This window comes from Musca vetustissima, unplaced genomic scaffold (assembly GCF_032173495.1).
Source record: "Musca vetustissima isolate MV318-11 ecotype Yass unplaced genomic scaffold, APGP_CSIRO_Mvet_v1 utg29964, whole genome shotgun sequence".
Taxonomy (NCBI): Eukaryota; Metazoa; Arthropoda; class Insecta; order Diptera; family Muscidae; genus Musca; species Musca vetustissima.
The window spans coordinates 128365-243820 of record NW_026881719.1 but is presented as its reverse complement, the minus strand read 5'-3'; the positions used below and the strand labels follow the sequence as shown (position 1 = coordinate 243820).

The 115456-nt window shown below is 34.6% G+C and overlaps 5 protein-coding genes across 5 annotated transcripts; 3 read left to right on the top strand and 2 right to left on the bottom strand.

Moving 5' to 3' along the window:
• Window positions 1-431: 431 nt before the first annotated feature.
• Window positions 432-2307, bottom strand: LOC133327707 (cytosolic non-specific dipeptidase-like). The gene is made up of 5 exons (XM_061536257.1): window positions 2270-2307; window positions 1260-2034; window positions 1131-1198; window positions 533-1049; window positions 432-476 (listed from the first exon to the last, which is right to left on the bottom strand). The coding sequence occupies exons 1-5, from the start codon at window positions 2305-2307 to the stop codon at window positions 432-434; spliced, it is 1443 nt and encodes a 480-aa protein (XP_061392241.1).
• A 3019-nt stretch (window positions 2308-5326) lies between these two features.
• On the top strand, window positions 5327-32223 carry LOC133327701 (mucin-19). The gene is made up of 13 exons (XM_061536251.1): window positions 5327-5392; window positions 5547-5664; window positions 5732-5943; window positions 6873-7001; window positions 7061-7657; window positions 7714-8191; window positions 8283-8345; window positions 9559-10116; window positions 11123-11710; window positions 11782-11921; window positions 11995-12159; window positions 12625-12960; window positions 32214-32223. The coding sequence occupies exons 1-12, from the start codon at window positions 5327-5329 to the stop codon at window positions 12958-12960; spliced, it is 3450 nt and encodes a 1149-aa protein (XP_061392235.1). The 3' UTR covers window positions 32214-32223.
• A 1650-nt stretch (window positions 32224-33873) lies between these two features.
• Window positions 33874-53454, top strand: LOC133327700 (leucine-rich repeats and immunoglobulin-like domains protein 1). The gene is made up of 4 exons (XM_061536249.1): window positions 33874-34179; window positions 51046-52060; window positions 52134-52332; window positions 52403-53454. The coding sequence occupies exons 1-4, from the start codon at window positions 33878-33880 to the stop codon at window positions 53356-53358; spliced, it is 2472 nt and encodes an 823-aa protein (XP_061392233.1). The 5' UTR covers window positions 33874-33877; the 3' UTR covers window positions 53359-53454.
• Window positions 53455-60821: 7367 nt separating this feature from the next.
• Window positions 60822-78733, top strand: LOC133327704 (epsin-2). Its single transcript, XM_061536254.1, has 8 exons — window positions 60822-60897; window positions 70974-71062; window positions 71125-71783; window positions 71848-72520; window positions 73092-73200; window positions 73282-73535; window positions 73605-73700; window positions 78697-78733. Exons 2-8 carry the CDS (start codon window positions 70994-70996, stop codon window positions 78724-78726), a joined length of 1890 nt encoding a protein of 629 aa, XP_061392238.1. The 5' UTR covers window positions 60822-60897; window positions 70974-70993; the 3' UTR covers window positions 78727-78733.
• An 8180-nt stretch (window positions 78734-86913) lies between these two features.
• On the bottom strand, window positions 86914-87538 carry LOC133327706 (waprin-Thr1-like). Its single transcript, XM_061536256.1, has 4 exons — window positions 87535-87538; window positions 87397-87462; window positions 87128-87295; window positions 86914-87021 (listed from the first exon to the last, which is right to left on the bottom strand). The coding sequence occupies exons 1-4, from the start codon at window positions 87536-87538 to the stop codon at window positions 86918-86920; spliced, it is 342 nt and encodes a 113-aa protein (XP_061392240.1). The 3' UTR covers window positions 86914-86917.
• Window positions 87539-115456: the final 27918 nt, after the last annotated feature.

The following is a 115456-nucleotide window of genomic DNA, read 5'->3' as shown; positions in this document are numbered from 1 at the left end:
CAATCGGTGAAGATCTTCCTTATTTTTTAACTTCGTTTTTGGTAAAAAATCCGCGATTTTTCAAAAATATTTTTTCAAAGGGCCACCATTTTCTTAATTTTAGAGCGAAGTCAATAATCCTAGTTCATACGAGAGTCAGACATGTACTCTTTCTAACACCGTTGGAATTTTCGGATTCCCATGTTCCAGTGAGGAGTTATCATGCCCGCCATCAAAAATAAGGACTTTTCTTTAATTACAAAAAACAACAACAAAACAATAACAAAATTTTTTTGTAAATTATTTTTCTTCTCTTTTAAATCTTCAATTATATATGTGCAAAGTTACAAACCTTAACAAGCATTGGTATTGATTTACCAGCCCATTGAAAATCTTGAAAAAATAAAATCGAGAATGTATATATATACTCTTAATTCTATACATCCATCTGGTTACAATTTACCCACTTCGTACATATAAGCACCCAAAAGTTTAGTCTAAGGAAAACAGATTAATTAATTAAATTATAAATTTAGTATTTAAAACAACTTACCCCTTCAATATAATTGTACACATCGATCTTTTCATTTTGTGAATGGGCACCATCATCACTAGCCCCCAATGGTATTAGAATAACATTTTTACCAGTGGCCTCTTGCAAAGACAATGCAATAGAAACAGAACCACCCTCTCGTGTCATATCAGGTTCGACATTGTAAACATGTCTAATCGCAGTCTTAGCTGCCTCGTAATGTGGATGATGGGGATTTTCGGTCCATGGCTTGACGGTTGAAACCAAAGAAACTTTCAATATATTTGGCGACCCACGTTCAGTCCATTTCTCATTTAAATACTTTGTAACACATTCGTTTATATGTTCAATATCTTGATTGGGTACCAATCGAATCGAGAATTTACCAATAACCTTGCCTGGGATAACAGTTTTGAAACCAGGCTCATAGTAGGCACCTTCAATGCCATGTATAGACAGTGCTGGATAACGCCATCTGGCCATTAATATACGTGTTTTGTCTTCATTGTGTGGCAATCTGTTGGCGCCAACAACATTTCTGAAAAAGAACAACAACAAAATTTATTAATCCATGATACACTAATGCTAAAAATTTCCATTTATACCTATGTATACTTACTTGTAATCTTGAACATCGTAATCAATACTTTCATACATTTCATTTTCGTTGGTCAGCAAAGGAACAATCTGGAAATAAAATACAAGGAAATAAATATTTAAATAAAAGGAGGTAATCCTTAAAACTTACATCTCTCTCAATGCCGGGTATGGTAATGTTGGTCTCTTTATCCACCAAAGTGCTTAGTAACCAGCATAAATCCGACATTGCCTCATATACACTGCCACCAAATACACCACTGTGCAAATCTTGGCGCGCACATTCCACTTCCACGTTATAACATACAATACCGCGTAGGCCATACGCGAGGCAGGGACGATTCTTACCCAGCCAATAGTTATCGGTGATACACACAAAATCGGTGTTGGCGAGGAAATCATTTTTACGCGCTTCCACAAGATTCACTAGCAGTTCATCTCTGTCACTTTCTTCCATGCCCTCAAATATAAATTTTACATTGACAGGTAGTTCAATGCCGAGTTTTTGGTACGCTTCAATGACATTCATCCAGCAAACTACTGGTCCTTTGTTATCAGTCGCGCCGCGACCGTATAGCTTACCATCTTTTTCGGTTAATTCAAATGGTTCCGTATTCCAACCATCTTCCTTCGAGGCAGGTTGCACATCCAAATGGCCATAAACTACGATGGTTTTCTTGTTGGGATCCTTGCCCAAATCGGCGAGAATAACATTTGGGAACGGTATCCTTTTACCATCAACCATCATTTCATGTTCACCAATATCGGTCAATTCGACATCAGCACCCAAAGCTTTTAATTTGTCTGCAGTCCATTCGACCATACGTTGGACTTCGCCGTAATTATTAGGCCACAATGAAACCGATTCTATGGCAACAGCAGTTCGGAGGACATCAATATATGCCCTTTTGTTGTCATCAATATAACTTTAAAAAAATAGTTCAAAAAATTATTACATTTACATTATGCAAAAGTAAAAAATTGTAGTACTGGAACAGACAAATATGAGTACACAACAAGTTGGAAACTTTTTAAAAAATTACAATAGAAATTGCTCTCCATTAAGTCAAAAATTGCGTTTTTAACGTATTTTCGATTTTTTATTTTGAAAATTTTTGCCAGCGTTTATGTACCGCAACACAAGCCATATTTGTTGCTTACCTGAATAATTGGTTTAAAACAGTAGGTAGTTCCGACATATTGACTTTTTTGGCTCTATATAAACTTTTTCAATGTAAAAATATCGATAATGATCACTTGCGCGGATACACTTTCCACACACGTATTATATAGATATGTTCATTGGAGAATCAAACATCAGTGCTTAAATACTCGACTTTAGGACTTACTGGAACAAATAACAATGACATTTGGGAAATCCCTGCCGATAAACATGTTTGCGGTTATTGCGGTGTGAAAACGCAAGACATAAAACACAGTTGTTATCACAGATAATGCGTAGTGTCTAAAATGCCACTGTCATTGTTATTCGGAATTTTTAAAACTAAGTTTACCAAAAATATTACGAATTATCGTTGTAATATAAAGTAGTCTGCGTCAGGGACGTATGCAGGGGGGGGGGTGGCGGCGTATTGTGAGGAAGAGGCAACCACCAAGTCTCAAAATTACTTCTGTCGCACCCTCTTAAAAATTGAAAATATACTTTTGCATGCTTTACAGCCAACGAAAAAAAGGAATGCCACAAATATGCGATGATGTGGACTCATGACTTTATATCGAGAATGAGAGATATTTCAAAAGGTATAGAACATATTACAGACAAGCAAGCTTCAGATATATTGAAACAACAATTAAAGTGGTCATTGAGACAATTTTATTGTGTGAAAGAGAAGACATCGCCTTGATGAAATCGGTTGCTCTCTTTGAAAGTTATCGTGCGCACCAGCCGGCCAGTCAATCAGATGGATATTTGTAAATCGACTCCATATTGTTTGAAACTGATTGGTTCCAAAGAAAAATAGGGTCTAAATTGTCTATTTAACTGTTAAATGGTTCTGGTTTTATCTCTCGAATTTAATACCTCTTTTCGAATTAATACCTTGCGATTTCTTTTGGGAGCCACCACCAACAAAAGTCTCGGCGTCGATTCGAGATCTCAAATATGATATCCACCTTTTGTATACATGTTAATGTGGAATAAAAATATTTATTTATTTTTATTCAACATTGTCGTATATACAAAGCCTTCAGCCCTAGAGTATGCATGTCTATTTATCCCAAATGTATGTTCAAATCCCAATATTTAAGATAGACGTCTGAAATTTTGTACATATTTTGCTACAACCACTAGGATGTTTGATATTGTAAATGGGATATGTCGGTTCACGTTTTGGCCCTAATTAATGTTACGCTCCCAATATTCGGTACGTCTTGAAACCAAATCAAATTTAATTCGATATTTTGGGTTCTCAATAGATTCCGAATTCCTACCAAAACTGATTTATATCGGCCCACGTTTTGTTTAAGTCTCCATATAAAGGTGTCACCCGAAAGGACTGTAAATTTACATTCTGGGTTCTTGAATATACTTTTATTTATCCCCCATATAAAGGTCCCGTAGTTTTCATTTATTAAATATTGGAAGCCCAATACAAAATAACAACCCTTATGGGAAAATCCATTATGAAACCCAAGGTGTATTTAATAAGGTGTATGCATCAGATACAACAACAAATATTTTACAAAAACAACATTGTTGTTATAGAAATTAAATTGTCATGCTGACAATAAGTTTTTGACAAAAATAAACAAAAACAATTATTAATTTATTTTTGTCAAAAACTATTCTTTGTGGGATAATTATTGAATTTGTGTATTTTTGGGTTATTGGCGGTTTTAGGTCAGTGAAAAATAAAGTTTAAGACCTGGTCGTGAATATTTTTAAGTTCCCCACATGTTCCTTGTGATGTTGTTTCTATGAAGTGGCTTCAAATCTTGCCATCTTAAAGAAAATTGAAGGACATAAATCCCCGGCCAAAGACTAAATCATGGAAATTGTGTTGACCGTATAAAATCTTTCCATTGGCGTATTTAACCTTCGCCGAGAATTGTGACAAGCGCCAAGGAACCGATTACAATATAGGCTAACACAATCTCCTCAATTTTATGAGTAGCTGGGATTTCTAGACAGATTTCCACACATAACATAAAATATGTGGACCAATCGGTGAACGGGGTTATAATTGAGTCTAGGTTTCCTTTCCGCCCGCCTCTATGAATGTAGTTTTCTTGAATTTTTATAATTAGGAAAGCTTCAATGTTGAAATTCATAAATTTTTGAAATCGAAATGAAATATTGAAAATGTTTTTGACAATTTTCTTTACAAACAATAAAGAAAAAAGTTTGAAACCATATGATTGTCACTTACACCTTATTAAATACACCTTGATGAAACCCTTTTATTATTCAACCATCAGTTAAATTTAATTTTAAAACAAAATCCTTTTTTTTAAATAAAAACACATTTTAGGGTTAATGTAGTACGTGTTCGTACTAAATTGTACCACAATACATCATTGGTCTAATGTCGATCTATATATCCCTAACATTGTCTTCGTCTTTAGAACGTACGAGAATTAGCAGTATCTCAAAATATACAAACAAATATTAGTTTCCATGGTGAAATTGTTTTAAAAATTGCATTAGCTAAACAATAGGAAAGTAAAAAACAGGAAAAATAAAAAGTGAAATTATTTAATTAAGGATAATTGTATTAAGGAAAACGTAGTCACATTTATCCATAGACGTGATCTGTCAGTGCGAGCGAATGAAAGCGTAAATGTACGTATAAACGGGACGGTGATATAGTTGCGAATTTTTTTTTTCTAAACCATCAGCTGTCAAATGCTAAACGTCATTCTTTTCGGTTTTCGGTGTGTGTTTGGCTGTAGAATTAAGTGAAAATTTTGTGAAAATCTTAGGTTTTAATTTTGAGTGTCTGAAATTGCGTCTTGATGGCATTCTAAAATCATTTGGAATTCATGGAATAGATGACAACAACTCTAAAAATAATTTACCATAATAAAATAAATATATTTTCATTATTCCTCTTGTAGATTTTCGTTTGTGTTGACTTGACTGTAAAAAAAAAAAAAAAAAAAAAAAAAAACAATTTGGAAAATTGATTTTATTTAAAACACATACATAAATATAAAACTGAATCGAAATAGCCGGGGACGTAGAAAGAATCTGTAAAAATGCTTATAAATCTTAAAGTGAAAACTTTGGATGCCCAGACCCATGAGTTCAGCATTGACAATGAGGTAAGTAGAGAGTGGGGCTAAGCACACTCAACGTCACATCCAGTTTGCACATATGTTGAGTTTGGGCGAGTCCTTTTTGTGCAGTGAATGCGATTTTCTTTTTTGCTGCGATATATTTGGTGTTCTATAACACGTCTTTTTCTTATTCCCATAGATCACAGTGCGTGAATTTAAGGATAAGGTGGCGGAGAAAACCAACATTGCTGCCGATCAGCAGCGTATTATCTACTGTGGTCGTGTTATGGTCGATGACAAACAGTTGAAGGAATATGGTTAGTCATTGATGATTGTTTATGCGTGGGAGTTGAATATTGGTAATATTTTAAATTTTAATTTCAGATGTTGACGGCAAAGTGGTTCATGTGGCTGAAAGGCCTCCTCCCTCTCAACGTTTGGCTAACTCGGAGTCCTCGAGTTCCAATACAACTGGTTCGGCAAATGAACGTCGAACTCGCGGTAGAACTGGGGCTGGTGGTATGCGCAATTCACCCCTGTTTCGAGCTTTGGATGGTATGGTTGTCGGTACTATGGCTTTTCCGGTAAATGCGAATGTAAGTCAAATGCAGAATTATTCACTTTTGTTTAGTCTAGGGGATGCAATTCGTTCTTATGAAAGTATTTTCCACCTGTGGTTTACTTTAAGGTCCCATATTTTCCTTCGAAAATGTATATTACCTGAGGTACTCGACTCTAAAGATCCTCTAAGACCCATTGTATTTTCAGCATGCCTTTTATATCCTCCGACATAAGGTGGAGTATATATTAACTTTGTCAATCCGTTTAAGCTAGAGCTCTGGTAGAACTCGTAGGATGTTTGGTATCGGTCCATGTTTTGTTGTAGCTCCCATCTAACGGTACCACACAATATTCGAAAAAAAAACGATTTTTGAAACGTTTTTCAACTAAATTGGCTGTAATTAGGTACTTTGTATTCTTATTGTCTAATCTCACTACCGAACATTTTCAATATCGATCCCCTTTTAGTACAGCCACATATAACGTTTTCGGCATTTTAAGAATTTTGAACATAGACATTTTAAATGTCAACATCATGGTTAAAGGGTATAACAAATTCGGACCGGCAGTACTATCCTTTTTACTTGCTTAAATTCACTTACACATGGATGCTTATGGATATGGATATCAATTCCAAGAAAATTTTAAATGTCTTGGGGAAAATACAGGGGTCTCAGCGGGATTATGGAGAGCAACATATCTCAGTAAGTATGGACTTCCGCAAGAAAATGTTCATATTTGTTATCAGTGCCCTTAGGATTTGATTTTACATCAAAAATATTCTGTCCTCCATGTTTTGCTAAGAGTTTAACTTGTTTAATGTGTCAGTAAATGTCATATTTTATTTTATTAGTAATAAAAAATTAATGCATGTTTATAAATATTTCGCATTAACCTATTCGGTTGGAAATATATTTTAAGAACAAAGATTTACTTTTTTTAATTATTTTTATTTTTATTTCAGGGCAATACTCAAACTCCAGTAAATCCTTTGGCTGTATCATCATCTTTTTGCATGAATCGTATTACCGTAGCTAGGCATATGCTTGACTGTGCTAATAATATTGCTGCCTATTTGGAAGATCCATCTAGAGTAAGTTTTCTACAGAAAATAATATCTACAGTGTGATCATCATTATCATACTCTTTTAGGGTTTAAATAATCAATCTCTTGATATTTTGGCACGTGGTCGTTGGACTATGGAATCTACGGTCGTTGAGGTAGGTATAACATCGGATATACCACAAAGTCAACAGATTGTTGAAATGGTACAGGGAGCTGTACAGGCAGCATTACGTCGTAGCGGCAATACTAATGTAACACTAGTACAATTGCCCCCAGTATTTAGTTCAGAGGAATCTGGAACTAATACCAATAATGGCACAGCCACCGCCACAACTAATGCAACCACCGCAGATGCAGCCGAGCAAAATACACCAGCTGCATCGGTGATTATTGAAGATATCGACGAAGATGACGATGATAATACACCAACAAATGAGCAGAATAATTCATCTGCTACTACACAATCCACAGCAGACGATAATGCTGCCAATGAAGAAAATGCCGGCTCATCAAGCCCAGCTGAAGGTTCTGATGCTAATAATGGCGATGCATCCAGGCGCCGTACTGGAACACGAGTACTTGCAGGTGTAATTGAACAAATGCGCCAAGTCCAGGCTAGATTAAATCCATTTGTTGATCAATATTATGCATTGTTGCAAAATGACCAAACCTTTGAGGAGAGTGTAAGTATCACGTCTTAATTCTAATATAATAGCAATTTAATTTGGAAATATTTTAGGACACAAATGGTCGTGAAAATGCTCAACGTCTATTTGATCGAGTTTCCGAAGCATTCCACTATTTGTCACATGCACAGCATGCAATTTCTGATTTGATGTTGGATGTTTCACAATCTGCTCCGAGATATTTAACTTGTCGTCCGATATTAATAGAACAAAGTGGTTATGTTAGTTCTAATAACTTCATTACACCCGCCATGTTCCCAGCTGCATTGCGCCAAAACCAACAAGCCCAACGTAATAATACAACTACAAATAATACAACACCATCGACATCTAATACAACGGGTTCATCAACAAATACAACAGCTCCCGCTGCATCAACTTCCAACACTTCATCTGCCAATGGTGCTGATACAAACAACGCTACCGTCGATGATCCAGTTGACGATCCAGTCACCTGGCCGCCCATTATAAATTTTGGTGCCCCCACAAATGATAGTAATGCAAACAATGCCAATGATGCTGCTGGTCGTGGTAAGCTTTCCGTTTTTCCCCTTTGAATAATAGTAGTGTGTATGAATGATATGTATTTTTTATTTTTGAAATATCCTCACCTGAAATTTAGCCCCAGCTCAAGGTGGTACCTTAGAAATTGTTTTACAACCTACACGAGCATATTACTTAGAACGTATGTTGTAATATTATTTGGTTGTTTGTTTTTTTCTAAGTTTTTTAAGCCACTAATGTTACTAATACGTTTAAAAATGATTCTAAAAAAAATTTTAGTTTGGAATGTTGCAAAGAGCTTGATACTAACGCTTGTTTGCAAAAAATAATAATAACAATATACGTACCTTGATGGGATTTAAATGAGATTTTCAAACGTGAATCTAGGTTATTCTGTCCAAAGAATAAAAATGTAAAGATGGTAAATTACAAATCTCGTATTTGATAAACATTCCTCATTTGAGATTTGGTGTGGAAACAATTGTAGTTGTAGATAATAATTCGATATAACACAATACTATAAATTCATCTCTCGGAATTATTTATAACGACAGTCGAGGGACTGTTGAATCCCAATAAGCGATAGTCCGTTATAAACGATAAGAATATCTTTTAAAGCTACTATCTAAAGCGTGGATTTTTTAAACAATATTTTTTCAGCGACTGTCTAAGGCGTGGATTTTTTAAACAATATTTTTTCAGCGACTGTCTAAGACGTGGATTTTTTAAAGAATATTTTTTCAGCGACTGTCTAAGGCGTGATTTTTTTTTTAATTTTTTTTGCTCTTTAAGTATTTTGTTCCGCCTCCCGGAAAACGAGTAAAAAAGCGCCACCATCAATTATGTAGACTTTGTCTACCTGCTTTCAATGTGTATTTAATGTTGACGTTAATTTCCTTGATGAACTCGACTAAATCATAAAGATGATTCCAATTGTGTTTTTTAATGAAATCCTCTACTGATTGGATTCCATTGAACGACGCAAACTTGACTCTGGTGGCGGTGAATCTCGTGCAACCAAACAAAATATGAATGACCGTGTCTTCCGTCTTACAAACATGGCACTCACCAGAAACGATTACATTAATTTTACCCAATGTGCTGTTGCTGAAGATGTTACTCAGTATACGATTAATCATGGATTTTTTAAAGAATATTTTTTAGGGACTATTAAATAATTGTTATTTGCTCAATCTAGATCTACCTGTGCAAACAGTCCAAAAGTGTTTTTGTATGACCACTGTTTAAATTACATTTTTATTTCTGAGCAGGTTCCCCGTGACCCAATAATCCCTATATTTATTGACATTAACATTTTTTATTCATATACTAATTTTAACCCATGTATATTAGATGATAATAATAATTGCCACATTTTGTTGTTTTTTTTACAGGCAATTTCCAACGTCAAGTTGCCCGTTTGCTACAAAATGTAGTCAGTGCAGCACCATTTGATACTGAATTTCATGTTCATATTAACAGTCCAAATGTGGTATCAATTGATGTACCCATTGGTGCGGCAGCCACTGGCGCTGCTGCTTCAGGAACCGGAGGTACTAACTCCGATAATGCTGCACCCACAACAACATCCACAGGCAGTAACGATAATGCCACAGCGACAACCGCTAATTCAACATCGTCCACAACTGGAAATAATGCTAATCCGGCTCGTGTTACCACAGCTACACTACCAACAACTTCAACACAAACTCGTTCAACATCACGTCCACAAGTACACATTGGTAATATACCCGTTTTGGGTATGCCTCCCGGTTGGAATGGTCGTGTCTTACCAGCAAATAATGTATCATCATTTGATCGTTTCTTGTCATGTAATAGCCATCATGTTCGCGATCATCAGGGCAATGCTAATAATGATAATACTGGCCGAAATACAAATCAAAATAATACAAGTACATCGGGATTGGGTAGCCTTGCTGCTCGTAATCGAGGTAAGAGTGAATTATTTCTTAACGTTGTCACAAAATCCATTTTGTTTTTATGGTGATGGTATGTTATGTTAAAAAAAATTCCATTTTTTGGTGGCAGTGTATTTGGGAATGTTGGTTGTTATGCTATTTATTTATTTTTTCTAAATCATTCATTTATAAACAGCATGTCACATATGTTGAGGATAAATGATTTTCTTAGGGAACTTGTGTATATAATAAAATAAACTTTTTGCATATTTGAAAATTATTGCATGTCATTATATAACACGACGTTCACATATATCCCTACATTGAAATAATCGTCATGCTGTGAAGGTAAAATATTTTATGTGAAATCGATTAAAATTTCACCAGCTAAAATTCTATTCTTAGAAAATATATTGTTCTCCAGCAGGAGTATAATTTCTTAATTCTTTTATATGATTGTAACATATTTCGATCAACTGCTATCATGCAAAACTAGCACGATGCGACAAAAAATTGTGAAAATCGAACCATTATATCCATTTATCCATTATATTGTACAATAGATTAGTATTTATTTGCCAATCTTTGCCACATCAACTACAAAATCTGTTTGGATCAATTTAATTCATAAATGGAGCTGCAATAAATTTTGGTACAACACAAAAATGTATTTTTTGTTCGATAATATTACACCCAGTAGTCAAATCAAAGATTTAATTTTTATTTCTACCTCTTCTGAGATATAATAACACACCCTACAGAAACAACTCATTTGTTTTTGTTAAATTTTATAAATTGTCTCTTGATTTCGGAAATCAGATTTTTTGCTTTGCCCCCATAATTTTTTTTAATTGGTCATAATTCCACCAACATACATTCCTCCGACATATTTCAATTATAAATACTTATGGCATATGCATTTGAAATTCCATAATCTATCACACCATATGTACGTACATCCATCATCCTTCCCATCATAAACATGATTGTATTTTTTATTTTGTTTGAAAACGAAAAAAAAACTGTTATAATACATTAGCAAATATTATTACACGACGACGTAATATGTCTGGTATTTTACAACGTGTACGCCGTGCCTCAGCAGCTCGTACAGTGGGTTCAACAATGACTGATCCATCACCGAATGCCAACAATAGTGCATCATCTTCATCGTCAGGAAGTAATCTTCTCTATCAGCTGGGTAATCGCAACAGCGCAGCTTCTTCAACAGAAACACGAAGGCTTAATATACACAGTCAGCTAATGACATTTATCGAGAATCAAATGTTTAAAGGACAACCTATCAATGAGGAGAATATGAGTCCAGCCATCAATCGTGCTGTCCAATGGTTTGGGGAAGCTCTGCTATATTTGCCACAATACGAGAAACCCGAATATAATTCTAGGGATTCCCTATTCAACATTTTACGGGCCACTCTGCCAATTGTCATAAATCTAATGAACAAGAATCCTGTAAATTTGGCAGATTTCGAGCAGAAACTGCGTAAGATATGTGAGGAATTTAGAAAACGTTTGTACAGTGTCTTAATCGTGTGTATTGGTCGTGCTAATGCTGACATCTATTGGGGTCAATTGATGCGTTTACTGTGTGTATCTATACAATCAAGTAAGTAAAGACGACTATCATAGAGTTACATTGTCGAACATACAGTTAAATTTCCTTTTTTGTGCATTTAGATTTCGATGGAGAAGTTGTAGAATTTTTGACTCTTTACTTAAGTCCCAATTTACCAACCAGTTCCGATGAAAATGATGCCCAACAATTTATAGTACATCGTAATTCAACCACTAACAATAGTAGTAACAGTGTACCCTTGGTAAGTGTTGACATGAGCCATTATAACAGGACTAGTTGTTTAAATCTGGTCATTTTTTTCTTTTCATTTGTAGCCCATGGACACAGATGAAGAAATGAACGAAGTGGCTGGCACTTCTCAGACTGAAGTTGATGACGAACCATTACCAAATGTTGTTGCAGGTTCTTCGCCATGGCATCGTAACTTCCCCAATGATTGGTTGCCGATTATAACACGTGATATACAAAGACAAACTGAAGTGAGTTAACATTTTTAAAATAACTAGATTTTGATAACACATCAGGCAAATGTGGTTCTTGTGGTAGCAGGACGGCGTCAAAAAGTTCTGAGCCGTAAAAATTTAACAGAACATGTTAGTATGTTCGACTATCTGCAACATATTGAACAATTTAAATTTATTAGGTTATTTTACACCCTAAGTGAAATACAAGTTCCGTCCAATAACTAGCAGTTTGTAGAATTTATTTTCGTAGACTTCTTCATAATCAAACAATAGCGGATTCATAATAATCGTTTAGTATTGACCCGCCCAAAAACAAAATTAAATAACATTTTCATTTTCCCTAAAAACAGATATGGCTATAGTATATGAAAAAAACGAGTTGTTAACTTTGACCGGGGGTTACATTTCATATCATTATTTAAGATTTCCATTAATCATTAGGTGACAATAAGATTTCTAATAATTTACATTTCTCTTCAGAATCCCCCCAATCAGCCACCCTATTCAGATGCTTACATATCAGGGATGTCATCTAAGCGAAGAAAATTAGTCCAGCACACTAAACCTCCTACAGAAATTAGAGCCCTAATAGCTGACAGTGTTGGCAAAGCCATACAAAATGCTGGCGTTGGATCATCAACTGCTGCAAACCAATCACAGACGCCCGAAGAAATTGCACGAGCAATTGCTAATGATACAGCTGTACAGTCATCCTGCACCGATGCCATACGTACCCAGGTCCGTGAACGACTTGAAAAAGATCCCGATTATCAACCAGAAAAATATCCAAAATCTGCAAAATTTATACAAAAATAAATTACCAACACACATCAAGCTCCTCCACCCCTATATTTTAACCATGCATCACATAATATCGTATCTAAAACCACACATATATTGAGCATAAATGAATATACATATATTGGTAGATTCATAAGCTATTTTCTTGTAAAGAACATTGAACCATTGCATTGGCTTTAATCTTTCAAAGTCAAGGTACAGAAGAAATAAAGGCAGATTTTAACTAAAGCAAAGCCCAGTAGGTGTAATGGTTTCACTTATATACTATACATGCATATATATATATTACTTTTTTTTTGTTCTAGGGGCTATTTTTGTATGTAATTGGTTGATTTAAAATAAACTTTAAAGGGAATTGTTGTGTTTCTTTAATGACAAAAAGATATATGATGGATTTAATTCAAACACACACAACACTACTTTGTTTTAATTAACTTGTTTATTATTAATTAGTTTCATATAAAAGATGATTTAGTTCTGAATTGTAATTTCATTTTATATAAAAAAGTATGAAAGAAAAAACAGGAAAAAAACACCCCACATTGATATTTAACTATACTGAATAAAATATTTGTTTTTAAACTCTATGCTAAAATAAAAATAAATAATAAGTCGACAAATAAAAAACAAACAACACTATAAATTAAATGTATATTCATGTTAATTATACATCTAATGGATATGTTTTAAAAACTTCTTAACAATATATAACAATCATTTTGCAACGTCAACACTTTAATATATATTTATTTCAATCCCTTTTGTCTTTAACAGATATGAACGAATGAATGTCATTACTAAAATAAATTTTACAGGCATTATTTTTTTTTAACATTTCTTGACCGCTTAGTTAATTATTATTTTGTTGCAAACATATATGATGTGCATAAAATGCACGTTCACACGGCAATCGAACCATTTTTATTAACAAAAAAAGATATGAAGCAACATGCATCAGACACGGCAATTCTGTATATTTTGTAAAAACAAAATCCATTTTTTGCAATGCAGAACGCGTGCGAAACCATCATCAGCTACTACATTTACATGTAAATTGATGTGAATGTTTATCAAAACTATCACTCGAAGAGATCAACTAAAATAACACACATAACATAACGACAACAAACTAGTATTGAATATACTATTATTACATTTATGTATAGTGGACTTTAAACTAAGACAAATAAATACAATTATATAAATAACCATATAAATTGTTATTTTTCTTTTTGGTTGATTATTGTTTGTTCTGCATTTTTTATAATGGACAGTAGTTGTCCTGGTAAAATGTGGGTCGTAGACGCCGCGTCGCCTAAAAACCGTTAATACATTCTATCTCCGACAATGAAGTAGAAATTGAAAATTTTTTGAATTTTATAAATTTCCATTTAGGAAATTATTGTATGGGCGGTGTATAAATGTTTTCATTTCGCCTGTAACTGCTCGAAATAATCAATAGTAATATTCTTATCCAAAATTTGACCTCAAATCTTCCTAACATTTTTTTCAATGCAGAATATCCCTAATGGACTTTGAGGTTCCTCCAGCAGCATTTTCAGGTAATAAGTGCCTAGCACCAAACAATAAGTATATTTTGGAAATTTGTTGAATTAAAATGAATTTTAATAAATTTTTCCAGTCGAGAAAATTCAAAAGGTTTATTTATTTTAGGGAACCCCACCCATTCTTGATTTTAATTTTTCAAGATTTTCAATGGGTTGGTAAATCAATACCAATGCTTGTTAAGGTTTGTAACTTTGCATATATATATTTGAAGATTTAAAAGAGAAGAAAAATAATTTACAAAAAATGTTTGTTATTGCTTTGTTGTTGTTTTTTGTAATTAAAGAAAAGTCCTTATTTTTGCTGGCGGGCATGATAACTCCTCACTGGAACATCGAAATCCGAAAATTCCAACGGTGTTAGAAAGAGTACATGTCTGGCTCTCGTATGAACTAGGATTATTGACTTCGCTCTAAAATTAACAAAATAGCGGACCTTTGAAAAAATATTTTTGAAAAATCGCCTATTTTTGACCAAAAACCAAGTTAAACCAGTAAGGAAAGTAGTAAAGTCGGACGGGGCCGACTATATGATACCCTTCACCACTTTGGATATATTCAACAGATGAATCCTAATATACATCGCATTTTTAAAGGACCAGCAATATGAATGGTCAGATATAGAAGCTATATCTAAATCTGAACCGATTTCAACGATTGCAGGAAATTTAAAACACATCATTCTAGACCTAATTCATTACGCTGTACCAAATTTCGTGCAAACCGAAAGATATTAAGGGACTTTGGTACACCGTTTACCTTAAATTGGACGAAAATATATATGGGAGCTATATCTAAATCAGAACCGATTTTCACGAAATTTAAAACACATCATTCTAGACCTAATTTCGTGCAAATCGAAAGATATATAGGGACTTTGGTGCACCATATACATAAATCGGACGAAACTATATATGGGAGCTATATCTAAATCTGAACCGATTTTCACCAAACTCAGCACACATCATTCTGCACTTAATACAGAACGCTCTGCCAAATTTCGTGCAAATCGAATGATATATAGGGGCTTTGGTGGACCATTTACCTTAAATCGGACGAAAATATATATGGGAGCTATATCTAAATCTGAACCGATTTTCAGGAAACTTAACACACATCATTCTATACTTCATTCATTACGCTGTGCCAAATTTCGTGCAAATCGAAAGATATATAGGGACTTTGGTGCACCATTCACATAAAATCGGACGAAACTATATATGGGAGCTATATCTAAATCTGGACCGATTTTTATGAAACTCAGCACACATCATTCTAGGCCTAATTCATTACGCTGTGCCAAATTTCTTGCAAATCGAAATATATATATAGGGAGTTTGGTGATCCATTTACATTAAATCGGACGAAAATATATATGGGAGCTATATCTAAATCTGGGGGGTTACTCTGTATTGCGTTGCGAAAGCAAGTGCGATGCGAAAGCTAAATGCGTTAAGAGTACAATTTGGTACTCTGTAACGCTCACGCAAACGCATTCGCAAACTAAATCAAAAATAGGGCAACACTGTCGCCACAAAGTAAACAGTAACGAAGAATGACAAAAGGAAACGTCAAAAAATTTTAAATGAAAACATTTTTTTGTGTGGTACGAGTGTTTTTTTAAACAAAAATGATGAACGAATTAAAAACAAAAACAGAAATTTATGAGATCGATCAAATATACTCTCCCTAAGTTACCACGGGTATTAAAATAGAAGTACGAATTATGTGACAAACATTTTCAAATATTTAATTTTTATAGATTTATACAAAATGTTCGTTTCAATAAAGATTCGTTTATGTATTTATTAAACGCTCGTCTTTCCAAATAGATCCACAACAATTCCAATCCCAATAAAAGAGGCCGCTGCTTTGAAATTGCTTGGACAAGGTGGTTATCAACACCAACCTGTAAATATGCACACATAGTTTCACATTTATATATAAAAAATATAATACATTACTTTTTCCAACCACCGACATCTTTTACAGGAGGTCAATTTGAATTGAGGTCATCAGACAGTTTTGTCCACAAATTGTTGGCGCGTTGTTTCGAATTTGAACTCTGCAACTGTCCCTTTGCCAAATCACTGTGTTGCCCCATAAAATCTACTTAAGTTAGGAACTGACGTTGCTGAGTCTGCAACTGTGACTTTTTTGCCTTTTACTTAAAATAATTTACAATTTATATAAAAATAAAAAAATTAATTGAGCTTACTTATATGTTTCGCTTCCTTTGCGTTTGCTATTTTGTTAACGCAAGATATTTGCGCTTAACGAACGAGTTTGACATGCGTTTTCGTATTATAGAGTGCGGTGATGCCACATTTGCGTAAACTAGATGCGAAAGGAGATACGAAAACGAATTAGAGAGTACCAATTTCGCGATGCGTTAAAATTTTTCTCACGCATCGCAATACAGAGTAACCTCCCTGAACCGATTTTTCCCAATTTCAATAGGGTTCGTCCTTGGGCCAAATAAGTGACCTATGCCAAATTTCATCCAAATCGGATCATAAATGCGACCTGTACTTTGTTCACAAAAATACATGGACGGACATGCGTAAATCGACTCAGAAAGTGATATGCATATTCTCAAAAGGAACCATGTGTCTATCTCGTTTCCTTTTGCCTGTTACAAACATATGCACAAAGACATAATACCCTGTACCACAGTGTGGTGAAGGGTATAAAAATAAGGAAGATATTCACCGATTGGCTTTATCCTAGTTCATACGATAGCTATACACTCACAGAGAAACGTGTAAAAATTTGGAATCGATTGGGTTATTAGTTTTTGAGTTATCGTGCCCGCCATTCGCAAAAGAGAAAAACGCGTTTAAAGTTTGAGAAGCCCTTTAGCCGTCACTTGATGCTGACACAATAAATCGGCTATATCTTCAATAGTTCTTGATATTTTCACTTGAAATTTTGTAGAGACATTCTTGAATTAGTGTAGAATCGAATTAAATCAAAAAAATTTTTGACCCCGAGAATGGGGGGGTCCCCTTTTATTTCTATTTCATGATGTCTTCCGACCTTAAGGCGGTAAACTACGTTAAAATGTTTAGTAACAAATTTTAATAACAATTATAGTAACTTAAGTGTAGGAAGGTGGTAAATAAATTACTTAAAATAGTAATTACTATGGATAATAAAACACGTAAAATTATAAAAGTAAAGTAAGTAAAAAAATATATATGTATATATAAAATATTTTTTTGACAAATTGAATTAAAATTACTCAAAATGGGAGTTCTCATGTTCTGACGAGCATCATTCGAGCTAACATTTTTCGAAAATTTTAATCATATTCGAGCCTTTTTTAGTACTGCTGGAAGATTAAAATGCTCGAATATGTGCGCATTTTCTGATCGTAATTGACTCAGTCGTCGGGAGAAAAGTGCGAGCCTGCGCGATTCCTCTATATTACACATGAGTCTTGCTCGGCATTATAATCGAGTAATTTTTAATTAAAATTTTCAATTAAATTTGAATATATTTCACTTTATTTTGATTTTTTTGACACAGTATTCAAAACAATACACACACATACACAAAATACATATTTTGATTTGATGGAACAAGCCACCTTGAGAAAAAATTGTAATCAGTTGGTAGCTGTGCCCTACCTTGTAATAATTATCCCATGGATATACATAAGTTTTTCAATAAAATTAACTTATCATAACTTGTCAATAAATGTCCATGTTTAGGTTATATATAATGGTATGGGTATATCCCTATTTTTGGTATTTTGAGGATGATCATTAAAATGTGCGTCAATATTATTAAATAATTAATAAAAAAACGTCAAAATAACATCTGAAGAATGTGATGACGTTTGGAGACTGATTATAAATCAATTCATTCGAATATTATATGTTTATATACATTTATACATACATATGCCTATTAAAATATCACAATTGGAACCAAAATAGAATCTGTGTCATGTGCTTTATTTTCTTCACGTTAATCAAAAAATTTAAAAATAGATTTATTCCGAATCGCACCACTATCACTAACTAACAAATGTCCTAATAATTAATTATAATAATGGATGGGTTATTAGTGGAAGTCATAAAAATGTCAAAAGGATTAGCGGCACTACATTTCATCGACTTGCCTATTTTGATTTTGTATTTCTTGTGTGTTTGTTTAAACACACCCACATTTTCTGCAGAGATGCTTTATAATATTGAATGGCATCGTTTTTTTTGACATTTTCTTGCGAATTTTTTTTATCGCTATAATCAATTTGGAAAGAATGTCAGCAATTTCTATAAATAACAATTTCGTGATATCAAAATATATTTTTGTAAATACCAAAAAAGTTAATGCCCAAGGAAATATTTAGAAATTTCAATAATAAATTCTTTGTTTTTTGCATTATTAATTATATCCTACATCTGCAAGTATGTTGCAACACAGTTTGAAAACGTTCGTAAATGGGGAATTGGGAATTTATAGAACTATCAGAAGCATAGAATTTTAAAAGAATGGACGGATGGACATTTGCAAATCGACTCCAAATAGTTTGAAACGGATTGGGTCCAAAGAAACATGGCAAAATTGAAAAGAAATATTAATATACTGGAGCGGTTACAAATATTGTAATGCGAAAAGAGCGAAAGGATGATGCAATACGCTGCAATAAGTAAATGTGTTGCCGAAGACTCTAATGTGTCGATTCCGCATCGTTCTCAGGAATTGGGCTTGTGTTACGGCACACTTTGGCACATTTTACATTAAGATCTACACCTGCAAAAACTGAAACCAGCTGACGATTCACAACTTCGCAGATATGTGGAATGGTTACTTGAACAATTAAATTTTCTTCAGCGATGAAGCGCATTTTTCTTGAGCGATGAAGCGCATTTGTCGTATTTGGGGTTCTGGGGGATCCTCAAGTAATTGAGGAGAAACAATTATATCCAAAAAAGTCACTGTTTGACACTATCTTTGGTTCGATGGTGTGATTGGACCTTACTTCTTCGAAAACATTGACAGACTGTCATTTAATTCTGAAAATCAATTTTTTTCCTGTCATTGAAGAATATGTGTTTTCAACAAGGTTATGCAACATGCCACATAACTCTAGCGAATATGGCTCTATTGCATTTCCTGGCCGACCAATTACTGTTGGTTGTGATATTAACTGGCCACCAAGATTGTGCGATTTGATACAATTGGGTTTTATGGGGCCATGCGAAAATCCATATTATCTTGCCCCTTCCAAAAAATCCTCCTCATTTATAATAAAAAAGTTATCCATTTCGTGGTTTCAAAAGCATGGGATTGGAATTCGATATATGTTAAGCTATATTCTTTTCATTTGAAAGTCAGACAAAAATGGATCGCTTAACTATCTTAAAACGCATAAACATTATCTAATAGTTTAGGTAAGGTAAACTTATTTCGATTCATATGAGATTTATAGGTTTTCGAAATGTGGACCCTTTCTGAGGAAGTTAGCAGGAAAAGTGGATCCCATGATCGCGCAAAATCTAGGTACGGTAAACATATTACCAAATTGGATATTCCGTTCGGTTCATATGCGATTTACAAGTTCTCAAATTGGTGACACTTTGTGGGGGAGGTATTAAAAAGAGTCGACCGATACGTCCCGTCTTTCAGCATTATACAGTCATGGTTAAAATATTATTATAAAAAATAACATTTTGACCATTTTGGAGAGGTAAGTACCAGAAGGGGTGGACCGATCAACATCAACTAATTTTGGAAGTAATATTACGATGTGCAAAGTTTGGATGAAATCGGTTACTCTCTTCGTAAGTTTTATCAGCCAGCCGGACATTGGGTTACTGATCTTTGATTTGATCTAATTTGTATGCTCTTCAATGACAGTTTTTATATTAACATGTATCTCTAAGCGTCCCTACACTTTTTCGACAAAATGTATTTCCAAAATGCCAAATAGTTTGCCCCTGTAAATGAGACGGAAACTCTCAATAAAACCGGACCTTATATGGTGGGAATAACCAATTCGTTTAAACCGAATTCCATTTTTTTATTCTTGTTGTCTTTAACAATGGTTTCTTTTCTTGAGCATAAGCGTTATGGCACGCGCCTTCATTTGACTCAATGGGAAGAGTACAATGAACGGATCTGTAAATATTCCGATTATGTTGTTTTGATTTTATTCGAGATACTATCATACGAACATAAACAGCCGATGTATATACGCACAAATGTATGTAGGTATATCGTACTCGCACTGCAATGCATTTAACGTGCTTGCGAGGAGATCAGGGTTTTTGTTTTAAGCTCCTGTTATTTGTTGGAGATGTTGCTGTCGATGATGATGATGCTAAAGCTGATGTTGGTGGTGTTGCTGTCAATGCATTAATTATGATGTTGTTGTTATTGCTACTGGTATTTAGCGATTATCAACGAACCGTGGGACTGTGAAGAAGAAAATTTTAATAATATTGAAAAGTTGATGAGAGAATTTTTGGTTAATATTTCATTTGTAATATAGTAGTATTACCTTTGGTATATGGGTTTTGAATGTCTCCCTTTTCGATATTTTGAATATTAAAATCAAATTTATGAATTTGCACTAAAAAATTTCGTATAAATTATAGGCTATGGAAAATTATTTGTCATAAAATTTTTAAACTGTATTTTAAGATCACAAAAAAAAAACGATTTTTGTACCATTTTTAATCGAGCTACACACATTGTCAATCAAAATTACTAGCCATTTTAGGTGGCTTGTGACAGAACATTTGTTCCATAAGCCGAGCTTAATAAAGACCCAGTTCCAAATTGTTGTCTTCCAATTGATCTTTCCATCGAATTCGTGGCCTCCCCTTTCTGCGTGAACCATCAGTTGGCTCGCTTTTATATGGATTTTGTGCTGGGGCATCCTCATCCATTCTCACAACATGGAGTAGCCAACCTAGTCTCTGCAGCTTGATACGTCACACTGTGTCGATGTCCAAAAATAGATGGTACAACTCATGGTCCATTGGACGGCGATATTCACCGTCGACACATATCGGCCCATAGATACTTCCGAGATTTTTTTCTCTTAAACACTTCAAAAGATGCCTCATCTACTTGCCAACACTATTCTTTTCGGGATTTCAAAGCTGATGTTATTAGTTTTGTTTATGACGGTACCGACATATCTATCAATACCTCAAAGCTTTAGTTTTCAAGTTCCATAGTTGGTCCAAGTCTACTGGACGTCTTGCCTTTGGTCTTCTAGCCATTTACTTTCAGTCCCAATTTGCCAGACTCCTCAAGGGTGGCGGTTACCGCTCGCAGTGTTCGACCGATGTCGTCGACGTTGGCGTGTAACATATGCTGTTTTGTGTGCATTTCGGGCCCATTGTGCAATTATATCTTGGTTGCAGACAGTTTGTGTTGTGTTTTTCTTTTTTTTTACTCCCCGACATTTTGAAGGTTTAAAACAATAACTATCAGAATCTGTATGTAACATGTGCTTAATTAAACATTACGCACAGTTCGCTGTTCTTTTTTTTCTGTTCTTCACTAGTTTACAACTGTTGCAAATAATTATCGCTTGGAATTTTTTACAACCATCGTGCCAAGTAGTCATTGCACCCTTTTCAAGCCAACAACATTCAGACTGAATTCAATGAAGGAATTCCATTGATTGTAAGCTATCATTAAGGTGATCTGAGTTTTTCCTGTGAAAGGGGAAGTTCTGGGCATTATGGACCCGTTTATATAAAACTATGAAATTAATATTAACATGTACAAAAGTGACAGTGGGTGCTGCTTGCAGATACACAGGTTTATCCATTTCGCGCTTTCAAAAGTATGGGACTGAAATTTCAGATCTGTCAAACTAAGTTGTTTAACAAATTTAGTTCTTTTTAATTAATTAAACTGACATTGACGAAATTGGATCTGCGTCGACGGTGAATATCGACGTCGAATAAACCATGAGGTGTACAATCCATTCTCGGACATCATCATAGTCAAACGTATAGAGCTGCAGCGACTACTTTGGCTAGGTCATGTTGTGAGAATGGATGAGGATGCCCCAGCTCAAAAGGCATATAAAAGCGATGGATCACGTAGAATGGGAAGCCACGAATTCGATGGAAAAATCAATTAGAAGACAACATCTCGGAGCATGGCTTATCTGATAATAATTTTTTCATCTATTGAAGAATACAACTCAAGCGAATATGGCTTTATTGCAAGAGATATTTCCTAACTCCTAATTTCTCGTCGTGGCGATATCAACTAGCTACCAAGATCATGCGATTTGACACCATTAGACTTTTTTATGGGGCTATGCTAAATACCGTGTTTATGCAGATAAACCTTCAACGCTTGAGCACTTAAAAACCAAGGTTCGTAAAGTTATGGCTGAGCTAACGTCCACTATGTGTCAAAAAGTTGTGGAAAATTACCTCAAAAGATAACCGTATATATTTTTTTATCAAATAATTCGATAGACCACACATTAGGATTTAACGTAGGTTTGCTCAAAAATATTACTTCGTGCAATTAATGTATCCAATCGATATTAAAATTTGTCAATTATTACAAAACCATTTCCGTAATTTATAGCAAAATTGTATTCCATTGCTGTCGATGGCAGATGAATTCCTGAAGTTAATATATAGGCTTTTAAAGTTAAATCTATTCAATCACATTTCAATTTGCTTTTTTCTAAACACCACTATTGCATTCTGATTGATTTCAATGACGCAAATATGTAATCAGAAAAAGTCAACACTTAGAAAAATATTTGCTACTCTCAAGTCATGTGAATTCCCAAAAAAAAAAAAACAGATAACGAAAGTTAAATGTTTTTATTCCCAAATGAAACCCCCCAGTTTTGGCAACAATCAGTGGCGACACCAATGGCAGATTATGACGCAAAAGAATAACTTTTAAATTGCACAAGAAAAATATTTTCCCCACCGACGTCATAGTAATACAAAATTCCACAAATATTTCGTAGTATCTGGAGAAAGGAAAAACAACACAAACGTCAATAAATGAAAAATATTTTTCTTAAATTGTTTTCGTGAAAAAACCTTTCTTTTCATATGATAATTTAGGCCATGCTACCGCGAACGTCATTTGAATGCGTAATAATATCTCTTCTACAAGTGTCTGGAAGTCGTTTAATGTTTTCAATCACATGATTTGTATTTGTATCGTAATTTCAAATTGTTTGGGGATTGGGATATTGAATCCAACAAAAATGAAAACTTAGTAAAAATAATTAAGGTAGTAGTATGGGGGCTTTCATTCCAACAGGGAATTTTTTACATCCCAAACCATTAGCTCGATTTTGCTGCAATATTTTGACAAATATTAATTACATCGTATAAGAATTACCGAACACTTGTAGTTATCAATATATGAGGTGCTATGCCTAATTGAGTAACCATATAGCTCAATTTCGAACCTAACATTTTTGCTGAACACTACCTTCCTTCATGCTAAATATTAAAAATTCCGGAAATCGGTAGATATCATTATATGGGGCTAGGCTGATATATTTCGTCCGCGAACCTGACGTTCTAGTTTTTTTTTATCTCGATAAACTATTTTAGTTTAAAACCAGCATAGAAAGTTCAAAAGTCGGACGGGGCCGACTATATGATACCCTTCACCACTTTGGATATATACAAGAGATGCTAATATATACAATATCCTGTATATAGAATAGACATCTAATCTTTAGATGACCATTGAAATGGAATGGGGCGAAACTAAATGTGTGATCTACATAGATATGTGAACCAAGTAAAAAACTTAATACACATACCATTCTGAAATCTATGAAAAATTTTATGTCAATCGGATTCTTTTGTGTACCATTTGTATGAAATCTAGGAAAATAATGTGTGTGAAGCTATATGTAAATCTGGAACTAATTGAGCAATCGTTGCATATACCCTTGGTATGCTGCAGCACAGAGCGCTGTTCACAATTTTATCTAGTGTATATGGAACAGACGTCGGCTCCTCGGTGCACCATTTACCAAAAATCGGAAGAAATTATATATATGGGAGCCCCATCTAAATCTGAACCGATTTTCACAAAACATCGTATACATTAATAAGAACCTATCTCAATACGTTGTGCAAAATTTTGTATCAATCGGAAATAACTTGGGAGTTTGGTGGACCATTTACCAAAAAATCGGTATAGGGGAGATATATCCAAATCTGAACCGATTTTCACAAAATTCCGTTTGCATCAATGTGGACCTATTTGAAAACGCTCTGCAAAATTTTGTCTCAATCGGAAAAATTATAGAAAGTTTGGTGCACCATTTACCAAAAATCGGACGAAACTATATATGAGAGCTATATCTAAATCTGAACCGATTTCAACAAAACTTCATAAATATCAAGCATGACCTAATTCAGTAGGCTGTGCAAAATTTTGCCCCAATCGGAAAAATATTGGGAGTTTGGTGCACAACTTACATATAATCGGATAAACTAAATATGGGAGAAATATATCTAAAACTGGACCGATTTTCACAAAACTTCGCATACATCAATCAGGACCTAATTCAGTACACTTTGCAAAATTTTGTTTCAATCGGACAAAAATTGCGAGTTTTATGCACAATTTACCTAAAATCGGACGAAACTATATATGGGAGCTATATCTAAATCTGAACCGATTTTCTTCAATTTAAATAGGGTTCGTGATAGGGAAAGTGATTCTATGCATATTCTCAAAAGGAACCATGGGCATATACCCAATGTGATAAAGGGTATCATATAGCCGGCCCGTCCGACTTTACTACTTTCTTTACTGGTTTTCTCCATAGGCGTATCTAAGCTTCCAAAAATCCGGAATGCCAAATCGCTGCACATTCGGTTGTAAAATTCAAAGTATCCAAAATAGGGCGGTACAGTTATATGCGAGCTATACCAAAACGTGCCATTTATAATATTAAACATAGTAGGAGTAATAGCAATATAAAAACGCAGTATAGTCGGACGGTGCCGACCATATGATACCCTACACAACTTCCACGAAAATCTAACTTTCTGTGTCACTACATTATGAGCTATGGTAATATTTCGAGATATTTGCACCCTCTTTACCGACGAGAGGTCCACAAATATTACTAATATTCAGTACAGCTCTTCTAATTAATTGTTCATATTTCCTTCAAATGGGGTTGTGTTGTGATGTTTGGCTTTCAATTTTGGCCTATAGATCGTCTCGAAAAATCACAAAAAATTAAGTTTTCGGTCCACTTCATCCCAATATTATTATCTTATCATCATAGAAAATTATAGGCGTTGTCCTAGACCATACCTGGATCCTCATGGAAAATTTCAAAGCAATCACCGCTATATTTCCGCCCTCTAGTGTGGTAATGGGTTACTAAGTAATATATGAATATCTAAGCACCTGTAAATATTTAAGTGTAACTTCCACATCCGAGTATATACGACAATATAATTGGTATCAATTCAAAGGTCAATACTAAAAACGTATCGGGTCTATGTTCTTAAGGAGTAAATATATACGCTTTCGAATACAAATATTGTAATTTTTTCACACAAAAGTCAGGGTCCATTTGACCCGCTAAATATTGGCCGATCTTTATCAAAACATACATGCTTATTCTTTGGCCCGATCCCCTACTCCATGTCGAATTCGTGATGTTTGGGCTATTATTGCGCGCTCTGGAGCGACCAGAAAATCAGACAAAAATAAAGTTTTTGGTCCATTTCATCTCCTAAATATTAACCGATCTTTACAAAAACAATAGGGGTCTTCATTGGCCAGAACCCATCCTGCATGCAAAATTTCATGATGATTGGTCCATAATTATGGCCTGTATCGTTTTTACAAGTTATAATGGACAGACGGACGGACACACATGTCTAGATCGAGTCAGCTAGTCGAGATATGACGATCGGTATACTTAAAGGTGGGTCTAGGACCAATATTTCGCGGCGTTACAAACTTTTGTGGCTGCACAAAGCTATAATACCCTGACAACATTGTTGTGTAGGGTATAATGACTAATATGTGTATTTTTTACAAAAAAAATTTTTGTGTTTCCTTTTGATGACGAACATCTTCAAAATGAGGTGATTTAGTCTTGTGCTAAATATTTTTATATTCCTATCGATATGTTGCAATCATAGCCGGTAATAATTGGAAATTGAAATGTTTGCATGGGCTGTCATGATTGTATTATTGTTGTCATTGTTTAAGCCGATTATTTATTTTTAGTATACACATCTATATATTTTTATTTAATCTAAAAAATGCATCTTCACAATCGGAATTTCATATTTGCAATTAATGTTATTTTAATATATGTAGTTGTAGTTGATAGCTTTGTTGTTATTATTGTTTTAGTTTCATAATGGACACGGGTAACCGAGCAGCAGCCCATTCAGATTGAATCCCATACTAAGAAGGTGTTATCGCTTAAGTCGCCGTCGTTCGTAGTCGTCATTTATTTTCAAAGAAAGAAAGAAAAAACAAAACAAACCACAAATTGGAAAAAAAAACACAACTGAGAGCAATTGCAAGAGAGCAACAATCGTCGAATTGTTTATCATCGCTAATAATGATTATTCGTCCATTATATTCTCTCGATCGGTCTCCCTCTCACTCTCAATCCACAAAAACTGCTGATAAGGATATTTGCTCTTTGGAAATTTTTGGGGCTCAGCTTCTCTAAAGAGAAAGATTATTTTGTTTATTATTGTTATAAAATATGATCTTGAAGTTCAAAACAAATCATTTAATACACACAGATATATACACACTGACATTAAGATATAAGACGGTATCGGACAACTATTTCCGATTAATCACAACATGCACAGGGTCATTCTTGGGAATTCCTTAAAAAATTAACATAAATTGGAAGGTTGCTATTTATATTTCGCATTCAAGCGGAGAAAACAAAAATTGGTATATAAAGTTAATTATTAGGGCAGGTGACACAATATAACACAAAAAGCTGGACCATCTATGAGCTGCACTGTGTGGATTGTAATTCTCCATTATAGGCCTGGCTGAAAATTTAGAAAAGTGTTTACATCTGCCAAAAACAAAAAAAAAGGAAAGAAGTGGTTAACGTGTTTTATAACGTCTATCATGGATCAGCACGACAGGTCATGACAAATTGCAGCCCGAAGAAAACGAAATGCTAAATTACGAACACTCAGTTTGGAAAATTGTTATATGACACCAAATATACCAAACATGACGTGGAACCTATGTACATGTACTTCTTTGGTAGGAAGGAGGAGGCTGTTTACCCCCGAAGATCCCGTAATGTCAAATTAAAGCTACTAAAAATGCAACAAGTGTCATTAAAATACCTAATATGGGGCGTATACCCAAAGATTGACCTATACCTATAATTATTGGTAGGGAGATTTACCAAAATATACAATATGAGCCAAATCGATTGAAAAACATAACTAAAACAATCGCAATAACGAACATTAGAGTGAACAATACCTGACCATAAAAAGTGAACCGAAATCGATACTTATTTGTTGGAAAATTTGCCAACCAAAGGCATAGATTTTTAAAAAATATTTTTGAAGGATATTTTGTGGCAAAGGCGTAGAATTATTAAAAAAAATATGTTCAAAGGAAATTCTGAGCAAAAGGCGTAGATATTTAAAAAAAAAATTTTTAAAGGAAATTCTGAGGCAAAATGCGTAGATTTTTCAAAAAATATGTTTAAAAGAAATTCTGAGCCAAAGACGTAGATATTTAAAAAAATATTTTTATTATATTTTTTGAAGGGCAAAAGGCGTAGTTTAAAAAAAAAATATTTTTGAAGGATATTTTGTGGCAAGGGCGTAGAATTTTTTAAAAAATATGTTTAAAGAAAATTCTGAGCAAAAGGCGTAGATATTTAAAAAAAATATTTTTAAAGGAAATTCTGAGATTTTTCAAATAATATGTTTAAGGGAATTTTTCAAGATTTTAATTGGCTTGTATATCAATACCAATGTTTGTTAAGGTTTGTAACTTTGCACATATATATTTGAAGATTTAAAAGAGAAAAAAAAAATAATTTACAAAAAATTTTTGTTGTTTTTTGTAATTAAAAAAAATCCTTATTTTTGATGGCGGCATGAAAACTCCTCACTGGAACATCGGAATCCGAAAATTCCAACGGTGTTAGAAAGGGTACATGACTGACTCTCGTATAACTCGGATTATTGACTTCGCTCTAAAATTAACAAAATGGCGGACCTTTGAAAAAATATTTTTCGAAAATTACCGATTTTTGACCACAAACTAAGTTAAACCAGTAAGGAAAGTAGTAAAGTCGGACGGGGCCGACTATATGATACCCTTCACCACTATTGGTATATTAACAGGACTATAACATAAAATTGGATGAAAAAAATGTGATATTTATCTAAATGTGAATCTACCTAGATCTATCCATAAAGTATGTCAATCGACTTCAAACAAATATAAATAGGTCATCCGTTGGGCTATGTCTGCACTTCTAGAAAACGCAATTAATTCTATGCTCAATTTTTTAAGTTGTGCAAAATTTGATGTCAATCTGACTAACATGAGGAGTTTGATGCCCAATGTATTTGAAATCGGGCGAAAATATATATGGAAGCTCTATCCAAATATTGAGCGATGTCAAACAAACTTGTCACAGGTTATGTTATACTAATTTCAGAACGTTTTGTTCCTATTGGTTCCTTAGTACGTCAATTACTTAAAATCAATCTATAATAAAAGGGAGCTATATCTAAATCTGGACCGATTTTCACGAAACTTGGCAGACATCATTCTAGGCCCATTTAAGTAGGTTATGCCAAATTTCGTGCAAATCGAAGTATATATAGGGACTTTGGTGGACCATTTACATCAAATCGGACGAAACTATATATGGGAGCTATATCTAAATCTGGACCGATTTTCTCCAAACTTGGCAGACATCACTCTAGGCTTAATTCAGTACGTTATGCCAAATTTCGTGCAAATCAAAAGATATATAGGGAATTTGGACACCATTTACATGAAATCGGACGAAACTATATATGAGACCTATATCTAAATCTGGACCGATTTTCACGAAACTTGGCAGACCTAAATGATTAGGCTGTACCAAATTTCGTGCAAATCGAAAGATATATAGGGACTTTGGGGCACCATTTACATGAAATCGGACGAAACTATATATGGGAGCTATATCTAAATTTGGACCGATTTTCACGAAACTTGGCAGACATAATTCTAGACCTAAATGATTAGGCTGTACCAAATTTCGTGCAAATCGAAAGATATATAGGGACTTTGGGGCACCATTTACATCAAATCGGACGAAACTATATATGGGAGCTATATCTAAATCTGGACCGATTTTCTCCAAACTTGGCATACATCACTCTAGGCTTAATTCAGTACGTTATGCCAAATTTCGTGCAAATCAAAAGATATATAGGGACTTTGGGCACCATTTACATGAAATCGGACGAAACTATATATGGCAGACATCATTCTAAACCTAAATGATTAGGCTGTACCAAATTTCGTGCAAATCGAAAGATATATAGGGACCGTTTACATTAAATCGGTTAAATATATATATGGGAGCTATATCTAAATCTGAACTGATTTTTCCCAATTTCAATAGGGTTCGTCCTTGGGCCGAATAAGTGACCTATGCCAAATTTCATCCAATTCGGATCATAAATGCGACCTGTACTTTGTTTACAATTTAACATGGACAGACAGACAGACGGACGGACATGCATAAATCGACTTAGAAAGTGATTCTATGCATATTCTCAAAAGGAACCATGTGTCTATCTCATTTCCTTTTGCCTGTTACAAACATATGCACAAAGACATAATACCCTGTACCACAGTGTGGTGAAGGGTATAAAAATAAGGAAGATCTTCACCGATCGGCTTTATCCTAGTTCATACGTAGCTATACACTCAAAGAAAAACGTGTAAAAATTTGGAATCGATTGGGTTATTAGTTTTTGAGATATCGTGCCCGCCATTCGCAAAAAAAGAAAAACGCGTTTTAAGTTTGAGAAGCCTTTTAGCCGTCACTTGATGCTGACACAATAAATCGGCTATATCTTCAAGAGTTCTTGAGATTTTCACTTGAAATTTCTTGAGTTAATTTAAATTCGAATTAAATCAAAAAAAAATGTTGACCCCGAGAATGGGGGGTCCCCTTAAAGGAAATTCTGAGCCAAAGACGTAGATATTTAAACTAATATTTTTATTTATTTTTTTAATAAAAATATTTTTATTATATTTTTAAAAAATATTTTTGAAGGGCAAAAGGCGTAGTTTTTTAAAAAAATATTTTTGAAGGGCATTGTTTGGGTATTTAGAGGTGAAAATTCAACGGTTTTTAAAAACATTTTTGCAGGATATTTAGAGGTAAAAAATTCTTGGTTATTATTTTTAGGATTTATTGGCGTTTAAAAGTTATGATCAAAGTAAATATGGAAGTTAATCATCCTCCACCAGATTCAATTCCGGATAGGAATATTCACTTTTTTTTAATTATTTCCTGATAGATTCCTTTCATGGTGAGTTAATATTGTGAGAATCTGACAAAGTTTCTGCCAATTTTTTAATTGGCATTTTGAATAGTTCTCACTGACACGCCAATATCTTTGACGTCACAAAGTACACCAATTATTAAAATTTTACATTTATATTTCATAGTGGCTAAAATGTAACAGAGGAACTTCTACAGTTTCTTAATCAGAGTGTGTAAGAGATATTCATCTGAATTGGCTATATAACATGAAGTCTGATATAGCGAACAATTCTGCATCATTAACTCAAAAATCATGATTTTTGCAGCAAATGAGTGATATATATTTATTCTGATTTCAGTATGTTATTATGGTTTGTGGGGGGTCTCTGGAATTACTAATTACTATGTATATTTTACCAACTTTGTTATAAAACTTATTTGATTTTACTTTAACCATATTCAACGCTTGAGTAAATAGTAAATCGATTCCAAAAATATCTGAAACGGATTTTGCCGAAGACAATTGGGTGTGGCACATTTTTGGCGTTGCAAAATGTATAGACCCTCATTGGTGGTAAGACCTGGTATAGCACGATATTAGACTGTTTAAACGCCTTAACATGTTTGCATATGTAAATTGGTAATTCCCTTTCCTCTTTAAATCAAAATATATATATTTTTTTTTGAAGGAGCTATCAGTGTAATTATGACGAGGTCCCAAAATTGTCCTCCAATTTCCATACGGCAACATTAGTATTATTAGGATCCAATATATAAACCCTTGTAATAAATATTGATTATATTCGAATGACATCTGATATAGTATTATTATATCAGAAAATCGAGTATTTTATGTAAAACGCCACCACTACACATGGACAGCCATCAGACAAGATAAAATAACAACATCGATCTCAAGAACCATCATCATCGTCGTCAGCATCAACATCTTCCTCATCGGTAGTAGCAAGTGGCAATTGCTACTGGCAATCGTCGCACTGAACATCAGGCCTTCAGCATCACAAACCAAAGCAATAAGAATCACAACAACATTTAAAAGAAAAATACGAATGTCGCCAACGCCGCCGCAAAAAAAAAAAGAGCAGCAACAAAAACAAAACAACAACATCATCATTTCAACTACCATCAAGATCAGTCAGTCCGTCAGTCGTCCTCTTCCCAACTAAACTAAAACATAAAACGGCCAGCCAAGTATTTTCCCAGTCTTAAACGAAACGTGTTGGAATACGGACGTATTGAGAAGAAAATAAAATAACAAAGCGATTATTTTGAGAAAAGTTTGAAATTATAAAATAAAAACAAAAATTAAATACAAATAAATTATCTCGAAAAGAGAGTACTCAGCAAGAAAAAAATATAACAAAAATAATAACAAAAGCAAAATAATATATTTGAAATTCACATATACATAATATTCAAAATAACAAAATAGAAGCGAATGAAAAATAATAAGCGTTTGAAATTCCGCAACGGCAAATAATAATAATAAAAACAAAGTTATTGAGAATTATTAAGAGGTGCTGCTGTAGGTCGAACACCAGCAACAACTACAAATCCCATAAAACATTCAATATTCATTCCCCAGGCGAGAGTTCGAATGTGAATTGCCTGCTGCTCTGGCGTTGCTTCTTTTCGCTGGAATTTCTATTAGATTAATTCAATTGATATATTGATGGGTCAGATGTCAACTACGACGAAGACTATAACGACAACGACAGCGGCAACACAACAAGTATTGGTGATTTGATTCGTTCGTTCGTTCGTATTTCAAGTCACAGCAATAATTGAAATTCAAATTTTGTTCAACGTTTCCCAGAGACGCCGGAACATTAGCGCTAGCTAGCCTACAACAAGGTGGCCGAACACAGAACTCGCCGAGTCCATTCATTCCGATTTATCAGTGAATCAGTGATATAAACTGTGTAAAAGTATCAGTAAATCAAGTGCAGTGAAATATTCAATTTGTTTTTGCCTCCGTCGAGAATAAAATTCCAATTGCCCATTTCGGCTGAGTTGTTGATAATTTTTGAGTTTTGATGAATGTTTTGAGTTGTACGTCCGTCATTGGACTTGATAAGACGAAGTAACGACAGCAAAAAAGGCAAGCGAGCGAGCAATCTCAAGTAGCCCTCTCGGTTCGTTTAACAGAAAAAAAAACGCCGTCATCAGTGTTTAGTCGTCCTAGTCGCAGCCGCAGTAATCATCACAGTTTGCCTTTCACCAACCCCGATCTTCATCAACTCGTCGTCGTCGTTGTCGTCGGCTGATTGTGGTGTAAATTTGTGAAATTGTTTTTGTAAAATTGAATTTAAATTTTCCACAAGGAAAACCCATGGCAAACAATCAAACATATTTATGTCACTGAGGAACATATGTATGTACGTATGTAAAAACGCGTGAGTGAGTGAGGGTGTTTTGAAAAATCTGTAATAATTCGGTTGACGAAATTCAATAGAATCCGGAGTCATAAAAAACCGCGCACACACACAGAAATACAGGAAGAGAGGCAGATCCAGCTACTAACTAACATATGTGCCTGTATTTGTGAACAAAAACAAAATTCCCAAGAGTTATCACCACCAGAGAGATATATGAATTCAAATAGAAAATAAAAAAATATTTTTTCAAATTAATCAAAAGAAAAAATACATATATAATTAAAAAAAATAATAATAGAAAAATTGTGAAAATGTTGCTTTTCCCTAAACAATAAAACACAAATTAACAAAAATTAAACAACCAAAGTGTTAATTAAAAAGTGCTACAGTACTGAAAAAATATATCTATTAAATCCTAAAAACACTTGCCATAGTGCTTGTCTTCCAAAATGGCATCGTTAGTCTATGCCGTTTGGAGTATTACCAATGTGGCCTCTGTCCATTGTGCTGCCCGACCGGAAATCTCACCCTGTACCTGTGAACCCACCTATGCCCATAACTATGTTGAGCTGTTGTGCGAAAAAGTCGATTCCTTCCATACCATTGTCAGTGCCTTGTCGAATAAATTTGAACCCTATGTCAATGTCAGCTTAAAAATAACCCACTCTAGTCTGGAGGACTTGGAAATGTTGTCGTTTATGGATATGAAAATGAATTTGATAAAACTTCGAATGCAATGGAACGAACTAAAGTAAGTATATATACATTTAATACATATATGCATTCATGCATATTCATTCAAATGTGTTTATTATTGAGCGGGACAATATAAAAGTATATTTTATTATATGTTACCTTATATTCTATTAAATTGATATGAACAACATGCTTGAATATCGGCCCTTAATTTGGGGCATTTTTTGAAATTTCTACTATAAGTGTACGAAATAAATGGTTCTAAAATGTGTACATTCTGAAGTGAACGAAAAGAGTTTTAAGCATTATTGTATGTGCATATGTTTGTAACAGGCAAAAGGAAACGAGATAGACACATGGTTCCCTTTGAGAATATGCATAGAATCACTTTCTGCGTCGATTTACGCATATTTGTCCGTCCGTCAGTCCGTCCGCCCATGTAATTTTGTGAACAAAGTACAGGTCGCAGTTATGATCCGATTTGGATGAAATTTGGCAAAGGTCACTTATTTGGCCAGATTTAGATATAGCTCCCATATATATTTTCGTCCTATTTAATGTAAATGGTGCACCAATGTCCCTATATATCTCTCGATTTGCACGAAATTCGGCACAACATACTTAATTAAGTCTAGAATGATGTGTGTTAAGTTTACTTAAAATCGGTTCAGATTTCGATATAGTTTCCATATATATTTTCGTCCGATTTAATGTAAATGGTGCACCAAAGGCCCTATATATCTTTCGATTTGCACGAAATTTGGCACAGCGTAATGGAATAGGTCTAGAATAATGTGTGTTAAGTTTCCTTAAAATCGGTTCAGATTTCGATATAGCTTCCATATATATTTTCGTCCGATTTAATGTAAATGGTGCACCAAAGCCCCTATATATCTTTCGATTTGCACGAAATTTGGCACAGCGTAATGAAATAGGTCTAGAATGATATGTGATAAGTTTCGTGAAAATCGTTTCAGATTTAGATATCGCTCCCATATATATGGGAGTCCGATTTAAGGTAAATGGTGCACCAAAGTCCCTTAATATCTTTCGGTTTACACGAAATTTTGCAACACATTGTGTTAAAAACTAACTAAGTAAAAAAATAAAACTTATACTACTTATATAAGTAATCAATTTATTTAGTTCTATTTTTATTAACTTTATATAAACGTAATTCCTAAAAAAAATGATGTGTGTTAAATTTTTTTTTACTTCAAAACTTTTAACATTGTCTACCTTCATCACTACACACCGGATTTAAATATAACTTCTATATCTGTACTTGTTCTTCCATCCTTTGCCAAAAACTGAAAAATTTAGTATTTCGATATTATGAAAAATATTTTTGTAGAATGACAATTTGTTCCAATTTGTTCTACAAAAAATCCTCATTTGATTTTACTAAAGAAATGTATTCTCAAAAAATACATACTTCATGTTTAATAAGCCTTCGACCTATGGCGAATTTTTTTTCTGGGATTTTCATACACTCATCAAAGTTTTTCAATACCAATAAGTTTTTTATTTGTTCGACAATATGGTTTATAACCATATTGTATGCAAATCATAAAATAAATAAAAAACATACACTTGATATTTATTATATAAAGGAACTGCAGAGCTTATGAAAATAATTTCAGGCGCAGCTCTTCAAATTTGAAAAACCATGTTTCCAAATGTTTTCTTACACTTGATCTTCCCATCTAATTCGTGGCCTCCCCCTTTTGCGTGAGCCATCAGTAAGCTCGTTTTTTATGCATTTTGTGCTGGGGCTTCCTCATCCACAAAATGACGTAGCCAATGTAGTCGCTGCAGCTCGATACGTCTAACAATGCCGATGTCCGAGAATAGATACAACTCATGGTTCATTCGACGGCGATAGTCACAGTCAACGCCAATGGGCCCATAGATCATTTTCTCTTAAATATTTTAAGAGCTGCCTCATCTGCTCAGGACCAAATAACAGCCGAGTCCTGTAGAGTGTGAGTTTGGTCTGGCGGGAGGTGACCTTGTTTCTAAAATGCTTACTTAGACCATAGTAGCATCTGTTGGCCAACACTATTCTCCTCCGGATTTCAAAGCTGAAGACCATCAGCTTCTTGGTCTTCTCGCCATTTACTGCCAGACCCACTTTGTCAAACTCCTTCTCAATTTGTTCAATTGTGTACTGTTACGCACGCAATGTTCGACCCATTGTTCACCTTTGCCAGCAGTATGTTAAAAAGATCACACGACAAACTGTAACCATGTCTGAATTCTCGTTCGGTATTAAATGGTCCTTTCCGCCTTTTACTGCTGACCTTGTGCCAGTTAAAGTTATCCTGCATAGCCGTATTAATTTTGCAGGAATGCCAATCGCAGACATCAAATACGATTTTATAGTCGACGAATAGATGGAATGTGTCGATGTGTATTTCACGTTAACAATATAAAAAATAATTATCTTTATATAACGACATGAAGGCGTGCATTTTGCCACTAAACTATATATTATACGGAAAAATTGTAATTATTAGAACTCATCTATGATTTTTAAATAATTTCATGGTACAATTATAAAAGGTAACATCAAATCCCAGCTGATTTGATTCTAACGTAATACTAGTGTCAATATGCATTTGACAAATTATGTTTTTAAAAATCACCCAACAGGAAAATTGGGAACTTATTCAATTCGAAATTGTTCTTTATTAAATGTCCTCCCGTATTCAATATACTCAATCTGCCTACTGGGATCGTTTGAGGAAGCAAATCTTTCTTCAAGGAACAACTCGCTATTCACAGCATTTGCATATGTGTTACACCTATATATGGCAATGGCTCAATTATAGTAAAGAAGTGGAAGCGATAGAAATATAAATTTGATATATTTTCATTCATGTTGTTTCAATTTTTATTTTGAGGATTCGAAAATATTTCATTTTCAAAATAAAAATAATTTGATGATAATTTGTCTATTTGTTTACATTTTTCTGTCAAATGAGTTAACACTAGTAGAACTTACAAAAACAAATTTCCATGTGGTTGTTGTATCGTTTGTTGTACAACAACACTTGCTGTTACCTTTTATTATTATACCATGAATAATATGAAACATAAATTCCATGTACCATGCATAAATTCCATAAAATATTATGAAATAAGAAATATCAATAAATTTCATCTATTTCAAAATATAATATTTTAGAATTTTCAGAATAAAATTTCAAAACATGAATGAAAATCTTGCAAATTTACAATTCTATCGCTTCCAGATTATTACTCCAATTGAATCATTGCCATATATAGAGATAACTCATACAAAAACTCAAAAATTGCGTTGAAAATTGAATTTTTTCATTGCAACAGGATTTGCTGCTTCAAATCTTCCCACTGGGAAATTGAAGTAAATTGTAAACCCATTAAGGAATATATCAATGATAAATGTCAAACTTTTAAAATATGGTGTTTTATTTTTTTATTCCCTATATTATTGTAAAGCTCAATTTTGTATTATCGTATTTTTTATTTCAAATAATTGTACAAAATTTTCCTACTGGGTCGTTCTATATAAATCAAAAATGTCATATCGAACTTGGGGAAATTTCGATAACATATTGTTGCCAAAGGCATTGTTATCCATACCCAGTATACTGCCGTCACCTCCGCCGCAGTAAATATTGCTAGAATTTTGTAAGCCCGATATGGCAGACATGACAGATTTTTTTAAACAATACATTCCTACGTTTACGATTTCCACAACCTTTTCAGGATTGCATAGCTTTGCAAACATCGAAATAATTACACAAATTACCTAAGGCGACGTCGGTTAAAACCTTCTAATATCATTAGCCTTCTCCTAGTAGAAATCAGGGCAATTATCAATCCAGATTGCAGTTTTTCATAATTTTGTTGTTAAACAAATAGAAAATACATTTAAAAAAATATGTTTTTGTTGGTAGTAAGTGAACACAGTTCGTAACATATTGAACAAAGCTAATGTTTCGAGCAGCACTTTCGATCGAAATTGGGCACACCATTTTGCACAAAATGGGAATCTAAAACAGTATGGGAATTCAAAAACTCTCGGAACATGGGCGATTATTTTAATGTATATATAATTCGTACATAAAAAAAAAACCGGACGATAGTCCAGTATTTTGATGCATTACAACGCTATTTCGTAGGTAATAATTTTAAAAATTTGTAAAAATTATATATATGGAAAATATTTATATTTTTTCTTCAATTATGTGTGAAAATAACTCAAGAATGATTCCTCAAAATTTGAGGCAAATATCTCCATTATTAAAAATGTTATAGCATTTTTTAGGGTTAATCCGTAAACATTTTCTGTGATAATTTTTCTAAACTTTCGGGTACTGCGATAAACCTTAATGTTTGTATGGCGGTAAAATAATTAAATGTTAACATCAATATTTTGGAGTTTTTGGGAATCCATATCTTCAGCATGAACTTGAGCTTCCCATTCCATGTAGTGAAAAGTGTGGCACAAATGTCATCAACGCACAATAATCTATAGTGAATAATTGTATTTGTGTTGTTGTGTTCGTAGCAACATAACTTATCAATGACAAAAAAAGAAAAACACTGAATGAAATATATAATAATAATAAATGAACCGCATCTACTTTGCATCTGTTTTGTATACCCTAAACCAAATCAATGAACAAAATATTTCTGAAAATGCTTGGTGAAAACCGAATAAAGGCGGTTTCTTCAATTTTTAAATAATTTTACCAAAAAAACAAACACAAATACGTAGTAATGTTTGCTTTTTGGAACCCAACAATTCATAGTTTTGTGCGTCCCTGTGTCTAAGCATGAACACACAAGTATAGCATTCGGCATTTATACAAAAGCACAACAACAACAGTAGCAGCACCAGCAAATTATTTATTCGGATTTGCATTTTAGTTATAAATGAAACAAAACAAAATACAAACACAAGTAGGAAAAAAATCATTTACATTTGTTTTGTAGCCAGAATGCAATTGTTGTTGTTGTCGTCGTCGTCTTCTTCTTCAGTTTCTTACGTTCACAAAATCATTGATAAGGATTCAATTATTATTATTATAAATTTATTTATTCAATTATTTGTGTTTTTTTTTATTTTATATACATTAATGACCGTACAATAGATTGGGTCGTTGAACACATAATGTCTATGGCAAAAACAAATGCCCAAAAACTGCACACGTTTTGAAGTTTGCTATCACAGCAATTCGATGGATGGCAATTGCAATAACATATTCTTGTTCAGTCATTGTTTATTTTTTTATTTTTCTCTTATATTTAATATTGCCGGATTTGGGTGAGATGACAATAAACGAAATGTATAATTTCAGTTTAGCTAAGTCTATGATAATTTCGGAAAATATTTGCTATTTGGAAACGTCTTTTCAGATATGTTCAGTGATGTTGTATGATTACAGCCACCATATATGAGGGTTCAGGTCTAATAAAGATCTAATAATGAAAATGCGAATATTTATCACCAAAAATTGGTTTTTATTTATTTTTTTTATAGTATTCTCCAGCATGGTTTCTACAATTTTTCATGCGCTCAAACCAATTTTCGATGTACTGTTTACACTTTGATTGAGATACATATAAAAATGGGGGGTTTGAACGCTTCAACAACATCTTCTGGTGACGAAAAGCGATCATCACGAATATTTGATGTGCGAGAATAAAAGGAAGACGTTGGGCGCCAAGTCAAAGCTGACGGCGGATGATAAATTAATTCCACTTTTTGGCCGTTTAAAAATATAAGTGACAACTCTTTTGCTAGAAAAAAACTAATATTTTCACTTCAGTATAAACATGGATCCTGTATAATTGTATTTTTATACTCGTGTAATCCCATCAGAAATTGTTGTGCTAAACATGAGCGGGTGTTGCTGCTTTAATGTTATCACCATTTAACGGATAGCTATACGACTGGCTAATCAACCAATCGGCAAGACAATATCGACAACGCGATGATGTTGTATAGGCGCTAGAATACTACTTATTTTTTAGTCAGCTTGTTTTGCTGCTCGTTTATTATTATTTTTTTAATATTGACTAAAAAAATATTCCATTAATAAAAAAAAATTAAATTTTTGTTTACAAGAAAGTGACAGTGATTTGGCAATTCGTGTATAAAATACCCTAAAGAATTATTTTTATCCTTGAGCCCCGAACTTTTTCTTCTTCCATAGAAATATTTTCTATGCGCAGTTTAATGCACATGTCCTAAATAAATTTTAGCTTTGTTAAACATTTGACATGAAATCGGTTCAGTTTTAGATAAATTTTCGATTTATTTAAATAGCCAAGAGCCACAATAGCCAATTGAAAAGCGTATTTTGACAACGGATTTGACAATTGACAACATTGTGTCGTCCAATATGTTTTTGTATTCCAAATGGGTTCCTGAAATTGTAATGTGAAATATTAGTCGAATACGGTCCCAATGAAATTATTCTAACTGCCTTTTTGTATTTTTTGAAATTAGTTTCATATAATCGACTTACAACCGCCTCAAGGGAAAGGTCATTTTGGAGCGGTAATAACCTTACGAATGTTGCTTTTTAAGTGATGAAGAGTTAAGGTCTTTAGCAAAGCCCCATAAACAAATCTAATGACTTCGCATGATCTTGGTGGCCAGTTGATATCGTCACGGGGTCAGAAAATGTCTCCTCCACTTAAGCTTGTATGGCATGCAACACCATCCTGTTGAATCCACATATTCTCTAAATGGTATTCTTTAACAGCAGCAAAGCAATATCAAAAGTCAAAGTCACTTATCATATGACCATAACGTTCCGAATTGACGGTGACAGTACCTGAGTACTTCTCGAACAAAACCACTTTAACAACTAAGGGTCCGATCGTCATGAAGAACCCTACTGGAGTCCCACCTCGCCTCTCCATACGATATACCCATATTTGCTAAATTTCTAATGTATTCATATTAACAGCATTCCGTCAGCCTTAAATCATCCCGCACCCATCTTTTATGGCCTCTTTTATGCAAAAACTTATTGACAGTAGCATGTCAAGTCAGTACTTAAGCCGAAGTGAAAGACTGGCCGGTCCAGTACAAACGTTGTGTCACGAATAAATTCGTACGTCACCTTCGCTTTGTCACTAGTCCTTCACCTATCGACAACACACTTCCGAAGGATAGAAGGTCTGAGCAACCATCCTCATTCAACAGCAAGTAACGCTTAAGCTTATATTTGATAGCACTACATCTCATCTCAAGAAGAAGCGGCACGGTGGCAAGCAGCACTTGCAGCGCCTCTGTGGAAACAGTGCGACACGCTGGCAATAAGAATAACATGACGCCCTAAGACAGTTTATGCAGCTTTATACCATATAGGTGGATCATAAGTCACACAGGCAACAAATAAACTCCCATATACGGCACGCACAACACGCCTACTCAAGCCCCATTCGGTGCGTAAAAAACGCTTGATGGTCCCAACGACCGTTGACGGTGAACAATCGATCAAACCTTCGGACCAAAGAGCAAAGAGCAAAACAAACAGTGATCGGCAAATCATGCCCGTCGCACAAAAGAAATGCTTTTATTTAAGGGGACCCCCCCCCATTCTCGGTTTCAAAAAAAATAATTTTTAATTTAGATTTAATTCGAACCTACACTAATTCAAGAATGTCCCTATAAATTTTCAAGTAAAAATCTCAACAATTTTTGAAGATATAGCCGATTTATTGTGTTAGCATCAAGTGACGGCAAGAGGGCTTCTCAAACTTTAAACGCGTTTTTCTCCAAACAGCGTTTTTGCGAATGGCGGGCACGATAACCCAAAAACTAGTAGTCCGATCGATTCCAAATTTTGGGACGTTTCTCTGTGAGTGTGTAGCTATCGTATGAACTAGGATAAAGCCAATCGGTGAAGATGTTCCTTATTTTTAACTTAGTTTGTGATTAAAAATAGGCGATTTTCCAAAAAAAAAAAAAAAAAATCAAAGTTCCGCCCTTTTGTTAATTATTGTGCGAAGTCAATAATCCTAGTTCATACGAGAGCCAGATATGTACTCTTTCTAACACAGTTGGAATTTTCGGATTCCGTTTTCCATTTAAAATCTTAAAAATCGAGAATGAGGGGTTCCTTTAATTGAAAAAAAAACAATATTTTTTCAATATATTTTCTTCTTCAAAATTACAAGTCCTTAACAAAATGTATGGTCATTTGCCAATCGGTTGAAAATTTTCGAAATTTGAAGTCAAAAACGGGGGATACCACCCAACTTAGTTTCCCAGATGTCGTATTCCAGCCCCATACGTCCAAAACCACTAAATTGATAACCCTTATAGATCACATATTTAATTTCGTCCGATTTCATCTCAATGTCCCGCCGAAGATGCTATTGATCGTGTTTTGTAATTAATAAAGTCGTGTTAACATTTGAAATGAATTGGATTATTAGGTTTTTAGTTATCGTGCCCGCTATTCGTAAAAACACCACTTCGGTGGAAAATGCGTTTAAAGTTTGAGAAACACCTGTTGCTGGCACAATAAATCGGCTATATCTTCAAGAGTTGTAGAGATGTTCAAGTGAAATTTTAAAGGGGCATTTTTCAATTAGTATAGGTTCAAATTAAATTAAAAAACAAAATTAAATTTTTATACTCTTCGCCACACTGTGGTAAAAGGTATTATGTCTTATGTGCATATGTTTGTAACACGCAAAAGGAAACGAGATAGACCCATGGTTTCTTTTGAGAATATGTATAGAGTCACTTTCTGAGTCAATTTATGCATGTCCGTCCGCCCGTAAATTGTAAACAAAGTACAGGTCGCATTTATTAACCCAATTGGATGAAATTTGGCACAGCTCACTTATTTCGCCCAAGGACGAACCCCATTGAAATTGGGAAAAATAGGTTCAGATTTAGATATAGTTTCGTCCGATTTTCCGTAAATGGTGCACCAAAGTCCCTAAATATTACCGATTGACACACAATTTTGCACATTGTACTGAAATTAGTACAGCCTAACGTGTGCCAAGTTTTGTTGAAATCGGTTCAAATTTAGATATAGCTCCCATATATAGTTTCGTCCGATTTTCCGTAAATGGTGCAACAAAGCCCCAAAATATGGCCGACTGACACACAATTTTGCACATGATACTGAAATTAGTACAGACTAACGTTTGCCAAGTTTTGTTGAAATCGGTTCAGATTTAAATATGCTCCCATATATAGTTCCGTCCGATATTCAGTAAATGAAGCACCAAAGGCCTAAAATAAGGCCGATTGTCACAAAACTTTGCACATGGTACTGAAATTAGTACAGTCTAACGTGTGCCAAGTTTTGTTGAAATCGGTTCAAAATTAAGTTATAACTCACATATATAGTTTCGTCCGATATTCAGTAAAAGGCCTAAAATATGACTGATTGTCACAACGTACTGAAGTTATTATGTATAACCTACTGTATGGAAAGTTTCGCTGAAATCAGGTCAGGTTTAGATATAGCTCCCATATAGAGTTTCGTCCGATTTTCAGTTAATGGTACACCAAAGACCCAAACTAAAGACGATTAACACAGAATTTTGCACAACGTGCTGAAGTTAGTATAGCCTATCGTTGCATTTGTATGATCCAATAACTTCATTGACCATTGGCTTCAATCGTTCACACAGCACAGTGGATAGCACTTTATATGCGATGGGAAGGAGACTTATACCTCTATAGTTGGCACATATCGTCTTGTCTCCTTTTTTGTGCACGGGGCACAGGATGCTGAGGTTCCCATCATTGGGAATGCATTATTCTAGGCAAATTGTACTAATTAGCTGGTACATGATCCTTGCCAGCATCTGCCCACCAGTCTTGAATAGTTCGGCTTGTAACCCTTCGGCACCTCCTGCTTTATTATTCTTCAGCCGATTGATTGCTATTCTGACCTCACCTTGGCTAGGTGGTATACACTCTATACCGTCATCTATTATTGGTTCTGGGGTATCCACTTCACTGCTACTATTTGATACCAGAAGTTTTTCAAGATGCTCCTTCCAGATCCTCACCAGGTTTCCTTCTTTATCTTTACAGGTGGATGTGCCTGCACCAAAGCCTTCGGTTTGGTGTTGTACCCGTTGGTAGAATTTTCGGACTTCATTCTGACTCCTGTACATCTCGATTTGCCCACTCTTTTCCTGCTCTTCCTTCTTTTTCTGAAAATACGTTTCTCCTCTCTCCTTTTCTCCCGATAGTTCTCCATCGCATTACGTGTTGCAACTATTCGCAGGGTTGCCCTATACGCTGCGTTTTTCATGTTGTTGCTTTTGTTGCAGTTTGTAGGGAGTGGTCAATTCTCTGTCATTGTACTTCTATATTATTATCGGGACAAGGGGTGCTTTTGTCAAGCACTTGGGTAAGTTGAGAGTAGTAGGCTTCTGCTATCTGTTGTGTTTGCAGCTTTTCGACGTCAAATGTCCGTGTTACATTAGATCGCACCTTTGCTGCTACATTAAGACGGGTGCGTACCTTGGCTGCCACAAGGTAATGGTCCGAATCGATATTCGCTCCCCGGATCGATCGGACGTCTAAAACACTGAATGAATGCCTTCCTTCTATCACAACATGATCGATTTGATTTCTCGTTGTTCCATCGGGAGAAATCCAAGTGGCCTTGTGTATATCGAGATGCTTGAATCTGCTGCTGCTAACTACTATTTTTTTTGCTGCCGCGAAGTCAATCATCCTCATGCAGTTTTCTGATGTTTTTTCATGGAGGCTGAATATTCCGACAGTGGGGTCAAAGATATTTTCCCTTCCAATTTGCATTAAAATCTCATAGGAGAATTTCAATGTCATGGCTAGGGCAAGAAACATGTGCTGTTTCAAGGCGCTCGTAAAATATGTCTTTGGTCTGTTCATCTTTATTTTCGGTCGAAGCATGGGCGCAAATGCGACTGATGTAGAAGAACTTCGCTTTTATACGGATTATAACACTTGACTCATCTACTGGAGTCAATCTGGAGACGGGGTCTTTTATTCTCATGTTAACCATAAATCCGCAGCCAAATTCATGTCTCGTTTCATGGCAGCTAGAATACAGGGCGTAATCATCTGATTTACTTACGCCAGTCCCTTTCCATCGCATTTCCTGTAAGGCAATAATATTGTTTCACACCTAGATAAATACCACATATTTTAGTTCATCCAATTTTATGTTAATATTCCTTCAAAAATGCGACGTCTATGGTGGTGAAGGGTATCATATAGTCGGCTCCGTTCGACTTTACTAATTTCCTTACTGGCTTGAAAACAGATTTATTTTTAAAATTACAAATTTGTCTAGCATTACGCAGAATCCTTGACGTGTTTCCCGTTATTTATTTAAAAATTCCCGGTTTACAATCTTAAAACAAACCCAATATTTTTACTCGTTTGGACATTAATTAATTTCCCCCTGACACATCAGTAATATCTCAACTATTTATTTCGTAAAAGAGCCTGAGTTTCTCATCACAACAACAACGTTTTCCAAGTAATCACTTTTTTAATTCAATTAAATTCCTATGTAAGGAATAAAACAAATTCAAATGATAAGTACATATTTGCCATTTTTATGAATAAGTATTGTACGCTTGCAGAATCATCGAAAATTTTCAAAACAATTGTATATTTAAAATTTATATAAAAAAAAAAAAAAAAAAAAAACAGTTCAGTGGGTCAATAAAAAAATTAAACAACAATGTTGCAATATTTTGTTCATTAAAAAAAAACCCTTTAAAAATTATGTGGAGCTATGTGATTGATGAATCGGATGTAGGCGATTATTTCCATTGAAAAATTTATATTAAAATATTTGTGTGGCATCCTTCGAACAGACAGAACAAGCTGAGTGTGTATTATCACGGCATCACGCATTTAGCGTTATCAATAGACGGTTTACGACTTGGCGCCTACTTAGCAAAACGTTTTTGTTTTTTTTTTCACGAATTATTTTCAAATCTTAGTCGTAAACAAATGGCCGCAAACATTTTTTATTGCGAAAAAATTTTGTTTTTTTTTTTAATAATAAAAATTAAATTCTAATTTCTTCGTCCAGAAATCATATGAGTAAACGAATTAAATATATATATTTATGCATCCATGAAAAAATTAAAAAAACAAATGCTTCAATTTCAACTAAATATCGAATTTGTGATAGAATCTTGAATTGTAGTGATAAATGACAAATATATTCTGCAATTAAAAACCAGTAAGGAAAATAGTAAAGTCAGACAGGGCCGACTTTGGGTATATTCACAATATGTATCCTAAAAGACGTCGCCTTTTTGAAGGAACATTAACATGCAATGTTCCTTCAACCTACGTACTGTTTAAAATTTAAACTCAATCAGACACCCATTGATTATTTGGTGTACAATTAACATGAATAAGTCAAAATTATATATGGATTACTATATCTATATCTGAACATGCCAGCGATTAATTTTTATTCATTTGAGTACGTGTGTGTCAATCGGCTTAGCTATGGATCTTAAGTGCAGCATACTTAAAATCGGACGAAAATATATATAGGAGCTATGTCTACATCTGAACCGAATTTCACGAAACTTAGCACACGCCATTCTGCACATATTTCAGTATCTCATGATTTTCAGGGACTTTGGTGCACCATTTACCTAAAATCGGGCGAAACTATATATGGGAGCTATATCTAAATCGGAACCGATTTTCACGAAAATTAGCACACATCATTCTAGAGTTAATTCAGTACGCTTGCCAATATTCGTGCAAATTGAATAATTTTGAGGGACTTGGTGCACCATTTACCTAAAATCGGTCGAAACTATATATGGGACCTACATCTACATTGGAACCGATTTTCACGTAACTTAGCACACATCATTCTAGAGTTAATTCAGTACGCTGTGCCAAAATTTGTGCAAATTGAATGATTTTCAGGGACTTTGGTGCGCCATTACCTAATATCGGGCGAAACTATATATGGGAGCTATATCTAAATCGGAATCGATTTTCACGAAAATTAGGACACGTCATTCAAGAGTTAAGTCAGTACTCTGTGCCAAAATTCGTGCAAATTGAATGAATTTGGTGCACCATTTACATAAAATCGGGCGAAACTATATATGGGAGCTATATCTAAATCTTATCCGATTTTCTCGAAACTTGGCACACATGATTCTGGACCTAGTTCAGTACACTATGTCAAAATTCTTGCAAATTGAATGATTTTCAGGGACTTTGGTGCTCAATTTACCAAAAATCAGACGAAAATATATATGGGAGCTATATCTAAATCTGAACCGATTTTCTCCAATTTCAATAGAGTTCCTCCTTGGGCCAAATAAGTGAACTGTGCCAAATTTCATCCAAATCGGATTATAAATGCGACCAGTACTTTGTTTACAATTTAACATCAACAGACGGACGGACGGATATGCATAAATCGACTCAGAATGTGATTCTATGCATATTCTCAAAAGGAACCATGGGTCTATCTCTATTCCTTTTGCCTGTTACAGACATATGCACAAAGACATAATACTCTGTACCACAGTGTGGTGAAGGGTGTAAAAAAACGCCGGAAAAATAGTGGCCATAAAAGTGTGAAAAATACTTTGAGATTTTTTACTGGAAATTTTAAATTTTGATTTTTTTTCTTTTTCCAAATTTCGAATATATTTTGTTGGCAATGCTGCAGGGTCATATTGAGTGTGTTTAAAGTATCGCAAGAGATATGACGAAGAAAAAAATAACTTAATTGAATTATTGTTTTTTTTATTACTACTTTCAATCAATGATCAGAAGGCCAATTAGGTCGTGTGACAATTAAATTTCGTAGCTGCTGATATATTTGTTCATTTGCAATCTGTTGAGAGAAAATACGATATGTTTGTGCCGTTGCTTTTAGTTTGTAAGATACATGATCACATAGTTGTTATTGGCATAACCCAGCATAAAATGTTAGTTTGTGTTCAGTGTCTGATGAGTTTTTCCCAAGATAAGATTAATTCGAGTCGAAAAAACGCACGAATCATTGGAATTTATTTTATTTATAACCATTTGTAATAATTTTGAAGCCTTTCAATCCCTGTGGGAGGATCTCTATTTTACAGCATGACTTGTATAGGGTTATACATTTTGTGGTTTCAAAAGTAAATGTAAATGTTGCATTCATAAAAAATTACTTTCAGGATATATATATATTTTATTATAATGATTGAACTTTGGCATTATGTGTGAATACTGCAAGTTGCAAACATTGATTTTGGGGTCAATTCCGGCCACTTTTTGCATTAATTTGACTAATTTTATTTTTCAAATACTCAAGAGTTGAACGTTTATCTGCAAAAACACGGTCTTTCACGTAGGCCCATAAAAAAGTCGAAACTTGTCAAATGGTATGGTCTTGGTAGCCGGATAATTTCGCCACGACGAGCAATTACGCGGCCAGGAAATGTCTCCCGCAATATTCGCTCGAGTTGTGTGGCATGTGGCACCGTCTTGTTGCAGACAAAAACAGACGGTTTTGGCTATAACGTTTATGGCTATAACGCTCCAAATTGACGGCGGCAATCGTTTCGAAGAAGTAATGTCCAATCACACTCAATAGGTTCACCCAAACCCAAATTTGGCACCATTTAGGACACAATAGTACTTTCTACATTGACCCTAACTCCAAATTTGAGGATTGTGGATGAAATGATAGAGTTCACCCACAATTCAAATTCTACCAAATTTACTACACAAAAAGTACGAATTCACATGCCTCAATTCTACACTCATATCATAATTTAAAATCTTTACTATTCCAGCTCTAAATCCGAATTGTAACGAATTCAGTACAATTTAGTTCCCATAAGTACAAGCTTCCAAAACTACATCCATACCCCCAATCTTACACTCCAACAATAATATTTCCAAATTTCACTCTTCTCTATCGGTTCATATAAATCCAAATTGTACCAAATTTAATACCATTCACCAACAGAATCTTAACTCCAAATTTCAGGATTCTAGCTCTATTGGTTCGCCCACAATGAAATTGTACCAAATTTAGTACACATAAATTTGGTACAATTTCAAATCCAAATTGTACCAAATATAGTACCATTCAGAACCTTTCGCTTTATAGCTGTCCTACACTCCGATGGTAATGTTATTTTAAAATTTCAGGATTCAAGCTTCATATGTTTCTCCAAATTCAAATTGTAACAAATTTAGTACAGTTTAGTACTTTTCGTATACATGAGTACACGCTTTCAAAACCACCTCCTTATATCGATCCTACTTCTCAACCTAAATCTACACCCACACTTCACATTTAAGAGTTCTACCTCTACTGGTTCGCCAAATACAAATTTCCGAAAACAGAGCCTTCCGAGGTCATTTAGATTTTAGAATTAAATTACCAAAAATTTTTCCGATTTTTGGATCAATTGTACGTCAAACAGCACGGATCAAATAGTGTCCTGAATATCAAACGAATTCGATTTGAATTTGATTACTTGAATGTTCCGTTCGAAATTTATTTGTACAAAAATTCAGATTATCTGGACTCAATGTTTTTTTTTTTTTGCGTTTTACAATGTTGTTATTTTTGGTGGGTTAGTGGCATAAAATAGTAAAATATCGAGTTCACGCAAAATCACATGTTCTGTACTAGAAAAAAGAGGCTGTCATTCAACCACTCATTGTGGAATAAAAATATTGATGGAATTTATTGCAGCTATTACATCATTTCGTCCAGAGTCCATTGTAAAACAGGAAACTGTTTAAACATCAATCACATGTGTCTAAAAATAACACATTAACGGCATTCAAGGAATGTGATGTAAAGGACATCAGGTTTTCTTTGTTACCAAGTTAATGGGCAAAAAATGTGTTACCAATTTTAGAGGCACTGCCTGCCATGCCATGTCGACACCATTAATCTTGATGCACTATTTGTGCATGGGATTGCTACTTCGGCCATTAACCATCCATCTCGTATATATCACATCACATCAAATGGCTCATCACTTTGGACAGTAGACAAATGATTCTGATGGCGACGACGCGATGCAATGATGTTGTTATCGCCAGATCGGTTTGTTTATGATTCTATCACATCCTAAACAATTTGCACTGTCTCGTCGTATCCCATTTCCCATATGAATTATACATCAAGTGAAAATGCTTATGGCCAACGAACCATGTGGCCAGTGGCATCCTTGCACCAGACACAATTTAATTATACACTGACCAGGCGCCACATAATGACATGATCTGATCACATATTGCTCGAGTCGAGAGTAGCAATTCTTTAAACTGGAGTTTGGTGACAGTGAACGTTTAAACGAAGACGTGTTAGAATTTATGTACACACATACACACACATATATTTATGTATGTCCGTTGCACATGCGCCAAACGAAAAACATTCCATTTATAGAAAATTTATTCGTTTCTAATTCTATTTTTATACCAAAATGTCAGACTGGCTCCTTCCGTTGCGTTAGACGACGACGACGACGGCAGTATAATATATCAATTTGTTATCGTCGACACATGATGATGATTATAATTAGTATATAGATTTAACACCGTTCCTGCATTTTATAGCTTTCTTAATGGGAAGAGGTTGAACGACTTTTTTATTTAAATATAATTTTTGAAACGCCACATATATATGCAGAAGGTCCAATAAAAAGAGACAAACATGTTTCCAATAAGTTTTTATTTGATATGGTATGAAAACGAAATTGTGGTCCAACCCCATAATAAGAACCCCAAATACCTAATTTGTTACAAAATTAAAATTAAATATAAAACTGTATGAAATATACAAACATATAGTAGTTTTATATCATACCATATCTATTTTGCATTTAACCACTTCATATAAACTAAACGACATTTATTGTTTTTCAATTGCAGATCGGTTCCGGAATTACCATTTCGAGGGTTATCGAATGTTGAATATTTGGGCATAGGCGACAACGAACTCGAGGAAGTACCCAAACATATGCTAAATCATATGCCGGTGGTGAAAACACTCGATATTGGAAGGTGTCGCATACGATCCGTGCTGCAAGACGATTTCAAGGGCGTACAAATGCTTACGAATCTCTTTATGCCCAGCAACAATATAACGCGCCTCGATCGCAATACATTCCCCCCCAACCTGGTAACATTGCATTTAGGTCGCAATCAAATTGAAAATCTCAACGGGACGTTACGACACCTGAACAAACTGGAATCACTGTTTATCAATATGAATCGCATAAAGAGTTTGGATGATGAATTACCCGAGTCGAATCGCTTGAAATTGATAATTGCTCAAAATAATCGCATTGAACGTTTACCGGAAAGTATGCGTAATCTGCATAAGCTCGAAACTCTATACATACAACAGAATCGTATTCAAAGCTTGGATCTTGTCCTCAAGAATGCCTATAATCTAAACGAGTTGTATGCCTCCAATAATCGCATCGAATTGCTGGCCAATGATGAATTCCAATATGCCACCCAATTGGAAGAGTTGTATATGTGCAGCAATCAAATCAAATCCTTGAACGGTTCTTTGTTGCCACTGAAAAAATTGTATAAGGCGAATTTTTCATTCAATGCCATCGAAGAGTTTTCCATGGATGAAATACGCGGTCTTTTAGCCCTGAAGCAATTGGATTTATCCAATAATCGCATACGGAAATTATCCGGCAGTCAGGGCAATAACATTGACAAGAGTTCGTATTTACTTGATTTATATTTGGATTACAACGAATTGACAACATTGGATGGTGCCCTGATGGGTTTAAATAGTTTACGGATTCTGCGTTTGACCCATAATAAATTGGAACGTATATTACCCGAGGATTTTATTGGCCTGGAGAAATTGGAAATATTGGAACTGTCTCATAATCGTCTAGTGACGTTGCGGGAAATGCAAACGGTAAGTTTAAAAACACAATTACCCCCCAATTCAACGTGATAAATTATCCTTACATCCCTATTATCGTTTACAGACAGTGCTACCGAGTTTGAAAATACTCAAGGTGGACTTCAACAATTTGACGATACTTGATAAGGATTTCCATGGTTTACCGGTATTGTGTCAAGCAAATTTGACACACAATCAAATTATTTCCATTTCCCGTGAATTGGTGGCCAAAACCAGTTGTGTCAATCACAATGTACCAGGACGTTTGGAATTGTATCTTGAAGGTAATTTTCAATGACTTATGGTATTCTAAATAAAATAAATTCTTAAATTTTGTATTTCCTTCGCTTGTAGATAATCCATTTAGCTGTAATATGTTATTAGATGAATATTGCCCATTGATGAAGAATACCGAGAAACAGTTGAGACTACGCACAAAATGTTTTGAAGCTTACGAAGAAGTCTGCCAGAGCCGCCAATATATTTTGATGTTGCCCAGTGTGAATTTGAGCCAACAACAAGTGATACCGGTAATTGTGCCATCTACGGAGCTTCTGAAAAAAGCCGATAATTTGCTGCCACCACTATTTGCACCATTGGCAGGGGGTGCTGCCAATATTAAGCCTTTAATAATTACACCAGCTATAAAAATAGTTGAAGCGCCGGTCATATCAATTCCATTGACCACAACAAGTACTACCACCACGACCACAACAACAACGACGCCGGCTCCAACCACAACAACAACAAGTACTATTGCCACTACCACTGCAGACACAACTAATTACCCCCTAAATGCTGCAATGCCGAGATCTACTCAAGTAGAACAAATGAACGAGACAAATGATAATGAAACGCAAAATCCAACAATTGAACTTACCAATCATCGTGACAAGCCATCACTTACGGGTAATGACCAACTAACAACCACTGCAACAACTCAAATGCCAACACTTAATCTTACCTCATCAGTAGATGAGGTTGCAGCAGAATTACCTCATGATTCTGTTGTTACACAAAACCCAGCAATATTGGTTGTGAATATTGACAATGCAGCCGTCTCAGATGTACTCCACTCTAATCCTGTGGCAGAATCGAAATATTCAACCGTTGAATATATACCAAATCTTGAAAAAATCGGTGATCCCCTTGAAGCAGAGTCACCACAACAACCACCGCCGGAAGTCCTCATCGAAGAGGATTCCAAATCGAATGCGATACATGAGGAGTATCACAACAATGTTATGACAGACTATGGAAGTGCACCACAAAATTTACTACAGCCGGATGAGCCGCCTGAAAATCCATAAAAATCTATTGATTAATAAATTAATTGATATTAACATTAATAATAATGCATCATGTTTATTACTATAATATAAAAATATTACACATACTATAATTAACAACAAGAAATAGTTTAAGTTTTATTAATATTGTGCATAAATTAATGTATTTGCCGAAAATATGTACGCGCGTATAGGTAATCTTGAAGCCCATTCTGTTTCCATTCTAACGAGCATTCCTCCGCAGATCGCGATGGTGATAGCATGTGATTATAAGGAAGATGAGGAAGTAAATACAGCCGTAAAAATTAAAAACCACTTGCTTTTTATATAACAAAACATACACACAAACACACCTACTGACACACTAACTACCTTTCAACTACAAACATAACATATGATTTATATTTTTTGTTTAAACTGCAACTAAAGAAAGCTCCTTTGTAAGTTTTATATGGTTTTTTAATTTAATTATGTCTTTTGCTTTGTTTTTAAGTTTAGTTTAGATGCCTTTTTATATAATTTTATTCTATATACGAAAACATACACACACATCATATTTAACATAATAGCGTACATACTATATTCTTCATCAATATATAGCTGGTAAGAAATTAAAAATGAGTATGAAGAAGAATCCATACTAAAACGATGATATACACACATACATACAACAACATACCCATTGTATATAGAATAGTAAAGATTAATTAAATTAAACTTAGCTCTCAAATTTTGGAAAATTGTTTTAATTTTGTGAGTGTATTAAGTATTTGGGGATGGGTAAGTTTTACGATAATATGTATTGTAGCTATTTCAATGTCAAAATATTTATCTTACGTGCCATGCTATCATAACTTTGATGTGTCAAATTTCAGACAATTTAAATTAATATAATATAAAGAAATTTAAAACATGCTAAGTCGACTTAGCATACTATGGTTCGGAGGTGTCGATATGTATTGTAGCTATTTCAATGGCAAAATATTTATTCATCAGATGTGTCAAATTTTATAACATAATATTAGCGGATGTTAAGTTCGTCAGGGCGAGCTTTTTATATCCTCCACCATGAGGTGGACATTCAAAATACCTAAAATCGATCGAAACATTTATGTGGGGGCTATGTCAAGGTAAATTTCTGCCGGTAAAACTGAAATGCCAAACTACTGTCACTTGGACTGGAAACGTACCCTGGTGTTCAACATACGGCTGGAAAATGCGCAATCAAATTACCAATAAAGGGGCTGGTATTCAAACGACATTTAAAATTTAAAATGATGATGATTTACTATATGGATTACAAAACATGTACGTGTTTCTTAAAATATTAGGGGTATCAAATTTTGGGACCTATACTTGATCATATTGGTAATTTTTAGAAAGCAAGAAGCAAGTGCTGACAAACATAATGAATTGAGAGTCATCCAATTTTGTTGAAAAACATGTAACCTTTTTTTCCAAAATACTACATATTGGTTGTTTTCAAAACTAAACGCCCAAGAAAATCTTTAAAGCTCTACTTTTTAAATATTGTCAATATGTTGGCTACTTATCGTGGGAGGTACCAGAATGGTTGCACCGATAAAGTCCATATTCAGACATAATCAAGGTTTGCAATAATTTGATTGTAGTCACACAATATTAAATATACTAATAAAGATTTTCATTGCTTACCGGTATTGTTTCGGAATAGCTCCCGTATTTGGCAAACACAAACAATTTTCCAATTCAATATTCCAAAAACGTTTCAGAAATGGCGGCGATGAAAATAGTTTTATCAAATATTGAAATAATTGATGACAATTTAGTACGTCTCATTTGCCTATCCAAATTGTTGAGAATCGGTTAAGATATAGGTATAGCTCCCGTATACAAGATGGTGCGCCTACGACCCGAATAGAGTCTACAAAAACATTCCATGGGATAAAGGCTTGCGATGAAAATAATGTGTGTTTTGTTAAAAACCTCTCAAATATTGAAATATTTGAACAAAAGACATAACTTTTGTATGATTTTAAAATTTGTAGGTAACGTCCATATATAATTACAAAAGATTCCTTGTTAATATGTAGCAAAATAGTGTGTCACTTTTTCAAAAGATATGTGCTACCTTTTGAAACATTTCTCCGGGAGACAGAAAAGATGCCGATTCACTGGATACAAAACACCAGGATATATCCCAGTGATTTTAACAATAATATTAAAATATAACAGTTTAAATAGAACACACATTTTATTCAAAATAACGAAAAACAAACCTATGAAAATTCTTTGATATTGTCAAGTTGTTTTCATAGCATTCAGCTTGCAAATATGCCATACATTGCCAAATGTATGATTGAGTTGCCAACACAATATAATAGAATATAAATTGTCACGCCAATACATCAAAACCAATGTGTATTTTGTGAATTAATTTAAAGAATATATTAAAGCAACTTTTTCTTTGTACCATGGTATAACGATACAAGGTAGTCTAATGCAGTCATATGTTCAGCTTTCAAAATTTAAATGAAAATATCTTCCTTCAAAATGTACGCATATCATGTGTTCAGTGGCAAAAATTGCTAAATAATTTATATTTATAAATATTTTGAAGTTCCTTGCTCTAATTCTTATAAATATATGTTGTAACCTACAATAATACAAGGTAGGGCAGCTTGAGGTGAATAACAAAAAAGCAACTATGCACGTGTGGCCTCTTCTGCCAAAAATAAAATAAATATACGCAACAAGTGTTTGTGTTTATTTGACATTTTTTCAACACAAAACTAAAAACGCGAAAAATGAATGAAAGGTTATGATTTCTTCCCAAAATCCAGTAGGGAATACCATAAAATGTTTGTTTCATCCATAACAAAGTAATTACTTCCAGACGAACGTGTTGAAAACTTTATTTTCATTTCAATTAAACTTGAATATATTTTAATTTATTTTCAATTTATTTGACATTGTATTCAAAACAATACACACACATACACAAAATATGTATTTTGATTTAATTGAACAAGCCACCTTGAGAAAAAATTGTAACCAGTTTTAAATCTTGAGAGCAAATTTCAGCTTAAAAAATATATTTTTATATTTTTTATTTTATTATATTTTTATTACATCTTCACACATAAAATTTTATGGAATTTTGTAAAAACAGAATTTATTTTTCGTATTATTTAAAACTGATAGATGAGTTCCAAATAAAAAAGGTTTGCCATAATCAAATTCTCAAATGAGCTTACCTTCTGTAATTATGCCATGCCATAGCATGGTACAATTATAGCTTTTGTCAGAAAGGAGAAAATGCACCTTTACCTTATGGGCAATAATGTCAGAATAAATGAAAACAAATGCAACAAGTCGTTCTGTTCATTCGACATATCTTTAACATTTTGCTAAAAACGCGAAAAATGAATGGAATGTCAGATTTTCTTTTCAAAAATCGAGTTGGAGATATGATTTAAATATTTGGTCTGTTCCCGTACTGCAAGAATCCACGAGTTTTTACTATTTTTTCCGATATCATAAAGGAAAAACGTGTTATCGTAGTAAAAAGTAGTAGATTCTTGCAGTACGGGAACAGACCAATTGATTCATTCACAAATCATACAGTTCTTTTTACAAATGTTCTAAAATTCATCTTCAAACAAATTGATTTTCGAATATATTTTGTTATATTTTTCAAAACGTCACACACACAGTCAGACATTTTGAATATGACTTTGGCATAACAAGCCATAGTAAGAAAAAATGTAATTTACAATTTGCTATGGCCTACCTTGAATAATTGTACCGTGGTAAAACTAAAAAAAAATCCCGACAGATTTTGTAAATTTGTCATTAATATGAACGTTGGTTATGAGCATTTACCGCTTATATGCACTCAAATCTTCAAAAAGCTACATTAAAAAAATTGATTTATATACATAAATTTTTACTATATAAAATTTCAAGTGAAAATCTTAAATTTTTGAAGATATTTGGTCTGCTCCCGTACTGCAAGAATCTACCAAATTTTACTATTTTCTTCGATATCATAAAGGAAAAATTGTTATCGTAGTAAAAAATGGTAGATTCTTGTAGTACGGGAACAGCCAAATTGTCGATTGCTATATAATGTTCCCATCAATTGAAGGTAATACGGCGTTTACATTATAAATTTTTACCGGGTTAACCTACTCTATAAAGATTTATTTGACATAAATACAATGGAATTGATAATTTAAACCCACTGGGTTAACGAAATCCGGTTAAATGTAAACGCCGTATAAGAGTGCTTCTCAAACTTTAAACGTGTGACTAAAAACTAATATTCAATACGTTCCAAATTTTAACACGTTATCGCCGCTGCCCTAAATGGACAAACTATTTATTGTACATTTGTATGCAAGTATATAAAGATTTGTCCACCATAAAAAATAAAAATATAAAATTTTACTTTTAAAAACATATCAATGGGCATGCATAGAAATGTATGTAATTTATTTTTACAAATTGATAGATGGGCTACAAATTTTCAATTTCTCGAATGAGACTACCTCCCATAATTATGTCATGACACAAATGTAATAAAAAAATAAATTATTTTCAATTTGTCTGCCTTGCATGATATATCAATTTTGAAAGGAATATCAGGGTCAAACATGATATTGTACGCCATTCTCCTTTATTATCTAACATTAAAAAACTGCCAAATTAATGACATGCCTGAAGTCCTTTTATGTGTTTTCCCCTTTAATCGGTGTAAACCCTATCATTTTTGAATGACAATCTTGGCCAAATTTTGCTTGTTTGATCGTGTGGCCTCTCATGTTTGTCATTCATCAGGCAACCACAAAAATACTCATGGTTGTTGGACAGTCTGTAATCGATAAAAGAGCCGACAGTCCAAAATGATAGTGTGTACTCGCCTTTAGACTTTACAATCCAAAATGTCGATTAATCGATAAGTCGAAAGTCGATTTACATATCCCTAGTCAATACTTCGAACTTTCCCAACATTGCTGTCATAGAAAAAATTTACTCTAAATTATTAAGAAAACTCTTGAACAACAAATAAAATAAACCATAAAGTGCAATTTTTTTCTAAATTTTTTTCCGGTGAAGACAATAAATTATTTTTGTATTGATTTCTTTATTTTGTAATTGTAACAAGAAAAACACGAAACCAAAAGAAATTTGTATTATTTTCTCGTCTTAAAAACGTCATTCATTCATTGTTCATTGCTTTGGTGCTGTGTCATCAGTGTAAAAGAGAAATATAAAAAAGAGAACTATTGCAGCTAAATAGCAAAGAAAGCGGTTGAAAGATATCAAAAGCGAAGGAGATTTTACAAAGAAAGTTAACAAATTAATATATTTGTGGTGCCGCCGAGATATATTTTACAATAACATTGCGTGGGTTCGCCATATTTTTGTAGTGTGAACTTCGTCGTTTTGTTCGAACAACATATTGTAGTGGTTTGCTGCGACAGATTGCTGCACCACCAGCGCATACATTAAGTACCCGTTTACGTATTTTTCATCATTCCCTAAGATTTGTTGAATATTTTTTTGTTTTTGTGATCCACTGCCGCCCGCCCTACCTCCCAATTCCAGCCAGTCACTTGATCTGATCGTTCCAGCATTGCAAAACACACACAGCTGCTCAGGAGTAGAACAGCTTGTAAGTGTGACACTGCTTTATGTTCTTCATTGCTCACTCATCGTACCTCACCTAGTGCGTGTGTGTGTTTGGACGTTTGTGTCTCGTTCGTTACGTTACGCTTACCGTCATTACCACCATTATCGTTTTGGCTGGTCGCTAGGTAGCTCGCTCGCTAGTCCATTACATTATTCTTGCTCTTCTTATTACTTATTTTTGTTTTCTTCTTTCGCTGTTGCACATTTCACCTCCCCGTTGGATTTGGTTGATTGGGTTCATCAGTCGGCCAGAAACATTACAAAGTTAACAAAAACAATACAGCAACAACAACAAACCAACAGACGAAGATTCCACAAACGACGAGTGTAACGCCCGTAAATTTTTTAATTTTATTTTCATTATAATTTGTTGCCGTTTCTGCTTTTCTGCATACAGGTGAGTCCGAAACAAACAAACAAAAAAAATTGAATATTTTTTATAAATGAAATTCCTTTTTTTCCTTTTTTTAATTTAATTTAATGCAATTGTAGTTTGTATGTACATAGTACGTGGTTTATTGTATATTGAATTGTTGTTGTCTTTAATATTATTTTTACATTATTTTGTTTTTTTTTTGTTTTTCTGTTGTCTCTCTTTTCCAAGTAAACAAGCAGACAATCAACCACCCACCCCTCTTTTAGTCGGTGCATTTGTTGACCAACGGAGCAGCAGGGTTTTTCTGTTTGTGTTTTCCATCTTGTATATGTCTTTATTTTCTTCTCATTCTCGTCTTCACTTTGTTTTGCCTACCCCTCTTGCTCTCCACCAACCTCCCCTTTCTGTCAATATTACTTTGTTTATAAATTTCAGAAAAACCGGAAATATGTTTATTTTATTTTTATACCGAACGACCGACCGGCCGACCGTACGCTCTTGAAAGCTTTCCAATTGCCTTTCTTTGATAGTTTAGTCGATGTGTTTTGGGAGAGTGTGTGTGTGTCATTAGTAAAACTGAATAGAAAGTAGTTGACCATTAGATTTAGCAATTTACTTATTTTTATTTTTGAACATAATACTGGATTCTAAAGAAAGTAGTTTATTTAAATGTATTTTATTATGGCAGCTAAATGTATTTTATTATGGCAGCTAAATAGCAAAGAAAGCGGTTGAAAGATATCAAAAGCGAACGAGATTTTACAAAGAAAGTTAACAAATTAATAAATTTGTGGAGCCGCCGAGATATATTTTACAATAGCTTTGCGTGGGTTCGCCATATTTTTGTAGTGTGAACTTCGTCGTTTTGTTCGAACAACATATTGTAGTGGTTTGCTGCGACAGATTGCTGCACCACCAGCGCATACATTAAGTACCCGTTTACGTATTTTTCATCATTCCCTAAGATTTGTTGAATATTTTTTTGTTTTTGTGATCCACTGCCGCCCGCCCTACCTCCCAATTCCAGCCAGTCACTTGATCTGATCGTTCCAGCATTGCAAAACACACACAGCTGCTCAGGAGTAGAACAGCTTGTAAGTGTGACACTGCTTTATGTTCTTCATTGCTCACTCATCGTACCTCACCTAGTGCGTGTGTGTGTTTGGACGTTTGTGTCTCGTTCGTTACGTTACGCTTACCGTCATTACCACCATTATCGTTTTGGCTGGTCGCTAGGTAGCTCGCTCGCTAGTCCATTACATTATTCTTGCTCTTCTTATTACTTATTTTTGTTTTCTTCTTTCGCTGTTGCACATTTCACCTCCCCGTTGGATTTGGTTGATTGGGTTCATCAGTCGGCCAGAAACATTACAAAGTTAACAAAAACAATACAGCAACAACAACAAACCAACAGACGAAGATTCCACAAACGACGAGTGTAACGCCCGTAAATTTTTTAATTTTATTTTCATTATAATTTGTTGCCGTTTCTGCTTTTCTGCATACAGGTGAGTCCGAAACAAACAAACAAAAAAAATTGAATATTTTTTATAAATGAAATTCCTTTTTTTCCTTTTTTTAATTTAATTTAATGCAATTGTAGTTTGTATGTACATAGTACGTGGTTTATTGTATATTGAATTGTTGTTGTCTTTAATATTATTTTTACATTATTTTGTTTTTTTTTTGTTTTTCTGTTGTCTCTCTTTTCCAAGTAAACAAGCAGACAATCAACCACCCACCCCTCTTTTAGTCGGTGCATTTGTTGACCAACGGAGCAGCAGGGTTTTTCTGTTTGTGTTTTCCATCTTGTATATGTCTTTATTTTCTTCTCATTCTCGTCTTCACTTTGTTTTGCCTACCCCTCTTGCTCTCCACCAACCTCCCCTTTCTGTCAATATTACTTTGTTTATAAATTTCAGAAAAACCGGAAATATGTTTATTTTATTTTTATACCGAACGACCGACCGGCCGACCGTACGCTCTTGAAAGCTTTCCAATTGCCTTTCTTTGATAGTTTAGTCGATGTGTTTTGGGAGAGTGTGTGTGTGTCATTAGTAAAACTGAATAGAAAGTAGTTGACCATTAGATTTAGCAATTTACTTATTTTTATTTTTGAACATAATACTGGATTCTAAAGAAAGTAGTTTATTTAAATGTATTTTATTATGGCATTTTGATGTGGTTGACGTATTATCTTAATTAGATATCACGAAGTTTTAAAAATAAATTTTTAAATATGTATGTAAATATAAAATATGTCATTTCTCTTAAAATTCCAATTCGATATAATGTGATATGAATGAATATAATTGTTTCTCCTCTCAGTTCTGGGAAGTGAAGTCCTGGTAACAAAAACGTAATTTTATTTCCTTTAGATATGGGATTTCAAATTTTCATTGGGACCATTACATAGCTTTTCTTCTTGTGTTACTCTCAGTTTTACGATGTGGAGTCCTGATAACAAAAATGTAATTCTTTTTCGACAAGTCTAAACTTTCTTGGATATGGGCTTTCAAATGTTCACTGGGATCATTATATAGACCTAAATAAAATACATATAAAATCTTTTTAATACAAAAAAAAAAAAATAATAAATAATAATAATAAAATTTAATATAACCTCAAGGTGGAGTGTTTATTAAATTTGCCACCTCGAGATATTCATCTAAGACCCCATAAAGTATATATATATATATATATTCTTGATTAGAATAAAATTCTATGCCGATTTAGCCATGCCCGTTCGTCTGCCTGTTGAAATTCAGATAGAGTTCGCAATATTGAAAATACCTAGAAATTCGGTATTTTGAAGCTTTTGGGCACGTTTTTCAACCTAATCAGCTGTAATTTGGTATATTTGCTTTTCACTGGATGGAAAATCTTCCTACTAAAAATTATCAATATTGGTCATCTTTTTAGGGTAGTCACCATATAAGGGTATCCTTCAATATCCGTTATTTTGAATGTTCTTGGCACGCGTTTCAATATAATAAGTTATAATTTGGTATTTTTGGTTCTCACTGGGTAGAGTATTTTCCTACTAAAAATTATCAATATAGGTCCATGTTTTAGGAGTATCTACCATATGACGGTACCCCCCAAAAATTGGCTATTTTGAATGTTCTAGGCTTTTTCTTCAACCTAATCAGCTGTAATTTGGTATGTTGGCTTTTCATTGGGTAGAAAATATTCATACTAAAAATTATCAATATTGATCCCATGATTAGGGTATTTCCCAGGCTCGTGTTTCAAACAAATTGCCTATAATTTTATATTTTGAATTCTCATTGAGTTTTCGGGTAGCCTTTATATAATTGTGCCACCATTTTTTAAATTTGTTTTTTTAAGGTTCCTCCTACCAAAAACGTATCCCTATATTGCCGTTGATCTGATGATTATGTTCGACAATACAAAACTCTGAATTTTGACTCCCACAACTAGTCTTTGACATGTTTTGGTGTATGTCAAGCGGTATATTTTCTTCGGCAAAGGGAATCATAACAATTTCCAACACATTTTCGTTAACAATCCGACCCATTACTTCATAAATCTTGCAAATATATCGAACTCCATAAAAAGAAAAACAGCCCAATACAATTATTGTTCATTTTTTAATATTTTTAATTTTTGGAATTTTTCACGGTATATCTTTTTTTAAATCTGAATCTTTAATATTAAATTTTAATTCATCCGAGAGCATAATATTTCTCCACTGAGTCGAATTCCAATTAATATGAGCTTTTAAAAAGGCAATCTGGCTTTCCGATTCTTTTCAGAAATAAAAGAACATTCTTGATAGTTTCCGGGCATGTTGGCCTGCTACCATAGCTCGTCCATGCTCTGTTCTTATGGTTATATCCTAAGATAACCGTCTCACAAATTCCGTTGAACTCTTAAATGGGTATTTTTACTGCTATGGCAATTTGTTGATCAGTACGAACTGATGTTCTTTTGCATCCTTTTTCCGTGCTGAATTGTCACTACTGATATAGTTGCATAAAATAAACTTATAATTATTTTCTCAATCACTGGTAATTAGCTGTTCTATCGGAGTGCTGTTGTTTCTAACCATTTTCATATTTTTTGGCAGTAAGTCTAAATTGAAAACCAGGCATATGTTATTGTAATAAAATCCATTTAAAAATGATCTATAAAAATGGAAATAGGTGAAGTTCCGAGTTTTTATACAGCCCTTAAACTACATAGTTGTTAAATCAATTTTCTAAACGGAGTGACTATAATTTATCATTTATCAAGCACCCATTCCATGTACCTCGACGATGTAGGTGTAGATCTTGATGAAAACGAATAGGAATCGACACAATCAGGTTTTGAGCAACACTTTCTCTTACAGCAGCGGAACGAGCGAAACCAAAATGCACAGGCCTTACAATTTTTGGCATCTACAGATCGATTCTCGCCAAATAAATTCGATTGTCTCCATATACTTTATATACGGATGGAAAAAATGTCACTTATTTCCACTCTTCATATATAGACATAGTTATTTAACCAGTTTGGTAGCCTTCACGTTTGCTATGATTTTTGCCTTATCTAGATTTTATTGTATATATTAATAGATCGCCTAGACAAAGAAGCTACATACCCAGGATTGTTTTCCAAGAAAATCTACTCCTTAAACGGAAAGCACGAAGACTGTAAAATCTCCAAACTTGTTATTCATTAATGTATAATTATGTTTTTTTTTTAATAGAAAATCCAAACAATGCCACCTTTATTTTACGATTTAATGAATTGTGCAAAATATTTTTGTCATCCAAAAAAATATACATATTTCTTGATAAGTGTTTAGCAATATAGCAGATTGTATATACTTATTCTAGAACCATTTCGCTCGCTTATCACAAAATCCCAAGAGTTTCTAATGTTTACCTAAACGTTTATCATATAAATATTTTTCGCATTTTTTGTTATTATTTTTTTATTTCTACAAGTGTGTTTTATTTTGATATTTTTTGTAACGTCAGACATAGATCCAAATTGCAGGCAATATAAAACCTAACAGCAATTTCTTTCTTTGTCTTCTTTGTGACAATTTTGTTCACTCAAAAATGCAAAATACTGCCTTTGTGAAATAAATTAATAAATTATACAAACTTTATATCCGCTCTTGTAAAGGAAATAAAAAACAAAACATTGGCTTTTTTCAAATTGCACTTCAGTCATTTAAAAATCTGACAAAAAAAAAAAAAAAATGGCCGGCACAAATTTTGAACTTTATTCATTAATTCATTTTTATTAGATTTTGTTTGTGTATTTTTTATAAAGTGGATCAACTCTTTGCAAAACTCAAACATATGTATATTATATGTGACTTTTGTTTTGAGACCTTGTCATAACTGGTCATTGATCTTTATGCAAATATTTGTGTCATTTAAAAAGTAAAATCCACATACACTCATCTTGAAATACTTTCTTTTATACATTTAAATTATATCCAAAAAATTGCCTTTGTTTTTTATTTAATTTTTTTTAATTTGCATTTGGTTTTTAACGAATTTTATTTGTTTTCTTTTTCTTCTTCGTGTTTTCGTATTTTGACTTTTCATACTTTGTTTTTAGTTCCTCACATGTTTACTACGTATTTTGTTTGTCTGTGAATAAACTGATTTTATTTTTTTTTAGTTTCGTTGATAAGATAAAAAACCCCATACCCCTAGAAATGAAGGTATTTCTAAGATTGAGTCATCACTGCTCTTAATTTGCAATTGTTGTAGTAGTTGTTTTTTTTAATACAAAATTAGTTCACACAACTGCTGCAATAAGTGGTGGGTTATATGAGTACAAACCTATAGAAGGGGAACTTTTTTGTTTTGTTTACGTTCAAGTGTTAATAAAAAGCAGCGAGTTATCAATACTCAATAATTGAAGGTGAATTTGAATAGCAAAACCTTGATATAAAGTGGATAAGGTTCTTAGCTTCAAACATTATGTTTTTCGAATAAAAATGTATATCTATAATGTAGAATAAAAAATCTACAACGTTAATTTTTGTTTTGTTAATGGGAAACCTACAACGCAGCTTATTTCTTTTTTGGAAATAATGTAGTTATCCCATTAGCACTTAAGCAGATATTTTTTTTCATTTGATTAGCAATTGTTTTAGCTCCCAAATGATATGCATACAAGTTTAAACCGGTGTTTAAAACTGGTGTAGAAATTCGTATTATAAACTTAAAATTCGGATCAAATATGTAGAGATGTGGATATGTCTCCCGAAATTTTGATTGATTTTAAGTACTCAAGAGTTGAACATGGTATTCGCTTAGCTCCATAGAAACGTCTAAAGTCATATTCGCTTGAGTTGAGCGGCGTGTGGAACCATTTAATTGAATTCACATATTGGTCAAGTCGTATTATTCAATAACAGGGAAAATAGTTCGTTATCATATGAACATTTTGATTTCATCCAAACTTTGCCTTTCCTTTTGTTTCTTTCATACATAGTTCAAGTTCAAGGATGGGGAATATCGGTCTACTCCATCTGGTACGCCCCACACAGGGGCTAGGCCTAGGCCTAAATAAGTTCAAGCACCCCAAAATACCGAACATTGGAGGTGCCCTTATATGGGGGCTACCCGAAAAAATTGGCCTATATTCATAATTTTTTGTGGAGAGATTTGGAACCTATTAAGAACTCAAAATATTAAATTACAGCCAATTCGGTGGATACTGAACATTAGGAGGTACCGTTATTTAAGGGCTACCACCTATATTTATAATATTTTGTGGAGACATTTAGTACGCAATAAAAACTCAATGTACTGAATTTCAGAAAATTCGGTTGAAAAACGCACTCAAGAACCCCAAAATACCGAAAATTGGGGGGTACCCTTATATGGGAGCTATGCCTAAACGTGCCCACCTTCGAACTTGACCTGCCTGCAGACAAAAGACAGAATTTCAGCACCTTATCTCAATTACTTCAGAAGATAGCGTGTTTACAATAGACATATGGACATGGCTAGATCGACTTAGAATTTTACCCTGATCAAGAATAAAAATACTTCATAGGGTCGGAAATTAATATTTCGATGAGTTACAAACGGAATGACAAAATTAATATACCCTCCATAATATTTTTTTTTTTTCAAAATTTCTTTGAATATTCTTCGTAGTTTAATTTATCGATCTATTCCATTATGTCTAGTTATTTCGAAACACTATTATGGTTTCTTTTGTCTGGTCACCAAGTCAATTGAAATAAAATTTTTCATTCCAAAAACAAATCTGCCTAATTGCTTTTGTCTACTGTGACAATAATATAGTTGCTGTGTAATAAAATAGTTTCTTCCTTACCTTATATCCGACTTTATTCCCAATTTAACAAAATATTAGTAAAAGTACTTTGATTGAATCCCCTTTGTTATGCCGGCCGTATTCATTTGTCTTTATAACAGCGCAAGTGTAATAATGTTCAAACCAATATGAATGAATGACCTCGACAGTGACTGACCCTTGACAACGAAAAAATTGAACAAAGAACAATAACAGAAAATTTAAATAATTGTATTGTTTTTAATTTTTAATACAAATTGTAAATAAGAATTGTAATAGTGCATAAAAATGACATATGGATATATGAATAGAAGACGACTCACTGTGACCTGAAGATAAATCGAATTCCTATACCTCCAAGAAGTCTCCTTAGAAGCGATAGATAATATATAGGAGAAATTCTACACACTGAAGAATTTTGTATAAGCCTTTTACATAAAAAATATTTTCCCATGTCAAATCAAAATATATAAAGATGAAGATAATTTTACAGGTCTTCCATAAAGATAGGATCTTTTGCGTATGGTTTGTTTTTTATATACCCTTTCCTCAATTGTTCTTATATATGTCATACCTTAAATTTTATTCATACTTAAGGAATAAACAAAAGAATAGATTTTTAGCCCTAAGTAGTATCTAAGGAACAAGTTTCTGTTTTGTTTACTCCATGTTAATTGTATTTATGTTATCCCCAGACCCGTTAATGTTTTTTATCTCGACCATTAACGAATGCCTTTTTTATTGTTAATTATTTTCTAATTTCAATATATTTAATGGTTTCCATTTCATTTGTTATTTCTTTACATATATAGGATCAAAGTTTGCAAATAAAATTCCTAAAATAAAAAATTAATATTTATTAAAAATTGCTTTAAATTTGTTCTTATAAATTTAATCTTTCTCTCAGCTTGCTTTTGGAGCACTAAACAAACAAACGCCAATTAAAGTTCTAACCAACTTTTCCAATAACAAAAAACAAATACTTCCAAAACAGCAAAAAGCTTTTTCTCGCAAGACAGCCTTTTTCATAAACAGAATAAACAAATAAAAAGGCTTGAAAAGTAAGTTCTTATTGAAAATGTGTTGTATTTTTATTTCGATTTTCGATATCCGCACCTCAGTCATAATAACTCGTCTCTAATTTTTATTTCAATCATGTCAATAATGTTTTAGACATTTTTACAAATATGTATGTATATATTTATGATTTTCACATTTGTTTATTTATTCTAATCCACATTATTATGCAGTAAATTGCAAAAAAAAAAAACCTTACACTATGTGTTGCCAGAATGTTTTACAAAGACAATATCATTAATGTTTCAGCAATAAGGTCCCATAATGAAGAATGCGAATCTGCTTATATTAAGAAAATTAGGTTGGAGGAATGCATTTCCAAAAGATCGGAACCTTAGGTTAAAATTAAACTTTTACTGATGTATAAATTGGTATGATATATATTTCATCCTATTGGAGAGGATCTTAAGACATCATCATACTAAAAGATGATATACATACTAACATCGATTAAAGTCAATTCATACATATTATCGATATTAGTAAGCCAATTATTTTTGCAAGGCTAGAATTTTGAGTTGGTCTACCGTGAGGCGCACCTAAGTAGTTAACAAAGGTTCTGGTAAAAATGACATTACAAATAATGGTTTTCTTCTCTTTCAACTGATATCGTGAAAGCGCCATTTTGGAGAATATCTAGTGATTTTTTCTGGTTTTATAGCTCAAGATAATAAAGACACGCCAGAATCGTGTTAGAATGTCGCATCTTTGTCGGTATAATCAATTAACTATAATAGCGGGAAACCGAAGTAGAATTGCCCTATAGGTCTCCAATGATAGAAGACTCTATGTTTGTCAACAATGATTTTTGTCTTCAGGCTGAAATTTTCAAGCGACATTTTAGAAGATTATATCTTGTGGACCTAGGTTAGAGTAAAGAACCAACTCGAGAGAAGAGCGAACAACAATTATTTTCACATTTGTTTAAAATCCACATTATTATGCAGTAAATTGCAAAAACAAAAAAAAAACCTTACACTATGTGTTGCGATAAGTTATACTAAAAAAACGCTCATTTCGCTCAAACGCTATTCGTAAACATAAATAATTCGAAAATCTCAGGAATCCAAACTGTACCAAATTTTGTGTCATGTAGTCCAAATTATACTAAATTTACTACCTCAATCATATAGTCTAACAGTCATTTTAATTCCCGATTTCAAGACCCCAGCTCAATCTGTTAGTTTTTTTCGTACATATAAGTACGAACTTCTAAAACTATTTCCATACATCAACACCACTTCCCAACCTGTATTCCATATAAAATATAAATCCAACTAGTACCAAATTTAGTACCATTTAGTTATTTTCGTACATATAAGTACGAACTTCTAAAACCATGCCTATACATCAACAAAACTTCCCAACCTGTATTCCATATAAAAAATCAAAATTCTATCTATATATCATGGTACAATTATAAAAGGTAACAGCAAGTCCCAGCTGATTTGATTCCAGCGTAATACTAGTGTCAATATGAATTTGACAAATTATGTTTTTAAAAATCACCCAAAAGGAAAATTGGGAACGCATTCAATTTGTAATTGTTCTTTATTAAATGTGCTCCCGTATTCAACTTACTCAATCTGCCTGCTGGGAAAGTTTGAGGAAGCAAATCTTTCTTCAAGGAACAACTCGCTATTCCCTGCATTTTCATATGTGTTACACATATATATGGCAATGGCTCAATTATAGGAAAGATGTGGAAGCCATAGAAATATTTAGTATTTTTCGTACACTTACAACACAAACTTTCCAGCAGCGACTCACAATCCAAATTTCAGAATTCTAGACTATTTTAGTACTTTTCGTACCCTTCTAGTTAGAATTTCCAAAAACCCAGCCTTTTCTCATGTCTATACACCAACAACAACCCATACTTAAAATTTCAAGCTTTTAGCTTCAGCCGTTTCGTTTGGGCGATGATCCGTCAGTCACTCACTTAGCTCTTTTATATATTCAGATAAAGGACAAATTTCGTATAGCACAGGCTCGCCTATCCGCCTGAAAAATGTATTGCAGGTTAATAATACATTGAAGGTCAAATCGACATTTCCAAGTGAATTGGGTGTCAATTGGCGTTTCCCGTTCCCAATGGGTAGCCCTCATAAATGATTTTTTTTATGCAAACAACACGAAAAAGGAAATTTATCTGGCAACTATAATAATTTACATAAATTACACATAAATCCAAAAAAGATAATCACCATAAACACTTTATTAACATAATTGTTTTTAACTATAAAAACTTTGGCGTTTACACTACCACACCAATTTTTAACGAAGTTCAGTCAGTCATCATATCACGTATACATGTTTGTTTTGTGGTATTTGTTTTTATTTTATTATTTGATTTAGTAATCGCATTAAAATTAAATTCCAAAAAAATACATTATAATTCAAATGCAAACTGTTTTCAAAAACACACAATTTATTTACGTTTAATTGTTTGGTTTTTATTTTACACATAAAAACAACTTATGAGTTTTTTTTATACATAAGTACTAAATTAATATTTTTGTTTTGTTATAAAATCAGTAAATGTTTTTTAATGGGCAACTTTTAGCACAAATAAATCAAATTATCCCTAATAATTAATTATTCATCATCAGCGAAATGCATGTGTCAAAATTGCCTATATATAAAAAAACATTTACATTATGTAAAAATAATCAATAAAAGTTATGTTTAAATTAGTTATCAAATCTAATAACGTAAAGCAAACCGATTCAATCATTATCTCAATCAACATGTAATATTCTAAAGAGAAGGGGAGAGGATGTTATATGCGTTAAATTTACATAGCTTGTGCAATGCACAAAAAAATAAACATTGTATTTTGCACAACATGTGACGCAAACGCGGTATGGTACTATTATAAAGTCTTTAGTGTCACTCAGACTGCTGTCAAATTGTTAAAAAAAAGAAAACAAAAAAACTTGTAAGGCTTTTCCTTATTAGTGGACATTTTCACAGAAGTCTTATTTACGTTATTCAGTTGTAACTCAATAATTCAATGGAACGGTTTCGATAGTTAATGAGCTGTTGAATATTTTAAACAAAAAATTCCTAGTAAAAGCGTGCAAACATAACTTTTATTGGAAAACTTAAAAAAATCAGTAATTTCTCTGTACTTATTTTCTTTTTCCAGTGCTATTTATTTTAACACCGAAAATAATAACTTTTTCTTTCTATCTTTTTCAAGTGAGAAAACATAAGGACGATATGCAAGTCAATGTGGCAGGTCTACGACGCAATATCAAGAATTTAGCCCACAATTATTCCGATGCCCAGGTTAGTATTTTTTTTAATATTCCAAATAAAATTAGTAATCAATTTGTTTTCACTTTGTTCAGGTCAAAGTACGAGAGGCCACATCGAACGACCCATGGGGTCCTTCGGCCACAATTATGGCCGAACTGGCCGAATTAACAAATAATGTGGTAGCATTTTCCGAAATCATGCAAATGATCTGGAAACGTCTCAATGATCATGGCAAAAATTGGCGTCACGTCTACAAAGCATTAATTCTTCTGGAATATCTCATCAAAACTGGCAACGAGAAGGTTGCCCAACAATGTAAAGAGAATATTTTCGCCATACAGACATTACGTGAATTTGTCTATCATGAGGAGGGCAAAGATCAGGGCAATCATGTCCGCGAAAAGGCCAAGCAATTGGTTAATCTCCTTAAGGACGATGAACGTCTAAAGAATGAACGTATTAAAGCGCTGAAGGCCAAGGAGCGTTTTGCCCAATATCCCAGTGGATTTGGTAGTGATGGTTATATTGATGGCCCCGTTGCACGTGATATGCCACCCGGATGGCAAGAGGAACCCACAAAACCCACCTCTGAATTGGAAATGGTACGCCCACAAACTGCTGGCGAGGAGGAGTTACAACTACAATTGGCCATGGCCATGTCTCGCGAAGAAGCCGAACAGGAGGAAGCTAAGCGTCGCAGTGATGATGTACGCCTGCAACTAGCTTTGAGCCAAAGTGAACAGGACTTCAAGTAGGTTATTCTTATGTGTTTTCCATTTCACATGGAGGAGGCATGATTACCATTTTTCATAAAGGAATGAATTACATTCTAGGCAAAACACTCAACACCAACCACAACAACCTAAAAAACAGGAGGAACCTCAATCACACCTACTGGATCTTTTGGATATACAATTGGGAGCTACAAGTATTTCAAGTCCACCATTGGGTTTAGCCGCTGGCGGTTTAACTACAACTACTACGGATCCTTGGATTACGCCGGCAAGGGCAGCCAGTCAAATGTCCGATCCCTGGACTGGTACAGCATCACCGCCTGTAGATCCCTGGCAGCCAGCATCTACATCACGTTCCACACCATTAAGTGCCGCTCATATGGGAGCTATTGGTGGCATGGGTGCAGCTCTAGCCATGAATAGTAATGGTACAAATGGTGCTGAAGCATGGGGTATGCGTACACAATCACCATCTGTAACATCAGGGTCATCGACCGAGGGATGGTTACAAACAAATGGCAATAGTCATGGCGTTGCCGCCGCTGTTACGGCTGATCCTTGGCTTTCGTCGTCGAAGCCCACAGCAACAGCAGCGGCAAATGTTGCATCTGTCGATGCTTGGTTAACGGAGAGTAATAAACCATCTGTGACTGCAACACCGCCCAAGACATTGGTAAACGATGATCCTTGGGCACCTAAAACTAACGATACTAATAGTGATCCTTGGAAGAGCATAGAAAATCCACAAGTTAAGGTTAGTACTACAAAGCCAGTTGCAAAGTGAAACAAAAATTAAAAGAGATTTTTGGGACTGAAACTCGAATAACAATTAATCCGTTGTAGAACAGAAATGGCGGGTTTTAAGGCTAATGTGCTAAAACAACGTAGATGCAAAAATATATATTATGGATTATATATTTTGTAGATCTTTAATTTCTGTTTATTGCTTTTAATATATACAATTAATTCACAGTTAATACATATAAGACAAAAGCTTAGAGATATATAATTCCTTGTCTACTTTATCATTATGTTGATAAAAAAAAGTGTATAGTTTATAAAAACACGAAAAAAAAACAAAATAACGAATTACATCAAATAGGCGTTACACAAAAATATATATTCATTTAAGAATGTCTAGTCTCCCAATGGGAATTATACCAAAAAGGACTCATATTGACAAAACAGCAAAGATTTTGTCTTTACATTCAAAATACTCAAGGCAGGTAGAACTTAGGATTTTATATCTATTGATTTTTGCATCAACACATCATTTTTTTTTTTTGCCACAAATAGTCCTAATACTCACTTTTATTTCTTTACAGCCATCTCCTGATTTGGATGAATTCGATATAATAACAAATCGTAACAAAACTTTAACCGGTGATCTTTTGACTGCAACCAATTCACAATCAAATGCCAGCAATAATAATGGTAAATGTTAACTTTGTTCTCATAAACAAATTGTGTTTTTACTTAGAACACCATATTTATATACATTTCCTTCCCTTACAGCTAATCTCCTTGATGATTTGGATCCCCTATCGACAAAGAACACATCAACAGTTAATGCATCGACAGGAGCTACATCGAAGAGACCTCTCAAAGATCCACAGGCATTTTTGGGTGAAAATTCAAGTTTGGTCAATTTAGATAATTTAATAAAGCCCGCAGTACCCCAAAACACAACAAATGCCGCAGCTTATAATCCATTTAGTGATACTGTTATACCACCAAAAACAAATTTGTTCCAACAACAACAACCAGCAGTACGTTGAACAAATAACTGTTTTCATAAGAATTTAACTAAATTCATTTGATTGCCATATTTATTTTAGGTGCCGTCCATTAATCAACTGAAACAACAATCGTTCCAAATGACTATGCAACAAGATCCATGGGCACCAGCTAGTAATACTATTACAGCGTCACAGGTAAGTGCGGAGGGACACACATTTTTTGTACAATTATTTTTGTTATTCTGAATTGGTAGGGGATTGGGAAACCGTAAGCTTTGGATCGAATAAATTGGTAAAAGGAATTTAATTGAGATTTTTGTCGTGGGAGTTAAAGGAATGTGAATTTAGTGAACAAAAAAGAAAATGTGATTGAGCAATTTCCACTGAAAATGAAACAATAATATTTCCGTGCAGATCAGTAAACTTTGAGTTGCTACAAAGTTAATATTCATTGGAAATTCGCAGAATTTTAATTTTATTTACGTCGTAAACACATTCCCAAGCACTATTGAGGGAAAATAAATGTTTTGTGCCCTCATTTATAGGATATTGTTGCATTATTTTTAACCCTACTGTTGTTAAAATATGGGTTAAATAATAGACGTTGATGGTTAGCATATGATACAATAAGCGCAGCTGTCAAAAAGGCAGTAGCTCTACCAGACAATCCTCTATAGATGAACTGTAGATTGAGAGGTATTTTTTAGAAGTTCGGAAGATTAAATTGTCTACTGGACAGGCGGTGTTGATTTCTATCGGAAAATCTTTATATAAAGTCCGGAAGAGGGTTTCTCAGGTTTTCTCATAGAAATTTGCATTGCCGAAAGGACTTATTGTCGTCTAACTTGATTTTTATAGAAGACAAAACGGTTTTTGTTATACACTGGTGGCATTAACTAAAACAACTAAAATTGCAAAGTTAATAAATGCCGCATAACTTGTTCATAAATAAAGATATACAGGTCATTTATTCAGTTTGCAATTTCAGTTGCTTTAGTTTAGTCTTTTAGTCTTTCTTTTTTCGATAGAAAATCGAATGTTATTTCTCTTTATTGATGTGGGATATACTTATTGAAGATCTGGTCTTCGTTTAATCACAGGTTTATTATATGTTATAAAGCTTTTCTTGTATGAGACTTTGAAGGTCTTCATAGTTTTTCTAACATGAAAGTAATGAATGCCAATTTCAACAAAGAATTTTTTCTTACAGAATACCTTAATGATCCTCTTTTAAGAGAACAACAAATGTTTAGATTTTTTAGGCATATTTTTCTCTCTAATTTACATATTATGTCATTGAGAAGTTTATTTGTATATCGGTAATTTTTATTAGGGAATAATTGAATTAACATCGTGTTTATCTTTTAGCAATAATATAATTTGTCTGATCATTTATTTTTGTTTCCTAATTTCTATTTATTTAATTACTTATTTTTTCATTTTCTTTTTGTTTGTGCTTTGTTTATTTGTTTCCTTTTAAATATTTATTTAATTTTTCTTCTCTTTATTTTTATTTTAACACAAAATAAACAAACAAAACTGCATTCATCTTTGTATTGCTACAATCTCTTTTCCCCTATCGAAATAAATTGAAATTTCCTTCTTGTTTGGTATGGCTGTTCCCCAATTTTCCGTTCATTCTTTTACGTGTATATTTAGCAGTTTACTGCTGACATTTTTAATGAGAATGCAACGATTAATATGAATTCTAAATCACACACGATGAACACAAATCATTACAATTATAACAGTAATTGTAATGTCTTTAATAGCGTTTATCCCAATACAATGAAAAATTCTAAAAGTGATTATGATGCCTTTAAAGTCGATACAAATTCCAATCAAAATATTGATACATTCTTCAATAGTTCTGTTAATGATTTACGTAATATTACATTGGGCAATGATACCTTTATGGATTCTATGGATTTATTCAAAAATAACAATAATACTTCGACACATCTGTCATATCCCTCTCTATATCCTCATGTTGAAATAATTAATAACAATGATATTTATTCATCATTAAAGTCGTCACCACCATCCTCGCCCTCACCCGCTTCCCCTGTGCCCCAACCCTTTGCATCATATTCCAGTACCCCCGCAGCAAACTTCTTTCCGATACAATCTGATGTATTTAATGTCAACAATCAAACTCATAATCAAAATCAGAACAAAAACAACTATCACTACGGCAACAACAATTCGTATTCATACAACAACAACACGTCTTTAGAATCAACTGCTGCTATTGGATCTATGAAAAATCCAAATTTGATGTCGGCAACAATGCCATCGACATCAACACCGACGTCGTCATCCACATTCACCTCTAATTATAGTCAAATTTTATCAGCCACCTTGGCTGCTACACCTGGAGTTACCATAACGCCATTAAATCAACAGTCCACAAATGTGACCACAAATCTCTTTGGTTATGGTTTCTATGACACTACGAATGATTTCAATAGTACCCAGTGTAAATTGGAAGTGAGTACAAGATGTGGAAATGTAGCGTGATTTGTTTTGATCTTCTTTGAGTTGTGCTATTATTATAAATTTTAATTTATTTTAATATTTAATTTTTTGTTTATTGTTTCGTTATTGCTAAAATAGTATTCTGGTTGATAATTGCAATTTATTGAAATTCCAAAACAATGTTGCGCTTTTCATTTAATATTTTTCTACCTAAATAACGTATTATATTATATTTTGTAATAATCATATTATGATTTCTATAATTTTGGACGTTATCATCCTGGATATCATCGTCTATTTTTCATAATAAATAATATTCATACATAATAAATAATATTCCAACAAGTCATCCTGAAATGATATCTACATGTTGTTCATTGTAACAACTGTATTTTTCGGAGTTATATATTCATTTGCTACGACAGTTAAATGCCCTGTGCTTTTATGGATTCATCGTCTACATAATAAATAATATTCATCAAGTGTGTGAAATAAATTATTTCAGGTTCTCAGTGTCTGCCGAAAATACAATACATTTCTATTTCTCACCCATTTTAACCAAATGTTGTATTTTCGGTGTGTAGAAAGGTCTACATTTATAGTAGCTTTTGATTTATAATATATATATATATATATATATATATACATGTTCCAGGCCTTTTAAAATTATTTGTTGACTCAATTATGTGCCCTATTTTGAAAATGTTCAGAATCTGTCTGATTTTAATTTAGATTCTATAAGGATTTTACTTTGATTTGAGGTCCAACCATGAAATGAACCGTTTTTTATACCCTCCAACATGAATGGAGGCCATATTAAGTTTGTTTTTCCGTTTGTAACTTATCGAAATAATAATTTTTGACCATATGAAGTATATTTATTCTTAATCAGTGTAACATTCGATGATGATTTAGATATGTCTGCCTGTCTGTTGTAATCACTGTTGCATCTTAACGAATTGAGGTAGATCGCCGTCTCTTTTGTCTGCAGGCAGGTCATGTTCGATATTGGACTATTGGCTCCACGTTTAGGCATAGCCCCCAATTTTCGGTATTTTGACGATTTCGAGCAAGATTTTAAGGGACTTACATGCAATTTGGTATTTTGGGTTATAATTTCGAACCAAATATCCTTACCAAAAATTATCAATATGGTTCCGCGTTTATACATAGCCCCCATATAAAGGTTTTTTTGGAGTTTTGAGGGTTTTTTTTTCAAAGGAATTACATGTGATTTGGTACATTCTTTCCTTTTTGGGTACCACATTTCCCCACAACTAATTGATTCATTTTTTCTGATTCATTGATTCATTTTTTCTGACAGGCCTCATATAAAGGTACCCCGAAGTTTTCGTTTTTTTTTTCTAACCGAAGTGGTTGTAATTTGGTATTTTGGATTGTTATTACGAACCAAATCTTCCTACCAAAACTGATAAATATCGGTCCACGTTTAGTCATAGCCCCCATATCACCTTACCCTCCCAAATTTTGGTGTTTTTTATAAGAATTCGCTGTAGTTTTGTACTTTGCATTCTTATTGGGTACCTAATCTTCCCATTAAAAATATCAATATCGGTCCATATAAAGGTATCCCTCCATATTCGGTATTTTGGGCAGTTTGATCAAGTTTCTAAACCGAAAAGGATGTAATTTGGTATTTTGGATTCCCTTTTTGAGGTAGTCCCCATATAACCCTTTTTATGTTTAAATAGTTAATAGTTATATCCTACAAATTATGGAATTCTAAGACTATATAGTAGTTTTTTTCCATCTGTACATCTGTCGTAATCATAATACTTTCGGAGATCTAAAACTATTAGGTCAGGGGGGTTACTCTGTATTGCGTTGCGAAAGCAAGTGCTATGCGAAAGCTAAATGCGTTAAGAGTACAATTTGGTACTCTGTATGGCTCACGTAAACGCATTCGCAAAATAAATCGAAAATATGGCAACACTGGCACCACAAAGTACACAAAAAACAAAGATTGACAAAAGGAAACGTCGGTCGGTTCGGCCGAACTTAACGCCTTTTTTACTTGAAATTCATCAACAACCACTCTTTGCACCCTTTAAAGTAATTTAGTCTTATGTTAAGTCGATGTCTAAAGTTTTGGGGAGAGCATAGTTAGTATAATAAAGGTTTTCTTTTTAATCAAAAACTCACGCAAAAGCAGTGATGGCTCATGTATTACGCCATTGCATTTTTTTTACTCAAAATTTAAGTATCATTTAAAAGATCACATTACGACACGATTATGTTCTAAAATGTTTGGTTCATCGGATTTGGGGGTTTCTTGCAATTATTAAACTTGATATATGATATGAGACATTATAAAGTATCGTTTGTACTTATTTCATTAGGGCATTCGAAATACTTCAGATTATGTAGATTACAATCTTTTTAAGCAAAACTGTTAAAAGCCAAAAGCTTATTTATTACCTTACATCTAATAATGCTTAAAATTGTAACCAACATAACTGCAATCCTGAAGATTCGGCGAATTTTATCTGCTATTTTGTTCTTCTCAAATATTGTATTTCAATTTTGAATAAATTATGAATGCCTGCATTACAAACTAAAATTACATTTATAATAAGCTAAAATAAAATGTTCTTATACTAATTTTAAGAATCCCTTTTTTGAACTTAAAACAAAAAAAAAAAACAATTGTTAATGCTAATTTAAATATTCCTTGCAATTTTATATCTTGTAGCCATCAATGGAAGCTTGGACGCTTAAATAAAAAATGGGTAACAACAACTAAACATAATTAACTACAATTAACTACAACAAGAACGAATATATTTGTTACACAATATCCGTTTAAGAACACGCTTAGCCAAATTTACTAATACTCTTAATATAAACAATAGAAATAAACAAACCTTAACGTTTAGTAGTAGTTGTTTCAGTAGTATCTTCTTATTGGTTGTATTTTATTGTAACACCCTTTTTAATCCTTCCCAAAAACAAAAGAAAATGTTTGCATGAGATTTTCTTTACAATTCTATCAAATTTATTTAATTTAAATTATTTTTTCCTATGTTTTCTTCTATTAATTTATTTTCTTTTGCATTTTTATTTTACAGAATAACAATAATATGCCTTGGTTAAAACCGGAAGCAGCTGCATCGAATCCATTTTTGTCATAAATTTTTAGCAAAGCAAAAAAAAAACCAACAACGTCATTTAAGGATGGAAGCCGGAAATATCTGTGTTTTTATTATGAACGACAAAAAACATTTTATATTTTTAACTTGTGGGGTTAAACAAAATTATATCGAAATTTTTTAGAAGAAGATTCACTTTCATACACCTTACATACGAAAACATACACACACCAACACAAAACACGCGTAAATGCCTATATAAATAAAAAAAAACAAAAAATAACAAAAATCTAATTCAATAATAAATAATAAAAAGAAAATACTAATATTTTTTATGTAAATGTAGCCTAGAATGGATGCAAATAAATTTAAGCGATAAATGCAAAAAACAAAAACGCAAGCATTAAAAGAGATGAGAAAAATCGTAAAAAAACAACAAAGAACAAATATAATGATAAATTATTATTTTTTTATTCGATAAGTATTATAATTGTAATAAATTAAAGAAAATCAAACAAACCAACAAATACAAAGAAAAGCTTAATTCATTAAGTCTAAAAACAATAAACAAACATACATGTGTATATATGTGTGGTATATTTAATTGATGGGCAATTTATTTTCTAGCGTATGGTATGTATATATGTACATTAAAAGCTACTGTTTTCCATATAATTAAATGTTTAATATACCCCCATTTTAAGAGATTTGAAAATATTCGGATTAGGATTTCTCGAAACCCTTGCGTCTTTGGCAATGTTACTGCTACAAAGGTGAGCAAAATTTTTGTCTAATATGTTAACCCTCAATCGACACGCCGAAATCAGCATAAACATCAAAAAATTAAAAACAAACTTAAATCATTAAGCTCGACTCGAAAGAGTAAACCCTCCAAAAGCTGCCTCATCTGCTTTCGCAAGTACCCTCCGGATTATTTGTTTTGTTTGTGGCGGTACCGAGGTATATAAAATCGTTCACTACCTCGAAGCTGTAGTTTTCAAGTTCCACAGTTGGTCCGAGTCCACTGGACGTCTTTCGCGTTAATACCATCAGTTTGGTCTTCTCGCCATTCCATTCCCATTTTGGCAGACTCCTTATCAATTTCTTCAAAGGTAGCTGTTACCGCTCCCAATTTTACCCATTATGACGACGTAGTCGAGTAACATGTGTTGTTTGGTGTACAGAGGGACATTGCTGTTCACATTTGTTCGGTATTGAAGGGCTCCGAGACTTTAACTGCAGGCAATGAGCCACTTAAACTTATCCTGCATAGCCGTATTAATTTTGCAGGAATGCCGAACGCAGACATGGCTTTAAACATCTCTGAGCGGATAGGGATGTCGAATGCGGCTTTATAGTCGACGAATAGGTGAAATGTGTCGATGTGTTTATCGTGGGTCTTTTCCAGTATTTGGCGCAGATTGAAAATCTGGTCAATGGTGGATTTGCCAGGCCTGAAGCCGCATTAGCAGCAACGTACACAGGATTTCATTTCGGGGGGGGGGGCCCGGTAGTACAAAATGAAAAAATTCGCTATTGCAAACATAAATTTACTGTGAAAAAAATACATTGACATTATATAGACCAATAATCTCATTGACAATTGGCTTCAGTCGTTCACAAAGCACGCTAAATAGCACTTTATCGCCCATGTGACATGTTCCGAGAGTTTTTGAATTCCCATACTTTTTTAAATTCCCATGATGTGCAAAATGGTGTGCTCAATTTCGAGCGAAAGTGCGGCTCGAAAGCATAGCTGTGTTCAATATGTTACGAAATGTGTTCAATAAAAAAACATATGTTTCAATGGAATTTGCAATTTGTTTAACAACAAAATTAAGAAAAAAATATGCCTGGTTTCTACCAGAAAAAGTCTAATGATACTGGAACGTGTTAAAATAAGCATTTATGGATATTTTGAGAGAAGTTGGTCCTTTCATACACAAGGGTACCATTCCCGAAAGCCTGCGGTTAGCAGCTACCTTACGATTTCTGGCTGTTGGTGGGTTGCAGAGGGAAGTGGCAAATGATTTAAATATAAGTGTTGATCGCCCAAAATGTGTAAAATATTGTGGAGGGTAATGCAAGCTGTGGACAGCTGCAGACCAGGATCCAGCCATGATGCATTTATTTGGCATATGAGTGCAGCTAGGCAGCATTGACAAAAGAGGAAATGGTATGCAAAATAGTTGGTTCTGGGGGACAGTGGTTACGCTTTAGAAACATTTTTGATTGATAGAGAAACATTATTAAAAGGACGTTTGGAAATCTTAAAAGTAGATTTTTTATAGATTCTATTTTTATTTTGATCATATGGTGGTTGAGTTGCCAGATTGATCTGAAAAATGTTACGCGCTGTTTTTGATAAAAGGAGCCCTTTTTTATTTTCTTTAATTTTACTATAAAAACTAATGTAAATACTGTATTTTTTAAATAAATATTGTAAAAACACATTAAATATTACTTCAGCGTTCTTTTTCAACGTGTACGTGCTCAGAAAAACACGTACGATCTCATTTCGTTTTCAATCCACAAGGCTATATGTGCTCGAATTATATTCCCAATATTTTTTTGGGAATTCGGAATGGAGCACACCAAATTTGGGAAAATGTTTCACATTCGAGCAAACTCGAAATGCAGCACATGGGCGTATATTTTGTCTTGTCTCATATTTTGTGCACGGGACACAGAATGCTGAGGTTCCAATCATTGGGCATGTATTCCTCAAGCCAAATTGTACTAATCGGTTGGTGCATGCTCCTGACCAGCGTCTTGAATAGTTCGGCTGGTAATCGGAACATGTTGCTTTATTGTTCTTGAGCCGATTAATTGCTACTCTAACCTCATTTTGGCTAGGTAGTATACAATCTATACCGTCATCTCTTATTGGTTCTGGGGTATCTTCTTCGTCGCTACTATTTGATACTAGAAGCTTTTCAAAATGCTTCCTTCCAGATCCTCAACACGCTATCTGTATTTAACACCAGGTTTCCATCTTCCTCTCGACAGGAGGATGTGCCTGCACAAAAGCCTTCGGTTTGGTGTTTTACTCGTTGGTAAAATTTCTGGACTTCGTTCTGACTCCCGCACATCTCGATTTGCCCACGCTCAGCTTTTTTTCTTTTCTCTGAAAATACGTTTCTCGGCTCTCCTTTTCTCCCGATAATTCTCCATCGCATTACGTGATATTACTGTCTGCAGGGTTGCCCTACACGCGTTTTTCGCATTACGTAGCATTATGACACTCCTGATCGTACCACAGGTTTCTTGATGTTGTTTTTGTAGCAGCCCTATTGCTTTACACAATGGGCTGAGGTGACAGACGTTGACCGAGTAAGACTCGGGTCGTTTCCGATCGTAGACCCCTATGTCGTGGAAACGACGTTTTTCTTGATGGAGGTTTTTGGTACCCAAGTGTTGCTTTTGCTGAAGTTTGCGGAGACTGGATAATTATTTGCCATTGTGCTTCTATATTATTATTATCGGGACAAGGAGTGCTTTCGTCAAGCAGGTGTGCAAGTTGAGCGGAGTAGGCTTCTATTATCTGTTGTGTTTGCAGCTTTTCGACGTCGAGTTTCCGTGTTACTTTACATCGCACTTTGCTGCTACATTAAGACGGGTGCGAAGCTTGGCTGTCACAAGGTAATGTTCCGAATCGATATTCGCTCCTCGTATGATCAACATGATCAATATGATTTCTCGATGCTTGATCAGGAGAAATCCAGGTGGCCTTGTGTATATCGAGATGCTTGAATCTGGTGTTGCTAAGGACCATGTTTTTTTCTGCGGCGAAGTCAATCAATCTCATGCCTTTGTCGGATGTTTCTTCATGGAGACTGAATTTTCCCACGGTGGGACCAAAAATATTTCCCCTTTAGATTTTTGCATTAAAATCTTCTAGCAGAATTTTAATGTCATGGCCAGGGCAACGTTAATATGCTGTTTTAGGCGCTCGTAAAACATGTCTGTTCATCTTTATCTTCGCCGGAGCATGAGCGCAAATGAAATGAAATTAAATTATCTACTGGAATGAATCTGGAGACGAGGTCTTTTATTCTACTATTAACCATAAATCCGCAGCCAAATTCACGTATCCTTTCATGACAACTATAATACAGAGCGTAATCATCTGATTTTCTTACGCCAGTCCCTTTCCATCGCATTTCCTGTAAGGCAATAATATGGGCTTTGCACTTCCTGAGTATATCCGCCACAGCGAGTCGTTACTCGTCAATCAGAACCGCTGCTTGGTATCTATAATCCCCTACGTCACCCATCGGGGAGAGTTAGATGCCTGTAATTTATAAGTGGATTTGTCTACAACAATTGGACTACTTTTATTGTACTTCTTGCTGGTTTATATTAGGCTTTAGTCATACCTCTTAATCGGATTTGAATATTTGGGAAGCCTCGTAGTAAAAAGTCAGCTTAGGCCCTTTGTAACCGCACCATCTGATTTTCGTTATTTTTATGACAATTTCTTAACACTGTTCACTGAAAAACAAAAACAGACGAACCGCCCACTCCTCCTAAACATCACGAATGCATGAAAGTGATGCCATTCACGTGTGATGAGGAAAAGGATATGTCCAAACAATTCATTCATTCATGGGACGGAGGGCGGCAGCGAAGACATGACTTGTTTAAACAATTTTATAATTTGCACAAAGGCATAAACAATTGAATCAGCATCATTTCTAAAAATGAAAATCTCTCTGTTACAATGGTAACAGCAGCTACAATAAAGACAACAATTCGGCCAAATTATTGTTGTCGTTGCCGGTTAGCGGCTGAATGCAGCAGGAATCCACAAACATGTACTTTCATACATGTACCATGTATGAAGTTGTTTTAACGCCAAACGATTTGCCACTCATATGAATTGCCCGCTGCCTGCCTGCCAACACTTGTTATTGTTTTTGTTGCATAATTACCGGTGATGTTATGTAGTCGTTGTTGTCGAATAGCTGCTGTCATATGTTGACTGCTTGTTTTGGTACTGGAACTATGTCGTGGAATAAACACTTATGTTTCTGTGGCTTTTCTCGTCCCGATTTGTTTTTTGTTCCTCCTCTAGAGTTTGTCTGCAGGTTATCAGGAATATTCAATTAAGATATTCGAAGTCATTCGAAAACCACCAGCAACGTCATTTATACAAATGTCATATATCAGTTTTATGTAATGCCCTAATGTATGCCATAATTATCCTTGCTGGGCATATTGTTTTCGGTTTGCTTGCTAATGGGTCTAAACAAGGAGATTACATATATGCATAGGTGTTAAAATCAAATCATGCTGTGATTATGTGACTGGTAATTGCATTGACGTTTAACGTAACACAAGATTTACCAAAATGTCTATGACTCCCGTAGACTTAATTTAAATTGAATTAAAACCTAATTTGGGTATCTTTATTACTCTCTGTGCTCTTGTAATACTTATTTTGAAAACAGTTTCCAAATTTCAAATATATGTTCACCCATATCCAAATTTAGTAATAGTATACATTAATAAAAATTTCCAGAACTAGCTACTTTAACAATCATAAGTACTAATTTCCAAAACTTCCCACATACTCCAAATTTCAGGATTCTGTCGGTTCACCTAAATTCAATTTGTATCAGATTTAGTTTTCATAAAATTTCAATTGCTACTGGCATCATGCAATCCAATGGAACTTTTATTACCCAATTTCAGGATTTCAGCTCTATCGGTTCACTCTTAAGCCTAATTGTACCAAATAGTTAGTGTCATTTAGCACACATTAGTAGACAATTCCAAAACTTCCTACATGAAGATTCCAGCTTTATTGGTTCACCCAAATCCAAATTTGGTACCATTTAGTACACATTAGTAAGAATTTCCAAAACATTCTACATAGCCCAATCGTATACCCCAACAGTGATCCTAACTTCAAGGATCCAAAATTCAAATTGTAACAAATTTAGTACTCATAAGTATAAATTTCCAAAAACCACATCCATTCCCCAATCTTTCACTCCAACAGTAACCTGTTTTCCAAATTCCAGCTCCATCGGTTCACCCAAATCCACATTTAGTACAAATTTCCAAAACTTTTACAAAACCCAATCCTAAACCCCAACAATGATCCTAACTCCAAATTTCAGGACACCAGCTCTATCGGTTCACCCAATTCAAATTTGGTACGATTTCCTACATACCTCAATCCTACACACCAACAATGATCCTAACTCAAAATTTCAGGATACCAGCTCTTTTGGTTCTTCCAAATTGTACCATTTATAGTACGATTTAGTACTTTCCGTGCACATAAGTAAAAATATTCCAAAACTACGTACATATTCCAATCCAACCAGGGACGGACGCAGAGGGGGGCCGGGCCCACATTTAGTACTTTACGTTCCGTTCTAGTACGAATTTTCAAAACACCCAGCTTATCTGACCCCTTTGGATTAGGAGTGATCCTCACCCCAAATTTCACGATTCTAGCAGTCTGGGCGTTGATGAATCGTTAAATCAGTCAGTCAGTGAATCAGTCCGTCAATCACTTTACATTTTTATTAGTATAGGTTGACCCAGAGGAGAGAGCAGACGAGTCCCATACCTTGACTTGATCTAGGCTTTGTAAAGATAATAGCTTGTACAAGGTTCGGATCGAATCGAACATTCCATTCGCCTGATATTGCATTTATAAATAAAAAAATTGATCCTTTTTGAGAGAGGTACCAGAATTAGTGGACCAATCGGTCCCATCGGCGGACTTAGTCTAGGTTTGGTAAACACAATAGGTTGTACAATGCTTGGTTCAAATCGGATATTCCATTCGCTTGATGTTAGATTTGAAAATATTGAAAATGTTGTTCCTTTGTGGGGGAGGTACCAGAAGGAGTGGACCAACGGGTCCCAACTTCTTGCTTCATCTAGGCTTGGTAAATCGGGTCCCAACTTCTTGCTTCATATAGGCTTGGTAATGGTTCAAGTCGTATAATTCCTTCGCATGATAATATAAAATTAATTTTTTGCACAATTTTGACCATTTTGTGGGGGAGTTATTAGAACGAGTGGACCGATATTCCCCATCTCCGAACTTGAACTAACTTTGGACGAAATATTAAGATGTACAAAATTTGAATGAAATCAGTTACTCCCTTCGAGAGTTATCGTGCGCACCAGCCGGCCAGACGGACGGACATTTGTAAATCGACTTTAAATTTTCTAAAACGAATTTGGTTCAAAGAACATTGGAGTCTAAACCCAATATTTCGATGAGAAACATTTTCTCCGTATCATAGTGTATATACCCAATTAGCCAGAGGGTATAAAAAGTGAATTTTTCAAGACCCATTGTATAAGAGGTATACCAAATCTAGGTCCGATGTATCCAGTTTTTCGTCACTTATTTTATAGGTGCACGTTACAAGTCTTCAATCTAATGATCGTTAATTTTCCCGTCATTTGAAAATCGAAAAAAATTCAAATCTAGAAGGGGAATTCCATTAACACAACGCTGATTTAATTTTTTTTTTATTAATTCCATTTATAAGTCGCACTGACACCTATAAAGTGTGGCTTTACTATTCATGTACAGATAACAACAACAAACAATCAATTTACATAAATATTAAATGACTTCAAGTAAAACAAACTGTTAAAGTAAACTGGTTTTTATTTCCATTGAAAAAATAAAAATAAAAAAACGGCATTATTAAAATACACGAAACAAAACATGCATAAATAAAGCCGCTGTTGGTGAACAAATAATCACGTAGCGAATGCCCTTCGGTTGAAAGATGATCGGCAATTTGTCACCAACAACGGTTCAACGCCTACCGCCACATTCAATTAGGAACGCACACATTTGGGTCTCTTAGTGGAGCGATCCGATTCACACTTTTCGAATGAACTACATTTGACATTGCCACAGTACGAGCCACCACCAGATCCAGCTGAAGGAGCAGAGAGTGGGGAGAGAAGTAATGAAAATTTAAATTTGAAATATAATCGATGACATTTTTTTGTCGCTCAGGGTCAGACATCACTTACAGTTCTTGCTGGAGAATGGAGAAGTGTCACGGCTGCCAGAGTTACTTAGGAGATTTGGTTGGACACAAGAGCGTCCATTGCACAAATTGGGACAACATTTGCCGCCAATGGCACTGCATTCCGAGTCATGCAAACATTTGGGGGTACATGTTTGGACCTTGGTGGATGAAGGACAATCTGACGGAGAAACAAAAGCAAATAGATGTGAAATGTATTTAGTGGTTTCGAGATTACGGTCAAACATGTATGACCCTAACAAAAAAAAAAAAAAAACTTACCGCCTGCAGCCAAGGACATTGCCACCAAACATAGGGCGAACAGAGTGAATAAAAGAGTTTTATTGGCTGTGTAAGAAATGTATGATTAAGTTTTGGGGTCATTTAATAATTTACTTGTAAGAACACAAACGTACGTACCCATTGCGATTTTTGTCTTCTAGACTTCGGAGCACACTTCCACACTTGTTTACACGTTCAATATTTAAATCAAACTGAAAGCTTAATTGTTTCGAACAGCAAAAGGCCAAGTGGTCGGCAGATCGATGATGTTTTTGTTTGTTTGGCGTCGTGAGTTTTGTTTTTGTTAATAAGGAGAGAAAAAGATGATCACATCGTTAATGTAGAGTTGCCAGATGATTCAATTTTTTTGGTATAAGGGTTTATAGCACTGTTCACCAAACAGGCGCCCGTGGGCGCTTTGGGAGAGTACCAATACAATCACAGTTCTGTGTTCGAACTCAACATTATTCTCGACATCGAACATGTCGTATGCTTTGCAATGCTTTAACATAGACGATCTGTACCGAGAGAGCGAAAATTAAGTGGGCCACACACGTCAAACATGTGCGTTCGATCGGTGTGAAGCCCCTAGCCCACACACGTCAAACGGATCCGCAAAACTTCATTTCGTATTTATTTTTGAAGCGTTAAGATGGACAGCGATAGTGTTGATGGAAAAAATACCAAATATTTTTATTTAATATAAATTTATTAAATACTTTTTTTATTCCGGGAAAAATATTTTTATTTGCCACACTATAGAATATGTGTAAAAAACCATCAAAAAATTTTCCAAAACATTTTTTTGCATATGTTTGACATTGTCCGCTGATCCGTACTCCACGAAATTTCGCAACAAATGGGAAAATATCCACACACCAGGCCACAGACGTCAAACATGTGCGCGTCGCACAACGAAAAATTAAAAATTTTTAATTTCTTTCGATCGGTGTGCGCACCGGCAAATCGGTGTGAACACCGTACCACACACGTCAAACATTGCTTCGATTCACACCGATCGAACGCACATGTTTGACGTGTGTGGGCCACTTTACACTCCCAACGGATCTATGCGTGTGTCCAACACAATCATAGCAGTTTGCATATGTTTTGTTGGCTAACCCTGGTTTATAGTACAAAAGCAAGAACAATAAGGACGAACCGATTTTTTATGATCTACACCCATAAATTAAATTCAAATATTTAGGCAGTTCGAAAACATTCATGTTTAATAACTAAGAGGGTCAATTTGGTTGCAAAATGTGACTATAATATTTAGGGGCCCACAATCTATACCGATACCCTATAGTGGACGTCGCAGAATGTTCACCGACGCCGATGCACGACATATTTAAAGACTGATGACAAAAAAGAAACAAAAATACTAAAACTAGCAGCAAAATCAATTAATAAAAGCGTAAGTGAATGGATGATTAGAAGGGCATTGAGAAGAATTGGGCTAGTTTCGGCAGTTATGAAGAAAAAGCCTGCTATGTCAACCAAGAACGTAAAGGCACGCCTACAAATTTGTAAAGAGTATGGTAACTGGAATGTGGATGACTGGAAACGCGTTATATGGTCGGACGAAACAAAGGTAATTGATTTTAATCGGATGGAAAAGAATATTTTTGCACCGTCCACACGAAAATCTTCAGAGTCATCATGTGGTGGTTCAATGATGTGGGGATGTTTCACATGGGAGAATGTTGGTCCTTTGGTAAAAATTGGCGGAGTAATGAAAAAGGAAGATTATTTAAGTATTCTTCAGATAAACTTGCTAGATTTTTTAGAAAAATGTCCATACCCAGAAGAGGTTCCAGAAGGATGGAGTTCCGAACCACAAAAATTGTTAAAAATTGGTTTGTAAATCAAAATTTTCAATTGATAAAGTATTAGAATGAAATAAGTTTATATTAGCATTAAATACAAGGGTTTATTAAACAATTACCTTTTTAAATATAGTTACGTTATAAAATATAATAAAGAAGCTATAAACCAAATACCATATTATGTCGTTTCCTTTTTTTATGAAAAAAAAAATAAAGTAATATTTTAAGAAAATAGCAACATTCATAGACTTTTGCTCGCCACTGTATATATGTTTGCCGTTGTATGACCTTTAGGATGTTATATTTAAAAAATTTGGCACGACCGATTGATCACATTTGAAAGACTAAGTTTTCGTCTTGTGCATTCTATAAATTGACACACATTTGCCTTCGATTGTAGAGTTCATTCGAATGTAGGGTGTAATTGAATCGACCTAAACGCTAACAATGTAGGCGTCATATATGCGTTCATATTTAGTTGGAGGTCTATAAAACCGGATTGTTTAATTGTATCTTTATACAAAACAGCAGCAACAACAACTATATAACATATCAAACTCACACTCATCCATAAGAAACTAGATTTTTTTTGCGATCAGACATTAAATTCAATATTCATAAAAACGTGATGAGCGATTTTTTCTTCTTCTCCTTCTTCATCTCACAACAGCAAATTATAATTATTAAATTTAGAGATTAAACAGGCAAGGATCGGCGATAACCGGTGCATGTCACTCCTACTGAACCTGAAGTCATTTGCCAGCTATGTTCGTATGTTACACGATACACTCTCATGCTAATCAGCCAATGAGTGGTGGTTGGTTGGCATTTGAAATTTGAATTTTTGATTTCTTTATTTCGTTGCATTGAAAAAAGTGGGCGATGTCAGGTAACACACCTTTTATTTGCACTTGACAAAAATCGAAAAATCAAAACAATCACCTAGAAATTGACATCTTGTGTGGCTGATGGGATATGCTTTCTATTAATTAACAACTTAAGATAAAAGCAAACGTGGTATTCGATCGATGCATTTGAAAGAGAGCCTCAAGTAGAAAAGGGGAATTTCGAGAAAATGTCTTAATAAAATTAACTGGTAGTGTTGAATCAATTTTGAATCTTGTCCAGCGATAAATGTACAATAAAACACATGGAAATCCAACGTAATCTATAAGAAATAATTAATTCTATATGTAGAAAATCGACTTGTTTCTAGACTAATGTTTGTCATTAGAAAATCTTTTGAATATAGAATGCTTATAGGAAATCTTCTATCTTAAAACATTTTCCATAGAATACCTATGAGACACCTTCTACAGGGTGGCCCAAAAAGGGCTGAAGGATTGAAAAATAACTGTGTTTTTGTTTATATTTTTTATTGATTTTTTTATGTTTTTAAATATTTAATTCATGGAAATTTTTTACATTTAAGTGTAAAATATAATATCTCTCAAATGGTTTCCATTTTGTTGCAAATAAAAATTGGCTCTTTTAACCGCATTTTCCATTACTGCCCGTAGAGTTTCTGGTTCCAAGATGCTTATTTCTGCTTGGATGCTGTGCTTAAGCTCTTGAATTGTTTGGGGTTTATTGATATACTCAACTCCCTTTAAATAGCCCCAAAAGTCTGGAGCGTTCAAATCTGGTGAACGTGAATTTTATACGGAAACATTTTAAGATTCCGCTTCCAAATTCTTTGCAGGGATGTTCTGGAGATTCCCAATTGAGTACGACGACGAGTAGAGACAGATGGATCTTCGTTTATACTCTGTCGTACCGCTTCCACAACTGTTTCATTGCGCACAGATCGACCTCTTCCTGCAAGATCTAGCACTCTTCCATGTTGCTCAAAACGGGAGACTAAGTTCCTAATCATGTTTTGGCGGGGTGCTGTTCGGACATTAAAATGACAACGATAATTTAGTTGAGTTGTAATAATTGACCTTCCAGAAGAATAAAAAAATCCAATGATTTCAACGCGCTTCTGCACATCATATGTAGCCATGATTTATCTCCAAAAACCAGTAAATAACATGCAAAAGGCAAAACAAAAAAGATATAAACACTTTTAATACTTTAGTTTTTTTGGCCACCCTGTATACATAACAGTCATAGAAGTTTTACTCTCTACACAATGAAAGAGAAATTATATAAAAGAAGTCCTTTGAAGCTATATCTACAGAAGATCTATTTGTGGAAAACTTATAAAAGGTATTAAATCTATATATTGACTTAGTAAGTTATGGTATGTAAAGAAGACCTATAGCTCATATTACACCGTGAGACAAAATCGAGGTCATGATCTGCGGTATGAAAAATTCCTATTGGGGATAAAAGACCTTAGTGAGTATACAAAAACCCAGAGAGAGAGAGAGAGAAATTGGCTGAACTAAAATATGTGATTTTTATCTAAATGTGAGCGGAGTTAGTTCAATCCTTAAACGTGTAATTTTGCAACCTATACTAACTTTAATTTGGACAGATATAGAGTCGTTTGTTACAATGGGACAACATTATTGGTATGTTTCAGTAATAGTAAATCTAGTAAAAGGGAGACATTTCAAAATTGCTCTCAGAGTACAAAATAATTTGAAAAGTTTGGGAACGCAAATCTAGTAAATATGCCAAAATTAGATGGCAATACTTCAAAATCAACATAACAGCGATTCAGAAGTAGGCATTCCTGTTTACCATTTTTACTCGACCAAATTTCTCGAGTAAAAAGTTTACAAAGAGAACGCCATTTTGTTTTGTGCTCTCTTAAATTTGAGTCAATGTTTTACCAGTTTTGTGTCTTGAGGAACGGCTTATGTAAATCGACCCAAAGCAAATCTCAATCGGATACCCCTTATTAACTTGAAAATATATATGGGAAATTACAAAAATCTTTTAAATTCCTTGAAGCTGAGGTTTGCAAGGTTATAACTCGCGAAATATGAACATATTGCATATAATTTAAATTCAGTTCTATAAAATGAAGTGTTCTTGTCAAAATCTTAAAATATTGGTAATAAATAAGAAGTTGCGTGGAAGCTGTGATGGTGGTAATGTAAAAAAATGGGTGAAAAAGTGTTGAAGCCAACGAGTTTTTTTGTGTTCGTTCCCGATTTGTGGCTAAACTACACAACGCACGCACATGTGATCAGTGACTAAGTTGCAGAATACCCCATGGACAATATGGTTCTAATGTATGATTTTTCGATATAATCACTGCATCCACCCAAAATGGATGCTGACATTTTGAAGCCGTATTTTCCGTGTTTTTTTAATTTTTCTTATAATTAGAATGCGCATCCAGATAATCGAATAAACTAATTATGGGATTGTAGAACTCGTGATTCTGCTTCGTTTAGTGCATATCTCATGAATGTGCTCACCGTAGCTTCTTTGCAATTGGGTTCCAAAGACGAAAATTTGGTGCGTAAATTTTTATAAAAAACATATTTTTTGAGTCTAAAATTAAGGAAGTCCATTTAAATTCCGTGGAACCCCGCGTGATTTTAGTTTTTTTACGTGCCAGATCTAATGAGCCCATCCATGTTAAATTCCGTCCAATAAAATGGCGGATACAGGTACCTTGAATGTGGGAAAAACTGCAAAAACTTATTTTGACAAATTCGCGTAAATAATCGCGGTTTTATTCGAATTAATTTTACATGCATTTATGCTTGTATTGTCAAATTCGCGAATCTGTGTGGAAATAGGTCAAAAATATATCGATACGCGAATAATATGCGTATTTTAACCAAAATTGATTGTGGAGGCACATCCGCGGTTCTTAACCGATCCTTTTAAAGTAGGTGTCCTTTTGTGTATTTTCTTAGGAGATTACTGAAATCGGATGCGCATAGAAATCGTATGCACGTTGCGTGATTTTTAGCCATTTTTAGGGTTTTTGCATAGTAAAGTGCATCGAGTGGCACACTTTGACCGCTATATTAAACATCGAAAAATTCATAATTATTGAAAGACATTGATTCGGTTTATACGAAAATCGCATGCGCATCAACTGATTTCAACTAATTCGCGAATTGCAAGCTTTTCAATATTGATCATTTTTATGTATTGTAAGTGCAATATATTTAGCCATTAATGACGTCGAAACTCTTATCAGATGACTCAACCGATATTTAACAATCATCTAAAAGAATTTGCAGAAGAAAGCGTCGTATATTTTAGAAGATTAAGGCAAAACCGTATCCTCTTAACCATACTAAAAAAATCGGAAATTCAAAAAAAAAAAAAAAATTGTTTTAATTCAAAAATTAATTTATTTTATTTTCCGATAACTTCATGTTTCTATTTGTTTTTCGCGACTATTAAACCGTATTGCAGTGTGATTTGACTAGTATGCAAAGAAAACAATAGTGTTTAACCATTTGTGAAGAAGTTCGCGAATTACAACGAATAGGAATCCATTTAATTTATATTTGAAATACAAGATTTAAAACCGCTATATCTTTTGTGCGCAGCATCCGAATTTGTGAACGCGAACAGATTTCGAATCAGCATATTTTTCTTAACATATGTACCAAAAATCATAAATGTGCTCGCAAAAAAATTTTTCAAAATTTTTTTAATGGAATTTTAAAAGAATTTTGTAATTTCCCATATGGACTATGCCAGCATTTCTACAAAACGGAATTATGTCATTCTATGTTAAATTTTTATACGCTGTGGAAAATTTCGTGTCAATCTGACAAACATGACGAGTTTGGTGCACCATAATCGGACAAATATATATATATATATATATATATATATACAAAACAATGTCGCGTTATTTCCATGAATATTTGATAAAAACTTCTTTGTTAAACTAAACGCTTTAAAAAACAACACACCATAACAAATTACTTCCAAAATATCTGACATCGGATGAGGCGTTGTATGGCCGATTTGAAGAAAAAAAGGGTTTTTTTGTTTTCGTGGTACATCCATGATTTTTGGTACACATATAGAGAAACATTTCCTGACTCCGAAACCGTTCGCAATCAAATTTTTGGTTGATGCGAGCAAAAGTTATCGAGGTTTTAAATTTGGGCATAAGAAAAAAATCTTAAAATTAAAATAAAACTATACAGTATTTTTCGGTTAATTGACCCTACGGTTAATTGGTTTCCACGCTTAATTGAACCACATGATGGGTCAAAAATATTTCATTTCATAGTAAGCGGGTTCGGATAATTGGTTCCTCGGTTAATTGAACAAAAATTTGTGCAAATTTTGATGTGCAATTAATCGAAAAATACTGTATTATGAAATATACATTTTAAATTGCGTCTAAATCGCGTAATCCTTAAAATCATTTCATGCGCATGTTGTTTTTATGAAATACTAAAGATTATCTTCCAATCCATGCATATTTTGCAAAATTTCATTTGACGGCTAAGATGTCCTACACGTTGAATTGAAACTCGTAAAACGCGAAAAATTTCCGAAAACTCCATATGCCATTAACGCGCATCCGATTTCGGTGTGCACCCTAAAAAAATACATCGATTTATATATATTTCAATGCGGTCCATTAAGAACCATGGATGACCCAGCTCACACTATTTTTTTGAAATAAATTGGGTACATCTCTCTTTCGGCTAAAGTTTCAAAAGTTCTGTTTTCGAAAAAGATCAAAATTCGTGTCAGGCCATTTTTTAAAGCAGAAATGATCCACAGAAAATGCAATTAAATCCGCGATATTTTCAAAAACATGTTTTTCCAAATTTCGGGTTTTTGGAAGGCCAGTTCCCGCCGTTCTAGTGGATGGATTTTCACGATAAAGATTTTATATCATCCGAAACGTAAAAAAAACTTACTGATCGCGGGTACCCATATCATTCAGTTGACAGATCTAAAAATTTGACCCGTTCTAGTGGATGGATTTTCACGAAGACGATTTTATATTATCCGAAACGTAAAAAAACTTATTGATCGCGGGTACCCATATCATACAGTTGACAGATCTAACCAGTGAGCGGAGCAGTATAGTCGGACGGGGCCGACCATACGATACCCTACACAACTACCACGCACTCTAACTTTCTGAGGATGTTTATTCCGAGTCTGAGTAATATTACGTGATATTTGCCCCCTCTTGCCCGATTAGAGGTTAACAACACCTCTTCCTTACTTTTTTCGAATATTCAGTACAGTCCTTCTAATTACTTGTCCAGATTACCTTCACGGTGGGTTGTGTTGTGATTTTCGGATTATACTCTACTCGAAAACACACAAAAAATTATGTTCTCCGTCCATTTCATCCCAAAATTTTAATCTGATCATCACCGAAAATTATAGGCGTTGTTCTTGACCATAACTGGAACCTCATGAACAATTTCAAAGCCTTCATCGCGATATTTCTCCCTGTAATGTGGTAATGGGTTACTAAATAATATCTGAGTACGTAAGCACCTGTAAATATTTGACTGTAACTCCCACATCTGAGTAGATACATCACTATATTTGGTATCAATTTAAAGGCCAACCACTCCTCTTGGATATGTTATCAACTCCTGGGGTCTACATCCTACAGGAGTAAATATATATGCCATAGAATACAAATTTTGTCATTTTTCACACAAAAGTCAGGGTCCATTTGACCCGCTAAATATTGACCGATCTTTATCAAAACATGCATGCTTATTCTCTGGCCCGATCCCCTTCTCCATGCAAAAATTCGCGGTGTTTGGGCCATAATTGCGGCCTCTGGAGCGACCAGAAAAACCGACAAAAATTTAGTATTTGGTCCATTTCATCCCCTAAATATTAACCGATCTCTAACAAAAACAATAGGGGTCTTCATTGGCCAGAACCCATCCTACATGCAAAATTTCGTGAAGATTGGTCCATAACTGTGGCCTGTATCGTGTTTACAAATTATAATGGACAGACGGACGGACGGACGGACGGACGGACACACATGTCTAGATCGACTCAGCTAGTCGAGATATGACGATCGGTATACTTAAAGGTGGGTCTAGGACCAATATTTCGCGGCGTTACAAACATTTTGGGCTGCACAAAGCTATAATACCCTGACAACATAGTTGTGTAGGGTATAAAAATTTGGCCCGAAAAATTGGTTTTTTAGAAATTTGATCGCACAAAATGTTCACTTTCCGATGAATATTACTTTGAAGCTGTGCAAACTACATACACAAAATATATATCAAAATACTCAGGTTCGCGACTACAATTATCTTATAATCGATTTTTAGAAATTCCTGTTTGCGTATTAAAGCGAACTTCAAAATGTCAGCATCATTTAAAGATGCAGATGCAGTTAAAATTTTGAAAAATGTTACATAAGGGACGAAGTCCCCATTTTGTTGGCTTTTAGATTTACTTTGACACGAAGACCGTGAAATGAGTAGACACAGCTTCCACCCAAATAAAGTTTGGAGGTCAGTATCAAGAAACGTTTGCAACGACAGATCAATTAACCCGAAACTAATCACTTTTTTCATATACTTAAGTAATTTCCGAGTTATAAGGGGATGAACCTCGGCTTCAGCTATGTTAATATATATATATATATATATTAACAGATATATCCAAATCTTAACCGATTTCAACAAAACTTAAGCGTTAGACTACACTAACTTCAGTACGTTGTGCAATATTTTGTGGAAATCGGCCTAACTTTGGTTCTTTGGTGCACCATTTACTTAAAAACGGACGAAACTTTATATGAGAGCTATATTTAAATCTGTAACTATTTCAAGGAAACTTGACAAACGTTATGTTATAGTAACATTAGTACATTGTGCAAAATTTTGTGGCAATCGGTCTAATTTGGGTCTTGGTGTATTACATTAAATCGGACGACTATATATATATATATATATATACGGGAGCTGAACTGATGTTCCTAATTTCAATAGGGTTTCTCCTTGGGCCAAATAAATGAGCTGTACCAAACTTCATCCAATTCGAAACATACAGACATATGCACAAAGCCATAATACCCTGTACCACAGTGTGGTGAAGGTAATAAAAAGTCACCATGGGTCAAAGTTCTTAGATATGAAGTGTGTGTTCCGTGTGTTGTACAAAAATGTTGCTCATAAGATGTTAGGTGGGATCCACAAAGACGAGAACCCCATATTTTAACCTTTTAATGGACCATTTTCAATTGTAATTTTTTTATCCGGATATTCAGATAAATGGGGTATATCGTTCCACGTCGTAAAAGTTTTAATGTCATATGTATGTCAAACCCCGACATAAAAGGCAGATATACATTTTCGGTATTTTTAAGGTTTTATCCGAATTTTCCAACCAATAATGTTCTAATTTGGGATTTTGAAGGCTGTACTACATGTACGCAATTGTAATTTTTTGATCCGGATATTCAGATAAATGGGGTATATCGTTCCACGTCGTAAAAGTTTTAATTTCATATATATATATCAAACCCCGACATGAAAGACAGATATACATTTTCGGTATTTTTAAGGTTTTATCCGAATTTTCCAACCATTAATGTTCTAATTTGGGATTTTGAAGGCTGTCCTACATGTACGCAAATAATGATTATTGATTATAGGCCCATGTTCCGACTTAGCCCCATATAAAAGTCCAGCCAAGTTTGTGGTATTTTAAGTCTTGTGCTTATTGTAAACTTACATCTACGCAGATTATCGTTATAGGTCCGTGTTTTGACCTTTGGTATTTTGAGGCTTGTTTTTCAAACGAAAAGGGTGTCATTTGACATTAAAGGTAACGAAAAATTACCCCAATCCAGAAATGTTGATACCCTCAGCCTTATGGCTAATAAGGGTGTATACACTTTGATAGGTAAAAATATGCCTAATCGAAATTTTGATTTTAGACTTTTTTTAACAATTCCGCTCATTCAATTCGGATTTGATTTAAAAATATTCATTCGTCCGAGCAGCTGGTGCGCACGATAACTCTTGAAGGGAGTAACCGATTTAAACCAATCTTCAATAATGTTTCTTCCAAATTAGCCTCCTAACTCCCCCACAAAATGGCGAAAATTGTGCAAAACACTAACTATACCAAATTGTGCGAACAGACTATCGGATTTGGACCAAACCTTGCAAAAATCATTATCTTCACCATGTCTAAATGAACTCCGAAGGTACTTAGTCTGTGGACATCCTATCATTTCTTTCAAACTCAAATTATTGGAAAATGGGGGAAATCGTTACAACCCTTCTGGTACCTCTCACAATTGAGCTGAAAATGAACGTTTAATATCATGCGAATACAGCATCCAATTCAAACCAAAATTTGCACAATATAAAATTTGTACCATACCTGTATATTGTTGGGAGATGGAACTTATCGATCCACTTCTTCTTGTACCTCCCCCACAAAGGATCAAAATTTTTAAACATTATCAACCTTATATATAACGAACTGAATATCAAAATTTAATCCAAACATTGGTCGTGGTAATATTTTTATATAGTCAAGATGGAGTGCAATGATGGGTGCACTCCCTCTGGTACATCTCCACAATTGGTAAAAATTTTGAAAATTTGTTAATCCAATAATTTCCGATTTCATGCCTGCCAAATATGTAAACATTTTGAAAATTTGTTAATCCAATAATGTCCGATTTGATGCCAAATATGCTCATCGTAATATTTGTTTCAAATTTAATCAAAGTCAGAAGATGGCACTCATAAGTATGAATTTCCAAAACAACAACCGTATCCCAATCATACACTCCAATAGTAATATTATTTCCAAATTTAGGTGTTCCAGCTCCATCGGTTCCTCCAAATACCAAATTTAGTACTTTTTGTATACATGAGTACACACTTCAAAACCCACCTCCTTATATCGACCTTATTTCGCATTCCAAATTTCAAGGGTATAATTCTATCAATTCTCATGTTACGAAATTGTACCAAATTTAGGACATTTTAGTACATTGTGTGTTTAACCACCGACGCTCAGTTACGGCAGAGAATATGGCTAACAATGTTTGATCTAAAATCTAAAATTGAAATTTGAATATTTCTTTTGAAAGCAACGGAGTTGGCTTTGGACTGAGGTATAGAAATGCGCTAAATACATAAATGGTGTATTATTTTATTTATGCCCCATTTTTACTCTGTTAACAGTGAAAGTGATTTATTAAAAAAAAAAATGATATTTTTTTCACTTCGAACCGATTCGCCTATATTTCAACACTTGGAAAAAACAAAATATGACAATATAATAACTAGGCCTACGGGCAAAAAGGAGTGTGCGTGTCTATGGGAATATTGTATGTCGTATTGGCACATGACTTATATGATGATATACTGCCAGCCTGCAATGTTGTGAGAGTTTTATCGAAAAACAACTCATTCAATTATTAAACTGTCGTTTATAACACCATCATCAACGACAACGTCATCTACAAACTGACAACACTTCGAACAGCATCACTTTTATTTTCTGCCGAGCAATGAAATATCTCTTAACTGCTGGGCTATGAGTATGTTGTGTTGTCTGCTATTCTTTCGCCGTGTTCACACACCATCCATCCCACACTGTAGTAGTAGGCGACTGGAACAAATCTCACATCTACAGCACAAATCTTGGTCAGTATGCTGAATATATAGCTAGCTGACCAATGGCCAGGAGTGAAGAGATTTTTCTGTTGCATGTCACAATTGTTGTTGACACGGTTCCCGCCTTCGTCATCGCCATCATCGTGCCCGCTGTCACACTTTTAATTTGGCCTGTAAAACACCTTGAGGCTTTGCGAAGTTGAAGAAAAAAAGCGTAGACTTCTTTTCGCTTTTATGCCATGGGATTTACGTATGTAAATTTTTCTTTTAAATGCTTTAATGCAATTATGGCGTCAGCGGCGGCGATATGTTTATGTTAATTGGGTGAAATGGAAAGTGTTTTTCCCAGCGCCTGTTTTTTTTTCTCATCTAATCACAGGACAGCAAACAATTTTGTCAGTGTTATTTTATCTGAGAGTTTGGTGTATAAAAATGCAAAACATTGTGTGGACTTTGTAGGTAATCCGTAATTCCATTAAAGTTGAACTGATATATACCATTTGCAATACCATACACACTAGAAGTATTAATAGTGGCTGTGGTAGGGAGAAAAAAGTAAGATCGAATTCGGGACACAGGAAGTGTCATGACGATATTGCTTCTCGGAGGGTGGGAGTTTTCCGGCAGGTTAGACGTCGGGGAACCACTGTTTCTATATATAGGTTAGGTTACTTCATCTATCGATTTTTCTTTTTTATCCCTATTCTCTTCACTTTATTAAATTAATTATACCCTACACAACTATGTTGTCAGGGTATTGTAGCTTTGTGCAGCCCCAAGAGTTTGTAACGCCGCGAAATATTGGTCCTAGACCCAACTTTAAGTATACCGAGCTTTGTGCAGCCCCAAGAGTTTGTAACGCCGCGAAATATTGGTCCAAGACCCACCTTTAAGTATACCGATCGTCATATCTCCACTAGCTGAGTCGATATTGACATGTGTGTCCGTGTACATTATTATTGTTCGATTTTCTAGTCGCTCCAGAGGCCGCAATTATGACCTGAACATCGCGAAATTTCACAGGGAGGAGGGGGTAGGGCCAAAGCATAAGCATGCCTGTTTTCATAAAGATATGTCAATATTTAGCTGATTAAATGGACCCTGACTTTTGTGTGAAAAATTAAACCTCTGAAGGACATAGACCCGAAAAGTTGTTAGTATATCCAAGAGGAGCGGTTGACCTTTAAATTGATACCAATTATATTGTCGTATGTACTCGGATGTTGGAGCTACACTTAAATATATACAGGTGGTTACGTATTCATATATTACTTAGTGACCCATTACAACACTAGAAGACGGAAATATAGCACTGATCGCTTTGATATTTTCCATAATGTTCCAGGTAAGGTCAAGGACAACGCCTATAATTTTCGGCGATGATCAGATAAAAATTTTGGGATGAGGTGGACCGTAAACTTATTTTTTATGTTTCTTCGAGTCGACAATTATAAGACGGACAACACAACCCACGGTGAAGGGAATCTGGACAAGTAATTAGAAGGGCTGTACTGAATATTAGTAATATTCGGAAAATATATGAGTGTAAGAAAGTTTTGTTGACCTCTAATCGGGCAAGAGGTTGCAAGTATCACGAAATATTGCCCAGGCTCAGAATAAACATTGGCAGAATGTTAAAGTTCCGTGGTAGTTGTGTAGGGTATCGTATGGTCGGCCCTGTCCGACTATACTGCTCCGCTCACTGGTTTTTTGCTGTCTTCCTTATTTTTTTGTTTATCATGGACGTGTTTCGGGTTTCCCAAACTTTTATTTCTTTTTTAAAATGCCTGTTATGATTTAGTTTTTTGATCGTCCGAAAAAGTTTACAGGTTGGCAAGAACCACTTCTCATCCGGCGAACTTTAGCCGCTCTAAATGCCGGAATACCGGTATAGCCAACATATAAACCAAACTATATGTACCTCTATTAAATACCGGCTGGTCCAAGAGTCTCTGATGAATATTTCAAGGGGTTGCAAAAAAAAGCAATGACAAATTTAATATACATCTCATAGTGAAGGGTATATAAAAATGGGACCACACCTCCACAAAGCATAACAATTCTGAAAACTGGAAAATTCCATATAAATGGAATGGAGTGTCCACGTTTAACAGACGTTTAGCCGAATTTTCCAATCGATATTGCTATAATTTGACATTTTGGTGTCCTAGAGGCTGACATACATCTGAGCAGAAAATGACCCCCATAGTTCCATGTTTTCCATTTCCTCCCATATAAATGTGGGTTCTCAATTCCAAAATACCAACTTAAAGTCAACTCATGTTTCGGATTAGATACCATACGACGGCACTCCCCATTTTTCGGTATTTTGGGGTTGGGTTCTCAATGTAAAGTGAAATCTCCTACTAGCTATAATTTGGTTTCTCAATGTAAAGCAAACCTTCCTAATAAAAATTATTTTTATTGATCCATTTCGGGGTAGCACCGATATATAACGGTACCCCTCTCAATATTCGTATTTTGGTGATGTTGAACATCACCGGAATTGGCTGTAATTTGTTATTTGTGGTTCCTAATGTATAGTTAACCTTCGTACTAAAAATTATTAATATTGATCTGCGATTCGAAGTAGCCCCCACACAATGTCGATATTTTGGGGTTGTTGAGCACTATTTTCATCGGAATCGGCTATAATTTGGAATTTTGGATTCTCAATGTAAAGCGAACTTTTTTACTACTCCACGTTTTGGAGTAGCCCCCATATAACGGTACACTCCAAACATTCGGTATTTTGGGTTGTTGGACACGATTTCTACCCAATTGGCTGTAATTTGTTATTTCGAACTACCTACTAAAAATTCTTAATATTGACTCTAGTTTCGGGGTAGTCTCCATATAACGCTACCCCCAATATTCGGTATTTTGGGGACGTGGGACAAAACTATCAATACGGCCCCGCCTCGGCATATGACAGTAACCCAATTATTCCATATTTGGAGAATTGAAAAACCACCTTATAGTGGAGGGTAAAAAACGTTCGGCCCGACCGAACTTAGCATCGTTTTTACTTGTTAATTTGTCAACTAATAGAAGAAATTCTCAAAAGGTGTTATAGATTTTGTGCAGATTTGTTACTGGTTCTGCATAGATTAAATACTTTATAGTTAGATTTTATATACAGATTACATTTTGTAAATCCTCAGCCGTCTATAGACCTACTACATTTCACTTCCGATATTCCAACATATGCAAATCAAACAAAAAAAAAAAAAAAAAAAAAAAAAAACCTTAGATAATTCCAACCGTAATACAGTAAGCGCGGAATTTATTGTATGATGCTAGTGTCAGCACATAACACCGGTTCGACCATTCAACCAACCATTAATCTATCCATCCATCCACTTAATGGTAATTGTGTAATTTTTTTAGTGAATTTTTCCCAGGACATTTGCCGGGAACACAATAGCTGCATAAATACCGTTTTATGGCCACCAAAAATTGATGTGGCTGTGATTTTGCTGGAACTCATAAAATACGAATCTTATCAGTCTATAATTTTTGCATTTTACAAATTTCTCACATTTTAAGGCAACACCACATGGCAGCAGTAGCAGTAGCGACAGTGGTAGGTAGACAGGCTGAGGGACGCAGCATTCATTACACACAGGAAAAGTGCTAAACACATTTACCATTCACCGGCATAACAAACACGACGACGCCACGTACTTTTTACCACCGTGGAAGTAAAGTAGGAAAAAAAAACGTTATTACCCAGCAAGTAATAGAAATATGGCCCAAAAAATAGGAGGTACTTACCCCCAGCAGGAGACGGCAGAGGGGGAGTGTGTAATACGGAAGCATTTCTGTGAGCTGTTTAATTCAAAACAGACGCCTGCCGCCGCTTGTTGAAAAATGAAAATTGAATTTGAGCAGCGGTAACAACACCAACAACAGCAACTACGACGGCAGCAAAAAAAAGTCCCTTTTATCGGCGCCGGAGACGCTTATCTATCTCCACTGACAGCTTTTGCTGTGTAACGTAGAAATGAATGCAAATAAATTTCCATTTCATAGGTTGTTGCTGTTGTTGCTCTTTGTGGCCACAATCGCTGCTGCCACTGAATTCTGTTGTTCCTGATGCTGATTTTTGCCTGTTATTTTTTTCTTTTTTTTAGGAGGTTTTTGTGGTGTTGTTGATGTTGTCGGTGGTGTTGTCGTTGATGGTGATTTTTTTCATCATCGTCATCATCTGCAGCCACGTACCACCAACATAGTACAAGAAAAATCATATAATAACCAACAAGAGCAAAGATGAAAACAAAAAGAAAAAAAAAATAAAAATAAAAACAACAGCAACAATACACACAAAATGTTTATATACATACATTTTTTTATTATAAGCAAACGAATTACAATAAAATGTACACTCAAATAAAATTAATATTTCAGACAAAATCATCCTGATTGTTGGTTGATCAGGATAACAAAATATGTAAAAATGTCATTAAGCTCGGCTGGGCCGAACTTTCGAAATATGCAATGTTGATCGAAAAATTTTTAGGAAGCTAGATAAAATCACTCCTTTCTGTCGATTTTTATACCCTTCACCACACTGTGGTACAGGGTATTATGTCTTTGTGCATATGTTTGTAACAGGCAAAAATAATTGAGATAGACCCATGGTTCCTTTTGAGAATATGCATAGAATCACTTTCTAAGTCGATTTATGCATGTCCGTCCGTCCGTCCGTCTGTCTGTCTGTCCATGTTAAATTGTAAACAAAGTACAGGTCGCATTTATGATCCGAATTGGATGAAATTTGGCATAGGTCACTTATTCGGCCCAAGGACGAACCCTATTGAAATTGGGAAAAATCGGTTCAGATTTAGATATAGCTCCCATATATATATTTAACCGATTTAATGTAAACGGTCCCTATATATCTTTCGATTTACACGAAATTTGGTACAGGCTAATCATTTAGGCCTATAATGATGTCTGCCAATTTTCGTGAAAATCGGTCCAGATTTAGATATAGCTCCCATATATAGTTTCGTCCGATTTCATGTAAATGGTGCCCCAAAGTCCCTATATATCTTTTTATTTGCACGAAATTTGGCATAACGTACTGAATTAAGCCTAGAGTGTTGTCTGCCAAGTTTCGTGAAAATCGGTCCAGATTTAGATATAGCTCCCATATATAGTTTCGTCCGATTTCATATAAATGGTGCCCCAAAGTCCCTATATATCTTTTGATTTGCACGAAATTTGGCATAACGTACTGAATTAAGCCTAGAGTGATATCTGCCAATTTTCGTGAAAATCGGTCCAGATTTAGATATAGCTCCCATATATAGTTTCGTCCGATTTCATGTAAATGGTGCCCTAATGTTCCTATATATCTTTCGATTTGCACGAAATTTGGTATAACGTACTAAATTGAGCCTAGTACGACGTCTGTCAAGTTTCGAGAAAATCGGTCCAGATTTAGATATAGCTCCCATATATAGTTTCGTCTGATTTCATGTAAATGGTGCCCTAATGTTATTATATATCTTTCGATTTCCACGAAATTTGGTATAACGTACTGAACTGAGGCTAGAATGATGTCTGCCAAGTTTCGACAAAATCGGTCCAGATTTAGATATAGCTCCCATATATAGCTTCGTCCGATTACATGTAAATGGTGCACCAAAGTCCCTATATATCCTTCGATTTGCACGAAATTTGGCATAACGTACTTCATTGAGCCCAGAATGATGTCTGCCAAGTTTCGAGAAAATCGGTCCAGATTTAGATATAGCTCCCATATATAGTTTCGTCCGATTACATGTAAATGGTGCACCAAAGTCCCTATATATCCTTCGAGTTGCACGAAATGTGGCATAACGTACTTAATTGAGCCCAGAATGATGTCTGCCAAGTTTCATGAAAATCGGTCCTGATTTAGATATATCTTCCATATATAGTTTCGTCCGATTTCATGTATATGGTGCCCCAAAGTCCCTATATATCTTTTGATTTGCACGAAATTTGGTACAGCCTAATCATTTAGGCCTAGAATGATGTCTGCCAAGTTTCGTGAAAATAGGTCAAGATTTACATATAGCTCCCATATATAGTTTCGTCCGATTTCATGTAAATGGTGCACCAAAGTCCCTATATATCCTTCGATTTGCACGAAATTTGGCATAACGTACTGAATTGAGTCTAGAATGATCTCTGCCAAGTTTCGAGAAAATCAGTCCAGATTTCTATATAGCTCCCACATATAGTTTCGTCCGATTTCATGTAAATGTTGCACCAAAGTCCCTATATATCTTTCGTTTTGCACAAAATTTGGCATAACGTACTGAATTGAGCCTAGAGTGATGTCTGCGTTGTTTCGTGAAAATCGGTCCAGATTTAGATATAGCTCCCTTTTATTATAGATTGATTTTAAGTAATTGACGCACCAAGAACCAATAGGAACAAAACGTTCTGAAATTAGTATAACCTATCCTGTCACTAGTTTGTTTGAAATCGCTTAATATTTGGATAGAGCTTCCATATATATTTTCGCCCGATTTCAAGTAAATTGGGCATCAAACTCCTCATGTTAGTCAGTTTGACATCAAATTTTGCACAACGTACAAAATTGAGCATAGAATTATGTAGTTGCGTTTTCTAGAAGTACAGACATAGCCCAACGGATGACCCATTTATATTTGTTTGAAGTCGATTTACATACTTTATGGATAGATCTACGTAGATTAACATTTAGATAAATATCAAATATTTTATTTCATCCAATTTCATGCTAATAGTCCTGTTTAATATACCCATAGTGGTGAAGGGTATCATATAGTCGGCCCCGTCCGACTTTACTACTTTCCTTACTGGTTTTTTTTAAAAACAAATATTTTTTAGTGGGGAATGTATTGCATTGTTTGCCGAGGGGTAAGGCAGGGAAGACTATAGTTTCGGATCACGCCACTGATCCTCATCAGTTCCTTTCATACCCAAAGTCGTTGTGTGCATTTGTAGCGGTGTGACAACACACAACAGTGGGAAAAGTATGGTATTGTTTGTAAATGCCTTGTTAACCTCGAAGTGAGGCACCAGCGAAATTCTCATGCAGTTTATGTCGTTGGTCAGCTAAGTACTTTGTTACAAGAGACATTTGGGTATGAAAGGTTTTTTGTATAGAAGCAATAGCTTCTTGAGAGAATATCCCAACAAAAAACTAAGGGAACTGATGAGGATCAATGGCGTGATCCGAAACTATAGTCTTCCCTGCCTTACCCCTCGGCAAACAATGCCATACATTCCTCACTGGAATTCAGCCTGACTATTTTGCAAAAACAATATTTAAAAAAATATATATTTTTTAAAAAAGTAAAACCTATGTTAAGTTCTTCGGGACCGCACTTATTATACCCTCCACCATGAGGATGACATTCAAAATATCCTAGGAAAAAATCATGTACTTTGAACACACCGAAAAAGTCGCTCGGAAAATAGGTTTAAAAATTGCATAATATTGAATAGTGGGGTTACCGTTATATTGGGGCTACCCGGAAACTTGGGCCACTATTAATAATTTTCGGTAGTCAAATTTGACAAAACATGTTCAAAATACCGAATATTGGGGGTACCGTTATATGGGTACTGGTCTGAATCTTGGGTCAAGAATAATAATTTTTAGTACGCAGATGTGCTACACAAGTGGATTTTTTAACTATATTTTCAAGCATCTAACACAAAACCTGGATTTTTTTGAAATATCTATTCATGCGTCTAACATTAGGCGTGGATTTTTTAAAATTACATTTTCCAAGCTTCTAACATAAGACGTTGATTTTTTTAAATATAAATATTTCAATATATTTCACAAGGAGTGGATTTTATACCCAACACAACTCTGTTGATAGGCCGTGAAATATTGGTCCTAGACTCACCTTTATGTATACCGATCGTCATATATCGACTAGCTGAGTAGACATGTGTGTCCGTCCGAATGTCCATTATAATTTGTAAACACGCTAAAGGTCACAGTTATGGACCAATCACCAAATTGTGCATGTAGGATGGGTTCTGGCCATAGACGATCCCAATTTTTATTCCACTTTGGTACAGGGTATTATGTTTTTGTGCATATGTTTGTAACAGGCAAAAAGAAACGAGATAGACACATGGTTCCTTTTGAGAATATGCATAGAATCACTTTCTGAGTCGATTAACGCATGTCCGTCCATTTATTTTTGTGAACAAACTACAGGTCGCATTTATGATCCGATTTGGATGAAATTTGGCATAGGTCACTTAATTGGCCCAAGGACGAATCATATAGAAATTGGGGAAAATCGGTTCAGATTTAGATATAGCTCCCATATATATTTTCGTCTAATTTAATGTAAATGGTGCACCAAAGTCCCTATATATCTCTCGATTTGCACGAAATTTGGCACAGTGTAATGAATTAGGTCTAGAATGATATGTGTACAGTTTCCTAAAAATCGATTCAGATTTAGATATAGCTCCCATATATATTTTCGTCCGATTTAATGTGAATGGTGCACCAAAGTCCCTATATATCTCTCGATTTGCACGAAATGTGGCATAGAGTACTGAATTATAAAGCGACAGGGCCAGACAACGTCTTCCCTGCTCTTTTACAAAAAGAGGTAGACTATATATCACCATATTTAGCGGCACTCTTCAATGCATGTATAAGGTTTGCGTACGCACCCAAAGCCTGGCAGGAAGCCAGGGTAGTCTTCATACCCAAGCCCGGCAAGGCAAACTACGCAACACCAAAAGCCTACAGGCCAATTAGCCTTACTTCATTTCTACTCAAAACCATGGAACGGACAATCGACACCATGATAAAGAGCAGCATCCCCAATGACACGCTGAAATATAAACAACATGCGTATATAAAGGGGAGATCAGTGGAAACCGCTTTACATGAGGTAGTGCACCACATCGAAGGAACTTTCGACAAGAAAATGTACACTTTAGCAGTCTGCATTGACATCGAAGGAGCCTTTAATAATGTCAGCACCGAAACACTTATCCAATCCTTAGAAGCCTTCAGTGTTGACCAGGCAATTATATACTGGGTCAACCATATGCTAAGGAACAGATGGATAAACTGTAGCTTAGGAGACATAACTATCAGGGACAAAGTAGGACAGGGGACACCGCAGGGAGGGATACTGTCACCACTCCTGTGGGTCACCACTATCAGTAGTCTCTTAAGGAACTTAACCGAAGATGGTTTTGAACCAGTCTGTTATGCAGACGACGTTATAATACTTCTAAGGGGAAAGAACCCTAACTTACTATGCAGGAAGGCTGAAACGGCGTTAAACATCGCTTTTAATTGGGCGAAGCCGAGGGGTCTAAACGTAAACCCGGACAAAACGGAAATATGTCTCTTTACTAGAAAGACAAAAATAGAACAGTATGAAGAACCAATTTTTCAAAACAAAGTGATAGCAATATTAAATTATTAGACCAATTCTAACTTAAGCCTCTGTAGTCTGGTGGACAGCAATAGACAAAAAATGTAATGTAATAACACTACAGAAAGTCCAAAGAACTTGTTGTCTAGGCATATGCGAGGCAATGCGGACAACACCAACTAGGGCACTGTTGACATCCAAAAAAAAAAAAAAAAAAAAAAAATACGAAGACTTAAAGCCATGAACGAGTGGATCGACAACGGACACTACACACCGCACGAAAATATGCTACAGGCTACGATCGGACACTCAATTATCCACTTTGAGTCAGATCGTATACCTGAAACAAGAGTAATCACATTGTGTGAAATTCTGATACCGGGAAAATGTTGTTACACTGATGGCTCCCGGCTAGCGGGAAAGACGGGACTGGGACTTTTTATTGAAGAACCGGGGACTGAAATCTCACTTCGCCTGCCAGATCACAACGCGATCCTACAGGCGGAGGTTCAAGCTATAACGGAGTGTCTAAGATGGCTAAGCTCTAACTCTGGGCATAATAACAAAAATATCATGACAGATAGTAAACATGCTATCAATGCAATAACATCCAAAACAGTTACATCAAAAACTGTACTGGAATGCATAAAAACAATAAACAACTTCTCACGACACGGTCTTGTACGTATAATATGGGTACCGGGTCACTCAGGAGTCATAGGAAACGAGATAGCCAACCAACTCGCCAGACGTGCTACTGACCTAACCAACATAGATGTGAACAGTGCAAAACCTTTTAGCGCTTCACGTCTAGAAATGAGGTCATGGGCGAAAGAGGCACACAAAACACTCTGGAATAACGAGAGGATTGGAAAAAACACAAAAATCTTATGGGGAGACCCAAATGAGGATAAGACCAAGCAAATACTTACGCTAAACAAGAAAGAACTATGCAGACTGATAGGCATTCTGACAGGGCACCTTAACCTGCAGTCACATTTACACAAGATTGGGTGTTCGGGAAGCAGCAGGTGCAGAGCGTGTGGGGAAGACAACGAAACGTTGGAACATTTCCTATGCCACTGCCCGGCTTTTGCATGCATCCGAACCCAATTCTTGAAAAACGACACTATTCCTGAACTTAATGACCTAAGGGGGTGTGAATGGAAAACACTAAAGGACTACTGTAAAAACACAGAATTCCTAGAAGAATAGGGAGACCAAACAAAAATCTAAGAATAATGCCAATCTAACTACCTTTCCTTCCTAGAGCGCACAACAGGCCTCCTATGGCTTAAGTGTATGTTCCATAATGGACATGTGGTGGTCTCAACCACCCCTCTTTTCAAACTAACTAACTAACTAGGATACATATGTAGAATATACCCAAAGTGGTGAAGGGTATTATATAGTCGGCCCAGTCCGACTTTACTACTTTCCTTACTGGTTTAAAAATATTTTTTTGAGGCATGCATTTTGTATTTTTTTTTTACAAATTTTTCTTTCGGGTGTAAAGAAAAAAAGAAAATTGAAAAAACTTCTAAACAGCTTGTTGCTAGTTGTTTGTTGAAGTCGATAGTGCAACAAAAGTATGAGTGCATGTGTGTGTAAAGCTAAAACGAACTACTATGAATTCTCCTTTCGCCTCCTGCCGCTTAGTTTATCTTCAGTGCGAGATATAGTGTAATAAAAATTTCCAAGGAACATAATAAATAGTTTAACTCATTGTCAGTGGCAGCAATTACTTTTGGGTTATTTTTCTTCATCGTCGTCATCATCATCACCATAATCATAGTCTGTGGTGCTACCAAAAGCTAAGTATGATAGTTGCGGCTGCTAAAGGACTAACTCCATAGCGATTGTTTTTTTCTCAAACTCTAGTGCGAGTAATCACATACTTACTTACATACCAACCTACTGAATAGGTACTTGACGGTAGCCAAGTAGCAACGTAATTTCCCAATGGATGAAAGGTACCTTAGCTGGTGAACAGCCAGACAGACTGACGTATTATCTAATCGTTTAAAAACAGTGAAACTGATTGATTATGTAGGTAATTTGGTCTTAGACTAAAGTGTTTTTTTATTATTGTTGGCATTATTGCATTTATTTACACCGTTACCCTACATTCAAGTTATCGTTGAACGCTAAATATGGAGAAAATTGATTTACGGGATGTAGGATAATGGTATGAGAGGGAGGAGAGATAGGGAGGAAAGTGTTAAGAATGCTATGGAATCTGTAGCCAAACACAGCTTAAACAGAAAGCAAAGTCGATGGGAAACAGATACGGATTTCAATATGATCCATTCTGAACTTGACTTAGGATCACTAATTTTTATACCCTTCACCACTCTGTGGTACAGGGTATTATGTCTTTGTGCATATGTTTGTAACAGGCAAAAGGAAACGAGATAGACACATGGTTCCTTTTGAGAATATGCATAGAATCACTTTCTGAGTCGATTTACGCATGTCCGTCCGTCCGTCTGTCCGTCTGTCCGTCCGTCTGTCCGTCTGTAGATGTTAAATTGTAAACAAAGTACAGGTCGCATTTATGATCCGATTTGAATGAAATTTGGCACAGGTCACTTATTTGGCCCAAGGACGAACCCTATTGAAATTGGGAAAAATCGGTTCAGATTTAGATATAGCTCTCATATATATATTTAACCGATTTAATGTAAACGGTCCCTATATATCTTTCGATTTGCACGAAATTTGGTACAGCCTAATCATTTAAGTCTAGAATGATGTGTGCCAAGTTTCGTGAAAATCGGTCCAGATTTAGATATAGCTCCCATATATAGTTTCGTCCGATTTCATGTAAATGGTACACCAAAGCCGCTATATATCTTTCGATTTGCACGAAATTTGGCATAACGTACTGAATTGAGCCTAGAAAGATGTCTGCCAAGTTTCAAGAAAATCGGTCCAGATTTCTATATAGCTCCCATATATAGTTTCATCCGATTTCATGTAAATGATGCACCAAAGTCGCTATATATCTTTCGATTTGCACGAAATTTGGCATAACGTACTGAATTGAGCCTAGAATGATGTCTGCCAAGTTTCGAGAAAATCGGTCCAGATTTAGATATAGCTCCCATATATAGTTTCGTCCAATTTCATGTACATGGTGCACCAAAGTCGCTATATATCTTTCGATTTGCACGAAATTTTGCATAACGTACTGAATTGAGTCTACAATGATGTCTGCCAAGTTTCGTGAAAATCGGTCAAGATTTAGATATAGCTCCCATATATAGTTTCGTCCGATTTCATGTAAATGGTGCACCAAAGTCCCTATATATCTTTCGATTTGCACGAAATTTGGCATAACGTACTGAATTGAGCCTAGAAAGATGTCTGCCAAATTTCGAGCAAATCGGTCCAGATTTAGATATAGCTCCCATATATAGTTTCGTCCGATTTCATGTAAATGATGCACCAAAGTCGCAATATATCTTTCGATTTGCACGAAATTTGGCATAACGTACTCAATTGAGCCTAGAGAGATGTCTGCCTTTTTTCGTGAAAATCGGTCCAGATTTAGATATAGCTCCCATATATAGTTTCGTCCGATTTCATGTAAATGGTGCACCAAAGTCGCTAAATATCTTTCTATTTGCAAGAAATTTGGCATAACGTACTGAATTGAGTCTAGAATGAATGTCTGCCAAGTTTCGAGAAAACCGGTCCAGATTTCTATATAGCTCCCATATATAGTTTCGTCCGATTTCATGTATATGGTTCACCCAGGTCTCTATATATCTTTCGATTTGCACGAATAGTCCTGTAATGGTCCTGTTTAATATACCCATAGTGGTGAAGGGTATCATATAGTCGGCCCCGTCCGACTTTACTACTTTCCTTACTGGTTTTTTTTTGACAATTCCGATTTTCTAGAGTTTGGGAAATCGAGAATCCCGAAACGGGATAGGGAGACAATTCGAAGACACCGAGATGCAAAGCTAACATTTTGCAAAGACATTTTTTAGTCCCTCCATGGAGTTCGGTTTTCAAAATGGGATACAACGATCCATTTTTTGATCTAAAAAAAAATTTCCAGTAGAAAGGGCTGTAATTTGGTATTTTGGGCTCTTTGAGGATGCATGCATGTTTAGACGTAGATTCCATATAAAATGTCCGCCCAATTTTAGGTATTTTGGAACTTCTTCTATATCCATGAGGGCAAACTGATTCTATTTCATCTTATTGATATCGCCGAGGTCAAAATTATGTTGTTGTATTTGAAATGAACTTTAACTCCGTTATGATGTTCTCCCAAGGTGCTAGTCGATCCGTATGCACTATCCAACTTTAGTAAAATATATTTGTGCCATATTTCGTAAAAAAAACTTTTATATGGAAATATCGCAATCGATACGTTCCTTAGTATAATTAATATAGGGTACCAAATATTCGACATCAATTACACAGTAGTTCCATTATTTACTCACTTATTTATGTACAATTTATTATTGCTCAACAAACATTAATGTACCGCAGTATAACAAAAGAAGCGAAAAAACAACCGATCGACACACCACAACTGGACCATAAACTCTCCAAAGGTGTTGATGATGGTGACACATGCAAATGAAGATAAATTTCCTAACAACAATCGACCAGTTGTTGTCCTATTACGTGGTGGGTAGTTTATGCTCTGGCATCAGTTGTTATTCCTTTGCGCCGTGTCAACCTAATGGTGTAAGGCAGTGGCCACCACCACCACCGTTGGCTAATGGCCATATAGATCGCGGCTCCCGTACAGAGAAGAAAAAAACAAACTACAAAACACTTTTACTCATTGGGTGGCTAAATTTATGGCATAATTGTTATTGTTGTCCCCTAATAGTGTAAGTGTTGTGTTCGTTATGATCCGCCAATGGATAGAGTGGCTGGCTTAGTTTGGTGGATTAGCTGAATAATTGTTTGTGTAAAGTGATTTAAACGAATTGCTAACTAATTTGTTGGGAAATTTGTGTTGATTGAATGTGTGTGAGTAGCCTAAGGGGAAATGATATATTTAATTTTTTGGATGATACATTGTTAATTGTATCCTAGAATGTTTTTCTATCTAGGAGGATAGAGGCTTTTCTATCAGGTTTGATATCGGTTTGGAAAAATATTTGCACAGTTTGAAAAAATATGACATTCCATTTTCTTGATATTAGATTAAACAAATTTTAAAATGTTGACACTTTGTGGGGAAGATACCAGAAGGAGTGGACCGATGGGTCCCATATTCAAGCTTGATTTATGTGGGGAAAAATATTACTATGTGCAAAGTTTGGATGAAATTGAATATTTCGTTCGTTTAATAAAAAATTTACAAAACTTCAAAATTTTGACCATTTATGGGGGAGGAGTAGACCGATAAGTCCCATTTTCTCACATTATAAAGGCATGGTTAAAATATTAGGTTGTTCGACGTTAAGATATTATAAAATTCGCGTGATATTATAAAATTAATTTTAATCAACATTTCTACCGTTTTATTGGGGAGGTACCAGAAGCAGTGGACCGATGAGTCCCATCTTCGAAATTGAATTTAGTTCCAAAGAAATATTACGATGTGTATATTTGGCATCAAATCACTCGGACATCATTGTTATTAGATTACCAAATGTTTTAAAATTTTGACCCACTGTGGGAGAGGTACCACAGGGAATGGTCCGATGCGTACCATATTTGAATTCGTTCTAGGCTAAGTAAAATTATTGCAATGAACATAGTTTGTTAGATATTGGATATTTTCGTTCGCTCTATATCAGATATACAAAGTTTCAAAATGTTGATCCTTTTTGTGGGAGGTACTAGAAGGACTGGAACGATAAGTCCCATATCATAAAATATTACATTGTGTAAAGTGAGGTTGCTCTGTTCGCATGATTTTATAAAATGCACTTTCAGCAGAAATTTGACCATTGTGGAGAAGGTACCAGAAGGGGCATATCTATTTTACCCATTTTCCAACTTAATTTCTAGAAATGTTACGATGTGCACAGTTTGGTTCAAATCGAATATTCCAATTGCCCGATATTGGATTAATAAATATTGAAAATTTTGACCATTTGTGTGGAAGATCTAGATTTCGTAAATATAATAGGTCGTGCAAAGTTTGTTTCAAATCTAATAATCCGTTCCCAAGATATTGTACAAATTTTGGGAAATTTTGGGGAGGTACGAGAAGAGGTGGACCAATATTATCCATATTCGAAGTTGAGCTATATTTGGAAGTTTGAATAAAATAGGTTACTCCCTTCGAGAGTTATAGTGCACA

Bases quoted from the DNA above. Each gene is read 5' to 3' on its own strand.
- LOC133327707 (XM_061536257.1), bottom strand. From the start codon at position 2,307: ATGTCGGAACTACCTACTGTTTTAAACCAATTATTCAG. The intron at 2,035-2,269 runs GTAAGCAACAAA...ATTTTTTTAAAG, and splicing joins GTTTTAAACCAATTATTCAG to TTATATTGATGACAACAAAA. The intron at 1,050-1,130 runs GTAAGTATACAT...GTTCTTTTTCAG, and splicing joins TACGATGTTCAAGATTACAA to AAATGTTGTTGGCGCCAACA.
- LOC133327700 (XM_061536249.1), top strand. From the start codon at position 33,878: ATGGCATCGTTAGTCTATGCCGTTTGGAGTATTACCAATGTGGCCTCT. The intron at 34,180-51,045 runs GTAAGTATATAT...TTTCAATTGCAG, and splicing joins ATGCAATGGAACGAACTAAA to ATCGGTTCCGGAATTACCAT. The intron at 52,333-52,402 runs GTAATTTTCAAT...CTTCGCTTGTAG, and splicing joins TTTGGAATTGTATCTTGAAG to ATAATCCATTTAGCTGTAAT.
- LOC133327706 (XM_061536256.1), bottom strand. The intron at 87,296-87,396 runs GTAAGTTTTTTT...TTTCTCCGTCAG, and splicing joins AATGTCCTTGGCTGCAGGCG to ATTGTCCTTCATCCACCAAG. The intron at 87,022-87,127 runs GCAAGAACTGTA...CTGCTCCTTCAG, and splicing joins TGACACTTCTCCATTCTCCA to CTGGATCTGGTGGTGGCTCG.
- LOC133327701 (XM_061536251.1), top strand. From the start codon at position 5,327: ATGCTTATAAATCTTAAAGTGAAAACTTTGGATGCCCAGACCCATGAG. The intron at 5,665-5,731 runs GTTAGTCATTGA...TTTTAATTTCAG, and splicing joins CAAACAGTTGAAGGAATATG to ATGTTGACGGCAAAGTGGTT. The intron at 7,002-7,060 runs GTAAGTTTTCTA...ATACTCTTTTAG, and splicing joins ATTTGGAAGATCCATCTAGA to GGTTTAAATAATCAATCTCT.
- LOC133327704 (XM_061536254.1), top strand. From the start codon at position 70,994: ATGCAAGTCAATGTGGCAGGTCTACGACGCAATATCAAGAATTTAGCC. The intron at 73,201-73,281 runs GTAAATGTTAAC...CTTCCCTTACAG, and splicing joins AAATGCCAGCAATAATAATG to CTAATCTCCTTGATGATTTG. The intron at 73,536-73,604 runs GTACGTTGAACA...TATTTATTTTAG, and splicing joins TCCAACAACAACAACCAGCA to GTGCCGTCCATTAATCAACT.